Here is a 131,982-nt window from a genome sequence, read left to right as displayed (position 1 = left end):
CCTTCCCTGCCACGTTAGGCCACGTTCCTTCCTAAACTGGGAGCCACAGTAAATCCATCCTCCCTTTCCATTGGATGTTCGCTCATAGAAAACAAGAAAAGTGAAAGAAGAGCCTGGCAACGTGGCTGAGTGGGCAGAAGCATTCGTTGTGCAAGCCTGCCCACCTGAGTTCTATAGAGGAGAGCCTGGCTCTGGGCTCACCCTTGGTTCGAACACAGGCCACACCCCTCTCCAGCTGTGCCTGTTTGTGAGGCAGTGCCTCTCTCTAAGTCTCCATTTTTTCTTCAGTAAAGGGAGGACTAGTGAACACAATTCAGGTAAGATATAAGAGCCTAGCATGTCTTAGACACAGACAGTTATCCAAATCAATTAGCAACACACACGCACACACACACACACACATGACACACGCCTCCCACTACACATATTTATAGATATATGATGTTATGGTTCCCTTTGTTAAAAACATTGTCTTCTAAAGCTTTAGCAACAAGATCCCCTATAGTCATAAGGTTATCGTGTAGTTTAAATGATGCTGTGTAAACACTGATCCCCAATTGTCTCCCTGATATGTCAATAAGGCAGCTTACAGCCAATGGGTGAACAGGGGAGAAAATAGGGCAGGACTTCCTGTTTGCCAGGGGAGGAGGAGTTAGAAGAGGAAGTAGGAGACTGAGCCAGGGGATTCAGCCATGGGGAAGAGGTCCAAGAAAGACCGGAAGGAAGGAGCTGTAGCCGAGGAAAGCTACAAAACGCAAGTATCGCTGGGATGTTTGCTGGGAGTAAGAGGGTTACAATAGACATAAACTGCTCAAGATTATGTTGCAAAGCTTCATTTTAAACGAGTATAAAAGAGTCTCAGTTATTTGTGTGATAGCCGGGTTAAGAAATAACCTAAGAGAAGCAAACACAGTGTTTTTTTTTTTATAAAAATAACTTCAACAGACATTTTAAGAATTGACAGTCACCAGGAACTCTTACTCAAAACAGGGACTCCTGCTGTGCCTCCCTCCGGGGTTTAGAGAATGGACCTTTGTCTAGACAGTACTACTTCAGCCCCCTGCAGGAGCTTGGCAGGCAGCACACAGACAACTCTAGCTTTCTTTATTTCGAACATGGTATGCTGAGGATACACTACATTCTCTGATATAAAGCAGTTTTCTCTGAATAGACACATTCTGTCCAGGAGGGAAGCTTGGTAAGATTCGGATGTTCTAAAGTGGGGGGACGGATGGGGGGAGGGGGGGGAACGGATGGGCCCGTGAGGAGGGACAGGGGAGTGTTCATTAAGAACTCACAAGTCTCAGGAAGTCCCTGAAACCTACCAGATGTACAAAGCCCCTCTCTCCTTCAAGTTATATAAGCAGTAAGGTCGGCTGAGAAGAAGAGGTTGTCTGACCTGTCACGCTGCCTGAAAATCAGGCAGAGAACTCTAGGGTTCGGGTATCTGTGAGCTGTCCCTCATGCTAGGCTGGGAAGTTGGTGATCCGGTTGCCCTTTGAGTTATCCAGTTTCCTATAAGTAACTCCTCACCCATAATCCTGTAAATAACCCAGATAAATGCTGACTCACCAAGTTGGAGTTAGGTGGTATCATTTCTTTTGTCTATCAGTTCCTTTTCTCTGGTGAGTAGACATTTATTCACATCTCCAGAGAAACAGTTCACACAACATCCTCAAACAAACAAACAAACAAACAAACGAATAAAACCATCTTCATTGTTGAGTAAAACCAGTTAACAAGTGTCAGCCCTCCACATAGAAGGACACCATCTTAGTTACTGTTCTGTTGCTGTGAAGAGACCCCATGACAAAGGCAACTTTTATAAAGGCAAGCATTTAACTGGAGGCCGGCTTACTATTTTAGAGGGTTAGTGCATGATTGCCATGGCAGAAAGCAGACAGGCGTGGAGCTGGAGCAATAGCACAGAGCTTTACATCCTGATCTGCAGGCAGCAGGCAGCAGGCAGGGATGGGGTGGGGGAGGGGAAGAAATAGAATCTGGGCCTGGTGTGGGCTTTTAAAATCACATAGCCCACTCCCAGTGACAGCTCCTCCAACACGGCCACACCTTGCAATCCTTCCCAAACAATTCCACTTTTTGATTACTAAGCATTCAAATGAATGAGCCCCTAAGAGCTATTCCCATTCAAATCACCACAGCCACTTTGATGGGGACAAACCTTTGGCATCTTCAGAGACTTCTGATCCCACTTCCTCACAGTTATTTTTTTTTCCATAAATGAATATTGTCTTTAAGTTTTTGAGACCAACTCCAGAGCACACAGAACAGCGCTGATTCGCTTGCATCCTGCCTGGCTGGGGCTTTATATCCTGCCTCTGCACAGAGCCTAATGTGGACAAAGTTGGCCTTACAGAGCAGAATCTGCACCCAGCTCTCCACCAGACTACCTCAGCCACCAGACTACCTCTTTCCTTCATGATTTGTACTTGGCTAGACGGGTAGAGGTCAAGTACAAGAGATATTTAATCTTGGTTCCCTAGTGACATTTGTTATGTAGATGGACACACTTAGAAGCTGGGGACTTGAGAAAATTGAAATAAAAATTAACTAGTCTAAAATTTTAAGAACTTCAAATATTTGTAGATTTTTTTTTTGCGAGCCTTCACATTAATTGTTCCTTGTAGCTTTGGAATAATGTAGTTGTGAAAATTGAGGGGCCATGGGGACACAAGGGGCAAGTCTAGAAAAATAAGCAAAACTCACACTTTGGGGGATATTATAATAGTAAAATAAAGTCAAAAAGATCTTCCTGAGCTCCTGCCATGGTCCAGGTGCTATGACAAAGGCTGGGGACCCAGAATGCATCAGCTCGGGTCTTTGAAGAAAGGATGGAGCCATTATAAGTAGTCAACCTGGAAGGAATATGATACAAGGGAAAGGCATTTAACATGGAAAGAACGTAATACAGAAAGTGGAAACAAGAGATGATGACACAGTTCAGAGCAGCAACATCAGAATGATACTAATTCCACCAGGAATCCAAGCACACAGGGAAGAGAGCGGTGTTATCAGAACCCAGACACCAGGACTGCCGAGCAGCTCTGGCTATGAAGAGGGGCTATCAGGCAAGGCACAGTGTGTTGGTCGCTTCTTGGTGCTGTGGCAGATACCATAGAGGCAGCCAAGGGAGAAAGAGAGGGGAAGGACTGAAGAAGGGAGGGGGAAGAGAAGGGAGAGGAGAGGAGGGGAGGGGAGGGAAGGGGAGAGGAGGGGAGAGGAGACACCTTATGCCGACAGGATTGTTGTTTCTTCTTCGTTTGTCCCCCAGCCTATTAGATAATGCTTCCCAGATTCAGAGCAGATCTCCTCTTAGTTATTTGTTTCTGGGAACTCCTCACAGACACAATAAAAAAAAATATGTCTTACTAACATCCTAAGTCTACCAACAAGTCTACCATCAAGATGAACTGTCTCACAAAAGCCACTGCCGAAAGGATCCAGAGAAAGACCAGCCTCTCCTCACTTCCTACTTTCTAACGTCCTTTCATCAGCCTCTTTGATAGACCCTCTGCAGGTACCAGAAACTTACTGCTGCCAGGGAGCCTGGAAAAGTAGTTCCCTTCAGGGCAGAACTGACCAGGAGAAGGCAAGTGTCTGGTAGGTGGAGGTCCCAGCTTCTCATCCCTACTGTTTGAGTTGGGTGAAGCTCAGGCTGGAGGTGCCTCCTAGTGGGTATCAAGCTCTGGGTTTCATCTCTCAGCACTGAAAACAGAGTTACTGAGTGACTTGAAGAGAGGGTCTCTGAAGTAAAAGAGAGGTGGTCCTCATCTGACACCTCCATCCTTGCACCACGTGGTACACCAGGTGATTTACCGATAGACTGTAGCTCTCTGGATGCTTACACCACCTGCACACTGGTATTAACCCCACTTTACAAACGCAGAATTAGGTGTGGCCACATACATGTGTAGTTCCAAAACTTGGAGGGCAAAGGTAATAGGACTGTGGCTCTGGAGCCATCCTGAGCTACATAGGAAGTTCCGGGCCAGCCTGAGATACATTGCTAGATCCTGTGGGTGAAGCAGTGAGGAGGCTAGGGCTCTTCAGAAGACCTGGGCCAGATTCTCAGAACCTGCATGATGGCTCACAGCTGCTGTAACTCTAGTTCCAAAAGATCTAATGCCCTCCTCTGGCCTCTGCGGGTACCATATATGTGTGATGCACAGACAGACATATAGGCAAAAAAAATCCATACATAGAACTCTTTTTAACATGTAAATGAGGAAACTGAGGCCAGGACGGCTATGGCAGACATGCCTAGAGTGACTGCCAGGGCATGGCAGGGCCAGGGATGTGATGTGACTTCATGGAGCCTTCCTCCTACCTGTGTCTTGCTAGCATCCCACACAGTCTGCCCTCTGCAGTCACCCATCAGTCTCTGGGCAAATGGCAAATATGACCTTTTCCAAATGTATACAGACCTTAATCTAAATCATAAAAGACAATGGAGTGAATAAAGGAGCACTTATTGAATTGGAACAAAACAGACTTTTATCAGCCCAATTACTTTTAACTCCTATTAAGCACTTAAGTGCTGAGTGGAAATGTTTTCTTTTACCAAAGTCCATTGTTTTAAGCTTTAAATTTTTAAAAAAATGCACTTTATGTGTATGAATATTTTACCTAAAAGTTCTATCTTAAGACTTTTCTAGAGCTCACATAACAAGCTAGATCCCTCCAGGCAGGAGGTCTCACCTGACCATAGCTGGGGGGGGTGGAGGGTGTGCCTCTAAATCTCCATCTCTCAGGGCTGTCACACTTGCAGTCTCTCAGGGGACCTGTGACTGTTGACTGTTGTCATCTTCCCAGGCCAGAGGCTCTCCCAGGGCCAAGGTATCTGTGTTCAGTGTCCCAGTAGCTGCTGCACCTGAGGTTTGCTGGCTGCTGGCTTTTGCCCGGTGGCGTTTCAGTCAGCTCCTCAGTATTCATTGGCCACATATCTACACCAGTACCTGTGACAGACACCAGGCACTTTCTTCCTCAACCTTTTCATCTATGAAGAACCAGCAGCCAGGAATTGGGTAGATGGTGGCCAGCAAACCAAGCAGCTTCTCTCTTGTCCTAGGGTGTTTTCTACTGCTGTGATAAGACACCACGACCACCGACTCAACCTAGGGAGGAAGGAGTTTAGTTGGCCACAAATAGTACATCATTGGGGAAGGCAAGGCAGGAGCTCAAGGCAGGAACCTGGAGGCAGGAACCGTAGCAGAGGTCATGGGAGAACTTAATTTACTGGTTTGATCCTCCTGGCTTGCCCAGTTTGCTTTCTTATACACCCCAGGACCACTTGCCTAGGAATGAGACCACCCACAGTGGGCTGTGCCCTCCCACCTCAGTCATCAATCAGGAAAATGCCGCCACAGATTTGCTCACAGGCCAACCTGATGATAGAAGCAATTCCTGATAGAGACTCCCTCACCCCAGATTTGTGAGCGTTTATGTCAAGTTGACAAAAACCAGCCAGCACTTCTCTCCTCCCAGATTCTGGCTTTTCAGCCTCACAACCTTGCCTGGCAGGAGCTATGATCCTCATCCTGTAAATAAAAAGACTCCGGTTCAAACAGGGTGAGCAGATGCCCCTGAGAGGTGGGAGGGTCCAGACTCCTTGCTTGCTATGGTTCCATAGAGTTCAGATGTGTTCACCAAAGGTTCATGCGTTGGAAGCATGGTCCTCAATGCGATACCTTTTGGGAGGTGAGATCTTTAAGATGTGCTTCTAGTGGTATAACTTTTAGATAATTGGGAGTTAGCCTCAGAAGACACCGTAGGACCCCAGTCTGTCCTCTCTCTTTCTCTCTCTTTCCCTCCACCCTCCTTTCCAGCTCTCTCCCTCTCCCTCTCCCCTCCATCTCCTTGGTTAGCAAAGGGGACCTCTTACTTCCACAAATACCCCCCACAATTAACCATCCATTTTGAGGAGACATGGCAGAAGGGAGCCCTCAAAATCTGCACTGTGCTATTGGGACTTGCAGCCCTTTGAACTGCAATCCAAAAGAAGCCTCTTTGGAAAACCTATCCTGCCTCATACGTTTTGTTATAGCAATGCGAACCTGACAAATGCATTGCTCAGCACCATCTCTCCTACTTCCTGGGTGTGGCCGGAGCCAGAAGAAGAATCTGGAAATTAACTAGAGAAATTGGGACACTCTGCTGCTTTGTGTCTTCCAATAAAAGAAAATAAATGCATCTGGCAATCCACTAGCCACAAATAAATGACATCCCATCTGTAATGTCTTTCACACAACACCTAGCAAATACACTCATATAACAAATAGTGGCCCAAACAAAAATAGCATGCTATCACTTTAATTTTTAAAAATGGACTTTATTACTCTATTGCAGTATTTCTTAGGCAGGGACAATTTTTTCTCCCAAAAGACATTTAGCTGTGATTTTTTTTTTAATTGTCATCATTGAGGGTGATGTGGTATTGGGGTAGAGGCTAGGAGAACACTAAACACTCTACAACACACAGGACCTGCCCCCCATAATAATTACAAGGGCCCCAAATTGCAAGCACAGAAGATAAGCAATTTAGCTAGTGGGGACTTTTCCTGGGGCATTTACCTTCCTGTTATGTTAGTCTTAGTAGGTGCATAACGATTAACCGTGTGACTGATGACTTCCTGGAGTGAACTGGAAAGAGAGGTTTTTCTCTGTACCTGAGTTTAGGAGTCATCTTCTTTGTTTCACCTTAAGAGATTTAGGGCAGTGGCCATGGCCTCTGAGGCTTCCTTTAGGGCAATACCACTGTTTGGTTCACTCCACACACACCTGGGTCTCGTTGGTTCTTCAGTGACTATGAGGGTTGCAATGATTTAGTCACTATTTGGAACAATTGTCCTCTGTGAGTCCTTTCTCTCCTTTGTTCTGGGCCTGGAGGCCCCGTCTTAGCCCTGTTATGATCTTTTGGTGGATGCTAATGTCTTTCTAGCTAATGGGAACCCTGGAAGCCAGTGGCATTAACACAAATCCAACAGATAAGAGCTACTTCAAATCCTTTAGGATTAAGGAACAATGACCTTGTCAGAAACGTCCAGAGAATTAGAAATCACGTGTGGTTTCCCTAATCAGGGTGAGGCTGTGGGAGACTGGAAAAAAAAAAAACTGAGAAGCAGCTGTGCCTACTCTGAAATGTGAGGCTAGGCTACTGAGGGCCAGGCTCTTCCTTTTATGTGGCTTTGGGAGCCTCTGGTTTCTTGAGGGTCAGCTGCACCTCACTAACATTTTTACTTCTGTTTTGTTACATGAAATCTTGGTGCTAAGAATGGGACTGCCCCTGGCTAAGGAGGTAATACGGTGGCTCATGAGACTTTCAGACCTGGAGCAGGGGCTTGGGGTGAGACAAGGACATGGGACACACACCACTGAGGGACCTGACCCTTTGCCCCTGTGAGAAGACAGAGAGGAAACTTGCTATGATCATTTAGTGATATCTTCATTGAAAGGATGCTGGAATTCAAATTCAGATTCCCTGACATCCTTTCTGAAGAAGATACCCACTTCCCTGAAGGCCATGATGCCTTTCTGTGCTCTTATTTTCAGATGGAGAGAAATTACAGAGCAGGACATTGTGTTTGGATTGGGGGGCGCACAGGGGGACAGCATCTTTATGGCCATTGTGTTGGGAATATTAAAGGGACCTTCTTCCGTAGTACTCAATTAGGGACACTAGAGGGGCCATTTTCCATGGCTTTTTGTCAGGGATACTAGACAGACCATCTTTCACTTAGGAAACTTTAACTTTTTAACTACACTTTTGTGCCTGGTACCTTAGATGGCAACAGAATCAGGAGAGAAAGGCAGACTTCCACTAAAAGATAAAGGCCTGGGGAAGAAATCTCTCCATGGCACCTGAGCAGGGGGCCTCCTCAAAGGGCAAGGAGGAAGCCAATGTTCTTTGATATGGCTCTTCTATGTCCAGAACATAGAAGAAAGGGGAATGTCCTTTCCTGACTCCAGGAGCAGAAGTTAAGCCCCAGCAGCCAAGAAGGAGACTCCTGCCTCTTACTGCTCTAAAGCCAGATCTTTGATGGTTCTGTTCCCAACCCCTAACTTCACACTAAACCTCAACAAAGAAATGACTAGAAGGATCCTTATCCCCTAATGAACAAACCCCAGCACTCCTGCTTCAGGACAGTTGATAGACAGACAGACAGACAGACACACACACACACACACACACACACACACACACAAACCCACATTGGTAGGACTTTGTCACCAACCCATATCAGCAGGAAGTCGACAGGCCAGTGGCCAGCCTTGACACATTTCATGCAAGCTTCAGAAGACGGTTCTTTTGTGCCTACCTTCTTTGGAGGAGATTGGGGGTACTACTAGGAGCTGGCATGCCTATCATGGAAAACTTTTTTCATTAAACATTTTAAATGCCATAGTCTGTAAATCTCTGAAGTGTTTGAGGACTACCTATCTATCTAAAATATATCTGAATAGACAGACTTTGCTTATTCTAATTACTTACTTTGAAAATGTATACAGGAGGCTAAATAAGGCTTATCCCTGTAATTAATTGGTATTTAGCATGTCTACAAATATAGTCCTGAACACAGTAAAGGATCTGATCATTTATAAGGTAACTGATTACCCACTTGCATTTCTTAATTATCCTTGACAGTTAGTTAGTAGCTTATACAAGGTTAGGATTTTGCAGTTTTATCTCTGTTTAGTTTGAACCTTAAAAATATCAATCCTTGAGTTGAAGCTCTTTTAGTATAAAATAAAGCTTTTAATCATAGATAGGGTTGATAAGGTCCATAGGGAGGCTGACAACTTTATTGATCCTGAAAATGGGCACAGAAAGAAAAAAAAAAGGACATTTTGCGGATGAAAGGGGAAAAGTTTGTTTTAAACTGCCAAGGCTGTCCAGGGAAAAGGGGGGCTTGTGAACAGGGACCGGGAGAGCCTAGTGGCCAGGATTGATCTTGACAGGTTAACAGAAACAACCACAACCGTCATAAGTTAAGTGAAGGGCCACAAGTTGTTTAGTTTATCCAAACAGCTAAGACTTAAAAGATAAAGAAGCTAGACAGACATTACTTTAAACCTCATTAGACCTAGGAGTTTATAGATCTTGATTATTTAATATACTTTATTTCTCAAACATATGTTGTTACTTACCTGCATTTTCTAGCAGCTTGGTGTTGAATAATTAGCAGAACATAAGTAGTGAGACATATATCTTAAATTAGCCTTTGTTAATTTGAATAGACCTTTTTAACCTTAAATTTTAATCATCATATACAGTATGTTGTAGCAAATATAACTTGGAATTTCTATCATTATACAAAAGTCCATACCAATCTAAAATATTTGAGACTTGTTGCTTTTCTTTTTTTAGTCTAAAAGGAGATACAATGATAAACAGCTCATTAGGACTAGGACGTTTTATAATTGTTGCTTTATACCATGTGGCCATCTTAAGATGGTGAAGTCACATGGCAGGTTGCAAGCCATGTAGCTGGCATGGTTGTTATTTTAAAAACTTTTGCTTTCCTAGTAAATCTGTCTAGCTCTCCATATTTTTTAATGACTTGCATTCAAGTTGCATGCACGTATACACATAAAGTTAAATCCAAGTTACATACACACATATGGAGTTGAATCTGAGACACACACACACACACACACACACACACACACACACCATTGTATGCCCTAAACAAGAGTTGAATCATACATATATATGTATATATGTGTGTGTTTTTTTTAAATTATAAGCCCTTTATTGTAAGTTTAAAGCCAACTCTTGTTGCAGATTATATAGATCTTAAAGCATGCTCAATGAGCAACTTACAAATCCTTAGATAAGAGTTTACAACATAATCTTAAAATATTTTTTTTCCTTCTAGAGAGCAGAGTGCAAAGAAATTAAAGACAAAAGATTTTTAATAGTGGGGAAGTAGAACCTTAAGTGTAGAGCAGAGTGAGTTAGATACAAAATATTTGGGAATCATCTGTCCATGGCAGTGAAAATTTGGGAATCAGGTATGCCAATGTCTGACCTTTGAATGGGGTAAGGTTGTTGCAATAAAATCTGGGCCCATGAAGGAAGAGAGAGAGAGAGAGAGAGAGAGAGAGAGAGAGAGAGAGAGAGAGAGAGAGAGAGAGACAGAGACAGAGACAGAGACAGAGACAGAGACAGAGACAGAGACAGACAGAGACAGAGAGAGAGACAGAGACAATGATTGGCTTAATGCAAGCTGGCTTCGGAAAGGCAGGAGGTAGGAAGGGAGCCATGTGGAGGACACAGCAGGCTGAAGAACAGGACGCTAGAATTCTGAATCAGGTTCACAAATGACTCATCCGTACCGCAGGAGGGCCAGATCTCCTTGGTTCGGGCAGCCGCTGGGGAGGGAGCAGGTGTGTATGCTGAATGCATCAGATGAAAGGTTTGGGATCCAAGTTCTTGGAGTCAGGGGGTCTGCTGGCGTGACCATCCCTGCTAGTAAGACTGAGCTGTAGAGTGTTGGCTACAGAGGGAGGAATAGACCGAGAGTGCAGTTCCCAAAACACTGAGCATCGGGTGTTCTGACCAGTTGCTTATACGCCCTCAGGAATTTAAATCAGGTGTTGTTTGGACACAAGGTCTGGACTAGCAAAAATTTTAGATACATTTCACAGCAGGAACCCCCAGGATGTCTGGCAAATTGATATCCACCGAGAGGTGGCCATTTTCCCAGCCTGTTTTGAAGACCCAAAGACTACTTTCAGGTATCGGTTGAACGGTGAGGGGCTCCCTGGAACAAAAACTGTTCGGAACTGGCATGCCCCCAGGAAAGCCAAGGCTTGCCCTGGGATCCCCGGGATCCTGGAACTGGAAGTACCAGGCGCTTACTGGGCTGCTGAGAAAGGATTACTCACCAATTCTAAAGTGGATTTCCTCAGGCAGAGAGAAAGATAGGGGGAAAGGGGTGGCCCCGAGTCCCTACGGGGCCAAGAGGGGCTTAGCCTACCCAGCTTGGGGCTCAACTACTACCAAGTTCTTAACACCAAGATACTGGTTTCCTCTGCCAATGAAATACGCCAACTCAAGACGAATTAAAAGTAAAAAGGAAGTCACGCATGGTGGCTCATACCTGTAGTCCCAGCACTCAGGGAGGCAGAGACAGGCAGATCTCTGTGAGTTCAAGGCCAGCTGGTCTACAAAGCAAATCCAAGACAGCCAGGGGCTCTGTTACATCAAGAAATCCCGTCTCAAAAAAAAAAGAAAAAGGGGGGGAAAAAAAAGAGTAAAAATGGCAGCTTTATTTGGGAACAACTCCTGGTCGAGTTCACTGGTCCCAAGGAACAGGGCCAGGGAAATGCCCATGCAGACAGGGAGATGAGGGAGTTGGGAGACAGACAGACAGAGACAGACAGACAGAGACAGAGACAGAATATTGAGAAATAGTAGGGGAGTTTAGGGCAGGGGAGAAGTTGAGAAGGGCTAGGATTCCAGAATAGACTTTGAAATGTGTAACAGGGGCTTGGGATACTGAGCCCCGCCCCTGCCCCCACCCCGCAACCCTCCCATCCCGCCAACCCCTCCGCCCCCACCAAGCCAGCTTGTGCTTTGGTATGCTAATAGGCTCCACAGATAGCCATTTTTGTCCCTTCTGCCTTTTGGAATTTGGGGATATGATGTTTCCTTTGGACAATTACTGGTGCTAAAGAACCTCCATGCTTCCTCCGTGCTTACCAGAAGGGTCACACAGGATGGAGGTGGCAGGAAGGGAACAAAGGGAGGTTCCAGGGTCCGCAGTGACCTCATGATCCAGCCATCTTGGTGACCATCCCCTCCTCCCAGCCTCCCTTGGGACATGAAACGTGCATGCCGTGTTTGCTGGCATGCTGGTCCTGCATCATCTCTAGACCTGGGATGAACCCTGGCCCCTGACCCAAGCCATCCTTAACCCTCTCCCCATGGCCAGTATCCCAAGGTGGTGCATATCTTGTCTCTTTGCTCCACTCAGGCCTCGACCCAGGCCCGGGGTTGTAAGAAACAAGAAAGACAAGAGATGGCTGAGGGGCACAGACAGCCTTACTTTGGAATGAACCTGAGAGCGCCTCTCCTTAGAGACAGAGAGAGCGAACTTCTTTTATAGGTCAGGGTTCTTGTCATTCTGGGGACGGATGCTGAGTCCTAGTTCAGCTAGGTGGGGCTAATGTTTGGATAAGAGGAGGCCAGGCACTGGCGGTGTTGACTTCAGGAAATGGACTTTAGGGAACAGAAACAGCTCTCCACAGGAAGAGGGGGGCTATTCGAGTCTAAATGGGGGTGCTCCAGCTGGAATGTCATCGCAGGAAGGGGACTTTCTGTTATTAGAGCCAGAATGTAGCTCCCAGGAAGGGAGGGGGCTGGAATGCAGTTACCACTTACGCAGTTGACCTGGAGCAGCACAAAAATCACTAGCTTTGGGCTGGAGGGATGGCTCAGAGGTTAAGTCTGTTTTTCCAGAGGTCTTGAGTTCAATTCCCAGCAACCACATGGAGGCTCACAGTCATCTATAATGAGATCTGGGTGCCCTCTTCTGACGTGCAGGTGTACATACAGGCAGAGCACTGGATACATAGTAAATAAATAAATCTTAAAAAAAAAAATCACTAGCTTTGTCTGTGGTCCTCAGCAGCTACTAAGGGACTCCGAGGAGAACACATCAGCTACAGAGACACTTTTCAGGAAGAGTCCACAAAGACCATGTGAGGCTAAGTCACAAGGTGGACCAGGCCAGCCTCTCTCAGCACCCAGGCCCCAGGGTTGGTACACAGAGCTGAGTGGTTGCTAAGATCCTATCTGGGACCCCGAGCTTTGACACTGAGCCAACCTCCTCAAAGGAATGATGTGCGTATAGAACAGCAAATGCACTCCTATGTTTCTCTCCGTGGTGCATTTGCTTAATTACTCCTCCCAGTAGTTAATGGGGTAGGTACCACTTTAATTCCCATTTTACAGCCAGGGCTCCCCAGCACTCAAAACACTCAAAAGAAACTGGCCAAATCCCCCATTTGCAAAGCAGTAGAAACCGCAGCAAGCCCAGACCTAAAAGTTCCATCTCTCTTAAGGAGGTGCCTGCCCATACCCTTCCACTGTGACCACTACGAGCTGCAAACGCTGCACTTTGCACCATGGGAGGCAGGGGTGTGGGCTGAAAGGGGTTTCCTGTCATGTGAGTGTGCCCATTAAGCATCCCCTACAGGCAAAGCTTGGATCTGAGCTGCCACCCCAGGCGGAAGGCTGTCAGAACCTGGACCTAAAGCCATTTAAAATCCTGATTTGGCTTGCCACTTCCCCTTCCGACTGCATTGTGAGGAACAATATTGATACATGTGGGAACCGTGGGTCACTTCGAATTCCAGCCTGCGCCCTCTTTATGGTGGACAGGAGTTAGGCACGATGCCAGGAGGGACGATGCCAAAGGTTTCTGTGTGTCCTGGGGAGGGGCTCTGGGTGGTCCAGTGAGCCAGTCTAAGAAACCAGGCTCCTGAAAGCAAAGAGGACGGGAGTCCTGCAGGTTATTTCCCCCACGTGGTCTTCTGATGCCAGAAACGCCAGTAGATGTTGGTAAGAAACCAGTTGGGCTTCAGTTAATAGTGCTGACTCTCTGGAAGCTACCGTAATTGGCCTCCGTTTTGATTCCTTTCCTTTCTGCTATGCACCACAGTCACCTTGCTTTGAAATGAGACCATCAGCTGACACATGGTGCCCAAGCTCAGGCTGGATTCCCAGCCCTACCCAAAGGCCACCCAGGCTATGACATCAGTGAACAGGGAATTGGCTGTGCCCTCCCTCCCCACCTTTCCATCACCCTGCCACCCCCTGGCTTCCACTTTGTTAATTAAGGAAGCCATTTGGGCCCTGTGAAGGAGGCTATTGTCCCCTGCCTCTCAAAAGCAACAGGCAGCCGCCACTCTCAGATGCAGTTGGCATGGCGACTGAGCCACAAGGACACTTTCAAAATAAGCAATTTAGCTTTAAATGATCATTGCATTTTTAACTGGTTGTCACATTCCCGTAATTGCATGGACAGCTAATTGGGCAATTGTTCTCAATTTTTCATTTCTGTCCTTTTTCCACTTAATGTTTAAAAGCACAAGTATGCACACTTGCACTCATGCACGTCCACACTCGTGCACAGGCACCCACACAGAGTCACTCACAAGATGGGCCAAGTTGATGGTTCTGCGGACACAGCTACAGAGGAGCTTGGCCTCAGAGCTGGACCATGTGCTGGACCATTTGGTGGCTGTTGATTCATCAACATCAGCATCCATGATGGGCAGCCCTTGATGCTCCCACATCCCCTCCTTTTACATCAAGGATGCATTAACCCTGAGATTGGAGAGAGGAAAAACCAGTTCCACAATTTTGAGCCAAATTTGAAACAAGCTTTAATTAAAAACCAACTGGATGATGGACTCTGGCCAGCTTTACTCCTGAGTTCCCAGGAAATGGCCACAAGTCACGGTTTTACAGAGGCAAACCCACATAGCACATGTATTTCCCATCAGGTACAAGCATGTATCTTGCCCTACTTCCTGCTTGAGTGCCTCCCACCCCCATGTGGTCAAGCACATCAGGTGTAGGTGGGGGTGAACAAATCCAGCACTAACAGGAACTTTTTAACTGTCTTAACTGGAAACAGAACCCTTAACCTGCAAGGTACGTTTTTCCTGCTTTGGTCTCCCATTAACTTGCAAGGTGTATGTTTTTGTTTTGGTCTCACAGATGTTCATGAGGGTCAGGATATTGGAAAGCCTGTTCTTTCTCTTTCTCTCTCTCTCTCTCTCTCTCTCTCTCTCTCTCTCTCTCTCTCTCTCTCCCCCCCTCCCCCCCTCCCTAACACTGTCAGCAGATCCATGGGGAATCCTATCTGGGAAAGTGTGACCCGGCTCTCTTCACATTTTTAGATTCTGGAGCCTGGAGCCAGAATACGTATCTATCTTTTTCAACATTACCGCTCACAGAAAACACAAATGTTGCCATCTGAGGGCGAATGGCCTGGATCATGAAGAGATAGCTCTCGATTTAATCCTGGACCCTGTGGCCACATGCATGCCTGCCACCTGAGCTGAGTTCCCTGTGTCGCTGTCCTAGTTGCACACAACATATATTTGTTTAATTTATTTGTGGGTGCAGGTATACCAGTGCACTCATGTGGAGGTGCCTCAGAGCTCGTGTGGGGGCCAGGAGGCAACTTTCAGGAGTTGGTCCTCTCCTCCTATTATGTGGGTTCCAAGGACTGAACTTGGGTCCTCGGCTTTGGCAGTAGATATCTTTACCAGTGGACCTGCGTCACCAGCCCTAATTTCTGTTTCTAATATTCTTTCCAAAACACCAATGTTGGGAAAGTCCTGCATTGCTGGGCCTGAGGAGCAGTGAGAGGGGCAGTCCTGCATTGCTGGGCCTGAGGAGCAGTGAGCGAGGGCAGTCCTGCATTGCTGGGCCTGGGGATCTATGGGAGGGAGGCAGTCCTGCATTGCTGGGCCTGAGGATCTATGGGAGGGGGCAGTCCTGCATTGCTGGGCCTGAGGATCTATGGGAGGGGCAGTCCTGCTTTGCTCGCCTTATGTACTGAATGCGCTCCAGAGAAATTATTTCTACCAAACCCCAGGACACGTTGTTTCTGCAAAAAGAGTAGAGAAAACCGGTTCTCTCATCTTAATTACTGTTTAAAATCTAAATTGCTGCTCCAATAAACTGGACATCAATGAATGTGCTCAACTTGTGCTTCAGCCCAGGGCAGATGGCTAATCTGCTACTGAGGTGAACCCGGCGATGGAAGACTGGGGCCCAGAGCCTGATGACACTCTGAGAGGGAATGGAAGCCAAAGCTCCATCTCCGATGATCGGTACCGTTCTGACCCCACGCCCCTGATTGCCAGCCTTTTGGAGTGCAAAACCTTTCCTTTGTTCTGCTCTCCTGACAACTGTCTAATCATGTGCTATTCATAGAAATTACAGCAGAATCTTCTTGTTTCTCACAAATCAAATAAGATAATGCACAGGGAAGTCAAGTTCTGGGAACAAATAATTGAACTGTAAGACTCCCACGGGGCGGGGAGATCATGAAGCCGGTTGGAGGCGAGGTGTGTGGACAGGGAAGGCCGTCAACCTGCCACATCTCCAAATAAATGTGTCCTCAACCCACAGCCTGGCCATCAATAAAAATGCAAGGCTAATTTCAAGAGCTTAGTGGAAAGACATTGAGGAAGAAATCTGACATCCATCAGGTATCTTTCACAGGCATTCTTTTTATCAGATCCCTACTGTGATGTATGAGGTCCCATTGATATCGTTTGATGGACCGGGCATTGAGGCAGGGAGGAAAGACAATCATCACTGCATCACTGCTGTCTAGTTGGTAGGGTGCTGGGTCCTTTCTCTTGTACAGCTTTTTTTTTTTCCGGCTTTTCACAAACAATCCAACGGCAATGACACTAATGTCCCATTGGCTACCTACACCGCTGATCATGGTCAGGCTTGCTAAAGCAACTGTGTGGGGACATCCCCAGCACCTGGGGCTGCAGGACTGTCTGAAGGCCAGGCAGGGTGTGTGGTACTCTACTCTTCATGCTGCAGGAATGGCTCAGTCTCACGCCTCTGGTCTTCTTCCTTCATCCTTGAGCGCTCTAGGTGGAGTGCTTCTGCGCAAGCCATGAGGACCTGAGTTCAGGTCTCCAGTATGTAAGCAAAAGTGAGTACAGCAGCCTGCGTGTCTGTTATCCCGGTACTGGGATAGTGCAAGGAGAGAGAGTGAGTGGGGGAGGCGTAGGCAGGCCCTGAAAATGTGGCAGTCAGCCAATATAGCTGGATTCAATGAGAGACTCTGCCTAAAAAATGAAATAATAAGATGGACAGTAAAAGAGGCTTTCTGGCATTCGTGTATGCACACATGTGAAACACGCACCTGTGAGAACACCTATGTATACACACACAGGAAAATTTTAAAAAATAAAAACAATGTGTATTTGGTGTGAGATTCAAAAGTCAACTCAGTGCAAAGGAATGCAACACAATTAGAAACATAAGGTTGAGCACATATATGTGAGCAGATATAATGTCTTCAAACATTAGCACATGACCATTGGTCTGCAGATCAACACTGCTCCTGGGCTCGGGGGTCGAGGGGCATTGGTTTTATTTTTTATTTTTTTATTTACGTTATTCTTTCATTAGGTATCCTAGGAGTTTGTGACCCAACCTCATTCTCAGCCCACAGTTCAGATAACCAGTGCCAACCCATGATTCCCTAAGCTGAGACCCTCTCCAGCTGATGTGTTGTGTGTCTCTCTCATCTTAAGTACACACTGGAGTAGGCATCTCAGAACAGCATTCATGACCGATGAGATATGGTATTGGTGACAATAGACTGTCCCATATTTAGTTGACATCTGCACTATTGATTTCCTAGGGCTGTGACAACAAAGTAACACCAAGTGAGTAGATTAAATAGCAGAAACTTCCTGTCTCGCAGTCCTAGAAGACAGAAGGCTGAGAGAAACATGCTGATGGGGTAGCTCCCTCAAAGGCTGTGAGGGAAACCCTGTCCCTCTGTCTTTGATGCTCCCCGGCTTCTGCTGTCTTGACCAAATCTGCCTTATACCCACAGACTAGAGGTATCTGAAAGGAAGGAATCTTAAATGAGAAGATGCTTCCATAAGATCTAGCTGTAAGGTATTATCTCAATCATTTATTGATGGGGAGGGCTCAGCCCCAGTGTGGATGCTGCCATTCCTGGTCTGGTGGTCCTGGGTTCTATAAGAAAACAGTTTGAGCAAGCCTGCTTCCAGGCTTCTGACCTGTTTTAGTTCTTGTCATGACTTCCTTTGATGATGAACAGCAACATGGAAGTGTAAACTAAAAAAATACTCTTTGCTTCTCAACTTGCATTTTGGGCATGGTGTTTTGCCACAGCAATAAGAACCCTAACTAAGAGAGTGTCAGCATTCTTTCATGAGGTTGCCACTCAGAGTGGGTTAGGGGGTACACCCTGCTTTCACATGACCCTGTTCTATCTAATTCCTTGAAAGCATCGTGGTCCCAAATAGAGGTTATATTCTGAGATACTGGGGAGGCAAACTTCAACATGTGTGTTTTGTATGGATGGGGCCAGTTAAACCGATTGAAAGCACCAAAAGATTGGTTTAAGGTAATCGTGTCCTTACTGTTTTTCGGGTCACTAGTTTGGAAGTGGGCATGTCATTTACAAATAACCAATGAGACCACAGACATGCTCCCAAAACATCCTAGGGAATAATCCCATGTAAGGGTTCAATTTCCAAATGAGTTGACATTCTGGGCTGCTTGGGATTCGAACTTCAACATGAGCATTTTATGTCGGTGGGTGGACAATTCGAACAAGACAGACGTCAGGAGAGGCTCTCAGGTTCCTAAAGAGAAAGTCAGAAAAGCAGGTGTGTCTTCCTCAGAACTCTGTCAAGCGTGGGTGTGACATTGGGAACTACTGCAGGCATCTTGCCACCCCGAGGCTGGCCGGCACACAGGTGCACACAGGAGGGAGAAACTCATGGGGCAGCCACATTCTGATGGACAGCTCCCTTTTGCTTTGCCCCTTTTAGTTCTCAGCAAAGGAACTGATAACCCTTTCTTGTCTCTTAAGCCAGTGTCAATGAGACTGTTCTGTCATCTACTTTCCCGAATCATTCTAACTGACATTAACTAAAAAGGCACTGCAGGGTAGAAGGGATTAGAAATATTGTTCAGAATTTCTTCAGCCCATCAGCTTTGAAATGATACAATCGTGATGATAGGTGTATTTAGGGAAAATTACTCTACTTCAAGTTTGGCGCATTAAGACCAATTAATGTACAAATTCTCTTAGCTGAAAACAAGAGTTCTTTTGTTCTCAAACTTGAGAGTGCCTCAGGATCACCTAGAGGGTTTATTAAAACAGCTAGCCGTGCTTGCCTGACATCAGTCTGAAGGGGCCACACTCTGAGAACAGCTGATCTCATAAGACAGACCCGTGTCTCAAGCAGTCAATGGTACGTGATGTGAGCCTTTCCTATGCAGGGGACGCTGGAGCCAGAACTGTCACTGGCGGAGCATCCACCAATGTTTTTCTGTCCTTCCCTTCTCGAAGGGAGCCTTTGAAGTGGGTTCACTAACTACAGTATGCAGGTGGGGAAATCAAGGCACACAGAAGCATACAGAATCTGTTCATCAGAGACAAAATACTGCTCTGAGCCTGAGGAGGTCCCAGCAAGATGATCTGGGAAGCACTGGATATCACAGCTTTACACTAAAGCTGACTCTGGCTGAGATTAGGTGAATGGTTTGTCCCTGTGGAAGCTGCCCAGGCCCCTGTTTTGAAAGATTGATCTTGGAGGCTGAGACCACAGGGCTGGCCATAATGCTTTGCCATTTCTTCTCCCATGGTAGCTGCTGCTGGCTGGTGGAGCCCAAGGGGCAGCAAGGAGAGCTGTGCAGCTGGCCACGCCCTTGCATCCTAGCCGTGTCCGGTCACACGGGATGCACTGATGCTGGACTTTGGGTCACAGAAACCAGTCATTATTTTCCTGGGATGGACAAAGAGGACGGAAGAGAATCTAGAAGGCAGGTTATATCTGCTCTCAGGTCAGATGAGCTATGGGACCAGCAGCTGACTCCAGAATGAAACATGTCACTCATCCCAAGGAACACAGCTGCACACCTTTCTAAAGTTTTGGACACTCCAAGGAGGCAGCTGACATTAAGTTTTGTTTCTATTGTCTTAGCATCTAGGCGTATAAATGTCATGGAACACTTTTCTTTGAAAACCAGAAATTCAGGGAGACTGGAAAGAGCCAAGTGATTGTTTACTACTGAGGACTGATGTGTGCCAGAGAGTGGAGTTGGTGTCCTTGGGAAATGGTGTTCCTTTGAAAAGGCACAGTGCCGAGACACACCCCACAATGCCCAACAGTGCTTTTGTGGACCATCCTTCTCCTGGCACACTCTGTACCACCTCCCCCTTTCCGTTTGAGCCTGCCCATAGCCCAGCCTCCTGGCCTTGGACCTGGGGTTTCTTTTTTTTTTTTTTTTTAATTTTAATTTTTATTTTTGAGACAGGGTTTCTCTGTGTGGCCTTGGCTGTCTTGGACTCACTTTGTAGACCAGGCTGGCCTTGAACTCACATCGATCTGCCTGTCTCTACCTCCCGAGTGCGGACCTGGGGTTTCTTGGGCTCTGCTGTTTCTTCACTCCCAGGAATGAACCTGCTGAAACTGGTTCCTATGGCAATCACTGGCACACACTCTTTTTTTTTGTTTTGTTTTAAATCAGGTCTAGAGAGGTGGCTTAGCGGTTAAGAGCACTGTCTGCTCTCCCAGAGGACCCAGGTTCAGTTGCCAACACGGTGGTGGCTACCAACTGTCTGTAACTCCAGTTCCAGGGGATCTGACATCCTCTTTCGGGCACTGCATGTGTGCATTGCACTGACACACATGCAGGCCAAACACCAAGATAGATGCACAATATACCCTCCATTAAATGTGTGTGTGTGTGTGTGTGTGTGTGTGTGTGTGTGTGTGTATACGCGCGCGCAACAGCTTGCATGTGGAGATTCAAGGACAGCTTTGAGGCGTTTGCTCTCCCTTCCCAGGATGTGAATCTTGTAGATTGAATGAGCACCTCAGGCTTAGAGAAAAGCACTTTTATGTGCTTAGCCATCTCACTGGCCCATCACAGTCTTCTTTTTACAGGCAGCAGCTGACATGCACAGGTTCAAACAGGATGTGAGCACCATAGTATGACCCACCCAATGCCAGTGCTGGCAAGAGGTCTGCAGGGAGACACATCACTTACTAAACCGAAGCAGGGAGCTGGGGCAAGACACATCAACAAGAGTCAAGCAGAAGAAGGCAACACCAAGAGACGTAACCGTTACCGAATGCCACGTCTGTCCTGGGGCTTAGAAACTACCCTGGTGTGCAACATCTCACTCTCCTAGAAGCCACAGAGCATCTTCCCCACAGCACACAGCTCTTTTCTAGTGGATTCGGGAGGAGAAACAAGTGTGGTCCCGTCCAAGTCCATAGCTCCTTCTCTGATGCCTCCTCAGCTCCAGCTCCACAGGGCCAGGCCGTCCCTCCTAGCAGGCGTCACCCCGTGAAATCGCCACAATCCAGGCCACCTCGCATCACCACTAGATCACTTCTCAGGAAGTGACCGTTGAAGTTGCTCGACTTTGACAGGTCCGTGGTTGTGTAAGATGTGAACCGTGGTGTCGGCTTTCTTTCAACTGCTGCAATGTTTCTGAGGACCACGCATGGTTTTGCGTGCACATCCCTTGTTCCGTTACCTCGTAGCTCTGCGTCCATCCAGCACACGAGAGTGTGCTCATCCACTCACCAGCCGGCGGGCACTGAGACCTCTCCAAGGTTTCAGGTTATTACGAACAAAGCTGCCACGAACATCCACACACAGGGCTCTATGCGGAGCTATGCTTTCGGTTTTCTCGAGTAAATACTTAGAAGTGAAATGTCTTGGTGGCTATGGGGAAGCATGTACTCTTCCCAAAGTGGCCTTCCTGTTTTGCCAGCCTGCCCATGGCGGATGAAGTTCCAGTCACTCTGTGTTCCTGCCGACACATGGGTTGTTTTAGTCATCTACGGGGGTGTTGGGCATTTGTTTGATATATTTACAATACGAGACAGGATTGTAGGCATGATTTTCCGTCAGGCTTTTAAGATTTTAAGCGTGGAAAACGCTAAGAGAGAACTGCATTGCACAGCTAGGTTGAGCAGCTGCAAACTAACACTCTGCCACACAGACTACGATTCTTTCCAAATTATCTGAGAATAAACTTCAGGCATCAAAGCATTTTGCCCCTGAACAGTTCAACATGGATCTTTAAAAAAACAAGCATGTTTCTTCCACAAGATGGTAACAGCATGGTCACAAATGAGAAAAATTAATACATTTTAAGGTAACAATTTGATAATGATTGATAATTTAGCTTATATAATGCATTATTTGTAAAATAATAAATCACAAAGCCAATAGCTTCCTTGAATATAGTATTCTGTCCAAATATAAACCTCAAGATGATTATATAGCTTTTAGGAAAAAAATCTTGACTCTGTCAATGATTTTGTGACATTATTTCAGCTCTCATACTATTTGACTTCTTTATTTCTGTTTTTGTTTTTTTGGGGAGGGGTGTTTTTTGTTTGTTTTGTTTTGTTTTTAGTTTTTCTTGCCATACTAGAGTTTGACACTAGTGTCTTGTATATTATAGGCAAGAATTCTACTGCTGATCCATACCCATAAATTAAATTATAACATCCCCACCACTTTTTAAAAAATGAGATTTATATATATGTTGGTGACTACGTGAGGGTTTTTGAATAGAAGTGCAATGCCCACGGAGGCCAGAAGAGGGCATTAGATTCCCTGGCTGCCTGTTGGGAATGCTGAGAACTGAAATTGGACCCTCTATAAGAACAATAGACATTCTTAACTGCTGAGCCATCTCTCCATCTCTCCCTAGGCCACTTTCGTCTTATATTTTTTGTTTGTTTGTTTGTCTTTTTCTGTCTTATGTCTTATAAACTGTACAAGCCAATTTTCTGGTCAATACTCTATTAATCAATATGCTCCATTGTTTTATAATCTCCCAGCCTCCCCAATTCTGGGAAGCAGATGGGAGGATGTGTGGTGTTACATGAATTTTGTGATAAACTAAAATTAGAATGTGTGGCCAGGAGTGGGAAGATCTCAGGAGACCTGGCTTCTAAGCCTGGCTGGTGTCTAATAGTTCCTGGAACTTCCTCCCTACAAAGGGAGGTTATCATGCACAGCCTTATGGGAAGCCCTCAAACAGGATGAGGACTCTGCAGGAAAAAAAAATCCAGCTAGAAGGCAATCCTATTGACTTTAACTGGAAGAAACTGAGAAATAAGCATATTACCTACATCTTGCATTATAACCCATAAAATAGAACATATGTCCACGATGCCTTGCTGATTGATTTTTTTTTTAATTATAAAAGCAAATGGAAAGAAAGAATACTGCTTTCTTACAGAAGAATTTCAGTTAGTAAACATAGATGAAATGAGAAATACTGTTTCAGTCACCACCAGACACCATAGAATGATCGCACATAAAATACACGAATGAATGTTCAAGTAACTGTGGGGGGAGTTTGGAGAGACGCAGAATATCCTCCTCCAGATAATTATCATTTGTAAGAGGTGAAATAGTGAACTGGACACGATGGAGCACTCCGTGGGCTGAGTAAGGGGGATGTTTAGTTCAAAGCCAGCCTGGGCTACATAGTGAGGCCTTGTCTCAAAAACCTAAAACATTCCATCAAAAGGAGAAGAAAAGATTGTAGCTTCACAAACCCCTTAATCAAGTGATCAAATTAAACCAGCCCCAGTAGCAAGAGTTATTTAGGGACACCGTTTTATGGCATTCCCATCCAATCTAGCACCTCATTCAAATAGTAAACAAACACCCAATAAACCCCAATTTGCAGTTATTCAGCAGTGAAATTGAGTGATGGTCTTTAAAAGTGCCAAAGCCAAGAGAAGATTGAGGGATTGGTTCAGAGAGGGAGCAGTCCCCAGGAGTCATGGCAGCTGAAATAGCACAAGAACACTCGAAGGAGAGCTGCTGAAATTCAGATGAGGGCAGCAGTGTAGTTAAACGTATTAATAGCCTTAACAATAATATTGATATTCTGATCACCAGGCTTATGGCTGTGGTAGACACTACATTAGCATTCAGGGAAGCTGTGGGTTTATGAATATTAATTTGCATTAATATCAATTAATATTAATTAACAATTTATTAATATTCATTAGTTTTTCTGTGAGTAAAAAAAAAAATCTCAGAAAAAAAAAAAGCTAAGCAATACAGCTCTAAGTATAAGTGAAATTGAAGTTGAAGTCCTTGGGGATACTGGAAGGCCTTACCTGCCTTCAGCATCTCTTCTCTAGTCTGCCAAGATGTCTGGACATCATTCAAGATGCATCACTTTTTAGAATTTTCAGTTTTTAAATTTTCACAGGAATATACATTGTATGTTAACATACTCCTCCCCACACCCTCCGCCCCTAAGATGCATTTTTTTTTAACTAAGCTTGTGGACCCAAAGGTCCAATGAGTCATACCACAGATACTTAGGGAACATTTTCTCTATTCAGGCTCCTGCTTAGGTACCCAGGCTAGGCAGTGGATGAGGCAGACAAGACTTCTGCCTCCCTGGAGATCAGAATTAGCTATTGGTGTTTTAATATAATGATAAAACTCATTTCTTAGCTCTACAGCCTACAGCAGCCACAAATCAAGGTGCTGGGGAAAAGAAAATTCAGAGTGCCATTTGGTTGAAAGGGCTGACTGTCTACAGAGAAGCTTCTGGAAGTTCTTCAAACCTGTTGACCCTGAGGTCAGTAGGAGGAGGCAGTTGGCCACCTAAGAGAAGCATATGCATGCAGATGAACTGGCCTGGTAATTCGCAGACAGCATCCGGAAGGCACTGGCTGTGTGTGGCAGGTGCTGTTCCTGTGACTCTATTTATGTGATAACCCATCGTGAGCCCCTGAACAAAGGGAGGTACCTTTATGATGGAGGACACTGAGGCGTTGGGTGTGAACATCACACCTAAGGTTAGCAGGGTCTGTGGCACAGCTGGGCCATGGATCTGAGCAGTTCGGTGGCAGGGTCTGTGCACTTTGCATTTACTCTCTAGGGTGCCTCTTCCAGGGTTGACGCACCGGCCCAGGGAAGGGAGAAGGGAGACGGGAAGCCCGGGTTCAGCCCCACCTCCTGTTCTAAAAAAGCAACAGGGAGGTGAGCAGGCAATAGGCATGTCTACTCTTTTTCTCAGACTTGTCACTTAAGAGTCACATTTCTGATACGCCTCCCTTCTCATGTTACAGATGAGGGTGTCTAGAGGGGTCAGACGTTCTGCGGTTCAATTAGCAGGTGAGGCCAGATTTTTCTGGTTTATGGGGAGCTTTCAGCTTGGATACTATCTGCTCTGCATCTCATCTCTAGCTGAGCATGCGCTGGCTCTCTCCCACTTACCCTCTCCCTCCCTTGCCCCCCCCCTTGCCTTTCTCCACCTCTGGCTCCCTCTCACACGCTAAGTTAATTATTTAATGCCCATAATATATATCTTGAGGATGGCATTTTGCAGCACTGAGCTTTAAACAGTGCGTGTTTAAATACATTTAATCCAATGAATATTTCAAGGTAATTAATCTCCACAGGGTGAAAGAATGCTCAGGTTTCCCAGCACATCATAATACGTTGGAATCTGTTGAGGGAACGGTCTGCAGGCTCCGCACTGAGTTCAGAAAGATTCACTGAAAGACTTTAGAAGCCGGCAAACGAGACGCTGAAGAGAAGGATTAAGGCGCCGCCTAGTGGTAATGTCTGTGCAAGGAGAGAACATGCTTGTGACTAGGGGACAAGCCTGCTAAGTGTGTCTCTGTCTTGAGGGGGTAACTGTTTTGATTTTGGAGAGGAGGGATGCCCTACAAATGTGTATATGCACACGTACACCTACACTCACGTACCTACGGGCACAGTCATGCTCACATGAAAGTTTGTGCGTTAAATATGCTCATCCTTGTATGCTTTGGGAGTGGGTTGAAGACAGGAGTGGGTGAGAATTTCAGTGGCTTTGTTGGGGTGATGCTGCCTAGATATGCTAACCCTTCTGTGAGATAGTATCATGATTATATCTGAATTCTTTAGTGACATTTTCAACATGTGATATTTGTTGTAGTAGTAATAGCTGCCTAACTAAAGACACACACACCTATCCTGATATATATACATAAGTAATGCACACAGCCCTATTATGACTGCTTGTAATGTCAGCTTGCCACAAATTAGAATCAGCCAAGTTAAAAAAAAAAAAACAAAAAACAAAACAAAACAAAAAACCACCAAAAAAATCTCACTTGGAGAGCCGGCTTGGTTACCTTAATTGTGGACCCATGCAGTAGCAACCCAGATAAAAAGGGCGTGGCAGGGATGCTCTCTCAGCTTTTGCTCTCTTGGCCTTCCCTCTTCCTGGTTTTGCTCCATAGCTGACAACGATGATTCCGTCACCAGTATCAGAACCAGCGTTGCCGCGCTTCCATCACAGATTAAGGAACCGTGGCTGCCAAAGAACTTTCTAGGGTTTCTGTGCCAGTTTGGCACTTCTGAGGCACTCAGCCTCGCACGGACTAAGCAGCTACTGGATTGTCACCTCTCTAGTGACAAACAGCTGCGGTAGGACTACTGAGGCGCCCAGCCTAAAGGACCAAGCAACTCCCAGGTTCTCAGCCTCCCGGGTCTGTTGTTGTTGTTGTTGTTGCTGCTATTTTAATGTGTGTGCGTGTGTGTGTGTATACATACACAGATACATGCTCATCCCAGGGGTCTGCTCCTCTAGAACAGTAGTTCTCAGCCTGTGGGTCGCAGCCCTCCAGGGTTGCATCTCACACATCCTGTATATCAGATATTTACATTGTGACTCATAATAGTAACAAAACTACAGGTGTGAAGTAGCAATGGTTTTGTTTTTGTTTTTGTTTTTGTTTTTTGTCTTCGAGATAGGATCTCTCTGTGTAGCCCTGGCTGTCCTGGACTCTCTTTGTAGACCAGGCTGGCCTTGAACTCACAGCGATCCACCTGCCTCTGCCTCCCGAGTGCTGGGATTAAAAGCGTGCGCCACAATGCCTGGCTGTGAAGTAGGAATATAGTAATTTTATGGCCAGTGTGGGGGGTGGTGGTGTCTCCACAACATGAGGCACTGTATTAAAGGGTCAAGCATCAGGAAGGAAGGCTGGGTCTAGAAAATCCCGTTTAGTCTCATCAGTCCTGTGGGAGACTCACGTTTGTTTGTTCCACTACAGATAAAGGAAACTGAGGCTCTCTTGAGGTCACGTCACTTGTCAAAGCCAGGTCTGCTGACTGCTGAGACCATATTGCTAGCCTTCCTATTGCCCTGCCTTGTTTCACATTCACAAAGTGAACTTGGCTAGTGGTAACAAATCAACTGGTGGCCGGCACCCACCTACTAAATTGTGGTACTGTGCTTGGCACTGTTGGGGGACAAATACACACACCAGGATGCTTACTTCAAGATTGCCAAGCTAAAGCCAGGCATGGCAGTGCATGCCTTTAATCCCAGCACTTAGGAGGCAGAGGCAGGCAGTTGGCTGTGAGTTCGAGGCCAGCCTGGTCTACAAAGTGAGTTCAGGACAGTCAAGGATACACAGAGAAACTCTGTCTCGAAAAACAAAAAACAAACAAAACGGAAAATAAGGATAGAACTAGAGACACAGAGACATAGCTCAGTGGTAGAGTGCTTGCCTGGCATGTGTGAGGCTCTGGGTTCAATCCCAGGAGAACAGACAAACAAAAACAAAAACAAAAACAAAAACAACAAAAAAACCACAAAACACTATGCAACTTTAGTGGACACACTGGAAGGATTTGAATGGAGCTTTGAACAAGATAGCACCACCACAGTGTTCATTTCCTGGTTCTTAACATCACTGCGTGGACTCACGATGTTAAGGCTGAAGGCTACGTGGAAACTGTATCCTTTTGTTTTTTCCACGTCTGAAGATAGTCTGCAGCAGCATCTCCCTCTAACTGTCATCTCTTTAACGCCTGGCAGCTAAGCCAGGTCACGGTGTCTATAATCGTGTCACTTGGGTCCTATCAAGCAGAGGAAGCTCCGAGGTGTGTGATGGCCCAGGATTGTTTTCACTGAGCATTGGTTGCTTGTCTGGAGATTTCGGGTTGTCCCCAGCATCCGTAGGTCACCACTCCTTATTGCTGCATTGTGTCCTGTGGTGTGGATGCCTCCGATTGTGTAACTCCTCACCCATGGAGTGACAGGCGGGCTGTTCCCAGGCCTTTTCGCTATTAGAAACAAAGATGTTGTAATCACAAATTCTAGGTTTTCACACACAATTCCATTCATCTAGGAGAGAGACCCAGAAGCAGGATTGCTAAGGTTTAGAACAGCTTCATGCTTAGATTTTTTGTTTGTTTGTTTGTTTTATTTTGTTGTTGTTGTTATTGTTTTGTCTTGTTTTAAAGAAAATGTTAAACTGACTTCCACAGTTTGCGTCATTACCAGCAGCAAATGAGTGATAGTGTCTCCAGATCCTGGCCAGTGCAGTAGCTGTGCTGATCAGCAGTCGGCTCTTTCCCCAATGGCTAATAATGTTGAACATCTTTTCCGATGCTCATTTGCATTTCCGCGTTTTCTCTCTGATGGTTTATCTCTTTGTGTCTTTTGCCCATTTTATAACCAGATTGCTGGCATCACTACTGAATTTGGAGCACCCTGCACACATTCTGGTTACCAGTCCTTTCGGTGATGTGTGATATGCAAATTAACTTACAGCTTATGATTTTAAAATCTTTTTGTTTTAAAATTAAGATATAATCACATCATTATCCTCCCTTCCCTTTCTTCCCCTCCAACCTTCCCCATGCACTGCCTCCCCCTCCCCTTGACCCCTCCCACTCTTTCTAATTTATGGCCTCTATTTCTTTGTTGTTATGTGGGGGGGGGGGTTGGGGGGGTGGGTGTCTATCACTAAGTATAAAAACACAGCTTGCTCAGCCCATGGGTCACTTGTATGCATATGACTTCAGAGCTGACCACTTGATTTTCTCACTGTCAGCATTGCCTAGTTATGTGCAGTTCTCCCTCTAGGGTTGAGGCCCCTTATATAGTCCCTGCTTCCTTGGCACGTCTGTGGTGTTGTCCTTGCTTATGCCTTAATCTTCATAACACGGTCTTTGACAGGTCATTAATCAGATGAGGCTCAACTCATTATTTCCTTTTATGGCCTGTGTTTTGGTATCAAATCTAAGGATTCTTTAACCATAGGCCAAAGAATTCCTCCCTACCGCCTTCCCCTCCCCCCTCTGTATCTGTTTGGTTTCTAAATCTTGAAATTTCATTTCATTTCATTTCATTTTAAACTCCCTCTGGCTACAGTGTGTGTGTTCTGTTTTATTTATTTATTTTTTAAGATTTATTTTTAAGATTGTGTGTGTATGTGTATGTTTTTGCCGGGAGGTGGGGTATGTGCATATGTGAGTGCAGGTGCCTGAAGTCAGAGTCCAGAAGAGGGCGCTAGATCCTCTGGAGCTGGAGTTACTGGTGATCTCTAGCAGCCCTTCTCTGAGTGCTGGGAACCAAATTCAGGTCCTGGGCAAGAGCAGCACTTTCTTGCAGCCACTGAACCATCTTTCCAGACCATCATTTCCTTTTTTTTTTCTTTTCTTTCTTTCTTTCTTTCTTTCTTTCTTTCTTTCTTTCTTTAATAAGGATGTTGAGTTCTGTGTTTGGGTTCATGAGGAAATATTGATGTGTAGTTTTCTATTTTATTTCTGTGATGCCCTTGTTTGGAGTTTGGCATTGTAGCAGTACTTGGCTTCACAAAAGGAAGTAGAAAGTTGTCCTTCTGTTTTCTGGAAGAGAATGTGCAGAATTTCTATTAATTCTTTAAATAGTTGGTGTAATTATCCAGGGAAATCATTTGGGCCTAGAGATTGGAGGACGTTTTCAAACTATGGACTCATTTACCTTAATTCACCTTTTCAAATTCCCTTCGCATTTTGTGAGTCCTGATGGAATGTTTGATGCGCCAACCACTGCATCCAATTGGTCATGTCTACGTGGGGTTGTCTGAACTCTTATTACCCTCATGGCAGTGGTGGTCTGGAGTGTCAGCCCCTGCTCAGTGCTGATGCTGGTGGGCTTTGTCAGTCTTGTTTTTTTTTTTTTTTTTCTCACCGATTCCCTCTGTTTTCTGTTCCTAATTCCCTTGGTGTCCTGCTCTTACGATTTCTTTGCCTCTGCCTCTTTTGGATTTCGTTTGTGTTTCTGGGTTTCTGAGGTCAGAGTTTAGCTTATTCACTTGAGGTGTTTCTTCTCTGCTAATGTACTCCTTTACGGCTGTGAGTTCACCTTTCAGTGCTGTGTTAGCTGCATGCCGAGGGTACTGGTGTGCTAGTTTGCCATTGTTATCCAGTGTACTTTCTTTTTTTTCCCCCCAAGACTTCCTCTTGTCATTTACTATTTCAACATGCGCTGCTGAGTTTTCAAGCATATATAGGCTTTCCTGTTAATTATTTCTTGCTTGAATTGACTGCGATGGGAAAACAAACTCTGGGTTTGGGGGGGGCGTGTTTTTGTTTTTGTTCCTTGGCTTTGATCTAGTTTCCTTCTCTTTCCATGACTCCAAGGACATAAATGTTAGTGTTACATAAATCCCAGAGCGCCATCTCTAGTCCTTATGTTCTTAGCCCATTTTCTCTGTGCTGCTGAGATCTGCTCATTTCTCTGTTCCATCGACTTGATATCAATTCTATCCAATGAGCTTTTTTAAAAAAATCAGTTATGGAATTTGGCCGGGGAGCAGTGTTTTGCTTTTCAAAACAAGGTTTCTCTACGTAACCCTTATTGTCTTGGGGCTCTCTGTAGACCAGGCTGGCTTCAAACTCAAAAAAGATCTGCCTTTCTCTGGCTCCCAAATGCTGCATACAAAGGTCTGGCACAGTTCTGGAAATTTTAACATAATTTTTTTCATTAGCTCCTTCAGCTTTCATTTCCTTGCTGATAATACTTTTAGCTTTTTGAGGCTTTTTGCTTGCATTTATAGTGTACTCATCATTGTCTGTTGAAACATTTTTTTATGGCCGCCGCTTGGAAATAGCTGTCTGGTAATTCTGAGGTTTTTCACATCTTGATGTTGACATCCATTTTTGTTTTTGTTTTTATTTTTGTTTTTGTTTCTGTAGCTCTTGAAAATCACTGATGAGTGATTTTCAATTGAAACCCGGGCATTGTGGGCACTATGTTATCTTACTGGGCCGTCTGTTCCGACGTTCTCTCACTGCTGTAGTGGCAGGCAGGGGCTAGGTGGCAGGGCATCTCACTGTTGGCAGGTGCAGGTAGGAGGCCAGGTTCCACACTCAGCCCCCACTCACCCCTCAGTACAGAGTGGAATAGTTTCTTGTTACTGCTGGGCACTGGTTCACATTTAATGCTTACTACGAGGCTGTTCCTAATACTCTCCTGGCTGGGATAACTCGGGGTGCATCACCGATGTTCCCTGTGTTGACTTTACTGGAGGCAAAGAAGGGGGATCTTTGCTTTTAGACCTTCCCAGAGTTTGCTCCAATGGGATGGGAAAGAACTTCACGTCTGGGTTGGAATCCCAGGCTTCGCACTGGTCTCCACTGATGCTGTGGAGGGTGCGTGCCTCCTTATGATGCCTTCTAATACCAATGGGGATGCGGTCCTGGATCTCTGCTTGGCTTTTGATGCCACCCCAGCAGGAAGGCTAGAATATTCTTTCACAACTTGGTGAGAATAAAGGCCTTGGTCTTTGCTTTTACCGGTGGCATCGGACAGCTTTGTGTGCTGTTTTTCTGGGGCCGCCCAATCGTTATCTAAAGGTCCCAGTCTTAATAGGCTGCCCCTCTTCCGGTCCATTGGTTAGTGAGAAAGGCCTTCAGTTGGGGTGTTTCTTGTTTGTGGTTGTTGGTGTTTCCAGGCTGCTGATTCTTCAGTTCCAAGTGTGAGATACGCTGTGAAGAGAGGGAACAGGGAGCTCACCACCATGCCATTACCCGAGTCCTGAGCTAGTCAGTTATACTTAAGAATAGAGAAGACTCGAGAAAATGTATCCACTCACAACCCTGTACATGAGCCAGGTACTGGCTTTACAACTTCTAAAACACCTGCCCTCTCAATGGAGTTCTTTCCCCCTCTATCCATGTCTACCTGGTAACTGCATGCTACCCTTTTGTATATGGTTTTACATAGTCCCTAGTGCAATAACAACAACAACAACAAAAACAAAAACAAAAACAATAGCTGGCTGTGAGTGGAGGAGGGTAGAATACAGAATTTGTAGCATAAGGAGTGAAATGCAAACCCAGATGCAAAAATAAAAATAAAAAATGGAGTTAGTAGTTTAAAAAGATGTCACTGCCTTGAGTATACAGGTTAGGTGTTCTGAGCATTCTGTGTTGAAAAGGCAGGAAACTTCCTCAACTCAAGGATGTAGGATAGGCGAAGCTAAATATGCCTGGCCTCTCTCCTCGGTAAATGAAGGTTTCCGAGAGTCCCCGACCAACCAATTTCTGTCTTCAAGTCTCAGTGACAACAACTGCGTCTTGTGGTCATTCATCACTGCGAAACCAAAGCGAGTCAAACCAAGCCATGGAAAACCAGAGAGCAGCCAGCAGGTGCGTTGATAACCCATTACTGCTCACAAGAGCCGTCTCCTAATATAGCCTAAAAAACCACTAGGGAGCCAACTTCACTTTTAAAAGGTATATTCAACATATTTTCATATTTGGAAACTTTAAAGATGGGTACGTTTAAAGAAAGTTACCATCTAGTTGATACCTGAATCTGTGAAAGCTATGCTATTCAGTGTATGGGGCAGAATTTATATTTTCCTTCTTAAAAAAAAATATTTATTCCCTTTGAATCCTCCTTGCAGCCCCTCCCCCCCCCCTCCTCTCCCATTCTCCACTCTCGTCCTCAGAGAAGGGAGAAGGTGGTCCATGGGTACCAACCCGGGCAGAGTTTAAATAGGTTTAAATGCATCGCATTGGGACTCTAGTAGCAGGAGCGCTGTGAAGGGAGCTAAATGAGGTGGCCATGATGGTATATACCTGAAATGCCAGCCCTTGGGAGGGTCCAGCCAAAGGATCAGATGTTCAAGGCCAACCTAGTGAGACTGGGGAGCACAGATGGAGGGAGGGGTCAGAAGAAGGGAAGAAAATAAGAGAGGGGGAAGGGCAGGGGGGGAAGAAGAAGGCGAGAGGAAGGGAGGGAGCCAAGGACAGACTCAAATAATACAAAACAGTATAAAAATGAGCTGACCCTCCTTTTCCCAGCTTCATTTGTTCTGAAGGCAGCCCGTCCTCTGGGCCTATCTAGAGATAAATTGAAAGCATCGAACAGTTTGGTGACAACATTAGTCTTGTTCAGAAAGTACAAAGGAGACCTGCACGGTTAGGGACAGAGAAGAAGACGTGACGTGAGGCACTTAGCCCTGTGGGTCAAGCGGTTCCCTTCAGGGTCGCCTGGCACAGAGTGAGGGCTACTCCCAGGAGCACCAGCAGAAACTCCAAACGCAGGTCAGGTGATAAACGTATTTAACCTCTCCGAAGGGAACATTAAAGAGGCTTTAACGCTTTGCGGGCTGGGGGGTGGGGTGGGGGTGGGGCGGGTGGAATCCCAACACTTGAGAATGAAAAGGCAAGTGCTGACAGAGTCACTTTTCACCTGAAGGAAGCCTGCCAGAATCAATTCCGCAGAGGAGGGGAGGGTAATGAGGGTGCGCTGGGGATCAGACTCACGTTCTAAGAGCGTCCCTGGACGGACTGTAAATTACCCTGACCTTAAAGAAAGTGTTCATACCAAGGCTTCGGTTTTTATGAACATTCTGCCTGGATAGTCTGACCAGGCTTTAGATAAAATAAGAAATAAGAGCTGAGATGTCAACTGGGCCGGCTGGAGCTAAGGGTCAGGCCTAGCTCGGTGATTGATTCTGATCTCTTCTTGCTGTCCGTTTATCATGAGAGAAAAGAGCATTGTTTCCATATGAGAGCCAAACCCAGGCGGATTTTTGTATGGCGCCTTGCTATGGCACCTGCTGTGACTGTCATTATAGTCCATATGACCTTTGGGGCTTTCCTTCCAGTTTCAAGCCCGCGGCCGAGAGCTCCGTCTCATCTCTTTTTGTGTGGGCATGTATTGGAAGGCTTCTGATTGAAAACGGACATGGGCCCTGGAAAGCTAAAGCCTGAAAGCTGTACATTCAAAGTGTACTGACTGGGGAGCCAGAATACCCAGGAGCCTGCCGTGAAGTCTGTTATTCCACTTGGTACACTGGAGTATCGGAAGGCCTGGACCGTTCCACAGATGCTGCTGTGGGGTCCTCTGTGCCGTGATTCCACTGCACCTTTTCTCCAGCCTCTTCAAGATGGCCCAGATGGTCACCTCCTACTTCCGTAAGAACATCTCTGGACAGACTGTCAATCACCCTGACTGAGGTCACCAAGGCAACGCTAAAGCTCAGGCCATGACGGAATGACAAAACTCTCCAAGCTAGGAATGGCATGCCGAGAAACTAAAGCAACGCTATGGACTAGAAGTGAGTCAGAAACACTGCCCCATTGTGACAGTCAGCTAAGTATCTAATGCCACACAGATATATTTATTGGTACATGTATATTACATGCACACATACATTCTAAGAAAAACTGGTGCTTCCTGGAAGCTGATCAATAAACATTTATAGTCCTGGTTATCATAGATAAATTTGGGTCTCCAGTAAAGAACTTATTTTCAGTTCTCAATAATTATAAGACAAGGTAAAACACGTGGGCGTGGGATTTGCAATGGGGCTCCTTGCCACAGTGATGGGTATCAGTCCCTCTCCGTCAGCAACTCAGTTTACCCCAACTTCTTAAGCTACAGCTGGTGACCCTACGTGGGCTTACGTAACGGTGAATATCACAGAACTTTTGATATCAATATAAGGTTTCTGAACACACAACAAACAAAATTATTTCATAATCAAATGCATAACGCGCCTGGGAGGACTCTGTCCTGTGGCGTCTCAGGATCCCCGCAGCCTTGGTTCTGAGAACATAGCATGTGCACTTTGCCTGTGGCTTCGCTTCATGCTACCCCAATGCATGCTGCCTGAGACACTTCCGGGTAGGTCTAAATGAGCTTTTCTCCTCTTAGAGAAACATAGCGTGTTCATCACAGAAAGCAAAACCTTTATTATTTTCCTACCGTCATTTCTCGGCCAGTACATATCAAATTCCTCTATCTTTGTGTTAGAATGGTTTTTAAAATTGATGTTTGTATTGCTGACTTTCTTTAAAAAAAAAAAAAGTCATTCAGTGCAGTTTGGCTCGGGCTGACGACAGGATTTCCCACAATTTCTGAAATGGCCTTAACATATGCTTGCCATTTTGTGCTATGCATTTATGCAGAGAGCACTGTCAGCACTGACATTTGTAAAACCAAAACACCTGCCAACGTTGAAAAACACTGAATATACTTTACATTGCACAGTCAAGATTTAAGTCTTGATTCAAAAATAAGCATGCCCATCTCATTAATAGGCAAATTTGCTTGTCTTTAATAAATGGTATATATTGCAAAATTGTCTTAAGAGAGAATACTCACATAAAAAATGTAAAAAAAACCTAAAATAATTGTGTTCCTGATTATTCAACAAATGTTTGATTTGTATATTATTTTACAGAGCCGTATTCCTGGGGTCTCATAAGCATCTCTCAGGGAGAAAGGGGCTGTAAGCATCACAGTGTAAGAAACCTGTGCTAGGAACTTCCTCACTAAAATGCCTATTGTGCAACCATGGTGACCTGAGTTAAGATCCCCACTGCCACAAGAAAAGTAAACATGATGACCTACACCTACCTGTAATCCTACTGCTTGGGAGGTGGAGACAGGAGGATTCCTGGAGCTTACTGGCCAGCTAGCGCGCACACACACACACACACACACACACACACACACACACACACACACACACACGTCCTGCTGTTGCTGGCTTCTTGGCTCCTTTTAGACATTAACTGCTGAGCTCAGGGCTATAGGACAGACAGTACAGAAAGAAGCGAGGGGACTTCTAATTACTGCAAGCTCAGTTAAGGAATGCTTTAGTTGATGTACCTAAGCACTCTCCTCATAAAGGTCACAAGACTGTGACCTTACAAGTCCCACCTGAGTTTGTGGTTCAATTCTACCATATATTGAGGCTTGGGGCAAGCTATGTACCTTCGTGATTAGATTACTAGATTTCTTACCTCTAAGATGGGGGGTGGTAGAGTGGGCACTGAATTGGGTCAGCGGTGAGAGGCATTTACTATGTAACTTGTAGAGATCCAAGTTTGCTGTGAGGCACTTAAGTGTGCTACTTAGTTTTTTTTTTTTTTTTCAACCTGCCAACTGGGGACATCTGGGAAGAACAAGCCCTATGAAGCAAATGTGTCCGTCAGAATGGCATGTAGAGAAAATTGTGGGCATATTTTTGAGTGATGATGTGGGAGAGCCCACCCCTGGGAAGGTGCTTTTGGGTTGATGAAGCTGGGCATAATGACACACGCCATTAATCCCTTACTCAGAAGGCAGAGTCAGGTCAGTCTCTGCATTCTAGGCCAGCCTGGTTGACATAGCAAGTTCCAGGCAAGCCGGTGCTGCACAGTGAGACCCTCTCTCAAAACAAGACGAAAGAAAGCAGGATCGACAAGCTATGCAGAGCAAGACAGTAGGCAGCATTCCCCAGAAGTCTCTGTTTCAGTTCCTGCCTCCGGGTTCCTGACCTGACTTTCCTCAAAGATAGACAGTGGTCAAGATATATAAGTCCAATAAACCTTTTCCTCCCCAAGTTGCTTTGGCCACAGTAATAAAAGCAAACTAGGACATCATGTAAAGTTGGAAGAAGAGAACCAATGCCACAAAGTTGTCCTTTGACCACCCCCCAATACATGCTGTGGTATGCACACTCATACTCACATATTACACACGCACACACACACACACACACACACACACACACACACACACACAAATAAATGCAATAATAATATTTTTGAAAAAAAGGATGTTGCTAAATATTTGGCCTTTCTGCCTTCTTCTCAGATCTTAAGAGTAACACTTCTACTTACTCTCGCCTCTCAAAAGGGAGTTTGCAGCCTAGATCATCAACTTGGCACTTGGGTTTTAACATGGGTTCCAAGAAGTCTTAAAATTTTATAAATTGTGGGGGAGCAGAGAAAAGAAAGAGAAGAGAGGAGAGGGGAGGGGAGGGGGGAGAGAGGAGAGAAGGGGGGAGAGAGAGGGAGGGAGGGAGAGAGAGAGAGGAGAGAGTGTCAATCCATCCTTGGCAGAAGATCCTGTTGTGGTGTGAGAATCTACTGACTGCTGGGAACCTTCTCACTGCACAGCAGAAGATATAATAGCAAGAGTAGAGACAGGATTTTTCAGGACTCATGGAAGATACAATTTAAAGATTTAAGGACTCAGTGACCTCCAAGCAAAATAAAGTAGAGCTCGTGTTTGGAAAGTTCTCAAAAAGCACTTGAGGTGGGAGGACCTTAACAACTGCATTAGGAAAAATTGGATTATCTCCAAAGAGAGACTGATAATTGACTTTTGACATCAAGTCAGAAAAGAGTAGGCAAAAGGAACTTTAATGTGCTCATAGAAAATTATTGTGACTCTAGAATTCTATTCACACCACCAGAAAAAAATACCACCTGAGAACAATACTGGTTTCTGTTCTTAGTCTGCAGCTCTTCCAAAATTTTGAACCTTGAAAAAGTCATGGTGATGGATTGCACTTTAAGTGTGACAAGCTAGGTAATAAATTCATCAGACTGGTAACTGGTGAAATTATAAAATAATGCATTTCCATGAAACAAAGGTGGCTGAAAAGGGAAGGAGGGCTGTCTGTGCGGGGTTGGAAGTGATGCCAAAACCCCACCCAGCCTACATTTAAATGTATCCCACTGTGAACACAGTTGGTTGCTGTCCTTTGGTTGGCTCCTCTTCTCATCTCTCCACGCCTCAGGACCAGTTCTTCATCCCTTTATGGAGGGACTGTACTGGCTGGTCTTGTGTGTCAACTTGACGCTAGGGTTATCTTAAAGAAGGCGATCTTAATTGAGAAAATGCCTCCATAGGATCTCTTCGTTCCTTAGATGATGAACAGCAATAAGGAAGTTTATGCCAAATAAGCCCTTTCCTCTCCAACTTGCTTTTTGATTATGGTGTTTCATTGCATTAATAGAAACCCAAACTAAGACAAGATGAGGCTCGGCACTGTGAGAGACCAGGGGAGTCCATTGGTGATAGTGCAGCCTCAGTAGCAGTTAAAGGTCCAGGGCTGAAGGGGCCATGCAAAAAAGTTGAGGCTTGGCACCATGAAGAGAGTCCGTGAGAGGCTCTTGGTGGAAGTGCATCCCAGATGCAGCAGAAGACGCCAGTGTTTTGGAGACCTGGTACCATGGGAGAACCATCAAGAACAGCAGCAGGAACAGTGGAGGGGGACCACCCGGAGTCCAGAAAACAAGCTGTGTGTGCTGCAGAGGGCTCCAGAAAACAAGCTGTGTGTGCTGCAGAGGGCTCCAGAAGACCGCGAATGAATCCCAGAAAAGTGACAGTTATTTATATTGTTGGAGTTTAGTTTTGCTTTGTCCAGATTGTGACTGTGCCCTGGTTCTCTCCTTCTTGAAGAAGGTATTTGATTTGGCTTAATTTTGATTTTTTTTTATAGGAGTCCACAACTGAAAGGCTCTGGACTTTTAAAAGAAAATTTGAATTTTTTTTTTTAGAGATTGGATATTTTAAAGACTAAAATTTTAATGTTTGAATTTGTAAATACTGTAGAACTTTTAAAGTTATGTGGTTTGTTTTTGTTTTTGTTTTTGTTTTTTTGTTTGTTTGTTTTTTGAGAGTTTCTCTGTGAAGTCCTGGCAGTCCTGAAACTCACTTTGTAGACTGGGCTGGTCTCAAACTCAGAGATCCACTTGCCTCTGTCTCCTGAGTGCTGGGACTAAAGGTGTGTGCCACCACACCTGGCTTAAAGTTGTGTGTTTTTAATATGAGATCTTGGGGATGAATAAGGAAGGATTAATAGTGATGTGTTTGTGTGTCAAGTTAACAAAGGGTCAGTTGTTACTGTACTGGTTGGTTTTGTGACATAGAGGTGTCTTAGAGGAGGAAACCTTAATTGAGAAGGTGCCTCCAGAAGATCTGGCGGTAAGGCATTTTCTTAATTAGTGATTGACAGGGGAGGGCCCCGCCCATTGTGGGTAGTTCCAACCCTGGGTTGGTGGTCCTGGATTCTCTAAGTGATTGAAGAAAGCAGGAGGAACAGGCCAGTATGCATCACCCCTCAGTGGCCTCTGCACCAGCTCCTATCTCTAAGTTCCTCCCCTGCTTGAGTTCCTGTCCTGACTTCCTTTGGTGGTGAACAGCAGTATGGAAGTGTAAGCTGGACAAATCCTTTCCTCCCCAGCTTGCTTTTTGGTCATGGTATTCCATCACAGCCATAGAAACCCTGATTAGGACAAGGATGCTTAACACTACTAGTTGTTGGTACTCATAGGTAGCAAAGAGCTTCTCATGGGCCTGATGCTGGCTGTTACACAGGATTAGGGTCCTGATGGAGCTCTGGAGAATGAGCTTGTTATCCCAGAGAGCTGCAATGTGGATGTTCCTGGAAAGGAACCTGATGAGCTACGATGATGAAGACATGCAAGACAAAGGCTCGTTAGCAACTAGGAGTTCAGCTGGGTAGTGGTGGCGCACGCCTTTAATCCCAGCACATGGGGCAGAGGCAGGCAGATCGCTGTGAGTTTGAGGCCAGCTTGGTCTACGAAGTGAGTCCAGGTCAGGCAAGACTACATAGAGAAACCCTGTCCCAAAAACAAAAAACAAAATACCAAAAACAAACAACAACAACAAAGCAATTAGGATTTCAATATTTTAATACTATATATATCAACTGAGTAAGAGCACTGCTTATAGCCTTCCCACCCGCAGATCTCAACTATCTGCTCTCCCCCTGCTGTTTATCTACCCCCCCCCACCTCACTCCTTGCCATTTTAAACCTTCCAACAGACTAGCTTCCTTGTGTGGTTCCACTGGGAACATTCCTTAACATAAATGCATTCCTTTCTCAAAACCTGGCTCTCTCTGTTCCCTTGCTACAATCAGAAGGGGATTGTATGTTGTTGGAAGAACCCTGCTGTGTGGGGTTGCAGTCCTCCCCAGTCTGGGTAGCCACTCTGAGCTTAGGTGCAGGGGAGAGGGTCTCTGCCTCTCCACCTGACTCCGTTTGGAGAGTGTCTTTAGACATAGAAGCCCCTAACCATGTTTGATCCATGGCCCTTGACACAGCTCCCTGCTAGCTCTCCTCTCCCTGTACCTGTAGGATAATTAGGTGCTGTGTTCCTGCTCAAGATAGGAGAGTGCGGCCAAGTGCAAAACAAGCATCCTTAATGTGCCCAGCATCAACCAACAGGAATGCCTGTCCTGGAAGCCCCCACCCACTTGTGCTATACAGCCTTTGTTCTCCCTGATTAAAGTCGAACTACTTCCGGAAGTGGTTCCTGGAATGTTTGATCTGCATCCTGCTCACAGCCGTCCAGGCTCTGGTCTTCTGCTCCTCTTACCGTGGTGGGCTGGTGGCCAACAGCCCCCATGGAAGAGGAGAAACACAGTATATAGCGTCTCTTTCCTCTGCCAACTATTCATTTTGGATGTGACAGTATTACCCTGGCGTACCAGAAGTGGGTTTTATTAAATGAAAATAAGAGGTCTTTCTACGTCAATCAGATTCAAATTAGCCTTCCTTCAAAATTACAAATTCTTAGTGTGGTGACAAATGCCTGTGCTCTCGAACCCAGTCTGAGGCAGTAGGACCAAGAGTTCAAGGTCATCCTTTGCCGCTTATCAAGTTTGAGGCAGGCTCTGGCTTTATGAGATCTTGTCTCAAAAAAATAAAGAAAATGTGGCAAACTCTTTAGAAACATTTTATATTCACCTTGGCTAACTTTTTTTTCTTTTTACATGGTATATGTAATATGAAAGTCAGGAAGTACAAATAAAATCACCTATAACCCCCTTCTTACTCCTCCACACACTGACTTTGCCTCACCAGCCTGTATAAAAGTATATAATGTAAAATGCAGCATTCACTTTACAAATAACTCGTTTCAAGATGAACTTACATCTGCAGCAAAAAAGTGCGGGCCTATTCAGCAATAGAAGCAATCTATCCTCTGAAGCAGCATTTGGCTTTAGTGAATTCATCTTGGACACTCGCCGAAGTGCTTTGACGTAGAGTGGAAAGGCTCACAGTAGGGCAGCCGGGCATGCCTTGGATTATCATATTCACATACAAAGCACATCATGAGCTCTGCCCAAGGACTTCATTTTTAAATCTTGGGGTCAGCACTGCATTTGAATTCAAATTCAGTAATGTCTTTAGATCAACTTGAGCTGACAAATTCTTTAGAAGAAAGTGGAATAAAGCAATTTGATGGGAATTATACTGTGCAGGGCTTGTCACTCCAGATATTTCACTTTTACATCCAATTTTTTTCCAATTAATTTAAAGGTAACTGCCATATGCCAGATAGCCAGGCTATTTGTCATTATTATTCATTTATTTTTATGCAGGACTGTCACTTACAAGGGCATAATCCTTAAGGAAACGTAATTGCTTTAAACTTATCAACTTGGTTATAAAAAACTTTGTGTAGAAGAGAGCTCACCGGGGACTGGGGACCACTGCACAGTATGCACTGTTGGGCCTTGTGGTCCTCTCTTGGCAGATGGGCGTCTTACCCCTGGTCCCAGGACCCTCAAACCTATAGGACATTGTTCTAAACATGATGGAGTCAACAACAAAACTCAGTGGTGGGGTGTGGCTTCTGGAGAAAAAGATGACGTGCTCTGAAACGTGTGGGTAGAGCTACATGGCATGTGGTGTAAAAACAAACATCCATTTCCAGATCCTGTTCATACTTTTGTCACACTTGTAAGATGACAAGAACACAGAACCACAGACTCGAGAGATTGAAAAGTCTGGAGTGGGTAGGGACTCTAGAACTCACGCCACACAGCATCATGAACTGAGAATCACAGAGGTCACACCACAAGAGAACCCTGGGATAGAGAAGCACCCAGGGTCCTCTGCTCATGAGCCACCCGAAGGTGCCCTTAGCAACCCATGTGTGAAGAGCAAGGCCTGTACAGAATGCTTGGACAGGTTGTCCACTGTGGGGTGACTACCTGACAGACTCCTAACAGTCTACGATTATACTTAGAGTGGAAAGCAGCCCCTATCGAGAAAGTCACCTCCTGGTTTCCACTCAAAGCTCACTTTAATTCTGACTTTTTCTAAACAGTGATTAAAGGACATGAAGCTGATTGGAAATTTTGAAGGTAAAATTATATACCAGCCAAAACTGTGACCATCAGAGGCTAAAGAGGTGACTCATTGGTTATGAGCACCTGCTGCTCTTGAAGAGGACAAGAGTTCGCTTTCCAGACCAATGTTTGGTGGCTTTCAACCATCTACAACTCCAGAACCTCCAGGAGGCCTCTTCCAGATACCCAAACTCTTTCTCTCTCTCACACACACACACACACACACACACCTTGGGGGGTGTTAATAATAAATCTTTAAAAGAAGCTCTCAGGACTATGACCAATCTAGTTTTGATAGTTTTCATTTAAAAATAAAAACATATTTCTGTCCATCATAAATTCTTTATCAAACTCACATGGAGTAAATTTGTTTGAATATTATGTTTTTTAAAATTGAAACCTCTTAAGATAAACATTCTATTTTGAAGGTCCTCAACATCATAATAGATTTTGCAAGTACTAATTCTTAGAGTCTCTAAAGCCACCGAGACTTTAGCCTCCCTACTTCCGAGTTAGCTTCCCTCTGTGCATCCAGTTTTCTTCCGTTCCTTACACTGACATCCTTGGTGTGCTCTGTTCTTATTTTTAAGTTCTTAGACCACCCTAGGAAGGGTCACATTGTCATCAAACAAAACTACTACAGTCAGTCGGGTGCCACAGGCCTGTAATCCCAGCACTTGGGAGGCAGAGGCAGGAATTAGGTTACATAGTGAGTTTTAGGCTAGCCTAGACTATATACCAAGACCCTATATTGAAAAATTAAACCAAAAAACCCCGAATAAAACAATTTTTAATATGTACAGTCTGTCACGCTTGCCTGTAATATCAGTACCCAGGAGGCGAGCAAGAAGAGCAGTAGTTCTAAGCTATGTTTAACTACATACCAAGTTCAGAAACCAGCCTTGGTTATGAACTGGGTCTCGACAAAATCAAAACCTTCTTCAGTCAGGACTCTGCCTGTAAGTGTTATGCAAATACATCTCCATTCCTCTTAGGAGATGGCTCAATGGTTCTCCAATTCACTTTAGTCTGGTGATGGATAGTAATGTGTCCATGTGGTCAAACTTTCACTTCCCTTCACTTTATACAGAAATCCAGGTAATAATTTTTAACATTTCTTTTAGTAGGAATGAACCGATAAAGAAGTGTGAAGATTACCCTACTTAACATGCTTCCCTTGTTCCCCACAGCCTGCAGGATAAAGTCCAGACTCTAACAATCACGCGTCATCAGAAACAAAGCCTCATGTGTCACCCCCCCCTCAAAATTTCATAATCCCTCCCTTACCCCTGGCCCAAGTATGCTAATCTGTTTTTAGTTCTATAGGGAAATCAAAGTTTCTGCACCCAGTTTCCTGGTGTGTACCTGGCTGCCTTTCACTCAGACTGCAAAGGGCCATTTGCTCACAAGCACCCATTTGAAGTGTTATACTTTATATAAACTACATCCTACATGCAGAAAGAGTCAATCCACTGAATGTGTTTCAAACCAACGTTTGTCTTTTTATCACTAAGCTCTTGGCAAACAGTATCCACCAGTCCTTTCACTGTCGTGCTATCACCTTAAAACCTTCTACAAACTTGTTTCTCTTAGTACTGCTCAGCTAAACCTTATGTTTTGTGTGCGTGCGTGTGTGCGTGCGTAAGATTAAAACTTCTTAGGGGAAAGAGAAAGGAAATCGGTGTGTGTCAGCATCTCTGGGACAGGAGAGGCTCCTGGGAGTCTGTGGGGAGGCCTTAGCAGAGACCCCTAGCAGGGGAGCATTAAGGAGCCAGAAGTTGCCACCTCCTGCAGCCAGGTGGGACCTTCCAGTGGAGGGAGGGAGACACTACCCCACCCATAAAACCTTTGACCCAAAATTTGTCTTGCCTACAAGAAGTGTAGGGATTAAAATGGAGCAGATTGAGGAAATGGCAAACCAGTGACTGGCCTAACCTGAGACCCACCCCACGGGAGAGAGCCAAGCCCTGTCATTATTAATGATACTCTGCTATGCCCGCAGACGGGAACTTAGCATAACTGTCTTCTGAAAGGCTTCATCTAGCAGCTGGTGGAAACAGATGCAGAGACCCACACACAAACAACAGGCTGAGCTTGGGAGTTCTATGGACAAGTGGGAGGAAGGATAGAAGGGAGCCAGAAGGGCCAAGGAAACTACAAGAAGACCAACAGAATCAACTAACCTAGGCCCATGGGGACTCACAGAGACTAAGCCACCAACCAAAGACCACACATGGGCTGGACCTAGACCCCTTACACATATGTGGCAGATGTGCAGCTTGTGCAACATATGGGTCAACTAACAATGGAGTAGGGGCTGCCTCTGACTCTGTTGGCTGCCTCTGGATCCCCTTCCCCTAGCTGGGCTGCCTGGTCAGCCCTCAGTGGGAGAAGATGCACTTAGTCCTGCTGTAACTTGAGATGCCAGGGTGGGCTAGTATCCTGGGGGGGGGCCACCCCTTCCCTGAGAAGAAGGAGAGGGGAGAATTGGGGGTGGGGAGGGAGCATGAAGGTGATACTGGGAAGAGAAGAGGAAGGGGTCGGGGTCAGGCTATAAAATGATTAAATAAATAAAAATTTAAAAAAGATAAACATCCTGTCTTGAAGGTCCTCAACATCATAATAGAGTTTTTGCAAAAACTAGTTCTCCTTAGAGTCTCTAAAGCCACCAGGACTGCAGCCTCTGTCCCTCTGTGCGTCCAGTTTCTCCCATTCCTTACGCTGACATCCCCTCCGTGTGTACTGTTCTCGCTCTCACTGTTTACTTGTTCCTAGGTCTTTCTCTGAGTGTTTTTTCACTGTTCCCACTGTCACCCACAGACTCCCTACCTTCCTCTAGTTAAAAAAAAAGTTGGGGTTTATCGAATTCAAAACATAACTAAAAAATTTCCTTCTCTGTCAACAGATTCGGTCTCTATGTATCTAGTTGATCCTAGCTTCTTGGGTTTTGCGAGTGGAAGAGGGGACGAAAAACTACAAAAGGCATTGGGATAACTAGATATGCCTTAGGTACGAGTGAGTGACAAATACCAGGTCTGTCTGTCATCTTAAGCAGGGTGGCGTGGAACATACTCCATGCGACCCACTTGGGTTTCTGCTTCTCTATAAATTAGACAAAATGGCGCATATCTTTTTAGATGTATCATATGAGTCCCAATGGTGAGTGCCTTGTGAGCACTCAGTAAAACTCGTTACTGTTATTTTCACACCCACTTACCCCATATATTCATAGTCTATTTTTTCCCCAATTCACTTTTTCAGTTGTGTCATATACCTCAGCAAAGGTGCACGTGTGAACAAGTCTGTTGTCTACCTCAGTGGTTTCCAGTAGTTTACTGAATCAAAGCCCCAATCCTCCTTTTTATAAATGCTCGGGTTCTAGATGCAGTTCCTGCTCCTCCCTTCTCCCTCGCTGCTCTTCTAAAGGAATACTATTTTCTGAGCAAGCAAGAAATATTCTGGTCCGCAAAACATACCTGACAATCTTTACAACCTGAGATTCGCCTCAAATTCCGCGTGTGTAATGAAGTTTGTGATCCTGTCAGCTGGACAGTTTCTGTTGTTGTGGCTCCTCCCTCAGGTTACTCGTATTCTGCCCAGAATGCAATGTTTTGCACATAGCTGGTCCTTCCCGCTTATAGACTGTAACCCTTCCAGGGGAGCCGCAAACTGCTTCTTCATGCTGTTTCTCTGCTAAGCTGGCATACATGTAAACAATAACAGCAGCAACAACAAATAAAACTAGACATTTCCTCAAAGAATTTTTCATTGTCTCAGCCTCTTAAAAAAAAGTAGAAACAGGATGGTGGGCTAGTTAATTGTCAACTTGTCACAAGCTCAAGTCATCTGGGAAGGGGGACTCTCAATGGAGAACATGCCTCCATCAGACTGGCCTGCAGGCAAGTCTGGGGGAGTTCTCTTGATTAATGATTGATATTCTTGGGCCCAGCCCACTGTAGGCAGTGTCACCCTGGGCTGTATTTTTAAAAAGCCCAGCGAAACTTGGAGAGCAAGCCAGTAAGCAACACTTCTCGGAGGACTATGCTTCTGTTCTCCAGGGTCACTGCAGGGTCCTGTCTCAGCTTTCCTCAGTGACTGACTATGATTTGTAGGATGAAAGGACCCTTTTCCTCCCCAGCTTGGATTTGGTCAGAGTTTTATCATAAGGACAGAAAGTCAAACTACAGCAGATGGGAAGGGAGGAGTGTACGGACGTACAGTACTGCTAAAAGCACTGCTAGAGGAAATCCCTGTTGGGTTGAGGCAGCAGCCGTCCTAGAAAATTGACCAGGTAAGACTTTAAGCCCCGCTATCAATTGCAACCACCCGCTTGGGACGCCCTTTACCAATTTGCTAACCTTGACCAGATTTCTTTTCTTCCCTGGAGCTATTCTCCTAACCTTCCAGTCTCCTCTACACCAGAGTAAACAAGAGATTTTGTTTTAAGCCTAAAATTGAATACTTAAGGAATGTGTGTGTGTGTGTGTGTTAATATTTGATGATTTCCTTGAAAATTCTTTCAACCAAAACCCAAGTCCAGTGCTTTACAGACATCTTAATTTAAGGCAGTATAGCCTTTCATACTGCAAATTCAGTATAGTAACTTGTAAAAGAAACACTCTTGCCCAAACTGGTACTGAATTCCCGAGTCTCCAGTGCTGCGATTACACGGGCCCGCGTTGTAGGTCACTATTGCAGAACTTAATGTTGGGTAACTGTGGCAGAAAGAGATGGAAAGATACAAAATGAACACGACACTTGGGGGCTTAGCTCTTCAACAAGGTAAACTAAATAAATCTTTGATGCCTGGTGTTTATATGGATCTAAGTATTATCAACTGAGATTATGGGGGAATGGAGATATTATTTTGTATTTCTTGGTACTGTGTTAAATCAAAATGTACTCAGAAATACACGAGAATTAAGGAATCAAAAGTAAGAAACCCTACTATTCTAACACTATAGTCCACATCTAAAATTTTTTCAACTAGTTTGGGCAATTGGTTGCTGTACAGTATTCAATGTATGCGATTAATCATCTCAATTATGCAAAAGCTCATCACTGAAAGTTTGTTTTCACCGAGACAGAACAGTAAAGATGGATCTTTGGAAACTATCTGGACTATATGTAGTCGGAATATTGTGGCCCACAAACTTCACAAGAACCAGGAACTACCTGATGAAAACTCACACTTCCCTCTTAGTGTATACACTTCCTTTCTCAAAACTTAGGCTTTCTCGCACCCGAGGTTTATAAGCAGCCGGGGCCAAGTTCCATTTGTGTCATCTTTTTAAAAAGTTGTGCGTGCGTGTGAAATCGGCAGACGGTGCTTTTTCACTTTTCTTGGCAATCCCTATGATATGGTACTTTCTAAAATTCAACTTCCTTAATCAAGTACAGGGCTCTCAGGACCCTGGGCCCAGATCCTAACAATACTACTAACTATGCCATCTTGGCCAGTACACCCAACTTCCTTGAGCCTTAGTTTCTTAATCAGTAAACTGGAGACGACTCGATTTTGATGTGAAGATCTGAAAGATCTGTTACAGTCAGACCGTACACAGCTGCACAAACGACCGAGTAGATGCTCCTTGAAGGGCAGTCACTTAGCTGATTCCAGGAAGGTGCAGAATCAAGGTCTCAAGGCTCCTCAGACCTCAGAGACCCTGAATCCCATCCACATCTTCTTGGCCTCGGTCGGTGGCCAAGACCCAGACACCGCAGCCCACTAGAGTACACTGTTTTAGAGCCTTGTTTTCTCTGCCAGAGACTCATGCTATTTGGATAGAGCTTCCGGTTCCCTCCACTGCTGCCGGCGTTCAGCAGGAATTCAGTACTGCACTCCATCTTCTAGGCTTTCTGAACCTAACTGAAGGCGAGCAGCGGGGACCTCCATCAGCCACCGCCCTCCTCCGGCAACAGCGCTACAAGCCTCCGCCAGCTCAGCAGCAGACGACGCGGAAGGCTGCGTTACCGAGGATACTGGGGAGGGGCCTGACGTAGACCGCCTATCAGGGATTTTGCGCAGGCGCAGCCTGGCTTCGAGTATCGCGAGAACCGCTTCCCGGAAGTTCCACGTCAGTGGGTCGGTCTGTCCGTGGCTCGGTGGCTTCCTCCGGACCGGTGTCGCCTGGAGCCTTTGAAAGGCTCGGGCTCGAACAGTCGGAGCCATGGTAGGTCGGGCCCCGCGGGACAGAGAGCGGAGCCCATGGGCTGCGGCGGGTTCCCGGGGCTTCCGGGCTGGGGGCCGTGGAGAGAAGCGGTCTGCGCTCCTGCTGTGGCCTGGCGGGGTCCTCCTGTCCTATGGAGTCCTGGGAGACAGAAGGCCAGGCCGGGAGGCTGGGGTGGTTTGGGTACTTGCGAGTGAGCAGCTGCTGACTCTCCTGGCAGTCAGGGCGCCTGCCTGTCAGTGCACCTGGGGGCTGCATTGGGTCCAGTAGCACAAGCAAATGCTAAAGGCGGAAAACGGACGCCTAAGGCAACTTTGACAAAAATCGCTTCATTCTGTCATTAAGGTGGTGTCTGCTAATCTAGCGTCCAGGTTGCGCGCGGTGTTTGGTACCGTGCAGACTCCAGACTGCAAACTTAAGCAGAGGGGAAAAAAGACAATGTATACGGAGTCAAAGGTGGACTTTCGAATGCTTCGGCGGCCCAGTTTGTCGTTTTCTAGGGGCAAAGACGGATTGGGGAATTGCATATAAAACTAGCTTGTGTTTTTCCGCATTTAAAAGATCACCATAGTCACGTTCAAACGTGACCCAAAATGCCTCTGCTCATGAGTGTTAAAATGAAAAAGTGTGAGGCTATCTTTTCTGAAGACAGGAAAAAAAAATAAAAACTAGTATTTGTATTCTTAAACATTTTCCTGCCTATTTTATTTGTTATGGATCACATGATCAAATATTTTGGTGATTGAAGACTGTAGAGGAAAAAATTCCCAAGTCCCTTACCTGACAGTTTAAAATACTTAAGAGTAAGCTTGCACAAAGCAGATTATGGAAGAATTGAAACTAGAAAAGGGTTAGCTGGCGAATGGCATAGCTACTCCCAGAAAGCCTGTTGGAGAAACGATTGGGCAGAAGAGTTGAGTGTGTTGGTGTTTCCAGCTCCTCCCACACCATCCTCATTTGTATACTTTAGTGGGTCTTCAAAGAGCCACCTCAGCCGACCTTGTAATGGTAATCACATCACCTACGTTACAAACAACTGGCATTGATTGGGCCTTCTGTGCTTGTAGATAATAATGACACTTTAGGGAAAGGCCCTTGGGTCTGCCTAAGTTCATTTTGAGACATATTTTTAAATAGTGGCATAGTGCTTTCATTCTTCAGTGTATGTGAGTGCCATACCCACAGACTGAGCCAGCTTTGGGTGGAGGACATTTGGGGCGGAGTACTGTGTGAACATGTGTTGTCATTTTTTTTCTTGTGTGTTTTTTCCCCCCCTTAGCGAGCATGGCATGACAACTCGTTACAACTTTGACCTTGTATTGGTGTTCTAACTGCTCTGGAGGCAGGAGTGGATAGTATAAGCAGACACCTCACCATTTTATATAAGTTGACTTGCGCAGCCCTGGGTTTTTAGTTTGGAGGAGGGTCCTGGAACCATCTGCAGACACCGAAGGATGGCTTTATTTTAAGTCCCGAGTAGAAAGCACAAAGCATGAATTTATCCATCTGCTCCCTTACCATAGGACTATTTATTGTCCTGCATTTTGCTAAACATTGACAGGCTGATTGTCACAGCAGCTGTAGATAATTATGAGTAATGTTTATGGGATGGCTACCATAAGCCCTGCCCTGCTCTAACTGAACTACGAATTTAATTCTCAAAACAGCAAGAGGCAGATATTACTGTTATCCCTGTTTATACAAGTCAAGCCTGGGAGGTGAAGTAAACGTATTACTGCAGGCCTGACTTGAGCGGTGCAGCTGAGGTTTGCAGGTAGCAGGAGCGCGGACCTGAGTTACACCACCTGGTCCTCCCCTGTTCCATTCACATCAATAAGGTGTGGAGGGAAGGACCTGTGTAAGCAGTGATCCTGCCCATAAGAAACAGCCACTGCATGAGCAAGCAGAGCTGTGTGCGCAGGTGAACTGTGAGCGGGGAGGAGTCCTGGCTAGGCGGGGGGTGTTGGTGTTTGGTGGCGGTGGCGTTTAAACTAAGTTTTTAGTTGAAGGTGCAGCGTGAGTTCTTTAGTCATCTAAGACCTGGGAGGATATCTTTTAAAAGTCATGGCTGAGAGGGTAGGTGTGACTACGGGAGCTCTTGCCTGTAGGAGTGGACATTTTTAAACTGGTGTCAGTGCTTTGGAGTATGTGCTGTTCAAATGCTGGGCTATTTGAAGATCCATGGCCAGCTTGAATAATTAATTTTAAAACATTGTTAGGTGTGTGTGTGTGTGTGTGTGTGTGTGTGTGTGTGTGTGTGTGTACACACTGGATGTGGTGGCTTATGTGGAAGATCCCACTATGGCTCCTGGAATAAATATACTTCCTGTTGGTTGAGGAAGAAATTAAAAATTTGTGACAGTAATTAGTGGAGCAAAAATTCAGAAATCATTGAAAAGGTTCTGCTTTAGCTGGGTGTGGTGGCGCACACCTTTAATCCCAGTACTCAGGAGGCAGAGGCAGGCGGATCGCTGTGAGTTCTAGGCCAGCCTGGTCTACAGAGTGAGTCCAGGACAGCCAGGACTGTTACACAGAGAAACCCTGTCTCAAAAAGCGAAAGAAAGAAAGAAAGAGAAAGAAAGAAAGAAAAGGTTTTCCTTTCCTGAATTTAGCATGTAACTTAAAGGTGGTGGCTTGAGTAGGTTTGAATGGGCAGGACCACGTGACAGTGGAAGTGCCCTCAAGGGAGGTGAAGAGTTAGAGCGCTGGCCGTGAGGGAGGCATACGGTGAAGAATGGTTGGAGGTAGACAGTGATCTACGTTTGACCAAGACCCAGGCCTTGTTAGGTGTTTGTTTCAGGATAGCGCCTCTGCTGGATCATCTTGTGCTGGAAAGTAACTAAGTTTCTGTGGCATTCATGGCTGTTAAGGAACAGCACAAAGAAGCTAGCACAGGAGCTCATCCTGCCAAGTCAGCTTTCAGGTTGATCGTTAGTTGAAGGGGAAATGCATTTTAAATTAGCCTAGAGACTGGAACCTACTGCCCCAGGGCATCATTGTCTAGAATTAACTTTTCTTCTCTGATGGCTTTCCTGGGAGAAACAGAAAACAATCACTCAAATAATTTTCTTCTCTGTGGTTCAGATAAGGAGTTTCTGACTGGAAAGGGGCAGTTTTAAACTATTTCTATTTTATGGCTTGGTTTACTTAAAATTGTCCTTCTTTCAGTTATGTTTCTGTAAATTCAAAAGGCCTTCATGGACCTGAGTAAAAACCCTTACTGCTCAGACATTACTACTTGTCTACAGTTCAAATTCCCCACCCCCATCTGATTATTTCCAAAAAGTTCATTTAATATAATAGCTTACGATAATACAACTTCATGAATGACATGTCTCCACAATATTTTCTGGTACAACACTAATGGCATGGACATGAAATTGTGATTTAGTTGATGTATTAAATTTACTTACCTGTTTATAAACAAGGTGTTCTAGAAATATCTTCTGTAGCTCCCTAGAGGTCTTTTCCAGTTTCAGGAAGTCACAGATCAGAAGTTTTACCAGTAGTTAAGATGCTTCCCACTAGGTTTATATTTGAGCTGATGAAAGACAACCATGTGGTGCAGCGATACCAGAGTGTGCTGATAATACAGCCTTCTTGAGACAGAGTTTGCCCCATAGCGCAGGCTGACCTTGAACTCAAAGTCCTCTTTTCCAGGGCCTAGAGTGCTGAGATTACAGGAGCGCCGCACCACATCTGGTAATATATTCTGATTGTCAAACGGTTGTTTGTAAGGAGCCAGGTTTTCGCTAAGAGCACCATTGATGAAACAGTAAAAAGTGTTAATGCTGTCAATCTCAACACCTAAGCAAACATCTTCTAAAGATTCTGTGTTTGTATTATGAAACAAAGATGCATCAAATGCTTGTAAAGTAACATGTATCTGGTAGAAAAAGCACTTTAATGCAGATAAAAGTTTAGGTTGCAAGTTTTACTTGAAATGATGGCTGAGAAACTGCGCATTTAGTAGACATAGCCTGATAACTGAAAGAAGTTAGCTGGTCCCTGACCATGTTTGTTACTGGTGATAGAACCCAACTTTCAAATGGAAATTAGAATTTTAGAGACTGAACTTTATGTATTCTGATACTCAAAGACCTATCAGTTGAAGTAGGACATTACAGTATTAATAAATGTGACTTTTGATTCAATGAAATGAAATTTGTCAAATATGTGGATCTGTATAATTCAATGAACTATCATTGCCCAAATTACCAATGTATTATATTATATAAATCAAGCAGGAGTTGAAATCTATTTGAAGTGTGAGGTAGATGAGTAGATTTTAATTTAGCCAAGCATAAAAGCATAAACAGTTACTCCTGTGACTTTGGATCCCACAATACAAGTGTTCTTTAAGGAGCCCCGCTTGTCAGGTAGCATCAAAGCACAACATCCCGTTCTCCAAAAATAGCTTTTATGTTCTGCTTCCTAGCTGTATGAGTTTGAGGCTAGATGGTGGTGATTTTGTTATGTATCAACTAAAACTACAAACCATAACATACTGGAGACAAAAACAGATCTGAAAAACAGTCTTCTAAAAAGTCAAATTGAAAATTTTTACAAAAATGTAAAACATTATCACTTGAAGTCCTCATACATTTTAAGTGTGAAAAGAAAGAAATCTGGATAAATAAAATTGGAAACCACTACTATAAATACAAACTTTAAAAATATCCTATTTTTGTAAGTGTATTTTTGACATAGGTATTTTATACTTGAAACTATTCACAGCTTAGCAAAGTGAAAGCAATTGTTTCATAAGCCCTTTTTTTCCTTTCTTTTTCTTTTTTTTTCTTTCATAAGCCACTTAACATACTGTTTCAAGCATATTTTATTTGGCTTAAGAATTTAATTTTTCTCAACAATTGTCTTTTCCCCTTAGCCTCTTCGACTTGACATCAAGAGAAAGCTCACAGCCAGGTCTGATCGAGTTAAGAGTGTGGATTTGCATCCCACAGAGCCATGGATGTTGGCGAGTCTTTACAATGGCAGTGTGTGTGTTTGGAATCATGAAACTCAGGTAAGACTTTGAGAGGACTTTATTAGCAACAGAGGCTGTAAAATACCACTACTAAAATGAAAGAAGCACCAGAGTCCAGCCAGCTGTGTGTGCTGCTTCTCAAAGTAGGCTAGAGTATTTCACATGATCGGGAGATTGGCGTGTTTGGGTGCTGCTTCCTTCTGGCCGTATCACAGCTGATAGTTAAATGCAGCAGCATAGTGTAGGGAGTATCAGCCCCAGCTTTGGCCCTGCTTGTTTTGCCTCTCTCTCACCGTGGTTAGTTGCCATTGATGTGTAGTGAGAGTGGCAACAGCATTTTTTAGGGTGAACCCAAATGTTTTTACATTTCAAATAAGGAAATATTGTATTCTCCTTGAGGTAGTAGGTACAATGTTTTAAAATAGTGATGTTATTTGAAGCACACCTGCTGCTAATTTGCTTGCAAGTGTTAACCACACTGAGCCTTGATTTATTACTCTGAATGGATGACACTATTATGACCTTTGCATGAGAAAACTGGTAAGCACATGGAATAGAATGTTAGGCAGCTGTTGCTTATCCAGGAAGAACTATCTCAGTGTTAGCTGTTGCTTTCTCAACTGAGATGTAGCATTTCCCTGCATGGTCTGCTCTTTAGATTGTTTAGCTTCCAGAGTGGACTTACCTTGCCATTTGCCCCACTACAGTACCTCATGTGTTCCTCAGGCATGGTGGTTCTGCACCTAGCCTCTTTTTACTGCTCCACACATCCTTGGATTTGTTGATGACTGGGAAGATTTTGTGCATTTTTCTGCCTTCTTACAGACTTGACATTGAGCCTGCACGGGTTATGTCATAGCCACTTGGTAGCAGCTGTGTATCTGTGTGGCACTCATTCAGGCTTTGTTGTAACCTGAGAAGCCAGGGTGGCCTCAACAATTGTTGTGAGCAAATTCCTATTGTTTTTCCAGTATGCTTTGGCCAATGAGCCAGTAAGGTTGTGTTATATTCCTGAGCTATTCTATTATTGCTTTCTTGGTACAAAGAGAAGCATTAAAAATGATAGCTTAATTTTCAGAATTTTAAAGAACAGACGTTTAAAATGGGACAGCAAAGTGGTCTGTTCATCCCTGATTTTCCTAGGTCTCCTAATTCCCACCTTTAACTCATGTGGATAATCTACTCTGAGCACCCAAGGGACGTCTAAACTGTTTAGCTTTCTTGCTTACTAAAACAAACAAACAACAACCAAAAACAAATCTTCAGCATTTTTTTCTGGAAGTGTATTGCTAAGATGTGAGGGAAAAATGTATCTTGTTTGAGTCATTTCTATGGGTTCAAAAATTTTTTTTGAGACATAGTCTCACTATGCAGCCCTGGCTGTCATAAAACTCACGCACTCTGTAGACCAGGCTGGCCTCAAACTCACAGTGATTTGCCTGTCTCTGCCTCCCAGGTGCTGGGATTAAAGGCGTGCTCCATAAGCATCTGGTTTACGGGCTCAGTTTTTAAAAAGGAAACTAAACTCAGATAATAACTCAACAGATAGTTGAGTGAAGTGCCCAGCAGCTGGACTCCAAACTATTGTAGGTGTGCGGTATACAGTGGTGATGCCTGCTGCCCTTGCAGAGCACGGTGGGGGAGAGAGAGTGAGCATGGAGTTTTGCTGACCAAGTGTTTGCCTGGGAAGGGTTTCCAGACAGAGAAACCAAAGGCGATGCTGGAAAGGAGTGGCAGGCCAGAGCACTGAGGGTCTGGAGTGTCATCCTATGACCGTCTGCTTTCTCTTTTAAATTTCTAATTTTCATATCTACTAAAGAAAATGTGATTGGTCCTGTTTTTTTCTTCTTCTTTTTAATGTCCAGCTGTCATGCATTCATTTAACAACATGTTTAACTAGGAGTGCTTTATAGTCTGATGTTTTAAATACAGCGGAATAAGTTATTTCCTCACAACTCAACATGTTTATTCTTGTTAAAATTTTAAGACACTGGTGAAGACATTTGAAGTATGTGATCTTCCTGTCCGAGCAGCAAAGTTTGTTGCAAGGAAGAACTGGGTGGTGACAGGAGCAGTAAGTAATTCTGATTATCAAATCTTCCTTCTGATTGGTCAGTGGTTATGGATACCAGTTGCAGAACTGTAGTGCCTTGTTTGTCTAGTTAACTAAATGCAGTGTGTTGAAGGACGGATGTTATGCCTGGAGCCTATAATACAGTTTAGTTTTTATGCAGTTATCTCATAATAGTGATGTTTTAAAATCTCCATTCCTAGGACGATATGCAGATTCGGGTGTTCAATTATAACACCCTGGAGAGAGTGCATATGTTTGAAGCACACTCAGATTACATTCGTTGTATTGCTGTTCATCCCACGCAGCCGTTCATTCTCACAAGCAGTGGTAAGAGACAACCTGTTTGAGTCATGTGCACTCTGGTGATTTTCTTTCGGCAAGACATGTTATACTTTAACTGCTGTTACCAGTGGAGCTCTCACTCCAAGCGTCTCTTAAACTAGCTGAATCCCTTACCGTGCTGCTAATGCTGCCCACCTGTGTATTTTAATGAAATAGCAACTGTATTTAGGATTATATTGGAACTGTTCCGATTCCTGTCAGAAAATGTGAAGGTCTAATTCCTCAACATCTGGGGAGCAGAAAGCTCATTAGTATGCTGATGACGAGCTGTTGGCAGATTGCCATAGGCCTTGTTGGTTTATCTGCATATTCAGACTAGCTCCTTAGTATTAGTGTGAAACAGTATACCTGCAGGAGGGCCGTTACTTGGGTAGCCCTGAGTTGGTAGCAGTCTTTGAGATATTTTTAAATTAGCAAGTGAGAACTTTGGTAAAAGTAGTTTGTCTCATCAGACAAATGTGGCATGTTTTCAGCCTGACTTAGATGGTGATCACAGTTTTTATTAAATTAAATTTAAAAACATTTCGTCGGGTGGTGGTGGCGGCGCACGGCTTTAATCCCAGCACTCGGGAGGCAGAGGCAGGCAGATCGCTGTGAGTTCAAGGCCAGCCTGGTCTACAAAGCGAGTCCAGGACAGCCAAGGCTACACAGAGAAACCCTGTCTCAAACAACAACAACAACAACAAAGTTTAAAAACATTTCCCCAGGATTTTTATTTGTCTTTAGTCGCTGACTATATGCACTCTGTCCCCACCGCTCTGTAGTTAGGGATGCCCTGAGGGTAGATGAGGACTGGAGGGCTTCTCCAGTATTGGTTCTGTGGCTGAGATGTGTGAACTGTGCTCCATTTGTTGCCTTAAAAGATACCAAGACTGCCTTACTACAGAAATGAGAAGCAAGTTGCAACTGACTCGGCTTTCTTTTGCTGTAGATGACATGCTTATTAAACTCTGGGACTGGGATAAAAAATGGTCTTGTTCGCAAGTGTTTGAAGGACACACGCATTACGTTATGCAGATCGTGATAAACCCCAAAGATAACAATCAGTTTGCCAGTGCTTCTCTGGACAGGACCATCAAGGTAGGTGTCCACTCTGTTGTGCTCTGCTTTGGCTGCTCAGAAAGCTACCCCCACGCTCTGACAGAAGGAACACTGGCATGCAGAAGCAGCATGCTATCAAATTTGTTTACATTCTAGGATCTTAGAGTAAGAAGCATTGCCATGATTTCTAGGTCTTTCTCTCTCTCCTCCCCCCCCCCCCCCCCACAATCCATCTGTCCATGTCCTTTAGTCATTGTTATTCCTTCCTCATCATTGGTCTGTTTACATTTAAATTCTTTCTGCTGCCATTCCTCCTTACTGCCTGTTTCCCTCTTTGGGCTGCCTTTCTTCATAGAGTCTGTCAGTTTGCTGTGTGAGGGTAAACTACAGATGCCTAAAAGTGAAATATAGGCTTGTCAGGGCTAGCCTCGGCTGATGTTATAGACAGCAGTATAACTTTGACCTACCCACTGTCCTCAAAATGCCATGAGTTCACAGAACATTGCCTTCATGGGCTCGGCCCTCAGACTGCTGCAGGTGTTTTCACTCTCCCATGTGGATTTACTTTTCTCAGGACAACTGCGTAGCTCTCTAAGGGTTAGCACAGATAGTCCTTCTGAGAAACTCAAGTCAAGTACCTGATGGCTGTAGACTGAGTATATCTCACTCTCCTTAGCCTTTGCTTCTATTAACAGTCTTCATATTGAGTCATAATTCTTGTAGTTTGGAATTCTTTATCCCCAAGACATACGGGATATTTGGGGCAGGAGCTGTGTCTCCCCTTGCACAGCACCAAGAAGACAGTCTGGGAGAGTAGCACAGTTCCTTGGCTGTACTGAACACTAAGTGTATATTGCAGTGAGTACAGTCAGATTTCTCTAGATACTCTCTCCCAGTCCATTGACCTAAATTTCAAATCACATTACTTTTGCTTACATGTTTGCTTGCATATGTATAATGTTTTTATTAATTTAACTCATACAAGCTACTTTGTGTTTAAATATCTTCAGGCTAGGGTTGGAGAGATGGCTCAGTGGTTAAGAGCACTAGCTACTCTTCCAAAGGTCCTGAATTCAATTCCCAGCAACCACATGGTGGCTCACAAGCACCTTTAATGAGATCTGGTACCCTCTTCTGGCATGTAGGTGTACAGGCAGGCAGAACACTATACATAATAAAGCTTGTGGGTTTTTTTTTTTGTTTTAAATCTTCAGGTTCTTAAACCTGACTTTGTTACGTTTTGTTGAATTGCCCTTGCTTTTGACATAGATAGGAAACTGAGATCGGTTTTAACTTTTTCACTAATTAAGTTTATTTATTTACTTTTGAGTCAGGGTCTCTGGTGTATGCTAAGGTGGCCCAGAGTGTGCAGCCCATGCTGGCCTCACAGTTTCAATTTTCTCATCCTCCCAGGTGCTGGGAACACAGGCCTGTGTCTCTCTGCCTAGCAAGTTTACTTTCATTTTAGTACACATTACTAATCCAGTAAATCTCCCACCAAATCTTTCTTTAAAATAGAGGCTTTCAAGGTGTTGATGCGTTGCTTCTTGCCCTTCACCCGTTTACCGGTTTTCTTAGTTGCTTTCTGTTGCTGTGATAAAACACTGACCAAAATCAACTTAGGGAAGAGAGGGCTTATTTCCCCTTATAGCTTATAGTAGTCATCCTCCAGGGTCAGGGCAGGAGCTCAAGGCAGGAACCTGGAGGAACACCATTTATTGTCTTGCTTTTCATGATTTGCTCAGCCTGCTTTCTTAAACCATCCAGGCTCACCTGGCCAGGGGAAGCAACATCCCAGTGAGCTGGGTCCTCCAACATCAATTAGTAATCAAGAAAATGCCTCCACAGCGTTGTCTGCAGGCCAGTTCTGATGGCAGCATTTTCTCGGTTGAAGCCTCTCTTACCAGATAACTACTGGTGTCAAGTTGACAAAAACTAACTAGGACATCAACTAAAATTATATCATCTCTATGGAGAAGCCTAGGAATTGGCATCTTCAGAGAGCAGTGAGTGGTTCTGCTTCCTGAAATTAACATGAGGAGAACAGCAAAAGACCCTTGAGCACTCTCTGTCTTGGGCCTTGGTGTTTGAAGTCTCTGGGAGAAGTGGGTGGGACTGCCTCTGAAAGTACTGACTGGCAGATGCTGCTGTTCTCTGTAGGTGTGGCAGCTGGGCTCTTCATCACCAAACTTCACTCTGGAGGGACATGAAAAAGGTGTGAATTGCATTGATTACTACAGTGGTGGTGACAAGCCATACCTCATTTCAGGTGCAGATGACCGGCTCGTTAAGATATGGGATTATCAGGTACAGTTTCTGTAAGCTTCCTTGCTGCACACTAGACTTGGCCTTTACTGCTTCCTATAGCGCCTCTGAGGCTTGGATGGAAGGACTCTTCACAGAGTCGTAAATTAGGGCCCTAGTATTTACTCCTAAATTGTGGTCCTAGAATTCCCCCGCCCCTTTTCTTTTTCTTTTTTTCTTTCTTTTTTCCCCTCTTTCTCTCTTTCTTTTTCTTGTGTGTGTGTGTGTGTGTGTGTGTGTGTGTGTGTGTGTGTGTGTGTGATTTTTCGAGACAGAGTTTCTCTGTGTAGCCTTGGCTACATTCGCACTGTAGACCAAGCTAGGCTCAAACTCAACATCGATCCACCTGCCTCTGCCTCTCAAGGGCTGGGATTAAAGGCATGCGCCACCATGCCCAGCTGAATTTTCCCCTTTATAAGAAATAAATACAAATGCATTTTAAGATGTTAAAAATAAAATGCCATCATGCTTATTGTTTGTTTAAAATGGTGTTTACATTGTCATATTAAACCACACGTGTCTGAGTGTCCTTGTTACCAGACTTGTGTATCTGCATGAAACCAGCACAACAGTGAATGTTGTAATGTAACCATGGCACACATTTCACTGCATGGAACAGTCATAAACCTAGTTATCACCCATAATACATGCTTTGTGTCTCTAGGGTTTTTACACCCCTCCCTCTTAGCTTCTAAAGTTTCTGAACAGTGGAACATAATGGCTTTCTCTATCTCAATTTCAGAATAAAACTTGTGTGCAGACTCTGGAGGGGCACGCTCAGAATGTGTCATGTGCAAGCTTCCATCCTGAGCTGCCCATCATCATCACAGGGTCAGAAGATGGTAAGTTAGAGTCTGGGTTCTGCATACTTGACATGATTCACTGGATATTTAAGCCAAGTGGCAGCCCTGCATTGCAGTGGGGGGTTTCTAGCAGCTTCCATACCTTGATTAGGATTCTAGACTTAAAGTACAGAAGAATAAAATAACTTTATTATCCTCACCAATCTAGTGTCTTTTGACTCTATCATTTAAGTAAAAGGACATCAGGTAGTCTAGAGAAGAACGAGAAAGCCTGAGCATCGGAGTCTTGACAGACCTGGGCTCAAATTCAGGCTCTGCCGCTTTGTAAATGTATGGTTTGGGTGGGTTAAATGTATGGTTTGGGTGGATTAAGAACATGCTAGTTTACTCAGGATTATTGCAGAAGGGAAGAAGAAATCATACACAGCAAACATGTTACATGGTAAGCACTCTACCCAGGAAACCTGTTGTGACTTTACACTTAAGTGTAAACCTTTCTTAAGAAAGATTTTTTTGTTGCTTCATGCTTATGATGTTTTGTAAAATGAGCTAAATAATATAGATCTGAATGTCATAAAATTGCTACAAAATACTTGTATTGAAATAGACGTCCATGCAGCTCATTCACCTAACAGTATCTTGCATGTTCACATCCAGAGGGAACGTTGACATTGTTGCTTTTTAGGGACTGTGCGAATCTGGCATTCTAGCACCTACCGGCTTGAGAGCACACTGAATTATGGAATGGAGAGGGTGTGGTGTGTGGCCAGTCTGAGAGGGTCCAACAATGTTGCACTGGGCTATGATGAAGGAAGCATCATTGTGAAGGTAATTGTACTTCTGCTGGATAGATGGAAATAGGCAGAGCCATTCTTGGGGGTTTTGGATGGTCATCTTCCAAGTCCCCAGTTCTATTAAACTAGCACTTCTGTTATTAACTAGAAGAGATCAGGCAATGACAGTTTGATGTGGAAGAAATAAGACTCCACTAGGGGAAGAAAGAGTCTGTTCTCTGGTTTCTGTTTTTCTTTCAGTCACTAAGAGCTATTTGTCATTGTTCCAGCTTGGTCGGGAGGAACCGGCCATGTCCATGGATGCCAATGGGAAGATAATCTGGGCCAAGCATTCAGAAGTTCAGCAGGCCAACCTAAAAGCAATGGGCGATGCTGAAATTAAAGATGGAGAAAGGTTGCCACTGGCAGTAAAGGATATGGGCAGTTGTGAAATATATCCACAGACTATTCAGCACAATCCGAATGGGCGGTAAGTGATCATCAACATCCCTCTCCGGGCTTGCGTGTGGTATAACAGCTTTGCATAAGCACAGCATGTACCTAATCTGCCACACGGGAGCTGTGCCGTGCCTACAGTTCCACAGTGGGTGGCTGCCAGGTCAGTTGATGGAGTGGCATACAGGTGGCACAGTTAGGTAGTATTGTTTCCTTGTCCTTTGGATGCACTGGATGTGCCTTCTGTCCTAAGAGTCGGTGCTACATACTTACTGCTTACTTACTGCTCTCATGGAAGACTTAACACCTGTGTATCTTCTGAAAACGTTTGGGATTGGAAAACTTGTATTTCTTATTCATAATTTGAATTGTCAGTTCTTTTTTCCCTTAAGATTTATAAAATAATAATTATGTGAGAGAAGTTTCTTCTTCTCTGAACAATAAGTTTAAGCTCAACCTCTAGAGCCGTGTAGTGGTTCTCACCTTCCTAATGCTGTGACCCCTTAATGCAGTTCCTCATGTTGTGGTGTAAATATCAGATGTGCAGGATATCTGATATGCAGCCCCGTGAAAGGGTCACTCACCACCCCCAAAGGGGTCATGACCTACACGATAAGAACCACTGTTCTGAGCTTTAAAAATCATTTTACAGTCTATTGGATGCCTTAAACTATCTTCACTATCATAAATGACAAAGTAGTGTATCAAGGTTCAATCACTGACATCTGTAATCATTTTTAATTATCTTTTGAAAGTTAAGTGATTATATATATCTTCAAACACTTTTTGCTGTAAGGTTTTCATTTTACCTTTGAGTGCCTTCCAATAAGGCACTTTTAAATGGAATTTGAAGAGATTATTTTGTCTACTGGGGGGAAATGTTTGGCTGTGTAACATTCTATTTTTATTCATTACTTAAATGTTAGTGGTCCTGTTCACTTTAATAACTAACAGTTGAATAAGACTTTTTGTTCATTTAATGATGAACATTGGTACATAGGTAAACATACTGTCAGGCAGTACCTTCTTGTGGTGTGATGCCGTGAGCATGGTGTGTGCACCTTGGTGCTGAGCAAGCACTACTGAATGATTTGGAGTCCTCTGCACCCCCAGCTGTGCTTGCTTATCCCCAGGCTCTGTGACTGATGAGGGAGGCCATTGCCATAATAATGTCTTTGCTGTTAGCCCTTTTTGCTTTTGGTCTTGTTGCTCAGACTATTTATGTACAGCATATTCAAAGAATTGTATACCTCTAACATTTTAAACTGTAATAATTGACTAAAGCAGCATTTGTTACTGAATTTTTATTATAAATGTGAATTGCTGTTCCCTGATGCCTACATGTCATTATCCCTGATTTCTGTCATTTCTAGGTTTGTTGTGGTATGTGGTGATGGGGAGTATATCATCTACACAGCAATGGCTTTGAGAAACAAAAGCTTTGGGTCTGCCCAGGAGTTTGCATGGGCTCACGACTCTTCAGAGTAAGTGTGATGCCTAGTTTGCCCTCGTTGCAGATAGGGTGCTGGCGTGAATGTGGTTGATGCTTTTCCATGTTAAAAGGCAGGTTCCCCCAACAGCTACTTGATTAAAGCATCTGGAGAGTATAAACACATAGCATGAAACCCATTCATTATTTGTCTAGCTAAAGTTTTCATGATATCCTGGGACAAAATAGGTCAGTGAATTTTTAAATGGAGATACATTTTATATTTTTCAATAGTATTTAATCAGAAGCATTTGAGCATATATCTCTGGTATTCAATGGAATTATGGCACAGTATGTAATGTATTATCTCCCCTATCCTTCAGGTATGCAATAAGAGAAAGCAACAGTGTTGTAAAGATATTTAAGAACTTTAAGGAAAAAAAATCATTTAAACCTGACTTTGGAGCTGAAAGTGAGTGCTCTTTATTTATGACACATTTTGAGAATCTTTGTAATGTCTCAGAACATTTGAACAGACTCTTCCCTTGTCATTTTAAAGGTATCTATGGGGGCTTCTTGCTGGGAGTCAGGTCTGTAAATGGCTTAGCCTTCTATGACTGGGACAATACAGAGCTCATCCGCAGGATTGAGATCCAGCCCAAGCACGTGAGTTCCTCCTCTGTGGTTGATTTTGGGAGATTTATCTTCGAAAGGTCTAAGTCCTTCAAGAAGGGCCCTTTGCACACTGTGATCCTGGTCCCATTGTGTTGAAAACCATGTCATTTACTGTGAAGTGCTCAGAGCATCAGTTATGCATTGGAATCAAATAGTACACGTTGACTATTTGTAAAAGTATAGGATGCTATACAAATTCCAAAATTGATATTTTAAATGCCTTTTAAAAAGTAAACATGCATGTTAAAGACCAAAATTAGGGAATTACTAATGTGCAAAAGGTTTTCCATACTTCATGTAATGGTCAAGAGACCATAGATCTGATGGTTAGTTTGACACCTTACACTGTTAGGGTATTGCCATTAGAGGGTATCTTGCCTTGCTGTGGTCCTGAGTCTGTCTTCTAGAACATGAGGTTAAGACTCAGAGGATATTGCTTTGTGGTATTACTGTTGTTTGGTTTTGTGGAGAAGGGGGAAATAAAGAGTGAGAAACACTGTTTGAGAGACTAGAGAGCAGCTGGCTACTCCTAAAGACAGCACTGCTGACTCCCATTGGCTTTCCACAGCAGCCCTGTGCTGTTTGCCTTCCCACATGTGTGTACAGTATACTGCACCAAATGCTAAGTGCACAATTAGACCTTACTGTATGCTGATACTGCAGTGAATAAGTGTGTACGGTGTGTGCTGGCTGCTCAAATAGGCAGTCATCTGTGTCTATATGCTGGGTTTCAGATTTTCTGGTCTGATTCTGGAGAGCTGGTCTGCATTGCCACCGAGGAGTCATTTTTTATTCTTAAGTATCTGTCAGAAAAAGTCTTGGCTGCACAGGAAACACATGAGGGAGTTACTGAAGATGGCATTGAAGATGCCTTTGAGGTAAATGTCTCAGCCCAGTTTGGGCTTTGTTTTTAATATTGTAGATTCTTAAAACAGACTACACTGATCTTAACATTTCTGTATAAATTAGGTTTGGGGAGGGTGGCTGTACATTCTGCTTACATGTAAAAATTAAATTCTTGGCACAGAATTTGAAAGTAAGTATGCTTGAAATAATTGTGTGCCCTGACAGGCACACAATTGTAGGAAGTCTGCAGGCTTGCTTTGCTATCTTTCACTAAGGAAACTTGAAAGTGTTTGGTCAGAGGAGCTCCGAGATGGGAAACGAACCATCCACTGTGGGATAGATGCCATAAAGGACTCGGAGATGCTTGGCATTTCAGCTTCATGTATGTTTGTGTGTTGGGCAGTTTAGATTCATACTCTTGGCTCATAGTTATGACAACAATGACATTTCACAGTATCTATCCTAACACTGTTTTTACATGAAGACAAAAATTCCTAGGAAGAATCTTCTCAGATTCAGTTTCACTTTGTATTCCTTGTGTGTTACTTACCATTTTCATCATATCCAGTTTGTTGTTCAGATTTCTGGTGTTGGCTAAGAGACCAAGAGTCTTCCTTTTGTTTCTATAGGTTCTTGGTGAAATTCAGGAAATTGTGAAAACTGGGCTGTGGGTAGGTGACTGCTTCATTTACACAAGTTCTGTGAACAGACTAAACTATTACGTGGGAGGAGAAATAGTCACCATTGCCCACTTGGACAGGTATTGAGCATCATTTTCCTTTTGTCTTAAGCTGCCTAAATTTGAAAGTGCTGTGTGAACCAAATGTAGTGTTGACTTGTGTAACTATGACAGGGCGATTCCCTACAGTTGTTTTAGTAAGTTTTCTGATGGTAGCCAAAATCACACCTATCAAATGGAAAGATTTTGAGCAAGAGAGGAGAGTGTGTGCATGTGTACATGTTGTAACTGTAGATTTGGGCTTCCAATTTTGTTTCTCTTACAGGACAATGTACCTTCTGGGCTATATTCCTAAGGACAACAGGCTATATCTGGGGGATAAGGAATTGAACATAGTTAGCTACTCCCTGCTGGTTTCAGTCCTGGAATACCAGACTGCTGTCATGCGGAGGGATTTTAGCATGGCCGATAAGGTTCTCCCTACCATTCCCAAAGAGCAGAGGACCAGAGTTGCACACTTTTTGGAGAAACAGGTAAGACATTTTACCTGCCTGCTACACCCTCCACCCCCGCTCCTTCTTTTTTTTCTCTTTCTCTTCTCTCTTATTTAAAAAAAAAAAAATAATAATTTAGTTAAGTTAGTATACAGTGCTTTGCCTGCATATACATCTGCAAGCCAGAAGAGGGCATTAGATCACATTATAGATGGTTGTGAGCCACCATGTGGTTGCTGGGAATTGAACTCAGGACCTCTGGAAGAGCAGCCAGTGCTCGTAACTGCTGAGCCATCTCTCCAGCCCCCTCCTTTCTTATTTTTAAAACTAGCATTTGACAGATGTTGATATAGGCTGTAGAACGTCATCCTGTTAGTATTGGTGCTGATTTTATCAGTCGTCTTCTTACACCCCCTTTTAAAGGTTGTTGATATTTTTATTTCTAGTTAGGTGTGGTGGTGCACACCTTTAATTCTAGAACTAGGGAGGCAGAAGTAGGTGCATCTCAGAGTTCCAAGGCCAGCCAGAGCTGTAGAGTAAAGTGCCCTTGCTTCAGTTACATTTTCACAGCATATAACATGGTTCTGCAAGGTGTAAATCACATTCTTACCTGTCCCCTTCCTGTTTTTCAGAGGTATTTACTGTTTTCATGCCTGAGGATATAGCAGTTCACTGATTGTTCATTTTCAGCTTTAGGCATCATGTGAAGCGACGCATGTGAATAGGGATTCTTGAGTGTGGACATTACAAGAAGGCTGTGGCAAATAGTTGCCTAATGAATCTACTAATGTCTTCAGTTTAAAACATTCTAGATGCTGTTTCAGCTGATACACAGCTCTGATGGAACTGACAGACACTGCAGTATTTTAATATGGCTTCTCCTTAAGCTGGTTAGATTTAACAGAAACTACCTGCCATCAGTAGAAGCTAGCTCAGAGGCTTTAACATTTTGGGTTTCTTTTAGTCTTTCTCCATTCTTAAAACAGTTTTCTCCTAATCAGGAGACTATCAACAACTAAGACCTGTTGTATATCCCTAGAGAGAGAGAGACCTTTAGAGCATAGACCTGTGTGTCAAGGGACTAGAGGGACAGTAGGGATATGTACTGTCTGCCTGCCTTTAGGCAGTTTTATTTTTAGTATTGTAATTCATGAGACACCTTGGAGTTTTGAGGTATAAACTAGGTTGTTCTGTGCTGCTGAGTGGTTGAGAGTATTTGCTGCTGTTGCAGTTGGTTCCAATCAACTGATTGCCAGTTTACAATGGCCCTTAGCTCCAGTTCAAGGGGGAACTCAGTGCCCTGTCCTGGCTTCTGCAGGCACCAGGCACACACATAGTGTGCTTACATACATGTAGGCCAAACATTCATACACAAATCAATGTTTTCATTATTTTTATATACATTGGTGTTTTGTCTGTATGTATGTCTGTATGATGGTGTCAGATTCCCTGGAATAGGAGTTACAGACAGTTGTGAGCTGCCATGTGGGTGCTGGGAATTGAACCTGGGTCCTCTGGAAGAGCACTCAGCCCTCTTAACCACTGAGCTCTATCTCCAAAAGTTCTCTTTAAAATTTGGTCAGTTAGCCGAGCAGTGGTGGTGCACACCATTAATCCCAGCACTTAGGGAGGCAGAGGCAGGTGAATCTCTGAGTTCGAGGCCAGCCTGGACTACAGAGAGAGTTCCAGGTCAAGGCTAGAGAGAAAACTTGCCTCAAAAAATATAAATATATATAGAATTTGGTCAGTCATAATTTCCTCTCCTTTTGTAGTATGTCCTTAGGAGTTTATGCCCCACCAAACACAAAAATTACCTTTAGTATCATCCTAGTGGAGATTGGAAATAGCACAAAAGCAAGCACATGTCACCTGTTTTGCTGTTGGAACCTGACCAGTTCCTAACATCTGCCCTCTGCTTTGGGGTCCTCTGCTGCTGCTGCTAGGGAAGTAGTGACCTGGATTGTTTATAACCAGCGTTTACACTGCCCGGTGGGAGGTGACAAAGTGGAACAGCACATTTCCAGCAACCCTGAAAGTTGTCTGGTTTCTCTGTCCTGACCACCCTACAGTAAGCGTTTTCCTTCAGTGTGCTGAGATGTAAACCCCCCCCCCCCCAAGTCTCCCTCTGACACAGCCCCATTCCCAGAGCTGAAAAACTTGTCCTTCAATGGTTTGGTCTTAACTTTGTAAGTAAAGTAGTTGATTTAAAAGCCTGTCTCTGGCGGCTTTATGTCCAGTGGAGCATGAGACAGAGTGCTTTGGCTTTCTTCCTTTGGATACTTGATAGGCTGAAGCTGAGACCAAAATAAACTGTAACTGATGGGAACCCACTAGTTCTTGGAGCCCAGATACAAGCTGAATGACCTACAGGTGACAGAAGACTGGAAGGCTTTCCCTTTCTCTTCCCTTTCTGATATTAACCTCTATAAAATGAGTCCTGGACTAATGACCTCCAAGGCTCACTTTTGAAGTTACCAGCAGCTGAATTTACCAGTGCCATGTGTCCCATCCCTGATGCAGCCAATATAGTTGTATCTAATTAGGACTTATCAAAATGTCTGAGATACATCAGTTCTTTAGTTCTGACCCACATCCCAGCTCTCCCAGAAATCTTGTAAGTTTAAGTATTTCTTCCTGTACTATCTTTGTTACAGGATGACCTTAAAGACATAAAATTGTGCACAGTAGACATTTTAGAAATTATAAAAGCATAAGAAGAAATGGGAATGGAAACTTCATTTGCTAAAAAATGCTTCCTTTTCCATTGTTGGTGGTATAGTCATGGATGCTATGATATAGGTATCAAGTTACTAGGGATTAGAGTCCACGTGGTCCACTGAAGTAGATGGCTGTGAGGTTTTCCTGTCAGGTCTTTAGAGAGAAATAATTTGTTGTGTGTATACTGTATATACACATTCTTTGTATGTGTAAGTCACACATTTTCTTTTTTAAAAACACGTAGGGCTTCAAGCAGCAAGCACTTACAGTATCCACAGACCCTGAACATCGTTTCGAGCTTGCGCTTCAACTTGGAGAGCTGAAAATTGCTTACCAGTTAGCAGTGGAGGCAGAGGTATGTTCTAATCCAAGACTCTGCGTAACCGGGGAAGGGTTAGGAGGAACTTAGATATTCCTGCTGAAACATTTTGTTACTAGTGACTCATTTTGGTAAGGCTGTCGTCTCTGATCTTTTTCAAAGATGCATTGTTGACCATTGCATAAACTAAGTTAAATTCAGGGTTCTTAGTTCTGTAATCTATTTAAGAAGTATTTTCCAAACAATTGAGATATAATCTGAATAAATAAATAAATAAAGTAGTAGTAGTAGTAGTAGTAGTAGTATTACTACTACTACTACTACTACTAATAATAATAATAATAATACTAATAATACTAATAATAATAGAGAATGTCATGTGCATGATAAAAAATTTGTATCTGGCAATTAAAGAAATCCATTAATTAACAACAAAAAAAGTATTTTCCTGTCTAGTCTGGGTCTCAGAGTATAGACATGGCAACAATTTGCCATATTACAAACTAGAGAAGAAGTCTGACATTTTGTAGATCTTTGTATATACATGTATTGGAAATTATGGGTTAAATATAGCATTCATGAGTAAGTTAATTTCAGATTGTAGAAAAAAATAGCTGTCAAGATCATTTAAATGTGCATTTTACTTGATTTCTGAGAAGCTACAAATGATCATATTCATTATTAAATATTTAAGGATCTAATTTTCTACTCCTGAAAAAGTGTTACTAATATACTTATTAAAATAACTGTAGTCTAATGACATTTTAATTCCATTTACATGGTTTTAGATTCAGTTCACTGTGTAAGTAAAAAATAAAAATGAGTTAATTATTCATGTACCATTTGAATTTTGCTCATGTGATTTTCATTTCATTACATTTTTATCATGCCTTTGACTGACAGCCAATTTACCAACATAACTCAAAAATTACATTGTATAAATATCTTCAGTTATCATCACAGTGATGTTCAAAGTAACAGAATAATGCTGATATTGGAAATGTAAGTATTTATTTTCCAAAGATGTTTTATCTTAAACTCTTATAGTCGGAGCAGAAGTGGAAGCAACTTGCTGAACTTGCCATTAGTAAATGTCAGTTCAGCCTAGCCCAGGAGTGTCTGCACCATGCCCAGGATTACGGGGGCCTGCTGCTCTTGGCCACTGCCTCTGGAAATGCTAGCATGGTGAACAAGCTGGCAGAAGGTGCGGAGAGAGACGGCAAAAATAACGTGGCATTTATGAGCTACTTTTTACAGGGCAAGTAAGTATTATCTCAATGTCTAGAAGACTTTAAGGAATTATAAGCAGTTATTTCTACACTGACTATGAGGATAGTGTTTGACAGGAATATGAAACACAAGTCCTAGGGACAGAGCTGATGGATGGCTGACTGGTGCTGAATAGTGAGGACAGTCAGAGAACAGGGCTACCTATCTTGGGGACACTTGCCTTCAGCACGAGATGCTCTGATAACTTTTGTTCTCTATCTTTATGCTTGAGCTGTTCAGGGTCAAAGAGTCTACCGGGTTGTTGTGTCTTCCAGTTGGTACCTAATGGCAGAGGACTATCTACAGCAGGCCGTTTTGATCTGTTTCATGCAAGGATAGGATGATGAAAGTGCTCTTTACTATTTAAACTCAACTTTTAAGTCTAGCTGAGTTAATGAGAGCCAAACCACATGGGCATCAGCTTGCCTTTTGGAAATAAACACAAAGTATTCATTAGCCTTGCCTTAGATGCCACTTCTTACAAATCCTACACCCCATCAACAAACATTTTCTTGAGGTGTGCTAAGGAGCTGAACCCCTGAGATTTGTGCACACTAGACAGTGTTCCTCCATTACTGAGCTACACTTCTAGGCTCGTCATAAAACTCAGTAGTTCAAATGGGCTGGAAGCAGTCCTGTCCCCCACACCCCTGAAGTTCACTGGTTTTGTCCAACATTAAGACAATTAAAAGTCTCAGCAACAGAAAGAGGTCCACACTTTTGGCTTTATGTGGTGCTATCATTTCTCTAACAGTATCTCTGCTTTACTCTGTAGGCTTGATGCTTGCCTAGAGCTCTTGATCAGAACAGGAAGACTCCCGGAAGCTGCCTTCCTGGCCCGCACTTACTTACCCAGCCAGGTCTCAAGGTATGGACTTTGTTTAGAGAGAAATGTTTCAACTAAAAACAGGGCTCAACCGATCATCTTTTGGTTCTGTGATGTCTCTAATATTAGGGTAGTGAAGCTGTGGAGGGAGAATCTCTCAAAAGTCAACCAGAAAGCAGCAGAATCCCTTGCTGACCCCACAGAGTATGAAAACCTTTTCCCTGGATTAAAAGAAGCCTTTGTTGTTGAAGAGTGGGTGAAGGAGACACATGCGGATCTGTGGCCAGCCAAGCAGTACCCTATTGTCACGGTGAGTGGCAGAGTGACAGACAAGCAGTCACAAGTCCAGATTTAAAATGTGCTAAATACATTATTATTTGGGCCAAGTGTCTAGATCACTTCTGATGATTGTTGTTTTATTCTGATAGCCAAATGAAGAGAGAAATGTTATGGAAGAGGCAAAAGGCTTTCAGCCCTCAAGACCCACAGCTCAGCAGGTTTGTAGAGAACTGTTGATTCAGAACACTTCCTATTCCTGGCTACCTTTGCATGGGGGAATATTTAAATCTCTGGGCAAGTTCCTTTGGCTTCATATTTACCTCTTATTCTTCAGGAACCCAATGGAAAACCTGCTTCTAGCCCAGTTATCATGGCCTCTCAAACTACTCACAAAGAAGAAAAGGTGGGTCAGTCATCTACCTCCAGTCCCATGTCAGAAGGGCAGACCTATGAGATTTTTATGTCTTTGGCTTCAAAGTGGGGTAATGTTCTTGTAAGGAAATTTAGTTCTGGCTTTGGACTGTGAACCAGGTAACTTAACACATAACATTCACACTCTCCTTCCTCTCTCCCTTGCAGAACTTATTCGAACTAGAAGTCGATTTGGATAACTTGGAATTAGAGGATCTTGATACAACAGACATCAATCTGGATGAAGATATTCTGGATGATTGAAGCTTGCCATTTACTCCAGTAAGAGATCATTATGACGTACATAAATTGATCTCCCTGATCAGACACTGGGATCACCTTGATTGCAAGCAAAGGGGAACACAGCCACTTCCTCATCTTCAGAGGAGTTGATAGGCAGCATTACTATGTTCTCTTTGTTAACTGAAACAGACATTTACATTTTTCATATTATCATTAGACCATCCATCCCTCATAATAAATACATCTTTTGAATTAATGAAAAATCTAGAGTTTCCTTCTTAATTTTAGATGGCTGAGCCAAAACACCTTACTGGGGATCAGCTTCACTCTCCTTGCTTTGGATAGCTAACGATATTGTTCAAAGCCTGGGTCTGATCTTGTATCTTAGTTTGCCTGGTGGGCATACACCCTGGCTTGTCCAGCTGGGCTGTCAACATTACCTGTTGGCCTCTTTGGTATTGTAGCAGTGGTTTTTGTTTTGTTTTTTTTACATGCATTAATGTAAATAGAGAAATTCATAACCAGGCAGTCAAAATATAAACTTCAGTCACCTCAATGCCACTTGGAAATTGAGTAGGGTAACAAATATTTGAGAATTTAAAAAGCAGAAAACAAATTCTAGAAAACAAGTCAGTACCTTTTAATCCTGAGGTTTTAAACTGTTCAACTCAGTATTATCAAATGGAATGACACTAGCAGTTAAGAAAATGAAATACATGTTTAATTGCTGTTCTTAGGATGCTGCAGAATGGCTGAGGGCTACTTCCTGATAAGTCTGAAGTGCTAATTCTATATATGCTCCTCTCTGTGCTTCTGTTTTTGAGAAGACCTGTTGAAAAAACACAAGTTCTAGATGTTAGAGCAACAGGAAAAAACACAAGTTCTAGATGATAGAGCAACAGGATACTAAGTGTATAACGTCGGTTTTAAGACATCATTAATACCCAGGTCTTCAGTGTCACAATGATCTTCCTGCATAGAAGAGATAGCTGTGTGTAGACAGAAGTACAGTATCCAACAGCTATAGCAATACTAATTCTAACCCTCAGAATGGCTTTTGTCTGTTAATCCATGTTCAGTAAAATAAAGATCCTGACACTGTACCTCTTTCTAGATCAAAGTGAAAAACCATTACAGAGAAGCCTAGAGAATACAAGCTAGGAAGTTTACTTTTCATTAAAAGTGTTTTGTTGACTTCATGTGTTCATCTCTTAAAAAAAAAAAGAAAAAAGCAAGCAAGCATACTACTTGCTCTATCTGGCTTAGCACAGAAAGTCACAGTGAGTACCAGTTTCTGTTTCTCTTAGGGGTATCACCCATCACTTCTGTACTTAGGTTTCCTAAAGCAAAATGGAAAATTTTAGTGACCTTCCCTTCCCATATGAAAATACCATCTCAACCTAGCACGGAGGATAATCTGGGGAGCTATATCTGAGAGGTATGCAGTTCCAAAATGACCATACAATCAAGGCTTCCTGACACCTGCCCTTTCCAGCCCTGAGGAATGTGCCTACACTAAGGGTGGGAGGTATCTCAGTACCTGTGGGGACTTGACCACCTCCAGTGCAGCACGGCCTTCCACTGTCTGAACCTCACTCACAACTACAGCTCCCAGTTTGCCTGCTGTACCATTGTGAGTGCTGCACCATTTCCCAAGTGCCCCCCACCCAGTCCAGGTAGTAGGAAAAATGGGGTTTATATTCACATATTTAAGACTGAAATGTTCCATATTCACAACTGTGTATTATTAAATATGACCCATTTCTGGATCTTTCCTAACTTAATCATCACTACAAAACTGACAAAAAGGACTCTACCTTAATTAAATTTACTCCCTCAGCAGCCTGCTCTTTGGCCTCTTGAGCTGACTGGCCATCTGGATGGAGCATGTGATACAGCTGGACCAGGCTGGTGGCATCATCAATCCTGAGAGTGAAGAGGCTCAGCATTACCAAGGGGCTTTTCATTAGTTTCACAACCCTGCAAAAGTGTTTGCCAACTCCAAACTAAATTACATTTCAGACTTCTCGAATTGGTAGTTCTATAATTCCAAAAGCATTTGAAGGGGCCAGAGGGATGGCTCAGCAAGTGAAAGTGCTTGTTACACAAGTGTGCTGACCTGAGTTACATCCTGGAACCCACATGAAGGTGCAAGGAGAGAACCAAGTCTACCAAGATGTCTTCTTGTCCTCTGACCTATGAAGCAGGTAAGAGGCAAGACAGGAAGTGCCAGTTTATGAAAATATGGCTGTGCTCTTTGGGAGGTGGAACATCCCTTTCCATAGAAGAGAATTTCTAGTGGTGGAGGATTCCCACTTGGCCAACAGTATTTTAAATAGTTTCTATCAACATGAAAACTCTTAGCTGTCCCCCAATCACAGTCTTCCTACATAGTAGTACCCACCTTCTGACCACTTGGACCTCGGAGCTGAGGGTTGGGGAGGGCATAAAAATAACCCCAAGTGTTCCCATTTTGAAGCTTTGCTGTGTACACTTAGCTCCTGGCTTCCCGTTGGGGAGGTCAGGTGAGAACGCCGTAGTTCAGTGCTATGCCAAATCTGTCACTCTCCGACAGTCTCCACCTTCTAAATACTTGAGCTGGGATACAGTGCGAGTAAGCACAGAATGCCTGAAGCCACAGTGACCGAGCGAGATACTCGGGGCTCATCCATTCACTGGAAAGGCTGTCTCAGGAAAAGGAAACAGCCACTTATACTGTACAAGCTTTTCTGGGGCAAAAGTTGAAATGTCCATTACCTATCTACCTATGCTTTCTATAATCTCTGACAGTTTAATAAAGGCAGCAACAAAATGTCTCTCCCTAATAAAAAATAAAAATAATTCCCTTTAAAGCGTAGACATGCTGGCTCTATGGGTTTCTACATGTCAGAATTATTTTTAGGGCTTCATTAGATTCATGCTGGAGTTAATGCCAGTGTCTGTCTCACTTAATAATTTAAATGCAGCTTAACCACCACTCCACACTTAAAATAGGAGCAGATTACTACTTTCAAAAATAACTTTAAAAATAAGTCTGCAGAATCCTAATACTGGACTGTCATTTGGTCTCTCTCTAGTCAGTAAAGAGTGCACCCTATACTGTTCAGCCCAGGCTTTTAAGTCTGCTCACTATCCAGAACTGTTAGGAGGTAAAAAGTTCAGATGTATTTTTACACCATAAGGAATAATAAGAGACTATCAAGGCTGGGTGCAGCAGCACACACCTGTAATCTCAGCACTCAGGGAGGCAGAGGCCAGCCTGGGCTACAGAGTGAGCCCCGTGAGCCCCAGGACAGCGAAGGCTGCACAGAGAAACCCTGTCTAAAAACAAACAAAATGATACCCAAAACAACAAAAAAGTGTGTGTGTGGGGGAAGTATCACTTATTTCTACATACTACAGCTACATATCCCGAGCTATGCTATCGTTACACTAGTTCAGCGTGTCTGCATTGAGGAGCTCGAGGAGACATACAGAGAAGCACAGCACTTCTGTCCGTCCCCAGCCAGGACAGCTGATGGGTTGAGAGAGAACACTGCTGCCTTCTGAACTCAGTTACCCAGGAAGTCATGAGGAAAGCTGTTCTGATGAGAAGCAACAGTGTGTTTTAGGCAGCATGAGTTTAACATTTGTGTGTGATGTTAAAATTGCAAGTAAGATACTTCCACAGTCTGAGGATGGACTTACTGATGCCTCTTATGCAATCTTAAGACTGCAGCAAGGGCTTTGTGAAAAGTTAGCATTCTCACAACAGCCGTGCTGGTTCCTTCCTCTGTGATTCTGGATTGATTCACCTCATGAACAAACCTATTTTCTTTCCAGTTTTATCACAAATAGTATAAAGCTCAGAAATACTAAATTTTGTTTCTAACCACAGCAAAAAACAAGTCATATGAAGTTTACCAGTATAGCTATTTTATACTATAGTGTATAAACTGTACAACATATCATTTGAAATATTTTTTTACAAAATAGTGGTACTCTTTAAAACAACAGCATCAATAAACTTGCTCAACTAGATACCAACTATCAGTTTGCTTTTGTTTTTAGATAGGGCCTGACTAAGTAGACCAGGTTGGCCCCAAACACAAGAGATCCCCCCACTTCTGCTCCCATGCACCACCATGCCCAGGCAGACCTCAATGCAAAGACTTAAAACCTTCACAGCACAGTATGATGAATTATGTTTGTTATTTTCAGCTAGAAACTTGCAAGCACATCAGCCTGATGCTAAATAAAAAGCATTCTTTCACACCACTTTGAAAATAACTTCTCTGAAACCTTTTGGAAGCAAGAGCCATCAAAACAAAAGAATTTTCCTAAGTTAAACATGTTTACCAGGAAGTTCTGCTGTGTCCACCAGATCTTACATTTATTTCACAATTCCCATGCAGTATCCTTGAGTGCCTGGAAAACCCACCAATACCTACACTGACAAGTGAAGGTGAAAAAAACCTGAGTCTACTATTAAGATCCAAAGTCATATGCTTTTTCTAACAATCTAGCTGATTATGTAACACAAAAGCAAGGCCTAGGAGAACTGAGTTATGCTAAAAACAAATCCAAAGGGAAATAAGTGAAAACTTCCATCATCACTACAATAGACGACCACTACAACAACACTGACTTACTGTTGGGCAATAAATGAATAATTCAATTATTCAGATCATACTTACAAGTCTCTCTGGATCTGATCGATGAGCAAACCATCAATCTTTTTTTTATTTACAAGATACCAAGCCATTCCGCCAAAGTGTCGAGTTGATCGTAAAAGCTCATACTTGGCATGTCTGTCTATGTCGTCATAGGTCTGATGATGAATCTATACACATAAAATGCACAGGAAGATCAAAAGAAGTGAGCAGCATCACATGGTCAGACCACCTAGCAGGAATGCTGCCACGAGTCAGAGTACAACTCACTCGACTCAAAGCACAGGACCTGAGCATGATCCCCAGAACCCATGTCCAAACCGTGTGTGGTGGGCATGCTTGTATTCCAGTGCCGGCAAGGCGCACCCTGGGAAGCTCACCGGCCAGCTAGCCTAGCCAGCCAAGTCAAATTCCAGCATCAAACAAAGCAGAGTACCCAAAGAACCCGAGATTGTCCGCTTACCCGTATTTGTCTACAACAGCAAATATGTGCCTTCCCTACTAGAGTGTGGCAGCCTTGTATGTGTACAATCTTCTTGTGAGAATACAGCCCAAGAAGGTCACCAGGATCCCCCAGTCTCCCCAACCCTGGAGCCACAGATGTGTGCCGACTCACCTGGCGTTGGCAAGGGTGCTGGGGACCTAAACTTAGTCCTCATGCTTGCACAGCAAACAGTTACCCACTGAGCCCTCTTCCCAGCCCTGTGCTTGATGAGGACAGCATTCCTCACCTAGTACTGGGGTCACGTGATACAACCCACCCTCCTTGACCCATCCACCTGCATATGCACTGAATAAACAAACAAAGCCACGTTTGCTCACATCTCAAGATTACTTGGTTATTTCCACCTACTGCTTAGTCGGTCTTCTCTGAAACACCTCTACTCACCAAACCTCTGTCTCTCTCACTGATCCTTGCCCTTCTAGAACCCTTCCAAGACTCCTACAAAACCTTTTCTGAGAGCACACTTAATACCTAACATTTTAGGCTGTGTCAGCACATCACTGCTGAGTGAGGCCTTGATGCTCACTTAATCCTATGCTACCCAAAATAACTGCCCACAAAAGCAGGCACAACGAACACATCCATACTAAACTGTAAGACACACGTTGCACTTTGACAAATTTTAATGCATAACTGTTCCTATAAGGTTAATGTAAAAGAGAAAGGGCTTTGTCATCATCTGCATCCTAAACCTACCACTTAACAACAGTGTAACTCAGAGCACGTTACCTTACTCTACAAGCTTAAATTCCTTCATTCATGAAGGTAGCTGAAAGCATAAAACATGTACTGATACACATTTTATCTGAATAAATCAAAGCCTAGCAGAATTCAAGTGTTACATTAAAAACCTTTTGCATAATTGTATTTAAGTCACATTAAAACACACTCACCTTGATATACTCAGGGGAATCGGGCTCAAACTGGGCAACACAGAGATTGAGGGCATCAGCATGCCGGTCTTGGCTGTACATGGTCTAAAGCCACATAGCAAAATGGGAATCAGAGGAGAACATAAAAGTTTCGCATCTGTCCTGACACCCTGTCAGGCCTGTCAAACACACAAGCCAACCATGTGCCTATCAAGAGCACATAGGGAGCTGGATGTGCTGGCCCACACCTTTAATCCCAGCATTTGGTCAGGGGCTGAGGCTGGTGGATCGCTGTGAGTTTGAGGCCATCCTGTTCTGCATAGTTCCAGGACAGACAAGGCTACATAGTGAGACCCTGTCTCAAAACCAAAATAAATAAAAATTTAAAAGCATACAGAAATGGCACAGGCTTTGTAATTACCACACTTAGATTCAAACCCCAACTAAATTACCTATATGAGGACCCCTGTCAATTTACTGATATTTAGTGCCGTGTTCACCATGATGAAATGCCAGCACCACTAGACCCGACTACTTCAACAGATCATCACGGAATGGGACTCACCATACCTTAAGGTTTTCATCTTTGAAAATTACTGGTGGCAAAACTCTACGACCTTCTTTTGGGAAATAAATTTGTATTACCCTGTCCCGTTCTTCCCATGAAGCTTTGCGTAGTATGCCGCTTGGTTCTCTAACAACAATAAAACGTTCCTGAAATGGAAAGCAACCAGAGGTAAGTTATGAAGACTCCTTTTCCGCTCTTGTGATAGCAAATACCGCCAATCACCTGGAGACAACTTGTAGGCGTGTGTGAGTGGCACTGTCTACATTAGGTCGAGACAGGAGGCCCACCCTCGTGTGGGCAGCACCACTCCATGGGCTGGGTCCTGGACTACACAGGAGGGAAAGGTGAGTGAGCTCCCGCATGTATCCCTCTGCTTCCTGCCTGTGGACACGATGTGACCAGAAGTTGGGCCACAGATAAAGACAGCCACAATCCTGTTTTCTAAGCACAATTAGGATGACCAGAGTGAGTAGTGGGGTCACTTTCTAATCTCAGCAGCACTTTAATGCATTCTGTGGGTTCAACTATAAATCACTCCTATCTTTTACATGTAAGGTTCAAATAAAAAGCTGCTGTTTTTAGATGACCAACTGCTCTTTTAAATTGGCAATCAAAGGAACTACAATGGAAGAAGTAATCTGAAAATTATCAGTGAAACTTCTGGGTTTACTAAAAAGGGAAAAATCCACTGGGAAGTGTGGGGTTCTTGCACTATTGATCCCAGCGCTTGGGAGGCAGAGATCTCTGAGTTCAAGGGCAACCTGGTCTACAAATCCAGTTCCAGGACAGCCAGGGCTATATAGTTAGACCCTGTGTCATAAACAACAGAAAAGAGAGAGAGGGAAAGAGGGAGGGAGAGAGAGAGAGAGAGAGAGAGAGAGAGAGAGAGAGAGAGAGAGAGAGAGAGAGAGAGAAAGAGAAATACCTAAGATAAATGCACTCCATCTTGCTCAATTCTAAATGGGACATCTATACCACAGGCCTCCAAGGCTCAAGGAACAGGGCTGAAGAGGGAACAGAAAGAATGTAAGAGCAAGAAGATGGAGAGGAGCACTCTGGAATGCTGTCCTAGGGACATGACATGGCTGTTGCACTCATAAATCTATTATAACTGTGGTTACCTGCATAAGACCCACACAAATGTTAAGACCAGGCATAAAAGGCCCCACCCCTCCCTGAGCATCTTTCTTAGGGTTACTATTACTGTGATAAAACACCATGACCAAAAACAAGTTGGGAAGAATAGTGTTTTCGGCTTATACTTCCATACTGCTGCTCATCACTGAACGAAATCAGGACAAAACTCATGCAGGGCAGAAACCTGGAGGCAAGAGCTGATGCAGAGGCCATGGAGGGGTGCTGCTTACTGGCTTGGTCATCATGGCTTGCTCAGCCTGCCTTTTGATAGAACTCAGGACCACCAGCCCAGGGATGGCCCCACCCCCAATGGGTTGGGCCCATCAATCACTATGAAAATGCCCTACAAACTTGCCTGCAGCCTGATCTTATTGAGGCATTTTTCTCAACTGAGGTTCCCTCCTCTCAGATGACTCTAGCTTGTGTCAATTTGACACTAAAACTAACTAGCACACTGACCCTTTGTCAACCTGACAACCAAACATTTCACTTATTAAGCACAGTTTTTCTTCTTATCCCCCAGATGTCATACTAGCATTAATACAATATAAAACATTTACAAACTTTAGAAGTCCCATGGTCTTCACAAACTCCAATGTTTTAAATTTTCAGTCTTGAAAAACGTTTAAAATAAGTAAAATAAAAGAAAATTTCAGTCTCCGCTGGGCAGTGGTGGCACATGTCGTTAATCTCAACACTTGGGGAAGTAGAGGCAGGACAATCTCTGTGAGTTCGAGGCCAGCCTGGTCTAAAAATAAAGTTCCAGGACACCCAGTGCTATGACACAAAGAAACCCTGTCTTGAAACCTTTTAAAGAATAAAAAAATAAAAAATAAAATTTCAGTCTCAGCCAGGTGGCGGTGGCCCATGTCTTTAGTCCCAACACTTGAGGAGGCAGAGGCAGGCAAATTTCTGTAGCCTGGTGTCAAAGCGAGTCCAGGACAGCCAAGGTTACACAGAGAAACCCTGCCTCTAAAAACGCACCAACCAACCAATAATGGCTTTTAAAATTTCAAGCCTCTGAACTGGATATCTGTAAAATCAAAAATAAATTAAATACCTGATTTCTTCAAGAGGGAAGAACCAGGGCACAGTCTCAATCTGAATCAAGCAAAACCAAACTCCAACTGTGTAAACACCTCAGTGTCCAATGCCTGGGTCTCCTCCAACGGGCCTGGGTCACTCCTGGCCCCACCCACTGCAGCCCACATACACCATCTCTAAGATCAGGACTGTTCCACACCTCAGCTGCTGCTGTTCTTGGTGGCCATCCCTTGGAACTGGCATCTCCAAAATGATGGAGTCCTTTGCTACAGTTGGACTGCACTTTCACCAATAGCCTCTTCCTGGGCTCTCTTCAGACACTCCAGCCCTGCCACACAGTGCCAAGCCTCAGCTGCTCTCCATGACCCCTTCATGCCTTCCAAACCAGCACCACCTGGGTGACTCTTACATCACCAAGTTCAGCTGCTAGGATAAGGTACAGCATTGGACATCTCTGGAACACAGCTTTGTTGTGTTGACTCTCAGGAACTATTTATTTCCTTGAAAATTTCACTCAGTGATGCTATTCTCTTGTTAATGGCGGCAGATTCTTCAGCCACAGATGACCAGAACATAGATTCTTAACTCAAAATATGCAGCGGCCCCTATAGTCTTTACATGACTCAAACTTCCCTGGGAAACTTCCCAAGCCAGGCCTCCATCAACATTATCTTCCAAGCTCCTGTACGACAGCCGTCTGAGCTCAACACTCTGTGGCTTTTCTAACCCAAAGTTCAAAAATCCTTCCACAATTCTCCCCCAAACAACATGATCAGGTCTGTGACAGCAATACCTCAAATCCTGATACCGATTTCTGGTTAGTTTCCATTGCTGTGATAAACACCATGGCCAAAAGCAAGGTAGAAAGAAAACGGTATATTTTGCTTACACTTCCACATCACAGTCCATCATCATAGTAAGTCAGGGCAGGAACTCAAGTAAGCAGGAATCTGGAGGCAGGAGCTGACATAGACCATGGAAGGGTGCTGCTGCTTACTGGCTTGCTCCTGGTGGCTTGCTCAGCCTGCTTCTTAGAGATCCAGGACCACCAGGCCAGGATGGCCCCATCCACAGTGGGTGGGCTCCCACTCAATTACTAATTAAGAAACTGCCCCACAGGTGTCTTATAGAGGTATTTTCCCAACTGAGGTTCCCTCTTCTCAGATGACTCTAGCATGCATCAAGTTGACATATGGTTGCCAGGGAAGAGCTGAAGGAGAGATAAATCTGTTTTTGTTATAATCCCAAGTGTGGGATCAGAATGGTCTTGTGAGAAAACAGGTGATGTTAATTCACTAGAAGGCAAACTACCTCGTGCGGGAGCTTGATTGTTGCCAGCTGAAAAGATCCCTGAACAGACTCTGGGAGGAGATACATAAGTTAGCCCAGAGCTGGAGGCGGGGCTTTTGGAGACTTGGGATAGTTTTGGCTGTTCATTGCTCCACTTCAAGACGCTCCTAGAAAGAACCACTCAAGGGAAGGCTTCAGGGATCTGGGCTCCTGCTGAGGTGCCGGGTTCTGGTTACTCCAGGTTCAGGAGAAGAAATCCTGCTGGCAATGCCAGGAGAATCGTTCCTCGGAACTGAGATCCTTACGGTTTTGTTATTCTTTAATCCTCTTTTCCTATCACTTAGGTCAGGTTAGTCATAAGGGACGTATGTTCAGTTAATAAGTTCGTAATAAAATAGATTGGTTAAGAAAACTGAACCTACAAAGAGGTGTCACTTTCCTCAGTGTTGTGGACACTGATAAAGTTGCCCAGGCTTCGGTAACCCTCCTTACCCATGCTCATGCAAACAGCCCCAGTGAAACCAGTGGACCACACAAACACAAACAAGACAAAAGGAGGAGGGCTTCTTGGTGTGGAGAAGGATTTCAAGAGGAATGTGAGAGAGAACATTAGAGGCTCAAAGCGCCTAACACGCACTATTATGCACGTATAACTGTTAAAGAATAGTCTTAAAATTAATGAAAAAAAAAAGATAGGGTGGAATGACCCCACATGCACACATGAGAAGGCCCTCGATCGTCTCCTGAAGGGCTAGCTTAGGGCAGCAGTCCAGCCCAGGGAGACTCGATGTCTTTCCCTTTCTGTCCACTGCTGTCTGACTGGCTACACGTGCCTTGCTGTGCCTCAGGGCTTCTACTGCTATGATAAACACCATGACCAAAAGAGCCTGGGGAGGAAACGATCTATTTCCTCTCATCACTGTCAGGTCACACACAGTCCATCCTTGAAGGGCAGGAACCTGGAGGGCATCAGGGAGTGCTCTTTGTCGGTCTGTTCCTCATGGCTTTCTCTCCTACCTTTTTCGACACCCAACCAACCACCAGCAAGGGGTGGCACCGCCCCCATGAGCTGCGTCCTCTCACAGCATCATCAATCAGAAAAAGGCAGCACAGATTTTTTTCCACAGGCCAGTCTGGTGGGGACATTTTCTCAGTTTAGGCTCCCCCTTCAAAAATGACTCTAGCTGTGTCAAACTGAAACAAAACTAGCCAGAACACCATGTCTCTGGTATCCACCTGAAATACACTAAGTCCACAGTACGGAAATAAATGGTAACAACATGATGTGGACCTGCCAGCATGTCTTGCCTCTTCAGAGGCACTCCGCTTTGGAGGCCTCAGAGAGAGACGGCACATCATCCCTCAGACCCACCTCCGTGTGGTATTTCAAAGATTAATCTGGTATATACTCACCCGATGTGGTATGTTATAAGATATATCAGTAAACACGTATTTGTGTGTTTCTGTTCCTTCCAAAATCTTATCATCAGCTAATACGTCATTTATTGGTTTTCGTTCTTCCAAAACTGGTGGCATCTTTAATCGTACTTTAGCTGCCTCGACTGCCAGTCTAGTGGCCTGAAGAAATAAAACAGCTCTTAAGAAAAGTCATAATGTCCAAGGGAACTGATGAAAGTAGACACTCATCAAAAATGCTGATGACTACAAAGGAAAGCAGCTGCAGCCATGACTCTGTGAGTGAGAAGCCTAACTTGGACAGGAGGGCCTGGCCTTCCTTTCCTATGGCGTGACAAAGACCACCAGCTACGCACTTACCCAGGACCTAAGCAGCCAAGGAATGCCATGCTGCAAGAGATTCTTGGAACACAGCAAAGTCTGCATTTGCTCAGTGTTCACTATGTGCCAGGCATCAAATACTCCAAACAGGCACCAAGGAGAGATGGCCCAGCTGTTAAGAGCACTGGCTGCTCTTCAGAGGACCTAAGTTTGGTTCCCAACACCTACATGGTGGCTCACAACCACTTGCAACTCCAGTTCCAGGGCTCTAGTGCTCACTCTTAACTTCCATCGGTGCCAAGTATACATGTGGTGCACATACATACACACAGGAAAAACACCTGTACACATATAACACAGGAAACCACATGCACTGGGCTCACTCAATGCCCCAAGCCTACAAGAGCCGGTGCTGTTACTGTCATCTCCACTTGATGGAAAACGAGAGCTACACAGACAGTAAGCACTGGTGTGGGAACTGAGCTCCAAAGCCTCTACCCTTGACCAGTAAATGCGCTGCTCTGTGCCACATTATTTACAGAGATGACCTGAGAGAAGAAAAGGGAAGCTTCACTCTTCTACTATGCTACTGTTGTGCTACTGGGGAGTGACTGAGAACATGCCAACGTCTCCCATACTGTCCAGCAGAGTTCTAACTTCATCAAACCCTCCGCTCCAAGGCAGTTTACAGAGGCTCCTTCTCCAGGAAGAGAGCTAGAGCAGGTAAGATGAAAGATGAGCAGGCTGGCTTGGGGCAGGGAGAAGGTTCAGCCTGGACACTTAGATTTGACCCCAGTCTGCTCAATTACGGTCAGCTCCCCGTTCTTTCTCCCTGCCTCCTCACATTTCTTTCCTCAGTTCTGTGCCTGCTTCACCCCTCACCCACACCTATGGAGGAGCAGCACTGAGCATCTGCAGCGGACTCTGTGACTCTTATCTAACCCCTGAAGGAAAGGTATTCCACCAACACTCTGGAGATGACATACCTCTTCCAACTGCGCCTGGGTCATTAACTTATACGTTGGTGGCTTCAGTGGTTGTATAGCAGGCTTGAAAGTCTTCTGCAAGTCCAGGCCTGTCATCTTGGTGAGGAGACGCTGAACCTCCTCATCCAGAAACGAAGGTTTCTTGACTTCTGAGCTACCAGGTTCTGATAAAATAGATTTCAAAAATAAGAAGCCGACAACAATGACAAGCCAAAACTTCTAAATAGGAAAGTTAACAATAAAAACCACCTGTGCAGAATACACTTCAGAACTGTGTGATGGGACCCTCTCAATCATTCATTCATTCAACTTGCACTTAAAATGTCCTATTCTCTCACCATGGCATGTATCATCTGCCAAGCAGACGGTCTAGTACAGTGAGCAACATGAAAACTAAAGATGGCGATAATTATCATCATTCACGGACTTGTCTCCTCTTTTCAGTTGCTATTTTGGAGATGGTTGGAAACAGGACCCACTGTTCTGTGTCCACTACCCAATGGACACCTCAACTCTGCCAAACCATAACCCCCCCCCACTTTTTCTTGCCTCATACCCGGTTCCCCTACTATTCTCCATCCCAACACCACCCATCGGGTCCCTCAGTCCGGAACCCTGAAGTAATTCCTGACTTCTTCCATACCCACCACACCCAGGCAAAAAGAAAAAAGCAGTTAAAGCAACAGGAGGGGCCGTTATTAACATGCAGGAGATGTTTGCTGTGAGGTGCTTACTGAACCAAACACATACCATGCTCAGCACGGCCAACTCCCACAGCAACCTTATGAAGTAATATTACAATTATCCCCATTTTTTACAAAAAGGGAACCCTGAATTCAGCACTTCAGTTAACCGTCACAAGTCTCATTACTCTGCTCCAGGCCGCCCTTAACTCCTTACCTTGGCTTCCCGGACTCTTCTCTGACGTCACTACAAACCATCCCTACCAAGAGATTCCCTGAGAGTAATATGCTAAAGATGCAATCAAGATGGCTCTCACTTTTAAAACTCGGCGTTTGCTTGACTGTGTCCCCCATATAGGAGATTTATTCTTGTCCTGGTTAGGGTTCCTATAGCCGAGATGAAACATCCTGACGGAAGGCAAGCTGGGGAGGACAGGGTTTCAGCTTACACTTCCTCAGTGCAGTGTATCACTGAAGGAGGTCCAGGCAGAAGCTGAGGCGGAGTACTGGGAGGGGGGCCGCTTACGGACTTGCCCCACCTGTTTTCTTAAAGCTCCAGCACCACCACGCCGGGCACAGCACCACCCACAACGGGCTGGGCCCTCCACATCAATCACTAGTTAAGAAAATGGCCTACAGCTGCATCTTATGGCTCTCCATTGCCTTTCTCTCCGTTCGGAGAACTCTAGATTGTGTCAAGTTGACACAAACCTAGCCAGAACATTCTCTGAAGACCAAAGTCCTGTTTTTAATTCTCCTGCTCACCCACGAGCTCCAGTCATAACAGTTGCTCGGCACTCCACTCTCTTCAGCCAATCTCACCCACCTGCCCAACTCTAGCTATCCTTTCTGCTCTGACGCTCTTCCATCTGTGCCTAGCTGCGTTCTGAACGTGGAATGACAAAGGCACCTCAGCCTCAATACCAAGCAAGCAGAACTCTGCCCATTTTTATTTGCGTTTTACCTACTCACCAAGGCAAACTCAAGACGAACAGACAGACAGACAAACTGTTCCTACCATTACTATTCTCCAGCCGGGCAGTGCTCTCCATCCGAGAGCCCGCGCCGGTCTTACAGTATGCACCAACAGTATGCACCAAGCTAGTAGAGTGCTTTGCAGGGGGAGGAACTCAAGCACTGGTGGCCGAGTGAACGAACGTATAAAAGAGGGCTCTGAGAAGCGCGGCAAAGGTGACAGACAGAAGCCGACGGGGTCTGACAACCCGCCCTGCAGTTTTCACCGGCTAGAGCAAGCTCTTCGTCTCCCCCCAACGCCCAGCGGAGCTCTGGCGGTCACTCACCGGCCTCGGAGCTGAGCGGGCGACAGGGCAGCCCCACCTCGAAGGGCAGGGGCCGCGTCGCGAGCAGAGCATCGGGGTGGCGCTGAGCTGCAGCCCGACTACAGACCCGCTGTGCTCGCCGAGTGCCCAACTGGAACCTCCACAGAGACAACGGAGTTCTGACGGCAGCCATGATTACCCAGTATCCCTAGCGCCGGAACCGACTAGCTCAACTTCTGGCTCGCGATCCTGTGTACAGCATGCTGGGAAATGTAGTCTGAGTGGAGGCAAAGCGCTTCGGAAGCATTTTAAAACAAAATCCTAGGCTCCGTGCAAGCCAAGCAAGCATTGTGCTTAATGAGCTTCCCCAGCCCCTCTCCCCTCTTTGAAACAATCTCACACTGCAGTCCAGGCTAGCCTAGAGATCATTATGTAGCCCAGGTTGGCCTCAAACCCACTGCAACCGCCTTCTGCTCTCTGATTACAGATGTGGGGATTGAATTTGTAAAAATATCCTTTTTATTAATTTTGTTTGTGTGTGCGTGCGCGTGAATGTGTGTGTGGAGGTCAGAGGACAGCCTAGGAGGGTTGCTTCTCTCCTTAGACTCAGAAATGAAACTCAGGCCAGGCTTGGTAAGCAGATATCTTTACCGGCTGAGGTTTCTCACCAGCCCTTATTTATTTATTATTTGTTTGTTTCCTTGTTTGTTTATAGTCTTAATTTTTTCATTTCTATGAGACATATTAGTAGTACATTCATACATACATACATACATGCATAAGTACGTACATACATACATACGAAATGTTAAGAGTACATACATTAAAAAACAAGGGCTTAGAATATAGCTCATTAGTGGACTACTTGCGCAGAATGTGTGAGGCCCCAGGTTCAGGTGCCAGCACGGCAGGCACACATGCACGCGTGTAAAATCCCTCCAACTTCTTAGTCACAGGTAGATGTTTGAATCTTTGATTCTGTGTACAGTTAAAGTGTTTTTTGGTTTTCTTTTCCCCTATGTGTTCCTTTTCTTTTTGTTTTTTTTTTTTTTTTTTTTTTTAGGTTCTACATGATGAACATGCATTGCCTGCCTGGACTTTTTCTCCCACCTGAAGGTTTAAATCCAGCCGCTGTGGTTCTTCTTTCAGACTTGTCATACACACCCTAGATGTTAGCTCTTCACTCCGAACTCATCGTGGCCACCAATCATAGGCCTTTCCATCATTTCTGATAACGGTGCTTATTATCTGCTTATTTTTCTCATCACATGAAGACAGTGCCTTTACATATTATTATAGTTTTACCTGACTTACAGCAGCTATGTGCAGAGCAAACATTTGTTGAATGAAAGAATGGGTGGGTGGATGGATGGGTGGGTGGGTGATGGATGGGTGGGAGGGTTGGTGGGTGGGTGGATGGGTGGGTGGGTGGGCTGAAGGATGATTTCATTATGTTCTTTCCCAGGTGCCTAGGGAGTACAAGTCTGTTCCTTCCCTAGATAATGCAGTCTAAGCACTTTGCTCAAGGCCTGGCAAAGCAAAGTTGCTGCATAAATACGCTTTGGACTACCGGCTAGAGAGACTTCATTCCTACCCTCACCTCTTCCCTTCCCCACTCACCATTAGGAAAACCCATCATACGAAGTGGAATCATTCCTACTGTTCTGCATCGTGAAGGAGTCTAGGCCCCACAGGAACACTGCGGCTATATACACACACCTGTTCCAAGAGCTGTCTCACAAAACCAGTCCCCTCACAAAGGCTGGCCTGTCTTTAAGAGTAGTTTTACCTACCAACTAACCACGGAACTGCTGTGACCGTTAGAGTGGCTTTACATAGTCATTTCTGCTGCTTGCCAGCTTTCTAAAGCAATAAAGTCGTGCACCCCAAAAGTCTACCTCCTTTCATCTCAAAGTGACTGAGATTGCCTTAGGAAAACCCACAACTTTTTCTTTGTTCACTGTGCATAGCAGACATCATCCCGGTTTAGGCACTTAAGGCCCAGTTTCTGATCCTAATCTTTGTTCCCAAATAAAAGTTTCTTTTTAGGGGCTGGAGAGATGGCTCAGTGGTTAAGAGCACCACCTACTCTTCCAAAGGTCCTGAGTTCAATTCCCAGCAACCATGTGGTGGCTCATAACCATCTGTAATGTGATATGGCGCCCTCTTCTGGCTTGTAGGAGTACATGCAAGCAGAACACTGTATACATAATAAATAAATCTTTTTTAAAAAGTTTCTTTTTTTAAAAAAAAATCTATGCCTGTATTTCTGTTTGAGTTTCAAAAGATTATTTATGTATTTATTTATTTGCTTATTTCGATGTGTGAGTTTATGTGGCTGACTGTGTGCTCCTCTCAATTACCCTCTGTGTATTTGCTTTACAGCAGGGTCTCTCTCTCTCTCTCCATCCGGGGCTCACCCTGTCCCCACCCTCCTCCGTCTATGCTGGGAGGCATGCACGGAATGGTCACCTGCGTTACATGGGTTCTGAAATCTGAATTCTGGTCCTTATGCTTGCGCAGCAAGTGCCCTTAGTGCCTGAGCCATCCCTCCAGCCCTCTGCTTGAAGTTGACAGCATTACAAGCTCTGCTATTTGAACGGGGGAGGATGGCAGCACTAGGATTGGCCTTCATTTCAGGTAGGAGCTGTCTTGATCTCCCCTAAGCACTCTTGAGTCTGTGGAGTAACAAATGCCAAGAGAGTGGGGCTGAAACCACATGCCTGCGGGAGCCTCCCACCTCAAGTCTTTTCTCAGAGAATTGACCTTCTGCTTCCTTTCTATGGCCGCTGATAAGGGGAAAGGCCAAAGTGCTTATTTTTTTTTTCTATATCCTGGTGGCGTAGTTACCATTCTCTGGCTGTGAAGAGACACCATGGCCAAGGCAACACTTAGAAAGAGAAGTGTTTCATTACAGGCTTGCCTCCAGATAGGGCATTAGTCCTTGATCATTATAGCACGAGGCAGACAGGCATAGTGCTGGAGCAGTAGCTGAGCACTTCACATCCTAATCCAAAGGCAGCAGGGAGAGAGAGAGAGAGAGAGAGAGAGAGAGAGAGAGAGAGAGAGAGAGAGGGAGGGAGGGAGGGAGGGAGGGAGGGAGGGAGAGAGAGAGAGAGAGAGAGAGAGAGAGAGAGAGAGAGAGAGAGAGATGTCATGTGGCTCTGGCAAGGGCTTTTAACTCAAAGCCTGACCCCAGTGACACACTTCCTCTAACACGCTCACACCTCCTAATCCTTCTCAAACAGTTCCACCAACTGGGAATTCAAACATATGAGCCTATGGGGTCTATTCTCATCCAAACCAGCACCCCTGGGCACACCAGGGACGGACAGTAGGAGGACATTAATGCAAGAGGAAATGAGTCCAGCAGTTGCTCTATTAATTTCATGTGGCATTGTAACAGACTTGGTGGATTAGAATAGCAGAGATGTGTTCTCTCAAAAGTCTACATGCCAGAATCCGATGTCAGTATCCAGTGGCCAAGATCGAAGCATCAGCAGCCCCCTGCTCCTTTCAGGGGACTTACGATAGAGCCTGTCCCCCATCTCTCCCAGCTACTCATGACTTGTGGCAGCACCACTCCTGTCTCCACCTCCACCTTCATCAGCTTCCCCCTTTTGTTTGTATCGATGGCACAGTTCTCTCTGTCCCTCTCCAAGGATATATATGATTGCCTTCAAGTCCCATGCTTATAATCCAAAATAATCTCTCCATTTTGAGAGTTTTAAATTTAGCTATTCTGCAAGTGCTCTATTTTTACACAACACTCATAAACTCCAGGGGTCAGGAAGAATTTCTCTTTGGTGGGGAGGTAAGTAAGTAAGAGAGGTGTTTTGTTTGTTTGTTTGTTTGTTTTTAGCTTACTCAACTAAGCATGCACCATAAAGATTTTTCTCTCAGTAATTCAAATGAAGAGATGCAGAAACTATAGTTGATGCTAGAAATCTGAAGCAAATAGAGCTTGGGAAGTGGCAGCCTTTCCCAGCAATTTTCCACTTTGCTCAGTGTTGAGTCAGTAGAGAAAGCCAGTCTGGAGAGTAGGAAAGAGAGCAGATCTCAGAAGCAGAGAAGGAGGCTGTCTGGGCGTGGATGGGAAAGGTGGTACCCTGCTGGCGACCCTCCTACTCTCCTATCTGGGGCCCCAGATGTTAGGGTAGGAAATCTCTCTTCCTTCTCTGCTCCATGGGGTGGAGGAGAACAGGAGAGATGACGCAGGGTAGAGCATCTGTAAGAATGCAGGGCTGGTGGAGCACTTCCTGTCCGCCTTGTGTTATCTGCTTAGCTCCAGTTTTCCACACAACACCCTGTCTATCCTGACAGCATCCACTGGAATACATTTCCACATTTGCCAGGCAAGGCTACATCCATCTGTGATGACAGAGGCACACTATGTCCTGCAGTGCTGGAGCATAAATGTCAAAGCCACTGGAGCTGGATCCTTCTTGCCACCCAGGTGTAGGTGACATGAGCCTAGAGCAACCACCCATGTATTTCATGACCATCATGGGTATAATCTGTGATGAATGATGCTCGGCCCCTCTGATCCCGAGAGCTGGCTGTTGTCAGGCTTGGTATGTGGAACATTTTTGTCTGAGGGTCATGCTGGCCTGGGTTGAAAGTAACTCCGTTCATCTCAGAACCGGGTGGTCTGTCATGAGGCTATTTCTTTTTCAATCCTATCTGGACTCAGGAAGTCCTTTGGACTGGGATCTGGGATTTTTAAAGGTTAATAAGCCCCATTGGCAATTTTCTTCTTGGGAAACTGATACATTTGATGGTTTTCACTTCTGTCTAGTTCCCGGAGCAGAGACTCGTGAATAACTTTACTTTAAACTTAGGACTTCCATGTGGGAAGCCAGAATAAAAAGGGCAAAACGTATCTTCTCAGAGTGTCCCAAGTGTATGCCTGTGTGTATGGCTGCATGGTATATGCACATGTATATGCATGTTCAAGGGACACTTGTGAGCATGCATTGTGCGTGTATGTGGCTATTTTGGTCCTCTCTCTCCCTCCCTCCCTCCCTCCCCCTCCCTCTCTCTCTCTCCCTCCCCCTCCCTCCCTCCCTCTCCCTCTCTCTCTCTCTCTCCCTCTCTCTCTCTCTCTCTCTCTGTATGTACATACCCTCATGTGTGAATACAGATGCATGCATGCTTTGGTTGTCAGAGGACAACCATGAAACCATGAGTGTCAATTTTCATGTTCTACCTCGTCAGAAATATAGTCTCTTGTTATTTGCCGCTGTGTACACTAGGCAACAGGTTAAGAATTCTCCTGTCTCTGTCTCCCATCTTTGCTTCAGCAGCTGCTATTACAGACACGTGTGTCAGTGGCCATCAAGCAGTTGTCAACATCACTGTCATCATCATCCTTTTTTCCTTCTCATCCTAATGGATGTTACTTATCCTATCTCCTTTATAAAATGTCCAGACTATAAGCACTTCACATTGAAATGAATTTACCTAAATAATACACCAGGAAAATGGTGAGTGGATAAGAACTGTCACCCACATGTCTCTGGTTCCTTTAGAGTGTATAGTGATAGGTTTAACTTCCAACTTCTTCTTCTCCTCCTCCTCCTCCTCCTTCTTCTTCTTCTGACCTGGACCTCCCTATAGACCAGGCTGGCCTCGAACTCACAGAGATCCTCCTGCCTCTGCCTCCCGAGTACTGGGGTTAAAGGCGTGCGCCACCACGCCTAGCTAACTTCCAGTTTCTCAACACAGTTAGACCACTTTGCATTTCCTTTCATAGCATATGGTTTTGTCCCCTTCCCATTCTCACTAGCACATCTCCATTTTCCACAGGCAACTCTTATACAGGAAAACATTTAACTGGGGCTAGCTTACAGAGTCAGTCTGTCATCCTCACGGCGGGGAGTGTGGCGGCATGCGGGAACGGCGGGGAGAGGTCTACATCCAGATTTGAAGGCAGTAAGTAGAGGGAGACATTGGGGCTGGCTTGGGCTTTTGAAACACCGGAACCCACCTCAGTGATACACTTCCTCTAACAAGGCCACACCTACTCCAGTAGGGTCACACCTCCTAATGCTATATCCCTAAGCATTCACCTATATGAGCCTATGGGGGCCATTCTTATTCAGACCACCACATTCCACTCCTCCCCCCCATCCCATCGGCTTGTACCCACTGTATCATAATGAAGAAATGCATCAGTCCAACATCAACACTCCCCATAGTCGATCACAGAATCAGCCCCATTCAATAGTCCAAAGTTCAAAGTCTCTTTCGAGACCCAAGGCAATCTCTTAACTGTAACCCCATGTAAAACTCAAAATAAAAGAGCAGATCACGTGCTTCCAGCATACAATGGCATAGAATACGCTTTACCATTCCGAAAGGGAGCATAGTGAAGAAATACTGAACCCATGTAAGACCCAAAACCAGATGGGCAAACTCCAGACTCTGCGTCTCATGTCATGACGTCATGTGCGATGTCAAAGCACTCTTTAGGTCTTCCATTCCTTTCAGCTTTGTTGACTGCAACACACTTTTTTTTTTCTTTTTGTTGGGTTGGGTCCACTCCCTGTTAGCAGCTTTTCTCGGCATGTGCCCCATGGTGCTGATATCTCCAATATCTTGGTGTCTCCAAGGCTACAGCCTGCACAGCCTCACACAATGGCCTCTGTGAGCCTCCCTGCAGGGGCATCCCAACCACGCGCCTAGTCTCAGCAGCTGTCCTCAGCCACAGGGGGAGATTACACAACCCCTTTCTTGTATCCTTGACTCTAAAGCCAGAACCATGCAGCAGACAAGTCCTATTGCTCACTGGGGCTTGAACATGCTCCCCCCCACTCCCCCCCCATGCCACCCACCCACCACCTCCCACCATTTTCACCAGCTTTGTTGTCCATGCTGACCTTGAATTCAGAGATCTGCCTGCCTCTTCCTCCCCTTCCCCCTCCCCAGTGCTATGATTAAAGGCATGGGCCACCATGCCTTAAGCTTTTCCTTAATTATTTTTCATGAGTTGGAAGCTTAGCTTAGCTGGGTGGGGTCTTGTCTGAGGTCACCACAGTGTCTACGCCTTCATGCATTCTCAACATTTGTTAGAGCTTTAAGTAATATGAAAAATGCCATTTCTTGACATAGATACAATTTCATCTTTTTCTATTGATCCGAATTTAAAAACTAGTATCCTAGTCCCTCTGCCTGGAAAATCCCTCAATATGTATTTCTATGGCAGTTTGCTACAGCTGAATTTCCCCTGCTTTTGTTTAGCTGAGAATAAAAAAACAACACTTTACTTTTCCTTCATCTTATGGGAGACACTTTCCCATGTATGACAGTGGTTTTTTTCTTTCTGCACTTTAAGGGAGTGATCCCAGTGTCTCTGATGCGAAATCTTCCACCTTTACTCTTGTGCACAGAATGTGTCCTTTCTCTGTCACTATTTAAAAGGTTTTCATATTATCACTGGTTTTGAGCAGTTGGCTTTTGACATACCTTCATCTTTCTTTGAGGTTTGCTAGCTCTCCAGAATCTGTAGATTTTAGCTCTCAGCACATTTGGAAACCTTGTATTTATTATGTTAAAAATAATTTCTCAATACACTTATCCAATATATTGAAATAGTTCCCCATTGCTGCTCTCCTTCAGGGTCTCTTTTATATGTATATCAAGTTAACTCGCAGCTAATAAGCCATCTTTTCTTTCTTTAAACTTCTTTTCTCCACTTGTTGTTTCGTTCATCTGAACCTCCACTGAGTTCCACCTGCAGCCTAGGATCAGATTTTTGATAATCTTTGTTGCTAACATCTCCATCTGTAACTACTGATGTACCATTGAAGAGGTGCCTGTGAAGGGTCCATCAGCATCCTGTCTGAGGCTGACATGGCCTCAAGAAGGCAGAGGAGTCAACAAAGCAAGGTACCAGAATAATGAACAACTCCAGGTTGTTCATCTTGGCCATGTGTCCATGGATACACCTAATTTGCCTACCTAGAAAAATGGAGCACTGTTTGCCATCTGGCAGAGATCTCAGGGAAACTGAGACGATGCAAACAAGGTCTCTGCTTTATAGTAAGTAGTGAGTAAATGGTAAGTATTATTTTAATTATTTAGGGGGCAACTGATCATTTGGATACCAATGTACTGGCCTGAGAAATGAGTGAAATTTCTCTCTGTCCCTCTGTCTCTGTCCCTCTGTGTGTGTGTGAGAGAGAGAGAGAAAGTGGGGGGAAGGAAGAGAGAGGGAGAGAGATTCTTTGCCTGGCCTCTCTGGTAAGATAGTCTGACATATTAGAAGAGTTGGGTTACGGGTGTGCCCCGCCCCACTCTCTCACCCCCCAACCCCACCCGACTGCCCAACATTTACACTTACTGATATTTGTTTTGCTCATAAATCTGCAATCTGGGCAGAGCTTGGGGGGAGGGGCAGCTCATCTTCTGATGTCTCTTATACTAGCTGGTGTGACTCAAAGACTGACTCGGGTCAGCTGAGGGCTCCTTCTCTCCAAGCCCTGCCAGTTGATGCTGGCTTTGATAGAGATCTCAGCAGGAGCGTAAGTCAGCAAAACCTTCCTGTGGCCTCTCAACCTGAGCTAATCCTGGTGCCTGCTTCCCAGGGGGGGAGCATCCAGGAGAGACAGACCCAGCTAAAGCCACGCCACCATTTCTAACTCAGCCTTCAGAGTCACGTGCTGTGTTTCTCTGTCTCATGTCACTCATTGAAAGCAGAGAGAGAAGATCAGCCCCGATTCCACGAGAGGTGAATTAGGCTCCACGTTAGAAGGGGGTCATGTTAAAGCACCCGTTGCAGGTGTGTCCCTGGAGGACTGCTGGAGAGTGCCTTATTCTGGTGCCAGATGACTAGGGGACTGTGGCAAGGAATGACAAACCTTGGGAGCTGGAGGTCTGGCAGGGAGGCCTTTCTGGAGCAGGGGACCTGAAAGGGGACTTCTGGGGAGGAGCCAAAGGCAAGGCTTGTGGGTGGGTCCTTGGTTGGCTGTTGGGTGACAGAGTGGCTTAGAACCCACATCAGGGTGGTGAGAGAACCCACACTCTTTTCCTTCACAGTCGCTCTGGAAGATGGTGAGAGCCCTGGTTCTCTTTGTAGAGCCAGCACCCACCAGCTCTGTTGGGTGCCAGCATGGTGAATTTGCATGTGACTTCACTTTTCTGAAAGTCAGTTTCTCGCCCATAAAGTGAGCTTGATAACGTCCACCTTTCGGTGTTGCTAGGGGCTTAAGTGATAACTCAGCTCAAGGGATGAGCCTTTGTTGGGTGCAGAGACAGGTCTAGTGAGTGGTGGCTCTTGGTGCTGTCCAATTGAATAGGGTATTTGGTCCTTTTTTCATTACAGCCTTTTCATTTGCCTCCTGGAAGAACTTTGTAGCGGGAAAGGGCAAGGCTAGTTAGCGGTTAAGGGTGCAGGCAAGGAACCCGAGAAGGAGCAATGCTGGAGGTGGGCGCGGGAATGCCCTGGTGCTCTCTTTAGGCAGGAAGGTTGGCAGCAGATCAGAGTTTCACTCTTCCCTCTGTGCTCAGCTGTGTTCTCCTAAAGTGGCGCTAGGTGGCGCTGTGGGACCGCTGTGAGTACCTTCTCTGGAGGTTCAGCTTTTGGCATCCTTCCAGGCGAGGCCTCAGCAGGCCTGCCAGCTACAAGTTCCAAGTTTGGCATCCTCTCTAGAGCCGAGGAGCATCCTTTTGCATATAGCCTCACATTATCTTCTCCATTGGCCCGAGGACAGATTGCCAACTCTTCCCTCCTTCAAGCCAGAGGCCAGGTATGTCCCAGCATTGGAGGTGCAAGAACATCCTTCTGGGAGAGAGGATGTCTTAACTGCAAGGACCTTTCTTATCTCCTAAACACCAACCCCCACCCTGCCCCCATACAGTGTCCTTTCTGGATTTGAAACTTGATGATAAATCTTCATGGTCCCAAATTTTTGGGACTTCCTTTAGTTTCTTTCCATTTGTTGGTTTGTTTGTTTGTTTGTTTATGTACTGTTCTGCCTGCTTGTATGCCTGCAGGCCAGAAGAGGGCACCAGATCTCATTATAGATGGTTATGAGCCACCACATGGTTGCTGGTAATTGAACTCAGGACCTTTGGAAGAACAGCCAGTATTCTTAACCTCTGAGCCAGGCTGGAGGGACTTCCTTTTCTACTGCATCTATTTGGAAGGACCACTGCATCTATTTGGAAGGACCAACTTAGCATTTGGACTGCCACTGTGCCTATATCTTTTTCATGGGCCTTTCAAAGCAGAGTGCAGGAGAAAGAGCAGGCATCATGAGTCCACCAGAGCTCGGTCTCCACAGACCCTGATATCAGTGAGTAGTGTCATGTAGAAGTCTTGGGCCTGTTCGCAAGTGGGAGGCATCTGTGTTATGTGGTGATCATACATACACAAATAACAACCAACTTCAGCAGGCTTGGGAAACGTACCCCATGGCAGGGTAGACATTGAGTGTTGAGAGGTCAGGGGAGGACACGGGCCCTGAGCCAGATGGTTAGAACAGAGTGCAGTGTGGGTAGGATTCCGGTGAGACAAACTATGACTCTAACAATACAAGTGAAGCTGGGCGTGGTGGTTCGCTCCTGTAATCCCAGCACCCAGGAGGCAGAGGCAGTCAGATCACTATGAGTTCGAGGCCAGCCTGGTCTACAAAGCAAGTCCGGGACAGCCAAGGGTTACACAGAGAAACTTTGTCTTGAAAAATCAAAACCAAAACCAAAACCAAAAAAACCAACCAACCAACCAACAAAAAAACAGTGCAGGTGAGTGGGACCCAGCCTTCATAGCTGAAAGGAGGTGACAGAACCCAATCGGGGTCATTTTCAGTGCCAGGAGCTGAACGCAAACCTATTCAGTGATGCCACCACCAGTAACTTCTGTGATTCCCGGCCTCAGTCACAAAAGAAGTGTCCTGCACATGGACCCTGCAGCAGCAGGGAAGGGCAGAGATGGGAAATGGCCTGCAGGCTGTTTCACCACGTCCCTGATGAGACTGAGTTGCTGGCCTTTCTCCAGCTCTTCTTGACCCTGGAAAAGAGCAGAGTCAGGACGACCTCAAGCTACTGTCTCCAGGGCAGGCCAAGCCAGGCACAGCATTTACACAGGCCAGTGCTGCTCACATTCATGTTCCTGACACTACATGGACACTATACAGCACACAGACACTACAAAGTGTCCCCGAAGTCTTGTCTCCCATCCCCCCCGCCCCCAAAAAGGCAGGAAATCAGGCCCAAAGTCCAACTGGCCTAACAGAGCTCAGGGTAGCCCAAACACACACACACACACACACACACACACACACCCCACACACACTCACTCAGGCATTAAATGGAGAGCCTACAAAGGAAGTCACACAAAACCATAGGGCCACATTCTATGTCTACTGCAAGGCTGTGCCAGCCTGCAAGGCTGTGGCAGGCAGCCTGGCCTCAGTGTCTTCCTCTACCACAGAATGGTCACTAGTCCTTGGAACTGTCCCCCACCGAACCCCGAACCCCTTGGAGGCCTTGACTATTGCCAAGAGATCTTGGGAAGCTGTGGAGTAAAGATCTGAAGTCGCTTTCTCTGCTCTCAGCTGATGCTCTCCTGAGATGCTCATGCCAAGTGGCTGGAGCTTTGGGTAGCTTTGAATACCAAGTCCCTTGAACATGGCTCTGAGTCCCAGCCACAAAAAGATAAGAATATGACTCTTGGGAGAACTGTGTAGGCTTAAAGCCCCATGTGTAGGCAGCTTCTGGAAGAAAGGTGGAGTAGTCTATTGATGTCTCACGCTCCTCCCTCCTACAGGATGAGAGCGGAAACTGGGTCTCTGGGAGACCTGGCTCGTGCAGTTTGGGCTTAAGAAGAGGCATATTCTGAGATTCGGGGCCAATTTTATATGTCAAGTGATCTTCTTTCTCTTTCTATTAAAGCCTGGCAAGACTCCTAAGTCAGGAAAATGTTAGAAGCCACCTTCCCTTCAGGGTCTCCTGGACAGCCTCCAAAGCACGCCATGTCAGTCCATGACTTTCCATCTGCAGGACGGAGCAAGCATCTCTCAAAGCAATGCTTGGGGCTGTCACAGAGTTAGTGGGTAGATGTAAGGGGATTTTTGAGGAAGGGCGGTGTGCCCAGTGTGTGTGTGTGTGTGTGTGTGTGTGTGTGTGTGTGTGTGTGTGTGTGTGTGTGTGTGTGTAAGCAATGTGTCCTTACTACACACAACCCAAACCTCCACCCTCAAAGCCAAGTGAGTTCAAGACCCAGAGCCCAAAGCAAACCTGAGGGCCGAGGCTGGGATTCTGTGGGGGAGGCCTTTGAAGTGAGGGCTCCCCCCACCCTCCCTGGCTCTGGCAGCTCCCGCAGCCCGGCCTGATGAAAGAGAGCACGGGCTCTGTTGTGGTTTGACACATGCCCCAGATGTCGGGCTGCAACTCTGTTCAACAATTAGCTCTCAGAGGTGGCAGCTGTGTGCAGGGAGGCCAGGCTTGGAATTGGGGTGCCCAGGTTCCAGTGTCAGCCATACCCCACCACCACTCCACTCTGGGGAACAATCCAGCACTTCCAGTCACATGGAAATGACACTAGCATGGGCTTTCTTCTTGGGATAGCCAGGTTGACCAGATAAAGATTCGATATGTCCAGATAAACGTGAACTTCAAATAATCAACAAATAATCCTTTCATCACAAGCACATCCCACGTAACATTTAAGTACAGACTTGTACTAAAAATACTATTCAATAGTTATTTGGGGTTCAAACGTAACTGGTCATGCTGTATTTTATTTGGCAAACTTATTCCTTCAAGAGGTTTTATAAGCGGTCACATGGGTGGAGGGGCTTTAAAACTGCAAAGCTCTTTGCGAGTATAACATGGGAGGTACTCTGTAGCAAGGAAAGGGGGCTGCTTCTTTATTCTAAGTTCCAAACCTCCCTGTTTCCTCCCGTTCCCCTGGGGTGGGGGTGGGGGAGGGGGATTCCCTTAAAGGCTCCTGTGATAAAGGCTTGGTCATCAGCCTGTGGTTGGTGCTGTTGGGAAATGGGGTCCCCTGGAATGAAGTTAGACAATTGGGGTATGCCCCTAAAGGAGATTTGGGGGGCCCTCTTTTCATTCTCTTTGCTTCCCAGCCACCATAAGGTGAGAAGCCTCTATAGCCATGCACTCTCCCCACACACCCAAAGCAGTCAGGACAAATGGTCGATGGACTGAACCGAAGAACCAAACTCCACTGTGCCTTTCTCGGACGTTTCCTCACAGCGGCAGACAGTGCACTAGCAAGCATGTGAGAGGTGTTTGGCAGTGTTGGGAGCTGTAGCTGCGGTACTCGGGTTGAGGGGGGAGAAGGGAAGCACACCAGCATCTCCTGACCACTGTGATGCGGGAATCTGCGGAGCATCCCCCAACAGAGGGCAGCTTCTCGCCCAGCACACCCTGAAATGCCATCATACTGATCTTGAGACACCTTCCCTGGAAGAACGTGGACAGGTGCTTGCATGGGTCATTCTAAGATCATGCTAAGTATGAAAGTCAGCCCCCTCAATCTGTTGTATCTTTTAAACTGAATGAAAATATTTTATACATTCCAAAGCTAAGAATAAGGAATGAAATTGCACATTTGGAAGAAATTGTGTGTGTGTGTGTGTGTGTGTGTGTGTGTGTGTGTGAGAGAGAGAGAGAGAGAGAGAGAGAGAGAGAGAGAGAGAGAGAGAGAGAGAGAGAGAGAGACAGACAGACAGACAGACAGACAGACAGACAGACAGACAGAGACAGAGACAGAGAGAGATGGGCTGAAGCCAATTTTAGCACCCAGGTGCCAGGGATGCTCAGGGCAGCTCTTAAAAGTACATCAGATATCTGGTCACTGCCTGTTTAACTTTAAATGAAGAAATAGCATGGAGGATCTCTCTGCGGCAGTGCTGAGTGCCCTGAGCAGTGACATGAGTGCTCTGGTTTCTATTCTACTACAGGACCCAGCAAAGGCTGCAGGGTAAAGCGAATGATACAATGGAAGGCCCCAGGAATCCAGGAGGGGATGTGGTAACTACCCCCCCCCCCCACACACACACAACACACTACTCAGAAAGGTGTAGGCTTCTAGGGTTGCATCATGGCATTTTGGGTTGTTGTCGGAAGCGGATGTTTTTTCAGTCTTTGGCTTCCACTTGTGGGTGCAGCTCTAAAACAGACTCGTTTGTACCTCAACATTCACAGGGAAAGCAGTCTGAGTTGTTATTCAGGGACATTTGTGTCTTGGCTTGCCTCTCATAACCATGTCGTTGTGGACAAGTTACTTGACCTAGTTGAGCACTAATTGCATTGTGCATAAAAACCAACGTCTGTATCATGAGGAGTTGGCGGGAGGAAAGATGAAGTAATGCGCTGTAGCGAGGCATTCTAACACCCAGTGTGCAGTAGCCACCTCTAATCAGCAGCTTCAACAGAGGGCGTCGTCATTACAACCGCGGGAGCCACCGCTTGCTAGGGAACATAGTTTAGTGGCAGGGGCTGCCTTGGATGGACTCTCAGCCCTGCCTCATCTCCACCCACAATCTTTTAGGCCTCTGGTATTTTCTCCATCAGTGTCCCCAGTAAGGCATAGGATTGACTAATTACAAGCAATAATAATAGATTTAACCCCTTATGGATCCAAGGGGGGAAAACTTGGGTTCAGGCCTGGGATGAAGCCTTGGCAAAAAGACCAGGGACCCTCTGGCACAGGCAGTGGGGTGAAAATTCACACATCAACAGCGAAGATGGGACCCTCTGGTTCTCTTGCTACAGCCCAAGCCTGTTTTGTTCCCCCAAGATCATATGAGTATCAGGTGGGTCCCCGGAGGTGAGAGATTGCATTCTGATAAGGATCGTTTGAGGGCGGTTTAACTAACAAACTAGTCAGAAGTCAGACAGTGTGAGAAAGCTGATGACAAGCATCCCAGACAGCATAGACTCTGAAGATGGGAGGTTGCAAGGATTGCCAGACCCTAGCACGCTAGAGCAGTTTAGACAGGCTGCCTAGAAAGATTTAGGGCCTTTAGTTCAGGCATATGAGAAGTCTGGAGCACCTTTGCAGGGCTGACTAGAGGAATAAATACTGTCTTCCTCTTCTTCCTCTCAGCTCCAGCTGGTACCCAGCCCAATCTAACAGTGGGCAAGGACTGCTCATGGCATCCTTTCTGGGCAGACTCCTGGATACATTGCAGGGCAGATACAAACAGTGGCCATCACAGGTGTACATAACGGGGCTCCGTTTTAACAGGGTTCATTTGGAGCCTTTCAATGGTGATGGCTCCCTACCTCATATGTGAGACTTGTAAAAGACTGCTTCATAACAAGGTGACATTAAAAAAAAAAATCAACCTTAGCCGGGTGTGGTGGCCTATGTCTTTAATCCCAGCAGAGTATTAAAGAGGCAGAGGCAGAGGAGGCAGGCAGATCACTGTGAGTTCGAGGCCAGCCTGGTCTACAAAGTGAGTTCAGGACAGCCAAGATTACACAGAGAAATCCTGTCTCGAAAAACAAACAAACAAAAAAATCAACCTTACTGAGGTTCAATTAACACACGATAAAATTATATTTTAGTCATATATTTAGTGGCACTTACATAAATACTGACACAGTGGGCAGCCACTGGTTAACTTCTTGATTCCATTATTCTTTTCTAGAAGTTATTGTAAATGGCGCACGTTCTCTCCTGTGTCTGCTTTTATCCTCCTTGCGTTGCTCCAAGATTCACCCATGCCACTGTGTCCACTGGCTTCATTGCTGAGTTAATATTCCACTGGCCTAATGTGTCACAATGGTTGGACATGTGGATTGTTTTAGATTTTGGCCATAGTGAATAAAACATCAATGAACATTTGCATACAAAGCTCGGTGGACATATGTTTTCACTTCTCTCAGGTAAATATCTCGGAATGGCATTGCTGGGTCATATTATAAGTATGTTTAGCTTTATAAGAAACTGACCATTTTCTGAGGCGGGCTGTATTATTATTATTCTTCTGCAGCCCACCAGCAGTGTGGTACAGTTCCGGCTGTTCCACACGGCTGCCAAGCCTTGGCCTCAGCTCCAGTCAGCCTAGCAGGAGATGGGGTTGTATTCCACTTCATTTGAATTTCTCTATAACTAACCATATGGAGCAGTTATTCGTGTGCCTGCGAGTAGCTCAGCCATCTTCATTTCTGATCTAGATGCCCAGGTTTTTTGCCTAATTGTTTTAATCGCTGATAATCAAATTGTTGAGTTGTTGTTTCCTACAAGCCTATGACTTAACATTTTCACTTCTAAACAATGTAGCTTAAATATCAGAGAGGTGTTTGTTTGTTGTTTTTTTCCCTTTTTTAAAAAAATCTCACTAAGGCTTTTCAACAATCAGGTTGCACAAAGGGAAAAAAAAAAGGACTCTTTTTCCTTGAGAGCATCAGTTCTCAGTTCTTTTGTAAAAAAATGCCTCTTGTTATGTTGCCGTTTCCTCTCATTGAAATGTTCCCTCCTGCAGGATGGGGAGGAAGCTCATACAGTTGCCAAGGAAGCTATGGGACTCAGGAGTCATGTCTGGCCCCCCCACCCCCCCTCCCCCATCCCCTCCCATGTTATGCAAGCACATGGTAGTTGCCTGGGGAGGGGCCCCTATTTGGTGGATGGTGTAGGTAACTTCTCTGAATGCAGTGCCCACCCACACCACCGTGGGCTTTTTGGTGATGTAGCTGCCTGTCAGTCCCCCAGGCATCACCCCTAACCCTCGCTCCTATCAGGTAAGCCCAGTCATGTCATCGGGCTAAGCTGGACTTGGGTGGGATCATTTCTTCCTCAGTCTGTTGTTCTCTTTCTGGGGCGAATACAAATAGATTTTCTGGGGGAAAGTATCAAAACAGCTCCAGACAACACAACTGGGACCCAGGGAGAGCAAACACTTCAGTCTCCCCCTGATCCAAAAGCAACCTGAGGGACCACACTGCTTGAAGGAGCCCGAATAGGAGGAGCCTGTTGAAACCGCTGTCCCTTTCCTCAAGTTCTCCATCAGTGCCAAGCCTGGACTGCAACGGCTTTCACACGCATCTGCTGGACGGGTCTTCATAGCCACTGTGTGGTGACATCCCTGACCCCACTAGATGAATAAGGAATCTGAGGCACGGACGGGCGTGTCCATCAGATGATACATCCTTCCAACAGCAAATTTCACAAAAGGCAGTTGCCCAGGAGCCATAGAGGGGAGGCTTCTCAGTGGGAATGACGGCATAGATGCATAAAGAAAGGATTCCTACAGCTCTGCACTGAGAAATTAGCCCAGGTTTTTAAAGACGGGAAAATGCTTTGAGCAGACACTTTAAAAGAAACAAGCAGCGTATGACTACTCAGGTGCGCGGTAGTCGCTGCAGCTGCAGAGCAAAGGCTAGATGGAGTTGGAGGTTAAAGGTTGAAAGGGCCCCACAGGCTGGCTTTGCATCTGTGCAGAACTAACACTTGCTGTCAGGGGTAGGGGGTGCAGGGTCTGCTTGGTGCACAGTAGGGAGGAACAGAAAGCATACTGCCCACAACAGATGGTTCCACACTCATGCATGTACAGGCAGCAGTCAATGGGCTTAGTGTGTGTGTGTGTGTGTGTGTGTGTGTGTGTGTGTGTGTGTGAGAGAGAGAGAGAGAGAGAGAGAGAGAGAGAGAGAGAGAGAGAGAGAGAGAGAGAGAGAGAGAGGTGGGGGTCGATAGAAAGAGAGAGACAGGAGAGAGCATGAAGTTGGTAGGAGAGTGTGGGTGATTGGGGTGGATTGGATCCAAAGCATTTTGTATGCCTATATGAATATTAAATAAAATAGCTAATTAAAAGATTAAGCAGTGTAAGCAAGCCAGTGACAGAGCTGCTCCAGACAGTTCTTGTGACAAGGTTTCTCTGTGTAGCCTTGGTTGTCCCAGACTTGCTTTGTAGACCAGGCTGGCCTCAAACTCACAGCAACCTGCCTGCCTCTGCCCCCTGAGTGCAGGGTTTATAGGCATGCGTCACCATACCCAGCTTCTAGTCACCTGAAAGGACCCCTCCTGGGCATAAGCACACAGGCGCCCCCACCAGGCCTACAGGGGCTGTACTCCTCATCTATAGCTCCCAGCCATCACCCTGAGAGTGTGTACCAGACTGATTTCTTAGGCTCTGGTTTGGGGAAAAGGAGTCATCAGCACTGTTCATACTGGACCTATCCAGGTGCACAACTGGTCTGCATTGTGGGGACAGGGCCCCATGGCCTGTAGCTGGTATGCTTGTCAGCTTCGAATCCCCACCTGCTCCCCCCCCCATACTGCACTCCAGCCTCTGTGTACAGGAGGATGTCTGCCTCTTCTGCTTTGATCAGGACAGGGGGGGGTGCTCCGCGGTTGCTTTGGGACCATCTCTGTGATGCGTTTTGACAGCCCCAGCCAAGCATATGCTTTAAATCCTAATGAGAAAGGGTCTTTGTGAGTGGAAAAGGGAGCCCACACCGGCCTTTAAAGGGCTTTCTGGATAAGTGAGGACATATGAAGAAGACCTTTAGCTCAGTGTCATCCCGGGACCCTGGGGACTAGGTCAGTGCTACCTAACAAAGAAGGCTCCTGCGACGCCCTTCGACCCACACAGGCGTCAGTGCAGTTGAGCTGTGGACTCTCTCTGCCCCAGGCCAGGTTCAGTCATCTGAAACCTTTGTCCAATTCCAATGGCTCTCTGCCTCAACTGTGCTGACTCCGAGGCACATCGCTGCACCTCACATGGTGGCTTCCACAAACCCCCACATTCCTTTCCATCGGCCTCAGAAGGAGCTATGTAATTTGCAACGGACTCACCTGGTAAAACTTAATGAAAACAAATGACACCCAACCACAAGTACATAGGAGAACAGACAGCCGTTCCAAACAAACAAACAAACAAAAAACGCCATCTCACCCTTTTATTCTCCTTTTGTTATTAGTCCCCCTGTCCTAGTTGATACAAACATGTCATCTAGACGCAACTGCCACCGGAGGTCAGAGCTCTCTGGCTGACAGAGGGTCAGCTTCTCTTCCTCAGGGTGCCCAGCCCTAGGCTGTGCCTCTAGGAAGGCAGAGAGGGAGGCCGCTTGGGGCTGGCGTGCCCTTCTGTGTTTAATTTTCCCACAAGTCAGCTCTGATTATGAGGACGGCCTCATGTTTCATGTATTCGGAGCTGAGTTCTGCGGAGCACCTTGTAGGGGCAGGGGGAGCCCCTTGGTTGGCAGGCAGGGGCAGAGGGATGATGACTGCATGCCAGGTCACCCCCAGCACACATGTCTGCTACCTATCAGGTATCAGTGGAGGAATGACCTGACGGACACTGAGCTTCCCCCACCAACAGCCCCCGCTCCTAATGAGACCCAGTGTTGCTCCTGGCTGACGCAGAAGACAGGGTGGAGAGGGACCCTGAGTCCCGGGGAAGGGTTTTCTGGCCTGCTTTGCTACTTTGGCAGACCCAGGGGCTTCTGGGAAGTAGGTTAGCTTTCCGTTTTCTCTGGAGGGCCATTGTTCTCAGGTCCTTTCAGGGGAAAATGGAAGCTTCTAAAGCTTCTAATACATGCTCATCATGGTAGTCAGCAGCTCTCCCGTAATCTCAGAGCTAATGGCTGCAGGCAGGTGCAAAGAGAGGTAAGTCCAGCTCTCCTCCCTGGGGAGGAAGGATAGAAGCAAACGGCAAGGACCATCAGCATGTGCCACGTGAGAGGGCAGTGCTGCACCTAGGGAAATCCTTCTAGAAGCATACATCAAACAATGTATTATACGTTGAAGATTCCGCTGCACTTCCTATCACTAGAAACAAAAACTCAGGCCCAAGCTCAGCACACTCCAGTTCCTGGTCTGCACAGCCCTTCCCACACTGTGGTCCCTTTTGGTTTTCAACACCCCCCTCCACATCCTGCCAGCCGCTTCCCTTTCGTGTGCCCTTGCTCATCCCTGGGCCTGGAATTCCCTTCCCTGGGGTCTTCCGTGCTGCCCATCTCACCTTGTAGCGCCAGCCAGTACCATCTCAGACAGTCCTTCCCAGACCACTCATAAACAAGGCTGTGTCCCCAAGCATGCTGGTGGCCCTAACTGCTCACAATGTCCTCAGTACCCTTACTATACCTCCATTAATTTGATCAGTTAGTTATCGCGTATGCATCCTGCTAGAAGCTGGCTCTCTGTGTTCTGTTCTCTGCTGGCCCCTAGCCTGCCAGTGTGTTTGATAAGCCTAACTGGAGAGGTAGTGGATGCCGGCTAGGTCTCTGGCAGAAGAGAGAAGGTGCCTGTGACCTGTGCACGGCAGTGCCTCTGAGTGCTCCTCCCCATGGACCACAGTAGCAGCCAGTACTACACAGAGAAGATGTCAGCCCCATCACCTGCTAGCACTCACTCCCTTCTAAAGGAAGTAGAAGGACTATCAGGAGGATTGGCTGTGACGTGTAGTTTGTGTTCCCTCACTTGTAGCCCCCACCTCCATCATCTCTCTCACCATCCCCACTATGACCATTATCACTGTCAAGGTTGCTCTTGATCGTGAACTTGATGGCATTTAGAATTGCCATGGAAACATGTGATTCTGGGTGTGTCTATGGAGGCATTTCTAGAAAGGTTTGACAGAGCAGGGAAGACCCACCCTGAGTGTCACTGGCACCATTCCCCTTGGGGGAGATCTTGGTCTGTATAAGAAGGAGAAAGGGAGCTAAGCTCCAGCGTTCATCTCTGTCTGCGTCTTGACTACAGATACAATATGATCAGCCGTCTCCAAATCTGGCTGCCATGTCTAGCACAGAGACCGGGTCCCCAAACTACAAGCCAAAGTAAAGACTTCCTTCACCTTATTTTGTCAGGGGCTTCACCTCCACCACTGTTTCCACCATCACAACTGTCACTGACCCCCCAAGACCATCCCCTCTGCAGCTCAGCAGTGGCCACTTTGAACATCCTCTCTGGTCTGGCTTTCATCTTTGCCACATGAAGCTTGCTCTGATGTCCTTTCTTTGCCTTGACTCACTCAAGCCATTAGTAGACACTGTTGGTTTCCTCCCTGATTGTGGGATGGATGTCTTGAGTTTAGGGAAAGTGGTCCTAGCTGAAGTTGTGGGAGAAATGTCCTTCTAAGAAAAGAAAACACGCGATGCAGGCTTGAACACAGCTGTACGTGAATGTGATGCCCAGTGTTGGGGTCACCATATTGTAGCCATAAGGCAGCATGCTTTGGGCCGATAATGCTACTATAGAGGGTAAGAGATAGCTATCTAGAAAGAGTTTGGACCCTCGATGGCCTTTAAACTGACTTTGGGGTCATCTTCCCACTACCCAGCCGGTTTTTCTAAATCACTTTTAGTTACTTGCAGCCACAAAGCTAAGACAGAGAAGATGGCTTCAGACTATCTAGCAGGCTTTGATGGACATGCATAAATTGGTTTCCTAGGCAACTACTCCATGCACTTGTCCTGTAGGGGTGTCAGCTAAGCTAGGCTAGCTGGAGAAGCCACCCACCTTCCCTTCATTCTCCACAGGTAGAGAAGGAACACACCTGGCCTTAGCAGGTGTATTGGGATTTGGATGAAAAGATAAGGGGCCTGTCTAGAACACCCCTACTTAAAGAGAGAAATAAGGAAGGGTATCTTTAAAGGCCTGCTGTCTTGGGTGTTTACAGCAATGGTCCTTAGGGACAGCAGATAGACTTACGCAGAAGACACTGACCTCAGCCAGGGTTCATGACTGAACTTGAGATTCACCTTGAGGCATGACCAACAGTATTAGTCACTGGACTAAGCCCCAAATGAGGGATCCTTCCATCTGAGGATAGTGAAAAGGAGGGAGCCGAGCTGAGCAGTTAGACAAATCCCAGTGCCTTTCCAAGAAGTGCCTGTGGTCTCTCCATCCAGAGGTGGCTCTGATGGGTTGAGGGAAGGCGATGAGTCTCCTTCAGTGACAGGGAGGGCTTGAGAAAGGCGACACTACAGCCTGGATGTTTTCTCATCTCTCTTACCTTCCTCTCACAGACTTGGGTCTGAGAACCTGTGCCCTCTGGGACCCCTGGGCTGTCTTGGCCCAGCCTTCCTCAGCGATGCTGTGGAATTCTCTGTCTTATCTATGTGTACCAACTGGCCCTGCTCTCACCCTCCCCTGTCCTGTAGGAGCATCTCCACGCCCACGGAGACAGCCCCACACACTTCTACCTTCCACTTCTCACACTGCTTGGTGGGAACTTGTGGATGGCTTCAGGCTTCTGTAGGGGACAGGAGATCATCACTAGGGTTGTGGTCTCTTGGTCCAGCCCTGATGCTGTCTTCTGTGGCAGCATCATGTTGGAGGCCACACTTCTCTGAGGAAGTTTATCTGTATCCATGGAAATAACGATAAGGCCTGAAATCAGGCCCACCCTCCAGCTTACTTGTGTCCTTATTACCAGGTCTCTTTTAGGATTCCCGAGGGACACTGGAGAGGCCGGGTAAGTTGACTTCATTTCTCCCCTGTAGTCTGAGGGGATTCCCAGTCAGTCAGTCTGTACCTGTTCTTTATCCTGGAGCACCAACTTTCTGACTGACTTTTCAATAGGAGGATTCAAAGAGAGCAGCTGAGTCTTGGTGTGGGGATGTATGTTGAGGGGAATTTACAAATAGCCTCCCGGTTGGATGTGCACCTGCAGGCTCTTCAGACACCCCCTTAGCTGCTGCAAAGATGTGCCCACCACTTCTCAGGGCTCAGTCTTGGGATGCCAGCTGTTTGATACTCCACAGGAACCATGAGTAGCGCCCCCTGGTGTCTCATCATCAGATGACAACAGTCTTTCCTTCTCTTCCCCTTTCAACAGCCCTGTTTTCTGGCTGAGGTTCTCCCTAAAATGCTCTGTTGCTCCTCTCCAGCTTTCTGGAATCCATCCCTTGAGCTTCAGGTTACTGACTTGCACCCTTAAAAGGTCTTAGCCCAATAACTGGAAAGCAGAACTCCCCCCCCCCCAATACCCCCACCCCTATACCCCCATGCCCACCAATTCATGGTTACCATACCCATCAGTGGGGCTGGGTGGCCTTGGCAAGCCTCCATAACCTCTCTCCATAGCCATGTTCCTCGTTCAACATGGGAGAATCGCAGCCTGTTCTTGCAGTGGTCTGAGGGGGCAATGTGCTTTTGCTTCTGCAGAGCACTTAGCACATCGTAAGTACTCAGTTAATGGAGCTATCTGTCTCTTCAAAGCTCATCTGTTTAGGCAGTTTATCGCAGGCTTCCTGGCTGCCATTACCAAATATATTGTGGGGGGAACTGTGTCTTCCCTGCAGGGCCTCAGTCATCCCAGGTTCTCCAGACTCTTTGTCACCCTGTTGGGGTGTCTGCTTTTTTGTTGTTGTTACTTCTGAGGTACATTGGAGAACAGGAGCAGTTGGCCCTCCTCTAAGGTCCACTATGTCATCTGCTTACACTTTCAAGTTCTCCTTCAACATGCTCTCACACCCCCATACTCACATGTGATATCATATACATGCATACAGATCACACACACACACACACACACGAGCACATTTGATCTTCAGAAGCAACGTGCTGAGCTTTAAGTATGTCAAAATACCTTGAGCAAACAGGGAAAAGCAGATTTAGACAGCACCAGGTGATGGCGAGGTCAGTCCCCTCTCACCTGGGAAGCATAAAGATCAACTACATGGCACAGGCTGCCACAGTCTATGTGATTTCTAGAAAGTTCCATGACCTCCCTGAGTCTCCAGAGTCTCATCTGGAAAAGGACAACAGAACACACCTTTGCAGAGGTTGAAAGAGTTAATTCAGACCATATATAAAAAATGCTGGGCACAGACCGGGGCAAAACCCATGAAAAAAAAACTCACATTCCAAAGTAGCAGGAGGTCTTTGGCCTCAGAAAACATCCTTGCTGTTACCATAGCACTGGTCTGCGCAGTTAGGAAACTCTGGCCCAGACCCCAGGTCAGAACCTTGTTGAAAGATCCAGGACCTGCCCAAATCACGGTGGAGCCTCCTGGGTACGTTGGGCCTTAGGAAGCAGCAGGCTCACCTTCCGTTCTTATTTATTGGCTACCTGAAACACAGCCACTGGCCGCTCAGAGCTTTCCGAGATCAGCCTAAGCCAGAATCTGGCAAACAGCAGGTGACCTATGATGGCTTTCCGCAGCAGCAACGAGACCGTGGTGCCAGTCGCCTCCCAGCTCTGTGTCCTCCTGGGTCCATTCACTCCCATGTGATGACCAAGACCATGTGGTCGCTGCCCAGAATCTTCCTTCCTCCCTCCCTCCCTTTCTTCACGGAGGATGCGGGTGCTCCTCTCCTCTCCGGAAGAATTCAAAGGGCCCTGGAAACTTGTTTATTAGGACAAGCTGTGGGAGTCTGTCCTGCTCAGTGGAGGCGCTGACCTCTCCCATCCTTCCCTGCATATTTCTCCCCAGCGACATCTTTTCATGTTCCCTGGCTCACTTGGGTGAGTCACAGATCCGTAAATCCCGCCCACAGAAAGCTTGGCAACGTGTGTGTTAGGTGTTTATTGGAAGGGGAAAGAGGCGGGTGATCAAAACAGTGGCTGTGGCATGAGTCTTGGACGCTTGAGAGGGTGCGTTTTAAAGGTTAGGTCTGACGCCTCTCCCCGACTCCCAAGCCACTTGGAGATCAAATAATACTCAGCTGTAGTCAGATCGCTAGGCTCTATTTGTTTGGGGCCAGAGACCCAAGCAAAAACTAGAAACAAACAAACAAACAAACAAACAAATAAATAAAATTACCAATATTGTTCTCAATTTCTGTGTTATTTGGACACAGCTTCGTGATGGGCACAGACGTGCAGGCCACAAGGCTCTGTCACCCCAGGCTGCCTGCGCTGCCTTTGCACACACCATCATCTCTGTTGGTACCTCCATCCGACTCACACATTGCCACTCTGTGCCAAGCTTCTCTGGCCTGGCCTGGGCACTGTGACCAAAGGGACATAGCTCTTTATCTCAAAACTTAGTGAGGGAAAGAGGAAACAGGAGGAGGAGGAGGAAACCCGAGCTCAATCCTCAAGATGAGCAAGAATTCTCCAAATGGGCAGGCAAGAGAGGGTCTTCTCATATGAGCAGGCGGGCTCAGCCTGCAAGAGCTAGGTGGTATCCTGACACTGAGGAAGTGTCCTCTGATTGAGGTGGACACTCCTTGTGCCCATGTAGCACCTTGGACATGCCCTCCTTTGCCTGTCCCCCAAAAGGCCAGCCATCTTGTGTTACCATTATCTGCCTGGCCTTCAAAACCTAATCTTCGACTTTCATACTTTATGCCTTGGAAAATTTTATGTGACCCCAGGTGTGTCAGTATATATAGCAGGCGTACAAATCTAAAGTTTATTGATGGTACATCATAAGGAAATAAAACCCCCAATTCTTTGGAATACATACGACTTTGTCATTTGTTAAAGACAAAAGGGAATTTGCATATTAATGAGATGTGTGGGTTTTACATAAAGGACTATAACTCGGTTGGATCTTGATACTGTAGGACATATAGCATCTTGAACGTTTTCAGAGATGACATAATGATAATTTGATTCTGTGATCCTCAATGCTGAGACTATCATTCACATAAATACATAGCTCAGAATGGTAGAAGTCTGCTTAGGACCGCTTCATAATTGTTAGAAATTCTGACCTAAACTCAAGCCAAAATTCATTGAATGACTGAGTTTTGTTGTTGTTGTTGTTGTTGCTGCTGCTGCTGCTGTTGTTTTATGAAGCTTAACTAAGACTTTCAAACAGCAATTTGTAAAATTAATACAATTCAACCCAAAGACATTTGGGTTGATACTTTCCTATTAAGAAATGAGGGTAAGAAAATATTGTCTTTTTTTTTTCTAGGCTAGAGAGAGGGCCCCGTTAGGAAAGTGTTTGTCGCAACAGCTTTAGAATCTGAGCAGGACAGCCAGAATTCACATGAAAGCTGTGTACAACGGCAGGTGTTGCAATCCCAGCACTGGGGAGAAGGGAACAGGAGGATTCCTGGGCTTGCTAGCCAGCCAGGCTAGTTAGACTGGTTACTTACAGACCAGAGAAGAGACTCTGTCTCAAAAGAAGGTGGGTAGCAGTTTTGAGGATAACACCTGAAATTGTCCACTGGGCCATGACATGCACCAACATCCACCTGCACAGGTACCCACACAAAGCCAGGCGTGGTGGCACATGCCTTTAATCCCAGCACTCGGGAGGCAGAGGCAGGTGGACTGCTGTGAGTTTGAGGCCAGCCTGGTCTACAAAGTGAGTCCAGGACAGCCAAGGCTACACAGAGAAACTCTGTCTTGAAAAACCAAAAACAAACCAAAACAAAACAAAAAAACAAGTACCCACATGAACCTGTACCTGCACCTGCACCCTGCCATGCACCTGCACCCACACTCACATGCACCTGCACCCACATGCACCTGCACATGTACCCACACAAACCTGTACACATCCTGCCACACACCTGCACACACCCTCACATGCACGTGCACACACACACATGCATGCATAAAAAGTCCATTTCAGTAATTAAGCCACTATGGTTCTATAGAAGCGGAAAATTTATACGTGAAATAAAAAAAAAAACACGGTTGTTCATAATGCACAATAGTCTCAAATGTGAGCCAGGCAGTTCTGGGCAGTTTTCACTAGCATTTCATGGCAAGGTGGCACACACAGTTCAAAGTAAGCAAGTAGTGTGCTTCGAACCAAGGCTGCGGTGACGTCGCATAACACAACACAGGTAAGCACTGGCAGAAATGCCATGTTCATTGTGCGTTAGATCTTTGTCTTTTTGTGTGTGTGCAGAAACCTTGTGCTGTATGACTTCATATGGGGCTGCAGAGCCGGCCTGTAGACCGGGGCTTGCCTGAGCTGATGCTGCTTTTCTGTGAATCCCTAGTGCCCAGCGCCTGGCCTCTGCACACACGGCAGACTTCATTAAGGATGTGGAGAGCTTACAAGCTATGTATCGCCAGCACCAACCAGCAAGGGCGGAAGCTCCTGGCAACATCACGAGGGTCCGGAGAATGAGAACAGCACCCCAAACCCCGACACTGAGCTCACTGAGCCATGCTTCTGAGCCCCACATGGGCCTGGGTAGAATTAACCCCTGGATCTCAGCCTGATTCTGGCATCTTGGTTTGGTGGTAGTAGTTGGGGGGCCATTCAATCAAGGAAGAAATATGCTTTGAAATGAAAAACGCTTCCCTTTCTGATCTGCCTGGCTCCTCCTGCTCCTGCCTCCTTAGTATGCATGTATTCAGCCTCTACCTCAAGCCTTCCCCTCAGCATCTCCTGTATTGCCAATAGCTGCCTCTCTGCTCCCACACGACCCCCCCCCTTCAGTCCTCTCCAAAGACAAATTGCTTACATCTGTCAAGGCTTTTCTGATTAATAGAGGAATACGCCATGGGATGTCATCAGGGGTTCAGCGGCTTTTGATCAAAGGGGTAGGGGAGCCAGGCCACACATCTCCACTAGTTCACTTATCAGGTCAGTTCGGCACCTTACCCCCTCCCAAGCGCCCCTGGCGAAGAAAGCCTCCCCACTTCTTGTGCTCTGTGGAAGGGGAGCAGAGAGGAGATGAGGCCACCAAAGGGGCAGTGGGGAGCCAGAGGCAAGAAGAGAGGGCTAGGAAAGGGGGGGGGGGGGAAGCGGGTTGCACAGTCGGGGTATGGGCGTCCTCCAGGTTCTTGACACCTTGAGCAGTGACAAAGTGTGGACTAGAAGGAAGGAAGGTGCGAGGGAGTCAGTGGATCAGTGAATCTCAGGTCTCCCTGAGCTGTGATTCGCAGCCGCAGTCCGGATGAGGTTAGCGATACCGCGCAGGCTGGGCTCTTGTTTCTCTCCAGCCGACCAAGGGTCAGTGTGAGTGAGTCCTGTGTTCCAGTGAAGTCCTGTGGTGTGACACATGATAAGCAGTATTGGGACAACTTCCCCAGGGTTCAGCAGTCAGCTCCTCCCTTTGAGAGACTTTTCCTCCAAGGCCCTCGGCAGTTGCTTGTCCCTCATGGGCCCCCGTGTGCCCTCTGCTTGCTGGGCCATTACTGCTTACTGTCTCCAAAGAGCACGTCAGCCTAGGACTTTGCAATAGGAACTCCAGAGAGCCATGGAGAGGTTGCCTGGAGGCTGCTAAATTAGGCTCTGAGGATTTAGATTAGCCTAATTCAATGACACGGCTGGCTGGCTGGATTGAAGTTCCTTACTACAGTTTTTTTTTTTTTCTTTCAACTCACTCAACATTATTTCCCCCTCAAGTTGGTTGCAGATGCAGCCCATGCAGGACTTATAATCTGTCCCTTAAAGCAGCAAGCAGGGCGGGGAAATCCTGGCCTCATCCACATGCACACCACCCAGGCAGGAGGCGGCAGGGTGGGCAGTGCTGTGGGCAGTGGCTGTGCCGTGACTCAGGGCTTTCCAAAAGAGGTCCTGGAGAGTCCTGTTGAGCCCAGCTGTCTGTCCTGGGCCTATCAGGCCAAAGGCTCCAGAAAGACACAAAGGACACAGTGGCTGTTTCTGCTCAGCTCTCAGCTCAGAGGGCACATGCTCACATAAACACGTAGCACACAGCATACACTGTCATGGAAGACATATGTGGATATATGTGGGAACATACACACACACACACACACACACACACACACGCACACGCACACGCACACGCACACACACACACACACACACACACCCCTAGAAATGACTTACAGACTAATATCTATGAGCCATAGAGCAATGCCAGGGTCAATAACATCCCATGGTCTTGGCCTGGAATCTCATTCAATAAGAATTATCTAGACTGACTGACACAAGTTCTTGGTGACCAAACAAGAGATGCTCAAAGCCCAGGACCAAGAGACACACAGGCAGACTGTTCACTCACTGGTGTCAGTGGGGGCTGGCATGATCACTGGAGGCCGTGTGAGGCCATGACAGACTGAAGACTTGCCCTCACAGCTCTGAATGACAGATAAAGGAGTGTCATCCTGGCCATTTCATCCAAAACCGAGTTTCAAAGGAGGCCTGTGCTGGGCTGGGCCTTGGAAGACATATTCTATATCTCTGAGACAGCCTTCCCCCATGCACATACCTGGCCAGACACACAACCAGGAAGATAGGTCACTATCCACCATGTATCAGGGTTGTGGCGGAGGGAATATAAAGTCCCAGCAAGCCCAAGGGTGTCGGTAGGGCTTCCTTGAGGAGGGATTTGTGAATATGGCAGATAGGCACTCTATGCATGAGAAGAAACCTGGCCAGCATGGAGGAGCTGTTCAGGGAGGGCAGTTCAGTCGGCAAGGCTGGGCCACCAGCAACATCTGGGGGAACATCTGGAGGGAGTCAGAGCCTGGCTATGCTGACCCAGCGTGACAACATCAGCTGACAGCATGGAGGTTGCTGTGACTCATGTTAAGATTCTTCCCCTCTGGGGAGCAGCCCCGCCAGGATCCCAAGACCTGCCCTACCACTGGCTTTCCTAGACCAGTCCTTGTTATGAAGGAGAAAGTGGTGTGTGTTGGGAGAAGGCTCCTTACCAAGTCTCAGCAGCTAGTTTGCTGGAGTCTGAGTCTAGCTAACCTGGGACAGAGTTCGAGAGGCTTCTGTCTGAATTGTATTTTGTCCTGGGCAGATTTAAGAAGCTTTGCCAAACCAAGGCCCTACTGCATGCTCATCTCTTGAAGCAATGGTTCTCAACCTGTGGGCTGCTACCCCTTTGGGGATGGAGCAATCCTCTCCCAGGGGTCACCTAAGACCATCGGAAAACAGATAGTCACATTACGCGTCATAACCAATAACATTACGGTTATGAATTAGCAGTGAAAATAATTTTGTGGTTGGGAGTCACCACAAGATGAGGAAGTACATTAAAGAGTCACAGCTTTAGGAAGATGGAGAGGCACTGTCTTAGAGATGAGTGTCGCTCACATGGTAAGACACCCTGGATGGCAATTCCCTGAATGGTCATTTCCCAGGGCCTGCCTCGAGCCTAGGCCCTCCTCCTATACTGTCCTCTCCTCATACTTTGCCCATCTCTCATCATTTTCTTCCCCTGTTGGAAAGAACACTTTCTTGTCTTTTAGATGTAATGAGTGTCACCTCTGAGGTCCCAGAGATGCCCAGCCTAGAGATATCAGGCACACCTTCTCAGAGTGTGTCAACGGAAGCTGTATCAAGCAATCTACCTTCTGTCTGTTACCTAGAGATTTCCCCCACTGACCCCAACAACTCTTCCTCCCTGTGGGCCCAACTTTCTCATAGGACTTTTGTATCAGCTACCAAGTGCTGCGTAACAAATTGTCCTAAGAAACTTAGTGACTCAAAATAAGCCATTTATCACAAGCAAGGTTTCCAAAGATTAGGAGTTTAACACAGCAGGAACATCTTGTTCATAGTGCCGGGAGCTCAGCAAGGGCCCAGAACCATTTGAAGGACCTATGTTTAATAACCCACACTGTTCACTGACTGAGATGCTAGCTGGGTCTCTCTGTGTGGGTGTCCTCTTAATGTACCACCCGTGGACAGAGGAAGGGAGGGAAGCAGGAAGGAAGCATTGCACACAGAGAGAACCTATGCCATTTTTATGACTTGAAGTCAAAAGTCATATAACTTCTACCATATTATGGCAGTCACATACAGCCATCAGTTATCCAAAAGGAGGGAGGGTGGGTCTCCATTCACACTGCAAGGGAAATTATATGGAGTTGGATAAACACGGAGGAGGGCTGTATTGGAAACGTAGAGTCTGCTATAATTTGTTATCAATAGACGCCGAGTGAAGAGCCAGCAAGTGGATGGATGGAGTGGCCCCAGCGAGTGTTTACACTGTACCTGTCAACAGCTGAGAGCAGTGATCCCAAAAAGTGTTCACACAGTGCCTGCCAGCGGCTGAGAGGAGTGATCCGGACGGTGTGCACAGCATGCCTGTCAGTGGCTGAGAGAGTTATCCCAGACAGTGTGCGCACTGTGCTTCAAGCTGTGCCCCTGAGAAGCAGCTGAGCCTGGACCAGAATCTAAGGCTTTCTCATCTAGAGCTGGTCTCTTGCTCACAGTGCCATGCCACTTCTGGTTCTAGAAAATTGGACACAAAATAAACTAGCATTTTTTTCCCAGAAAGGATTTCAGACCGTCCTCCCCAGGAGGGGATTGGGAGGAAAGGTAATTTCCATTCCACATGGGCCTAAGAGTCTGCTATTCCCTCGGCAGAAATGTCCTGGGTTCTTTGGAACAAAGACACGCATTCTTTCATTCTCTGTTCCACCTAGGCCTTGCCATTTAACAATTATGCCTAACACTGGCCTCACTGCCTGGGATGGGCCTGCCTTTATCTTATGCCCTGCTAAACGCCTGCCCTTCTTCCAAGGCCCAACCCAGATACCACCTTCTTGGAGATCACCTGTGGACACCTCAGCCAGTGTGTAGAAAATGGTGGTTGCTCTCGTTGCCTTTCTTGGGCAGGAGCTCCCTGCATGTGAGAGCCCTGCCTCCTGCTCCTGTTCCTCCCATCTTGCCTCCTCCTTCGTCCACTCACTCTTTCCTGACACAGCCTGCCTAAGCCCATACACATGGCTAATGTCCATCACAACACTTTGGATCGAATGGAGGTGCGGGGGGGCGGGGGGGGGGGAAAAGCTGGGTGTTGAACGTACCCTGAGTGGACGGGGCGTTGGTTAGCAGCCTGCTCCCTCCTATCCTACATTAAAATCAAATCCCAAATGAGGTGATATTTGGCGGTAAGGCTGTGCAGCAGTTAGTTAGGTCATGAGGGTGATCTCTTGTGAACGGGATTAGTGCTCTATTAGGAGAGGCTAAGGAGCCTTCACTCATGAGAGTATATGAGAAAAATTTCACCGTGCGCAACCCAGAAAAAGGTCACGGCCAGAATTAAAAACTCACTGGCACCCAGGTCTGTGGGGACCGTGAGGAGGATATTTCCATATCATGGCACAGTGTCTCTATAGGCTGCGTGGCTACTTGCAGGAGTCTGGTAGACGTTCCTTGGGAAAAACAAAGCCAATAAGACACACGTGATCTTTCCAAATCAAGAGTCTCAATTGCTCCCGTGTTCACAGCCTGCTGTTCTGTGTTCATTCTGTCCAAACAAGATCTAAAGAACACAAAAATAAACTGGGATCAAACCCAGCAGCAGACCCCAAACTCATCAGTCTGTGTTCCTGCCCAGAGGCCTCTCAGTGCATCACCCCTCAACCTCCCATTACCTCAGGCTGTGACTCCTCAGGGCACTGCTTAATTTCTCCCAGCCTTTGCTAGCGCAGCTTGGTACATGGACTTCCCATAATAACGACTGAAAAGAGCATCTAACGCTCCAAGAATGACCTCGCTGATAACGTTAAGCCACACATCTCCTGTGCGGTGTGTGAGGGGCTGTGCATAGAACTCCAGAATCAGAAATACTTTAGGATCTTCATGACTGTACGGACATTACCTGGGAGGTGGCCATGGAAGGCCGAAAGTTAACATGCCATAGTGTAGGTGGCTTCCCCCACCCCCTCCCGTGGCCTTTGGTGTTTGCAAATCACCCCCAGATTGCACTCTTCTGTGTAGTTGAAAACAAACAGCCAGCCATAACAATAAATGATGGGAAATGATCCTAGGCTGCTGCCTGTCCAGATGGTGAGGGCAGGGCCAGCTCCCACAGGGCTCAGGCAGGGGAGGGCTCTGGGAATGTCAGGTGCCCGTGCCCACGTACTGCTCGGGGGAGTGAGGCTAGAGCTCTGTTTTTGCTGGTGCTCCTTGGAGGAACAGTGTGTGCATGGAGGCGGGGGGGGGGGGGGGGGGCACCTTCTGGCTGGGGTGCTTCTGTATGCAACCGGTGGAGCCTGCCTTGGCTACTGCTTTGGCAAGTTCAGCCCTGGAACTTGCCTAGTTGGTCATCGGAAGAAAGAACAACCTCACCAGGAGGGCCAACTAGACAGCCAAGCGATATAAGTCTGTCTTTTCTCAGTGGGCTGAGGAGGGTGGACATCAGCCCATGCAGGTTTGGTCTGTTTGTTTGATTCGCGGTATTTGAAAGACATGCTGGGAAAGGCTCTTCTTGCATTTCAAAGTAATGCCTAGAGACAGATTCCTAGAAGAGGCATTATTGGGTAGAACCTAGGAACATTTAAAGGTGATTGGTCTGTGTTTCTCAATCACCTTTGGACCACTGAACTCAATTCTGCTGTTTTTTTTTTTTTTAAGAGAGAGAATTCAGTACATTGTGCCCAGCACAGTTGGAAAAGAATTCTTCAACCACAGACCTTGCTACCAGCTATGATGACCTGGTCATGGATTTCCAGGCAGAGGCCTCTTTTTCTCCCAAGCCCCAAAGGCCACTTTCTCCATAAAATAAAGAAGTGCTGTACAATGTTTATTTATGCGTATGTGTCTATATGATTGTCTCCCACCACACGTAAGGGTGTCTGTGGAGGCCAGACAAGGGCATCAGATCCCCCAGAGCTGGAGTTACAGGCAGTTATGAGCTGCCCATTGCCAGGCCTGTAGAAGAGCAGAGAGAACTCCAGAGAATGACTTTTAACGTCTTTGGGAATAGCTCTGGTAGGAAGAACACATTCTGCTCCTTACTTGAGGGAGAGAGGAGAACTCAGGCCTCAGACTCCCCATGGGCGTTGCACAGGAACTGAACTAGGGGAGTCCCAGGCAGTCTTGCCAATGACAGTCTATCAGCATAGGTGTTCGGGGGCCCAGGGATCAGGTCCCAGACTTGTCATTGCTATCATCATGATTCGGGGGCCAGCTATTTGCCTGGCCCAAGCCTTGGTCATATCATCTATAAAATGGGAGTAAAATCAACGAAGTTATTTTAGTAAGTGGTCATGCACTAAAAATGTAACTCTATACCACACAGTTAGCCCAGTTCCTGGTATCATGCAATTATTATACAGAGGAGTCTACACTGCAACATTTGTTTGCTTTGGATCCTAGGCCAGCAGAGCTGAAGTCAGGCTCTAAAACATGTAGAATGGGGGAAGAGAGAGGTTTGCACTCTCTTGCAGCTGCCTTGTGACACCACTGTCCAGTCCAAGTAGGGCCCTACTTTTCATCTGGCCGGAGGTCTGTCTGCAGATGGTTCTCAGGCCGGCTTCTGCGGGAGGAGAGTTGAAGGTCGCTCCACCAGGTGGTTATCAAAGCTCTGGCTGCCACAGAGGCTTGGGAACGCAATCTGCTCGGAGATTGTCTGAACTCAGTTGGCTGGGGAGCAAGGACATCAGCTCTGATAAGGCTGAGCCATCGCCAAGGGGGAATTGCACTGGGGTCTCCCGAAGGCCTCAGGGACACATGCTGCAGATAACTTCCTGGATATTTTGAGGTCTAGGGACAGGTTCACAGTGGAGTGGGGGCAGTCAGGATCGACCCTCTCTCTGGGTGAGGATGGAAAGGAAGAGCCACGTCAGATTCAGGCCTTCTGGTCTACCGAGGCTTAGGCCTGATGTCTAGCTCCTGGCAAAGCTAGGACCTCATGGTACAAAGGGTACCAGGAGCTGTGTGGCTCCTGGTAGTGTCACAGTGCCCAGTGAGTTGTGCTTTAAGTGACAGGAATTCTTGAATCCTGGATAGGATGTCTGCAACAGGGGCATGGACATGAGTGCTGCATTTCATTGATGTCACTCAGATACTGGGGTAAGAGCAGCTGGAAAAACAGGCCTAAGTCAACAAAGTGACAGACAGGGAGCTGAACAGGTGGTTAGAGGCTCCTAAGCAGGGCTCAGGACCAGCTCGCACTAAAGAGGTGACAGGCTGGACCCTCCATACTGCGGATGAGACTACAAGGTAGCAACTTGGTTTCGGCAGCAACTCTCCCCTGCTCTCAGCTGAAGCACCAGAGCTCAGGGCTGGAGATGTTTCTCCTTTCTATGCAATATTCAGTCAACAGTCACTGGTCCCACTCCTACTCGGCCCCCATTTCTTTTTCTCTTTCCGGGCACAGTTTCCGCTTTGTCTAGCATTACTTTCCTGCGCGCTCAGCTCCACGAGACACAAGAGTCAACCAAGACCGTGGACCCCAGATGATGTAGCAACAACCTTCCAGCCCCCACAACCCCACTGCATGCACCGATGATTTCCAGGAGTACCAAGTGACATTCTCCCTTCTCTAGGAAACACGGTGACACGTCAGAATCGCAACACCTGCCAGCTCAATTTTAATGATAGGTTTTAAAGATAGAATAACTTTAAGAAATCAGGTTTTGTTAGTGGTCACTGCTATAAAAAGCAAGCACCAAACAAGAATCCATGTAAATAAGAAAACAGGAGTGGGTGTTCAGGCCAATTCCCAATTGCTCTGTACCCAACTGGCACACATATGCCATCAATAATTGTGGTTAGCTGACAATTATTTTTTAAAAATCTATGTGCAATATGTTTTCAAACAGTTGCTGAGTTGTTAGGACATATTTATCAAATTACTTGCACTTAACTGCCCGATAAACAGAAACTGATGGGTGATTCATGTGATCTAGGATGCTGAGTAAAAATGAGGCGCTAAGTGTCCTATAATTGACTGTTTGGCAGCCTCACCCCAACGCCATGAGAATATGAGGTTTCCTTGGTATCTACTCTCAGTCTAGAGTGGGTCCTTGTCCTCCTCGGAGTGGCAAGAGGACTTACATGCCATGGCCAGGGACACTGATACTCGCACACACTCATGCTGCGTGAGACCTGAGGAGCACATAGGTCAAGTGCCACCGTCAGCCTTGAGGTCTTAAGAGAACCATCCTAAACCTGGCAGCCATGCCAAACACACAGCGGAGAGGGACAGAGAGACCTGGGTCCCCGAGACACTGAGCTGCTGGATCCATCCCGTTGCCCTGGCTACCTGCAGTGTGAGATAAGGTGGCGGTGTGAGCCCTGGTTTCTATTACTCCCCACTCAAAGCGGCCCAGGAGGAGCTGGGGACATGGGGAGGAGAGAAAAGTGAGCAGAGCCCTTGTCCTTGCAGAAGCAGAAAGTCTCTGAGACTCCCCGTGGCTCAGGTCTGTATACAACTCTCCAGAGCCAGGGGAACGCTCAGTCCTTCAGGGGCTGACGGTGAGGGCAGCTGCCTCTTCTAAGAGGGCACTGCCACATGGCCAGGTTGTCATCCTCATGCTGATTTCCTATGCACACTAGCCAGAAGCCCACACTGCGTCATGGTCATGCCACTGCCCAGCACGGTGAGCTCCCAGAGAGCTGGAACAGCTCCGAGGTCCCACGCTTGCCAGCCCCAGGCAGAACTGGCATCGTTGGCCACAGTGAATCTGCTAGTCTGTAAGGAGGGTTTGAAAAGGCGGACCTTGGGCTGTAGGGAGGCAGAGAGAGGACTTCCACAAGGAAGGGCCAGCAAGGGTGAGCGCAGGGAGAGGCAGCGGCATGGAAAATGGCACGAACCAATGGCTGCAAGTACCAGGGGAGCTCATAAGTAAAGGGGCGAGGAACCATACAGGATCGCAGATTACATGAAGAAGAGGAGGATCCTGAGGCAAAATAATGGGGAGCCTAGCTTAGCTTGGAAGTCAGGGGAAGAAATTCCTGAGTTGGGGATCTTAGCCAAGCACGGAGGACAAAAGAGAGCCAAGCAGGCAGAAAAGAACACTGCACGCGACACTACAGCCCTCATCCACAATGAGGAACAGAGCCCCCTTCAAACTCTCTCCACAGCCTGTACACACACACACACACACACACACACACACACACACACACACACAGACACACACACACACACACACACACACACACACACGCGTGCACACATATACACATTCATACACACACATACACACATGCACACACACACATGCACACACACACATGCACACACACATACACACACACACTCATGTGCACACGCACATATGCAAACACAAAAGTCGAAGTTCACATAGGCAATAGATATTTCTCTAGTATAAGTGTAACTCAGTTACGATATATTTATAGTAAAAAGGTATTTGTTGCTTATCTGAAGTTCAAATTTAAGATGGTGTTTTGGCTGGCATCCCTAGTCCAGGCTGACCAGACAAGAGTGAGTGAGAGGGAAAAAGGCCTCAGAGCTCAGGGACAGGACTGAAGGGCCTGGCGAGAGTGTTCCTCCTCAGGCAGAGGGAAGTCTGCAACCTGCCAGCACAGAGTCGGCACAGAGAAAGTAGCTACGATGGTTTGAAGTCAGCCTTCTGAATCTGAACAAGCTGAGTTTCCATACTGGCTCTGCCACAGGTAGGAGTGTCCCGCCAACTGCTACTCAGCTTTCTGTTGTTTTCTTGTTTATAAAACAGGGATGAGGAAAGTGACAATCCCTCCAAGCTTGTTGTGTGCATGCACCCGGCCTCTGCTCTTCAAATGGATTGATTAATTGGTACCCTGGCAGAAAGGTGGCTGGTACAAGAGGAGGCCATGAAGGACGTGTCGATGGTCCTCCAGGTGAGTGATGACAGTGACCATGGACGGGAGAGTGGCTGGGCCTCTGGGTTTGCTCAGAGGTAGAGGCATAGCATTTGCTAGGGTTTGAGGAATGGAGACAGTGTGATGGTAAGTGGCCGGCAAGGCTGGGGCATGGCTGCAGGCACCCCCAGGGAGACGGTTGTACAGTTTCCCTCCAGACTATAACAGCGGTTTCTTCAGTGAGCTGACCTTCCCCTCCAGAACTTCCTAGAGTGCCAGGGGACATGAAGCCAGGCCCAGGGGACAGAGACCAGGAGCTCTGGCTGACTTAAGGTGGCCACTACCTATTTCTGCAGGGGAGGGTTGAATTCAGTGGGCACAGGGAGCTGCCACCTCCAAGTGACAACTGGCTCTATTTGCAAATAAAAAGGAAATTTTTTCCAGCGAGAGGCAGATTTGCCTTCGATTTCTGGCACCTCAGTGACTTTAGAAAACCCTGAAATCTTTAAATGGTTCTGTCATTTCAGGAAAATTCCCTCCCCCTCCCCCACCCCCGCTTCCAGAGGCAGGCCAAGCTTGCCAAGATCCTGCCCAAAAAGTCACACATCTCAGCCATACATGGCTGCCAGCGAGGGTGCAAATGGCAAACCACAGCTCACCACTTTCTGCTGAACCTCAGACGCAGAGGCCCCGTGGCCAGGTCCGCCAGGCTCCAGTCCCTGAAGGTCAGGTTCACGCTGTGGCAGTCAGACTTTGATCTAGCATCCAACAGGGGGCACCAAAGACTGCTCCAGATGGGGGAAACACAGCAGCTAGAAAGCTGAGAGGGTTCTGGTACCCCAAACTCTGTGGATGGAAGATCACAAAACATTAACAACAAATGCTCTAACAGTTCCGACACTCTCTACCTGCCCCCAGGAAGAGATTGACTAGTAATGTCTGCCATGAGCACAGGAATGGGGAGTGTCCCAGGTTTCCCCCATTCATTGGCTGGGCAAGTCTTAAAACACTAATTTGGTTATTGCTCTCTGTTACAAAGAGCTGTATTAGTTACTGCTGCCTTCAGGGAAAACTAAGGCTGGTGTCTAAGGGTCTTACCTATTAACTCATTAAGCCCCATGTTTAACCAGAGTGGCTGTCTCATAGTGACCTCTAACACTAGAGGAGATTTCTCCAGTTCTGCCTGAAGCCAATGTCTGTTTTCCCATTTCTGGGGTCTGCCAGCTCCACCAAAGACCTATACCTCCCAAACTCCATCCTTGATCACCCAAGTGGCCACCCTCCTACTCTACTTCATGGCACCCAAATGTCTCTTCTTTTCATCACCACAGCCCTTTCATGACCTGGGAGAAGCCTTTGCCTGCCCACCTAGACGGTGAGCTCACTGAAGGCAGGGATGTGTGCTACTCTTTCTCTGAGAAGGGAGAAGAGCCATGCCCGCTGTGCCAGAAACCATTCTGAGGATTTAAAATCCATCCCTCCCCCACTTACAGCCCCATTAATGATGTGTGACAAAAATCTGATCACTACATGGAGAAAACAGGGCCCGGGGTACTGAAGTGACTTGCCTGAGGTCACACAGCTGATGAAGGCCAGGGCGAGGATCCCCTGATCTCCCCGAATTCAGCTCAAGTCACTTGGCTCCAGCCTGGCCCCAGGCATGTGGAGATGACTCTGAAGAGGCCACTGCTGATCCCCCCCCCACCCCCCCTGTAGTGCGCATGACACTTAGTAGCTACTTGGTAAGTAGTCTCAATGACAGGACTCTCCCAGCAGAAGCTGATATGTGACGATGTTGGCTGGAGGGGGCTCATGAGGCAGTGGGCGTTGCCTAGTCCTCCGCCAACCTTATCTCCCAGGTGACCACCAGTTCAGCCCATTGGCCCAGCTAGGAAGGAGGCCACTCTTCTGTCTTTGCATTTCATGCGTGTCCCACCCTCTCCCCCCTACGCTCCAGCCTTCTGCCATCCTGGTGGATTCAGCCCGGAGTGGCTGAGGCTACCACACAAAGGACTGCCTCAACCCAGCAGCCAGCACGTCCATCGCTGCTGTGCCCTCCGCTCATCTTTAGAGGAAGAATGACTGAAAGGACCTCCGCTGCCCAGGACGACTGTTTTGACAGGTCTTTATGTGCATAAAATTGCGTCATTGTTTTTGTTTAACCTCGAGAGGAGCCGAGCTGCTATGAATTTAATGCGCCACCCCCAGCGAACCATTAGGTCCCTTCTGTGTTCTTGACTTTATAAGTCTGTTTCCCTCAGAGGAACATCTGTTGTATACTTAAATGACCTTAGTTCAAAGGCACGATCAACAACAAAAAAAAAATGTCTTAGCTCCACCAGGAAGCATCAAGGAGATCGTTTCTCCATGCTGGTTGCAGTATCAGGGCCTTCTCTGTTAACAGCTGTGTCCATCTGCCCAGGCGGGCAGAGGCCCTTCTCTTTCTACACGTCGTTAAAGACGGCCCAGGACTGCTTTCGGGCCTCATTCCCAACTCTGACCGAGGCAACTGAGTCTCGCCAAAGTCTCCATTTTACGGGCATCGATAGCCAGGCTTCTACTCGAATGTATTTTTTACCCTGTGTGTGGAGGCGGGTGTGATGAAAGATAACAAGGGGTGCTCTGCTAACCCTTGGAAGGAACATGAATGGGCATTGGGGATTTCAAGCAACTTGACAAATGTAGGAAAAACAGATTGCTCTTAGCCAAACCCGGAGGAATTTGAGGGGGGGTTGGGGGGGGCGGGGAAAGAGCCTGCTGCAGACAAAGCTTAGAAGGAGGCACCATGTTGGAAGCCATAAAAGTCATATTGGAAACAGAGAGGGCGAGGCAGTGGGCTGGCTGCCTCTCTCGTGCATTAGCTCACCCTGATGTTATCCCATTTTACAGATGCACCATCAGGATGCCCAGCCGAGAGGCCAGTGTTTGATTTCTACTCTCGTTTCCCGGCAGCTGTGGAGGGTTAACACGAGTCACGCCACAGTTTGTAGGGATGAAGGCAATCAAGCCATGGATGTGAAAGGCGGGGGGGGGGGGGGGGGTGGTGGGGTGGGGGGGTGGGGGGGCAGGAGGGGGGCAGGGAATGTTTGAAATGCCTGTCTACCCAGGCAGAGCCTCTGCAGAGGGTTCAGCTATCACAGGGTCTCCATGAAGCTGGCCGGTCATCATTTTTTTAAGGTCTGAAGACTGCCCAGGGAATGTGACTGCTTCCAAAGATGCTCTCAAGCTTCAAGCTGTCTGGGGGGGCCCCTTCCCTCAGGGATGTCCTGATGCTTTAGGACCATGTGCATCTTCATGTGTGGTTAACACATTTCTGGAAGTTAGTGGGTCTGTGTAAGGCTGGTCCGTGGACTTGTGCCTTCTCAAAGCTGGAAACTCACTACTAAAAATAAAGGAAGTTAGATTTTGCCTTATATGGAGAAGACAGGTCCACATTGCCTCTCCTTGCCTTATGTTATCTTCCAGAGCAAGTGGCAGGGCTTTAATCATGAAAAATAAAAGGTTTTGTTGTTGTTGTTTTTTTTTTTTTTAAGTATAGACTAAATTCTATTGCCAAGACTTTCAGGCTGTTAGAGTCTCTTTGTTGGACCAAAATATTGCCGCATTTCTTCAGCAGCTCTGAGGCTCCGAGGAGCCCCACAGCTACGTTGAGATGGGCTGTGACTTGTGGCTATGCAGTTCTTCTGTCTGCCAAAGACGGTTGGGGACAGTCTGCTTCATGTCCCACTACACAGAGAGGACTGAGTCAGCAGCCCATAGGGCCTGGCAGTCAGTGGCCAGGTGGGTGATGGGAGAGACCCAGAAGCCTCGTAATCCAGCCTGGGGAGGAGAGGAGGGGCCACCAGAGTTACTATGAGAAAGAATTTTAAGGCTGAAGCTGGAGACTGGAAGCATTAAGAGAGAAGGGCGGCGGTTCCAGAAGGAGAGAATGCATGGGGTGTGTGAAGGCCAAGGCTTGCTTGGGGGATTCTACACAGTGGCTTGGGCCTCTTTACAGGTACAGGAAAAGACAGAGCCAGCACTACGGTGAGGTGCCTGAGGTGCGAGACTCTGCCATATCCTCAGACACCCACTTCTTTCGGCTCATTGTCAGTCCACACGTCATTACAATTTTATTTTGATAATTTGTTCATTGTAGATTCCCTCCTACCCTCCCGCCCGCCCCGCCTCTACCTGCCCCTTGCCCCGCCCCCCAGCACTGGCAATGCATTCCAGAGGGTCACATATCAGGCATGCTCTCTACCTCTGAACTATGTCCTTAGTCCCGCCCCTTTTTTCATTAAGCTTGATATATATATTTTTAGATTTATTTATTTATTATGTATAAAGTGTTCAGCCTGCATGTATGCCCACATGCCAGACAGAAGAGGGCACCAGATCTCATTATAGATGGTTGTGAGCCACCATGTGGCTGCTGGGAATTGAACTCAGGACCTTTAGAAGAGCAGCCAGTGCTCTTCACTTCTGAGTCATCTCTCCTACCTAATCTTGATATTTTTAAGATGTTCCTGTAAAGTGTTTATTTTGGCTGCTGAGTTGAGTTTGGTGTGTGTGTGTGTGTGTGTGTGTGTGTGTGTGTGTGTGTGTGTGTGTGTCCCTTCTGAAGCTAGGGATATGAGTGTCTCACCAGCCTCAGCTGCAGTCTGGCTCATGGAGGAAAGGAGGGCTGGGAAGTGTGCAGGTAGGGCCAGCACAGACCAGTCATTTCAGGGGTTTACCTCTCACCCTCAGAGCTGTTGGGGCCACAGGATGGCAAAATAAAAAGTACCCAGGTGTGCTTTGGGAACCTTATGATGGAAACAGGTAGACAGGTACAGAGTCTAGACCAGAGGTTCTCAACCTTCCTAATGCTGCAAACTTTTAATATAATTCCTTATGTTATGTTGACTCATTTGATATCTCAGAACTGTAATTTTGCTATGAATTGTAATGTAAAGATCTGACATGCAGGATAGCTGATATGTGACCCTATGAAAGGGTTGCTTGACCTCCAAAGGGGTCGTGACCCTCAGGTTGAGAACTGCTGGTCTAGACAGATTTCCCAGGGGAGGCTGGGCTGGAGAAAGGGTGGTGGCAATGGAGCCATTGTGTTCTGAGAAGTGCTGTGCCCTGTAGGACATCATCACGATGTCACCCACAGTCAAGAGCAGGACACTGTAGATTCTACCCCCTCGACCCCCCCCACCCCCCCCTCGTTCTAGCACACAGACATCCTGGGGTCCCGCTGCTCTGAACCTCCGCTCAAGGCCTGGAGGTCCTGGCACCTGGGCAGAACAGGGGCTCCAGGGTCGATGCCCTCAGTTCAACATTCAGGCACCAGGCACAAAGACCCGGAGACAGGCAGGTGGGAGGGCGGGAGGAGGTCTGGTCCCTATTAAGGGCCATTTGCTTGTGGTATCAGGGCCATGAGGGCTGCTGGCTGGTTAACAGGCATGGTCACAGGCTGCTGGGAAAGAGCAGTGGCCTTGAAATCGCCTTGATTGGCTCTAATTTCCCCTGCTGCGTGCAGGAGGCCCCGAGACCTGCCTAATACAGGCTGGCAGGCGTGGCAACGGAGCCAGGCATCTCTCCTAACTCAAGGAACGTGAGGTGCATTCTCGGCAACCAGATCTTGGGGATAGTGTTAAGTCACTGCGGCCAAAATCTCGGCTGACCAAGTTCTGCCTCCTCCGGAACCTCCTGCCCTTCTGAATACCTGGTCCCTTCTCCATCTGTCTCTTTTGTGTCCCCGCCCCCCCTTCCTGAAAACCTCTTAGCCTCTCTGAGTCTCTGCATCTCCAGCTGCAGCATAGCTAGGCAGCTCCCCCCACAGCAGAGCCGTGTGGTAACCATGACGGTGTGATACAGTGATAGGAGGCTCAGCCCTGAGACAGCTTCTCGGTCAAGTGTGGCCTTCCGCTTCTGCCCCTGCCCACCTCTCCCTCACCCCTTGAGGCTCATTGCCAGCGTTTCTCTGAAGCCAGGAGGGGGCAGGGGCGAGGGTGAGAGAAGGGGCAAACTAGCATTGTTTGAGCACTCTGCCCGCAAGAAGGCAGCTCTCTCCAGGACAGCCTTGAAGCCTGCTGTTCCTGCTGGTCATCTCAAGCCACTGGCTGCCACAGAGAAAGCAAAGATAAAACTGCTGGCACTGGTTGACCTTGGAAGGGCTGGCAGCCCTAAGGGGTGGGGGTGGGGAAGGGCCTTTGAAGCTGGGGAAACTCGGGGGGGGGGGGGGGGGGGGAGGGGGGGGAGGGTGCAGAACTCCTCCTCCCCAGACTTCTCCTCCCAGCTCCATGTTCTCCCTCCCTCCAACTGTTGTTGGCTGCCTCATGCCACATTTTCTTTCCTGGACCTTTTTAAATTTTTTTTCTTCCTTTATCTTTTTCTCCCTCCACCATCCCCCACCCTTGAGCCTCTAGCTCTTTCTTCTTCATTTAGGCAATCTTATCAAAGAGTCAATACACATGTTTAAGGTGCTGGAGAGATGGCTCAGGGGGTAAATTCATGTCCTGATCTTGCAGAGGATCTTCGTTTGGATCCCGGTATCCACGTCCAGTGGTTTACAACATCTGTAAGTCCAGATCCAGGAGATCCGGTACCATTTTTTGAGCATCCCGGGGCACCACACTTATATGCACACATCTACACACATACACACACAATAAAAAATTAAATCTATTTTAATGAATATTTTAAGGTGCCTACTGTGTGCCAGGGGCTGTGAAGCATCTGAAACAGCAGGTAAGAGAGCACCTGCTAATGTTTTTGTCCTCCTTGGGGGGGGGGGGGTCTGTCTTTGGCTAATCTGGACTCTTGAAAGATCAGTCCCAACCCACCAGCCCACGTCTAGCCCTATGAACACAGTTATAGAGAATGGGGAGGACTCTTTCCTCAGCCACTCCAGTCTAAGGATGGGAGGGAAAGGATGGAGAAGCAGAGGAGAGGGGAAAGGGAAAGGCCAGTGCTAAGTCACGCCTATAAAGCCGCTGTTTTACAGAGCCTGGTGAACAGCTCGGCAGTTGGTCTCCCCGACCGTTGACAGGACAGCTGTGTGTGAGGCAGTCTGCTGGCCAGGGCAGCCAAGGGGAAGGTGCTCTTCTACGGGGTGAAGGTGCCTCAGGCTCCTCTCAGAGCAGCCAGAACTGAAGCATAGCCACACAGCTCTCATCTCTGCCTGCCTTGCATGGCACACCTGTTCACAGCCAGAGCTCAGTGCCCATCCAGGAGGCCGAGTGATTGTGGTAGCATGCACTCAGACCCCCACGTGTGCATTCCTACATCTTTGCACATCCATGCACACACCTGAACACACATGCCATTTCCCACATGTCTCCACAGGGCCCTATGCACATATACACATCATTGAGACACACTCACAGCCCAATGGATTGGACATGGGTAGGATTCTTTCAGGTACAAAATAAAACATAGGTTAAGGAAATTCCAAAATAATTTTAAAAAGAAGAAAAAAAATGAAAGGAGCTAGAGAATGGGACCATACTCAGGCAGGGATGCAGGGGGCTGGCCTTGACCAGAGAGACACCAGGCTACATAGAAGCAGCTCTGCCCACATTGTCATGTGTGCTATGCCTTTGCCTTCCTTCACCTTGGTGTCCCCTTCTCCAAGCTGTCCTCAGCAGGCACAGTTACCTTCCCGACAGACAGGCAGACACACACACACACACACACACACACACACACACACACGCGCGCGCGCGCATACTTTGCCATCAATCCTAAGAACATGTAGTGCTGAAGCGCACACATAGGCCCAAGGGCCAGGTTGTCTGGGTTTAATCCTGACTCTGGGTCATGCCTGGCAGCCCAGGTCTGAAATTCCAGCTAACAGAGGGGCAGCAACAGGAGGCTGGCAAGTTCTAAGCCTGCCTGGGCTACAGACTGAGCTCAATATCAGCCTGAGTAGCTCTTCAAGACTCTGTCTCAAAATTTTAAAAATTAAAAAAAAAATAAATAAAAGGGCTGGAGAGATGGCTCAGCAGTTAAGAGCACTGACTGTTCTTCCAGAGGTCCTGAGTTCAATTCCCAGCAACCACATGGTGGCTCACAACCATCTATAGTGTGATCTGATACCCTCCTCTGGCACTCAGATGTACATGCAGGCAGAGCTCTGTATACATAATAATAAATAATAAATCTTTAAAAATTAAAAAAAAATAGGCTGGGGATACAGTTCAGATAGAACTGCAAAGCACAAGCCCTAGGTTCAATTCCCAATACCCAAAATAATCAATCTTGACTTTGTTGCTGGCCAATGGGTGACCTGAGGTCCTTATTCTGTCTCAGCTTTTTCCTCTCTACAATAGGTGTGATAATCCCATTGACAAAGCCCTATTAGGATCCAATAAGAAGATGAAGGCATGCGCGCGCGCGCGTGCACGCGCACACACACACACACACACACACACACACACACACACACACACACAAGGCTGAGATACAAGCTCAACCCCAGTGTGGCTGACAGTGAATACCGATACACTGGGCTTTAACCAACCCAGCTTCCTTTGCGTACTCAGCTCTTCCATAGAGGATGGTGAGGCCTGAGCTCAAGGCAGCAGTTCTGAAGCGTGGTCCTGAAACCAGGCAGCATCCGCATCCCTTAGGGCGGGTTAGAAATGCAGGTTTTGGATGCTGCTGACTTGGACTTTCTCAGGCAGGGCCCAGTGTAGTGTGCTCACACAGGCGCTACTCAGGTGGAAAAGCCAGTGAACACACTCAATTGGTAGATGCCACACCTGCTACACCTAGGTTTCCCTTGGAGGTTTTTAGG

The 131,982-nt window shown here is 46.1% G+C and overlaps 2 protein-coding genes across 2 annotated transcripts; one reads left to right on the top strand and one right to left on the bottom strand.

Annotated features, from left to right (window-relative positions):
* Nucleotides 1–46,041: 46,041 nt before the first annotated feature.
* On the top strand, nt 46,042–71,416 carry COPB2 (COPI coat complex subunit beta 2). The gene is made up of 23 exons (XM_084752241.1): nt 46,042–46,306; nt 47,870–48,188; nt 53,074–53,211; nt 55,160–55,246; nt 55,447–55,573; nt 56,520–56,668; nt 58,790–58,936; nt 59,676–59,775; nt 60,422–60,564; nt 60,800–60,999; nt 62,339–62,449; nt 62,778–62,866; nt 62,954–63,060; nt 63,804–63,947; nt 64,545–64,675; nt 64,920–65,127; nt 68,051–68,161; nt 69,173–69,387; nt 70,170–70,262; nt 70,350–70,530; nt 70,649–70,717; nt 70,834–70,902; nt 71,079–71,416. The coding sequence occupies exons 2-23, from the start codon at nt 48,186–48,188 to the stop codon at nt 71,172–71,174; spliced, it is 2,718 nt and encodes a 905-aa protein (XP_084608367.1). The 5' UTR covers nt 46,042–46,306; nt 47,870–48,185; the 3' UTR covers nt 71,175–71,416.
* A 353-nt stretch (nt 71,417–71,769) lies between these two features.
* Nucleotides 71,770–86,121, bottom strand: MRPS22 (mitochondrial ribosomal protein S22). Its single transcript, XM_084752242.1, has 8 exons — nt 85,929–86,121; nt 83,945–84,108; nt 82,635–82,799; nt 77,753–77,896; nt 77,204–77,287; nt 75,830–75,975; nt 72,971–73,079; nt 71,770–71,982 (listed from the first exon to the last, which is right to left on the bottom strand). The coding sequence occupies exons 1-8, from the start codon at nt 86,098–86,100 to the stop codon at nt 71,887–71,889; spliced, it is 1,080 nt and encodes a 359-aa protein (XP_084608368.1). The 5' UTR covers nt 86,101–86,121; the 3' UTR covers nt 71,770–71,886.
* Between the last annotated feature and the right edge of the window lie 45,861 nt (nt 86,122–131,982).

The sequence above is a fragment of the Acomys minous genome, assembly GCF_964271855.1.
Source record: "Acomys minous genome assembly, chromosome: 13".
Taxonomy (NCBI): Eukaryota; Metazoa; Chordata; class Mammalia; order Rodentia; family Muridae; genus Acomys; species Acomys minous.
Note: the sequence above shows the minus strand (reverse complement) of the source record. Positions and strands in the feature narration are given on the sequence as shown.

What these genes read in the sequence shown, in the direction of transcription:
- COPB2 (XM_084752241.1), top strand. An exon ending in ACTGGGTGGTGACAGGAGCA is followed by an intron (nt 55,247 to 55,446) that starts GTAAGTAATTCT and finishes CTCCATTCCTAG; the next exon opens with GACGATATGCAGATTCGGGT. An exon ending in CACACTTTTTGGAGAAACAG is followed by an intron (nt 65,128 to 68,050) that starts GTAAGACATTTT and finishes AAAAACACGTAG; the next exon opens with GGCTTCAAGCAGCAAGCACT.
- MRPS22 (XM_084752242.1), bottom strand. Translation starts at nt 86,100, where the DNA reads ATGGCTGCCGTCAGAACTCCGTTGTCTCTGTGGAGGTTCCAGTTGGGC. An exon ending in CCCAGGCGCAGTTGGAAGAG is followed by an intron (nt 82,800 to 83,944) that starts GTATGTCATCTC and finishes TTATTTCTTCAG; the next exon opens with GCCACTAGACTGGCAGTCGA. An exon ending in TCAAAGATGAAAACCTTAAG is followed by an intron (nt 77,288 to 77,752) that starts GTATGGTGAGTC and finishes ATGTGGCTTTAG; the next exon opens with ACCATGTACAGCCAAGACCG.